The sequence below is a fragment of the Cydia amplana genome, chromosome Z (genome assembly GCF_948474715.1).
Source record: "Cydia amplana chromosome Z, ilCydAmpl1.1, whole genome shotgun sequence".
Lineage (NCBI taxonomy): Eukaryota > Metazoa > Arthropoda > Insecta > Lepidoptera > Tortricidae > Cydia > Cydia amplana.
The window spans coordinates 39,418,815-39,562,993 of NC_086096.1; the positions used below are offsets into that span (position 1 = coordinate 39,418,815).

A 144,179-nucleotide genomic window follows, 5' to 3' on the forward strand; every position below is an offset into this window, starting at 1 on the left:
GGGAACGAAAGGTCCGATCGCTGTCTCGCTACAACCTATGGTTGTCGCCTTAGCCGAAGCCAGTCGAGCAATGTCATGGCCAAGCCGTAAGGCTAAAGGCTTCGTCACACAGGCGCGTTTTCCGGGCGGGGCGTTAGCGGGGCGCGCCGCTTTTACATATAAAACGCTCACGCCCCGCCCGGGAAACGCGCCTGTGTGACGGAAACTTAAGCGTATGCTGAGACGCAGGCGACGTAGGTCACGCAGCGCAGCACAGAGCGATTTTTGTAAAGTATAGAACGTCCTTTAGGTACGCACACTCCAGAGTAAGGACGTTCCATACTTTACAAAATCTGCTCTGTGCTGCGCTGCATGAACTGCGTCGCCTGCGTCTCATAATACGCTTAGCCTAGTGGCATTATTCATAAAAGTGTTACTGCCCTGAATTAGCTATGAATCGTTTGTCTTTATCTGTCATTTTGACTTAGATAAAGATAAGATAAAAGATAGTTTATTCAAGTAGGCATAATTACAATGCGCTTATGAACGTCAAATAAAGCTAGGTAGACCGGCTCCCTTATGTATTTGAAAGAAAGGGATAAAAAATTATTTAACTAAATCAGGTCCGTAAAGTTTTATGAATAAGGTGGTAAGTACATATCTTGTCAAATAAAAATGATATTTTTGATAAAAGTTTTTATTGCCGACTATAAAGGCCCCTGTACACAATGGGCCATCGCCGGCCAAACCAAGGGACGCAGCCATGCGGTAGAATGAGATAGCAATATCACTTGCTCCCTCTAACGCATAAATGCGTCCCCCAGAATGGCGCATTGTGTACTGGGGCCTTAACAGGCAATTAATACCTACTCATAAAAACAATTTCTAATAAACCCAAACACAAATTAGGTTGCTTTATATATATCAAAGAGTTTCTTTGACCACATCCTGCGTCCATCATCAGATATTCGGTGGTACCATAATATTGCGTTATCAGTTATCACCCAACTTAAATAATGTATATTAAGTTTTAGCTCAATCGAATAAAGAGACGTGGGGTCTAATTTATCTTGTAATATGTACTTGATACATTGCAACTTAAAGGTTTGTTAGAAAAAACCTTTTAAATACCACTGTAATAGTTTCACCTACATATGCTTAACAAATAAACACTTTTACTATTGACTTCGAAATGCATGGACGTGCCTGCTGAGAAGTGTGTTCCAGGCAGAAAGTCAGAACTTTTTTTTGCCGCACTCTCTCGTTCTATAGCTAAATATTATGACTATCCCTTTTCTAAATAAGTCATTAAATAATTGAGGCTGTAGATTTTAGTTAATTTCTATCGTGTCCTCGATAACTTGAGTGTCCTCCAATATGTTATGACTGAAACAGAAACAAATAGATTAGATGAGGTCATGATTCTATAGTGGCGCAGGCTAGTACAGAGGTTCATTTGCAAATTATAAGAAATTAAAGTCATTTTTAGAAAGCTGTCGTTTTTAAGTCAGGGGGATTTTATAGTTTCATTGGTCCGATTTCGTTTCGACTGAAAATAAACTAAATTTTGTTCCAGTAACTATTAATCCGTTATTTAAAGCATTTTTGTTATTATTATTTTATTAAAGAGTACCTATTATGTATTAAAGTGTAGTCTATGCCACCTGCGGCATAAAAACATACCAATGAACATCTTATTCAACAATATTTGTCTCAGTAGTTAAGCTTTTATGCTAGGGTAATACACGACACAAACATACCCACACACATACATACATACCTACATACATAGGCTGCTAAAATCATAATTCTTCCCATTGTCACGTATACAATCAAACCACTTAGGGTATTGCAAATGAAAACATTTAAAATAAGAGTACCTACTTAAATCTTTCAATTAAACTGCTGGCAATACACACTAGGCTATGCCTGCGCAGTTTAGCATGTACACTGTACAGTTCAACTGCACAGGTAAAGCCGGTTTGGAAACTGCAGTCGAATGCCTTTTTACCTGTGCAGTTAGACTGTACATAAAAATTAAATATTAATAATATTTTATCCGTATGTCTTAGATTCATGGCACAAAGTGTGGTGGTGTTTTTCTTTTGTCAATACACTTGAATTCTTACATACAAAACCAGCTTCTACAATATTCAGACAGGGTAAAAAAAAACAATTTTGAAAGTGAGGTCTACGGGTTCCAAAGTTTTTAATTGTTGTTACAATCATTATGACCTTTTTCTGCAGTGTGAAAAAAATGTCAATTGGTAGTTTAGTAGTGTATCTTTCAATGTTGTTAACTCTAGTTTACCAAAAACAAGTATAACAAACTAGAACTTTCTAGTTAGGTAATTAATCTACAGTTGGATCAACTTTTACAACATCCATTGTTGCCATGACAACTTCATGCAATTATAGTAGTCATAGAACAGTTTTTAACAAACTTTTGTTACTTAGTAGAACATAGTCATAGTAGAAGATCAGTGTCAATATTTTTAAATGGCACAATAAACTCTTCATGATTTTAGTTTAAGAAAGGTGTACTTACATCTCCAATCCTTGATTCTTCTGGATCCATTTTAGACAAGCCAGTTCTCCCGGTAATTGGTTGAGTTACCGCTCACTGCTAGCGGAGCCTGGGTTGCTGCCACATTGATTTTTCTAACTTTGCAGCTCAATTAACGACAAGTCTGACAATAAAAATAGAATTTATAGATAATTGACACATTTAACAGCTAAATTGTATTCAGTGATGACTTGATGACCCTACCTGCAACGGTAGTTAGAAACTGGATTTGGGCTAATATCAACAAGATAAACAACAAACATTAACACATTAACTGCCAGCGACTCACTAGGGGAGTTCACTGTTCGTAGGCGCTTTTTGCTACATACGGTTTTTCCCGTGTTATCGGCTACACTCGTAGCGCGTAGCTCGCGCTGGCACTGAATGTTTTAAGTAATGCTAAGTTATGGATGTTTCTTGTGTCCATACTACAAACTTTGCTTAGTTTGAGATGAGGTTGATCTGTATTAATTATTAGCATAGTACTTACCGACCGCTTGTAAGTTAAATTTCCGACATGATTGTAAAATTGTTATGGAATAAACTATCTTATCTTATCTTATCTTATCTTATCTTACTTCCATGCCTGCTGCCACTGATCTGTACGGATCGTGCTCTCATAGAACTTGTATGCAGCACTGCACTTATCTCTGGCTTCCGAGAGGCTCATGGTCCTCCCTGTACTCCCTGTAGGCGAACAGGGGATGCTGAGTTATATATTTTGCTAGCATTTTCTTCTGCGTTAATGCATCGACTGAAAAACATATTCATGACAAAATCAGTTATGATCAAACGAATTATAACTTTTTCTGTAAATAAATTATTGATTTTTAGAGAAACTTACATTATGCGTGGCATTTTCTTTAGATTTCACAGCAAATCAGTATTTTTCTTCAACTTGGTTTGTATTCTGATATTTTCACTGATCACGCGCGTACGCGATGCTTGTCAATGTCAAATTATTGTCAATTGACTCAATTGTCAAACACGATTATCCGTGCATGTTATAATGTAGGTCAATTTGTATAAAGCTGTCACTCATTTAAACACTTTTCAATTTGGAAGTGTAGTAATAAAATTGACTATTCATGTTCAAACTATGTCCGACACACGTCCGACATATGAATAAGGGCAGCCATTGAATAGATTTTTCATAAGCTCTACGCATAGACAGTCGTGGTCACTATCGTATGATAGTCGATAACTTTATTCAATATCGACGTGGTAGGCTTATCGTAGCTCGGGGCCATGCTCAGCGATATGACAAATTTACCAATAACGTTAGAAGACAACGTATCATACCACGTGCAATATGATACGCCCGTGCTAAGCCCGCTGGTGACAGACAGATAGACAGACAGCGGAGTCTTAGTAGGTAGTATCCCTATACTAAGGATAATAACGGGACCCTTCCCGTTATTACCTTTTGGGTACGAAACCCTAAAAACTAAAGAAATCGATAGAAATAAATATGTAATCACAAATAACAGAAAACTAGGTACCATGTACCTACGACGATACGAGTATGTATGTATAATATTGTCTATAAAATTGATGACAAGAAATGAAGAAGACTGATCGTGATCAATTACGTCAAAATGAAAATGAAGGTAATTAATTGCAATACAATTCATGGTAATAGATTTAGATTTAGATTTATTTATTTCACAATATGAAATTACAATATAAATTATTTTACACTAATCTATACGAATTTATATTATGATCGTCAAGTAGGAAAATAGCAATTGATTATAATTATATGTACTTACAAATGTCAAGCAATACACAATTTAAAAACCATTATAAGCAATCGATTAATTAACTAAATTGTTAACAATGTCAAATAATATAAAATAAAAAAACAATGTCAATATGGCTAAGCTAAGCACGGATATCTCATAATGATCGTCAAATTAAAATAAAATAAAATGAAAAACAGGTCAACAGAGAAATGAATTTAAGGATTACATTCAATTTGGATTATTACTTCCACATAGGGTAAAGGCACCAGTAGTCAGCCTTATAACGACTTTTTTAAGTTTGAATGTTCGGCATTTCTACAGGATTAGTCGGATAATTAAACAAATGACATGGTTAGATCAATTGTTTATCATAGTTTTAAGACAAAATATTAAAAAAAATAACAATCCTCTTTATAATATCTGTAATTAAGTTTAAACAAAAAGTAGCACTTTTCTCCAGTAGTCAGCCTCCAAAATCCAATAAGCAGCCTCTGTGTACCCAGTACTCAGCCTATATAAACTATTAATAATAATTAGATCAAAATCACTAATATTCATATCAAAATCAACGATATCATAATATTTATTTTTTCTTTATAATTTTTGTTATCGTTATTGTAGTTTCTAATTTTAGTTTTTAATTTTTTGCCTATATCAAAATCAACAATGTTATACAAATATCTATTTTTTATTACTATTTTAGTTATTGTTATTGTAGTTACTTCTAGTTTTTAATTTTAGTTTATAATTTTTTTGCATATACATATGTATTACTTACCTACTTGTTTACTTATTTAATAAAAAAAATCTTATAGGTACAATTCTTATGACACGAAATTTGTTGGCCATAGGTACTTAATTAACTAACACTATTCTTACAAACTAAGAATCGCAATATTTATTTTCTAATAATTAATGCGTCAAAAATTCATGAGGTAAATCAGGTAATATATAATATGTTCCTAGTAGGTATTCGGTAAAAAATAATTAATCGAGTCTATGCAGATCTAATTATCATTAATAAACAAAGTCATATACCGACCAGGGAAAAGCAAAATGATAGTTATGTACCTATAGTTAACGTCAAAAATTTGTATACACTTTTGAACCTTATTTCAATGAGATAGGGTTTAAAAATGTGGACATATTTTTGGCGGCGACGTACCAAGCAAGGTCAATGGCTGAGTACTGGATCCGCGAAACCCAGTGCTCAGCCGCATTAAAACGTTATTTCAAATGCGGCTGACTACTGGGTTTTACTTTAAATTGACTAGGGCATGCCTAACTAAATTTGAAAATGTAAATTTAACGGTCCTAACGGTCGCATTGGCTCGAAAATAATAAAATAAACGAATAACCCAAAGGTCAGCCGTGGGGGCCTGGGCACTGGATTCTTTGGAAAAAAGTGTTATCCAGTGTGCCCCCTCAATTTATAAGTGAAATATTGATATTTTCATTCAAATATAATGCAATTTAATAGATAAACTAATAAATAAACCAATCATTAACAAAAACAACAACTTTTAACATTAAAACATAGTTTTTCTTGCCTGTTATGAGAACACCACGTGCAGTAAAAATATGGCGGACATGACACTATTGCACTCGTCGACAAACAGCACCTGTATGAACGAGTATATTTCTTCCCCCCGTTCCCTCACCGCACCTGTCGTGTGACGTATTAACCAACAAGGAATCAAAGCTCCTATTTGAGTACTCGCTATTTGTTTAAACGAATATACCAGATATTTATGACCAATAAACGACTCAAAAGGCTGACCACTGGTACCTGGCTGGCCACTGGTGCATTCATTTACAGAATATAATGGATTATCCAATAAAAAGAGTCTCAATTGGCGTTCAAATGTTTCGTCAGATCGTTCCATATATAATATTGAAGGTTGCTGAAAGGTTGTTGAAACCAAGAACAGTAACCGGTTGGAATTTTACAAGCTTTTATTTAACTTGCATTGTATGTATACCTATATAATATGTTTGTACGGATCAAATCTTGCAAGTTAAATTTGACCATTTCCCGGTTTTCGATGGTTTTTAGAATTGTATCGATTGAGAATTTAGTTGTCTGTCGTAAGTAAAGTACAGTCAGCGATGAACTTTGAACTATATGATATGATATGAATATTTACAGGTATTGTCGTGGTTGGGATGGTCAGGCGGTTGGCGGCCGCCCTGCGCCTGCCGCCGCGGCTGCGAGTCCGGCCGGGGGCCGCGCGGCTCGCCGCTGCCGCTGGCGATACCGGCGGCGGCGGGCAGGAACCGGCTCTGTCGTCTCTCCTGTAACCAAGTCCGTAACCTAGGATTCATGTAGCCTTGACATAGGTATATTAAAGAGAGAAACAATACTCCTTTCAGCATTTTGTTTTTAAGATTATTGTCTTGTAAATAAACAATAAGTATGCGACAACTGAAGAAGTATGAATGCCGTTTGAAATGTTGAAATTTTTACCATTATTAAAATTCATATTTCACAATTCGATTACTTGTTGCGAAAGTTAAATTAGGAAATGTGATTGCTGTTTTGTTGTAAAAATATATTATAGTTTTAAATTATATTAGCAGTAAAATGAAAATTGCTCAACTAGATTGCTCCACATCGTGATCGTGCACTTTTTGATGTTTATTACGAAGCTTTTAAATTTTAAATGATCAATTTCTTCAATCGGTAGTAAGTTAATTCGTTTTGAATTACACATTATATTGTAAATCGGATATGTTTCACAATCTTAGCAACCCGTACGCTGAATTTGATCGTGGGTCGATCAGCCTCCCATACGGCGGTCGGCTCGCGAGCCAAGTGTAGGCGCTCGGGGACTTGTCTCACGAGCCTCGGCGTGGGGATTGCGACATCACCGACAGTGAGCTGCTCAGCTTTAGCCGCTGCATGACCCGTCCCGGACGCGAAGACTGATGCTCGCCAGCGACGAGCATCGAGCAGGTTCAAGAGCTTGACACAGAAATCACCCCCCACTCCTCCCCCCTGCAGCCAGGTCGCAGCACGCACACGCATCATCGGTCGACTCCATCGCAAACTTATTGTCTTGGGACCGGATTTCGGCTCAATCGAACAATGTCATATTTTGCCTACTTTTTTACCCCTATGGGGTATAACTACCATGTCAAATGTGTTCATGTTTTGATGCTAGCCAGCAGAGATTCTGCGAGTAGTCAACCAGAGGTCAGAATGAGATCAATATATGCACAGAGTAATAATTCGAATAATCTTCAGTGCACGAATCTCGGACCCACAGGCCGAGAAACACTTTTTATCAGTATCACTTTGTGAGGTAATAATGATGAGAAATTTTGAAGTGTATTACAAAATCTAGTGATAATGATACATTAATACATTATTTACTTAACACAATAAAATGGGCGCAAAAGTTAAAGAAATGATAACAAATACAAGACAACACCTCAGCGTTTCAAAATATTTTATTTATTTAGCTTCAGACTTCAGAGACGGTCTTATTCGACTAGATCTGTTGATTGCCAGCTTTAGTTATTAGAGACCTACGCCAATGGTCTTTGTTTCGTATCCAGACTAACACAGACAGCTTCTCTGCATAGGCCAGAATACAGCATCGGGCTCCGCCGTCACCCCACGCGCAGCGACTGTACACGTGTCTCTCCAAGCGCTGTACCGAGCACTGTTCCCACACGTCCACGTGACGATGCCGACTAGCTCGTCCCCGTTGTCGGACGCGACATGCCCCAGCGCGAACAGGTAGCGGTGGCATGTCGCGCTGTTGCTGGAGTGTTGCAGCGCGTCGCAGGAGCGGACGCAGGGGGCCCAGTAATCGTCAGATTTGTCGACCATTGGGAGTATTTTGTAACACAGCGACTTGCTCGCGTGTATGTTGTCTAGCCTCTACAGAGTTTTGGTCTACGGTAAGTCTTCCTGAAACAAAATAATTGCATGAAAAGTACCATAAAGAAAAACAACTATGGAAAATCGTCTCCAAAGTAGGTTTTCTTGAGTTATTTTGGGACATCTAAATCAATGTCGAGGTTTTGTGCATTGACTCGGAATAAAATAAATATTTATTTAACGCGTTCACTGCCAGCAACCCGCCGGGCGGGTGCTCAGTTCGTAGTCGCATTCCGCTGCATACGGGTTTTCCCATGTTATCGGCTACGCTCGTAGCGCGTAGCGCACGCGCTGGCATTGAATGTGTTTCCGTAAATGGATACAACATGCGAAATTTTAAATTGGTTAACAAACAGCAAAGTTAACGCAATTAAAAATGTATGGCATAAAACAACCGCGCGCTTGCTCACGTGAGTGAAGTTCACCGGCGCGGCGCAACAATCAATCCTACGATTAGCTTTCACGATAAAGCTTATTACTAACTTAAGGATATTACTTATTCGACATTTGTGACTATACATCTGGCAGCTGTTATAATCTCTCGGCTGGATCCCGGCCGCCGCTCAATTACTGGTATCCGGCAGAAATCTCGAAAATATTAACAAATAACAACTCTATGCCTCGTAAGACCTTTTTTTTCTAAACACTCTTTCTGAACACACGACCTTCTTATATAGATTATTCTGACTGGTATTACGAGTGCGAGTATTATTTATAAGTACTGATCATAACCATAACACTTTCAATAGAGATCTCAAGGCAATGAGTATAAATAGAGATGCCTCCTGGCTAGACTGTGACAAGGAGAAGATAGGTAACCTAGGTTACACGTACTCAGCCTAGGTTACACTCTCTATGGCATAACGACAGGGACAACGACGATCATCAACTGATTAAGTTAGCAGCCGTTTATGAATAACGTCAATAATGGACACTAAAAGAAACTACGAAACTAAAACTGCATACCAGAAATAATTAATTATAAATGTAAAATATTTTTAGATGACAATATTGTGAGGAGTTATATTTTCCGCTCCACAATATCATATATATTTTCCCTACACCAAATCGTAAAGTCTCTTTTTATTCTTCAAAAACGAATGAGAACCTTACATTCTATCGACAAGAGTGGCAAAGTAATTACTTAGATGCAAATGTTGTCTTGTTTCCTCATGTTGGCTGACCGGTTGAATTGATTTTTATGTGATGATTTTTAATGATAAACATTTAATAGAATTAATTTTGACTTGATTTGTAATATTTTACAGTTAGGGTCGGTTACACCAAACTGTTTGTCATCGTTAAAGAGTTCGCTATATTTAATTTATTGTATGAAAAGATTCATAGTACTTACACGCCGCGGCGCGCCGGGTGGCGTTGATCAGCCTGTCAAGTGCGGATGGTGCAACTGGCACTAAGGCTCTTTATGAACTGCAGTACGCTTGCTCGCCCCCAACAAGATATATTTATGGAAGTAATGAAAAAAAAACATAATTAGGTTTGCAAGAATTTTAAAATGAGCAGAGAGATAATTTATCCTTTTTTAGGGTTCCGTACCCAAAGGGTAAAAACGGGACCCTATTACTAAGACTCCGCTGTCCGTCCGTCCGTCCGTCCGTCCGTCTGTCACCAGGCGACGTGTATCTCACGAACCGTGATAGCTAGTGACAGTTGAAATTTTTACAGATGATGTATTTCTGTTGCCGCTATAACAACAAATACTAAAAACAGGATAAAATATAGATTTAAGTGGGGCTCCCATACAACTAGATATGAGCGCCGATTGGCATTTAGTCGGCGGCGGCGCGCCGGTCAAAATTGGTCGGCGGCGGCGGCGAATCGGCGGCGTGGCCTTGAAACACCTTCGATTAAATGAAAAAAGAATTCAAATCAAACTTTTACCAAAAAAACATGTTTTTGCTGTAAGAAAGTTATGAAATAAATGCATTTTTTATTTTCAAGGATAATTTATTGAATAATGGTACGAAAAAAAATGATATCGTATAAACTGTGGATAAGCAGTATCGCGCGGCATCAGAGGCGGTCTTAATCTTGGCAAGGCTCTGGCTGGAAGATCTTAACGATGCCCTTATCTTTTGTGCTAAGTTAAAAATTGCGGATTGACTGTATCAGGGAAACGTCTTGTCGACAGTCCAAAGAAAATCGAGCTTCGTCATTAACCAATATCGATTCAACAAAACCGATTTGTGTCAAAAAGTGAGGCCCAACGCCGAGCTCCATGTAACACCGAAGACTTGATTTCGACGCCTCCCAATGCGAGGCCAGAGGAAGAGTTGCAGGTAAGCATACAGCTAAGAATCGAACGCCAAGTGTAAGCTTGGCTGACGGCCGAACGCCTGGAGCGCCGATTGCGGCGCGCTTCTGTGCAAGGCCGAGCTGCAAAAGAGCAGAGCGAGGGCGCAGGCTAATAAAGACTGAAGCCATAGTGTTAAAGATCTGGAGCTTTCCTGCGGGCGCATTCGTGCGACGCCAAAGGCCGAGCTACAATGGAGCTAAGATCGGATAAGGAGCAATGCTCAAGCGTTTTAAAACAGGTCGAAAGTTGAGCTCCAAACAGGGCCAAAAACTTGCAGGTTCAGATAGCGGCTTAATTCCATGCGAGCGATGCAAGGCCAAAGATTGAGCTGCGAGAGAGCAAAGCTTGAAATTTGAACAGTGGCCAAGTTTAATTGAGACCCGATTCCGACACCCTTCCGTGCGAAGCCAACGGCCGGACATTTGGACGTGGAAACGCTTAATATCTCAAAATTAACCCCATTTTATACCCTTTAAAGACGTTTAACCATGCTTGCAATGGTTAAATTCGCGGTAAATGATGGACGGTTAGCTGGCAAAATTAGTTATGCATTGGATCGGTAATCCAAAGATGTGGGTTCGAGTCTCACGTTAGCCAGAGTTGATCACAGTTAATTTTTTCATTGTGATTGACATATGTCTAGTGTATACATATATACAAATTGTAATGTGGAACGTTCCACAATAAAAATGGAAGGAAATCAGTATGTTTATTACAAGCATATTAATTTCGTTTCCCCAAGACTAGTAGCGTGGTTACTAGACAGATAAGTTTGCATTTGCCTTCGATATTTTTGAATTATATTTTGAATTATATGGGCCTAAAATACCTTTTGAATGTCTATAAACTATTCGAAGTGGCGCCGTTAATGATCTAAACTCGATTAAAAATATATTATCTGATTCCGAAAGTAGTAGTAACTACCAAGGTCACGCCGATGCCACGCCGATAGCGCAGCATCGGCGGCGGCGGCGCGAAAATTTTGTCGGCGGCGGCGGCGCGCCGGCGCGGCGCTCATATCTACATACAACAAACGATTTTTGACCGAAGTTAAGCAACGTAGGGTCAGTACTTGGATGGGTGACCGTTTTTTTGCTTGTTTTGCTCTATTTTTTGTTGATGGTGCGGAACCCTCCGTGCGCGAGTCCGACTCGCACTTTGCCGGTTTTTTTTATTGTAATACTTACCTGAAAGAATATGCGGTCGTGTAAAAGGCCCCAGCGACTACGTGCCGCCGCCGGAGCCTTTTTTAAACTCACGGTAAAGAAAAAACAAGTGACTGCTGTATGTAAAAGGTAACAATGAAATGAAAACCGATAAATAATACTGTTCCGATTTAAACCAATAAAATTTCCAACAATAACAATAAAGATAAATATTATATTTGAGAAATTACGAAAGAATAGAATTACAAAATGTAAAAACGCGCTCTTATTCACGCGGCGATAAATTTGTATTAAGATCATTTCACAACTTAGCAATCTCTGTTGCTGCTGTAATTAATTATACATATTATAAACGAGAAAATAATTCCGCCCGTCTGTGATTTATTTCTTCAGGATTAAAGCGATAATAGTTATTTGTACAACAAGAGAGCAAAGTTTGATATTTTTTCGAGTGCCTGTTTTGAGTCCCTTGCAAGCGAAAGATTCTATAATAATTTAGAATCTTGAGCGTAGTAAGGGACTCAAAAGCGCACGAGATGTAAATAACTTTGATCTCGTGTAGTACACACAACTTTTCACCTCAGCAGTGAGAACATATTAGACAACGTGAAAAATCTATTATATATACTATGGTCAATATACCATTGAATGTCGTTTTAACTATTTTTTTTGTCTCTTTCTTTTTGCTAACGACGTGAAAGGGGCAGAGATAATAGAATCCAAGTATTTCGAACTTGTATTAGACCCCGCATGTTTGAATGACATTTTAATATAAAGGTCACTTGAATATATGTCATTTCGTCTCACTTAGTGAGCAAAATGCGATTTTGCTCGCTATTTTAAGTAGCAATGTACCCTTGTCCAAGCTGCTGAGGTGAAAAACAAATTGAGATGAAAGGTATAGAGATAGTTTTGAATCCCGAGCATGGTTATAGGAGAGTTTTCAACAGGAAAAATATCATTACGCAGAGGCGCCAGAAGATGCTAGTGGTCCGCGGACGGACGATAGGGTAAACTTGCGCAACAACATCTGCCCATTGTCCGCGGGGCACCTAAGTAGGGTAAATCGTTTATTACTGGCCAGCATAACAACTGGTCACGTCTTGCTAAGTACATACATGGCTAGTTTAAACGCTATTTTGGCTTAGTCAGCAGTGCTTGTTTAAGATGGTCCTGGGTTTGATTTCCGGCAAGGGCATTTATTGGTTTTTACAGTATGAAACTCAATGTATGAATAAATAAAAAAATAAGAGCTCCTAACACTAAGGTTTCATTAAGGTCAAATTTCGGTACGAGTATCTCACATAGGCTTAGAATTTTCCTGACCCTCATTTTTGTTGGTTAGGTAGGTACTCAATATATACATATTATTTGTGTGGCCTCTTCCTGCGTTGCGACACATAATGCAAGTAGTCCAACAAATATAAAAGTTAACATGCCACTTAATATAATCGTTTAAAAAGTACTACTAGGGTTGTGCCGGTACCATCGCCCACACTGTTAACTGACTGATTCAGTATGTTTTGACCCATTGGCCATTACAATATATCAATAGAAAAGTCAGAAATGTCAGTCGGTATGACGGTCGTACTATTCCCACACTGTTAACGGACAGTTCGTAAACCTTATTACAAAAGGCATAAGGTCCACCGATGTACAGTTAAGAATATTGCTGTTTGTACATTGCGCTTTTCAGGTATTTTAAATAAAATGTGAACTCCCATGACTCCGCAAAATATAATCAACATAGACTTGTCAACTCTTATCAACTAATTTGCCAAATATAAAGGATAGACAGTGTTTCTTATTTCAGTCGACTCCGATCGCGGATTACTTAACACGTCACATTCAAATGTTATATTTTCATTGATTCACATAGACTCGATTTGGCTCGAACGACTTTGCAGTCTGTGTGAAAGCGCAGATTCTTATAAAACAAAGTGAAGTTATCTGATTTAAAAATAACAAGTTTAAAATCCCTATACATTATAATAATATATTAATAAATACACCATATATTAAATATACACCGTTCAGAAAATAAGATATTCGATCCCTAGTGGCGTATCTGTCTGTGAATGCTAGGCGTGTAATCTTTGTTCCTGGCTTTCTCGAGTGTTTTTTAGGGTTCCGTACCCAAAGGGTAAAAAACGGGACCCTATTACTAAGACTTCGCTGTCCGTCCGTCCGTCCGTCCGTCCGTCTGTCACCAGGCTGTATCTCATTAACCGCGATAGACAGTTGAAATTTTCAAAAATGATGTATATCTGTTGCCGCTATAACAACAAATACTAAAAATAAATTAAAATAAATATTTAAGGGGGGCTCCCATACAACAAACACGATTTTTTGCTCTATTTTTTGTTGATGGTGCGGAACCCTCCGTGCGCGAGTCCGACTCGCACTTGGCCGGTTTTTATTTCTTGTCTCATAAAGAAAGATTTGCGGCGATTTGGGCCCTTCGGAAAGATTTTATCGACGCGCCCTTTCCCCGCCTACTCCCATAAAGATCTATACCATTTTGATCCTTATTTTTGTCTACACAAGAACTATAAGTGTTTAGGTACTCATTTTGAAGTTGACTGTACAATGGAAATGTTTCTTCAAATGATTGCATGACGATTATGTTTTTTTACGTATTTTGCAGCCTTTATACTTTAAAATATTTCGTTCTGAAGTACGGATTGATTCATATAACGTCGGGTGAGAATAAGTTTGTGCCATACGCCACTTACATTGGTTTACAGGAGAGCGAAAAGAAGCAAAAATATTTCTCGAAAAGTTTTACATTTAGGAAATATTGAACTTATTTAACATTTAGGCACATATGTTTACTATTTATAGTATCATACAAATATTGTGAATCATGAAATAAAAGCATTTATATTATTGCCATAGGGTCACTTGTCGAACATTGAAACAATTGTACACAGTGAAACTTTGCGATATCTCGGAAACTAGGTGTTATCAGCTAGTGCCGTCTGTCAAGCAAGGGCAGGCTCAGGGACCCCCAGCACCTCCCCAATACGCGAGCGCGCCTCGGAGAAGGAGCACGTTGCTACGAGCGTTATTGTGAATTCGTGCGACAAAAGTAATATTTATCATTTATGTTTCGCAATTTTTTACCAAGATATAGAGTCTAGTTTGGCGTTATTTAATTTTTTGTTGTGTTCTATGTGTATTAAAGTTACTTTGGAGCTAAATATTTTTAAATTTCTTTCACTCTTTGATGCAGTTTTTTTTAATTGTTTCAAAAAACACCCCCTAGTCTCACAACGAAACATTTTTATGTAGTAAACAATGAAAAATGATGTTCACTGAATACCAGTATTAGTACACAATGAAACAAACTCATAATTTTTTTAATTAATTAAAGACTTTGTGCGAAATTTGTGAAACTAAAATACCATGAAAATTGATAATAATTTGTCTATCATATGACAAAATATAAGATACTTAACTTTAGAAATGGCTTACATAGGATAGTTTATATGTTGAATGTTTCATTGATGGCAAGGTTAAGGTCACATGTCTAACATTGAAACAGTCGTTTATAATCACTATGTTGCAAGAAAGTGTATGATAACAAGCATGGAGATGCTTAAAACCCTCCCGCGTCCACCTAGTTGGCAATCATGCTCCGTGGACATAAAAGGCGCCTTTCTCGCAGCATGCCGTAAGTGCCGACCAGATTTTCGATTCACAATGAAACTTAGGTGTGTGTACAATGAAACAAGTCTTTCGCTTTTCGATATTTCAGCAACCTTATAACGATTCCATATTTCGGAAACCTTTTAAATAACAAATTTCAGCCTACCACTATGTTCTCCTTTCCTTTCTCATTAATTGATTGAAAGGATGTATGTATTAACGTAACTTATTTATTACAACGTTTCAATGTTTATTAAGGATGTTTCATGGTAGACTATATATATTACATCTATTTCACTGTAAAAATTAGAGTGTTTCATTGAAAACATGCACATGTACACAATGAAACAAAACTCATTTTTCAAAAAAAGCTTTATAATACAGAAAACTGTTAAAAATAAGTAGAAACCAAGAACGCCATATGATAGCCAAATAAATTGTTTATCTTCATACGAAATATCACACTCATAACTTTAAAAACACCAGAGATAGGAAGGCTTGAACTTTTAGTGTTTCATTGATCAACAACTAACCCTATCCGTTTTTGATGAGTAAATGTTAAACGTACAATGTATGATATGACACAAAAGTGTTGGATATGTCACACTTTGGTGATCATTTTCTGTTAACCGAGTGTAAATATCCTATACTAAAACGCGGATATGGCACAACATTTTTCAAAAACCAATTAGTGTAAATTATAGCATATTTTTTGTTATTTTAGAAATCATTAAAAATTGGTTTTGCTCAAAAATGGATATGGCACAAACGTATTCTCAGCCGGCGATTAAGATAAGCCGGTACTAATCAAATTGTGCCTTCGTCACCAGCATCATTATAATACATTCCACCCGCACTACTGAACATATAAAACGCTAAACTTGTTCTTACTCGTTTGAATGCCGAATTTGGCCTACGATTCGATAAGCATGCTATACAGTCTGGACCAGTCTAAGGTGCTCTGTCGGTGGTTAGAATGTGATCCACTAATTACTGGGCACCCTGAATATACGGTAAATTTAATAATATTTCTTACAATCTCATACATATATTAGATTCCAACGGACACTTCTTAGTAAAGAAAATAAGTTAAAGAGTAATTAAATCAAATCAACACATCACATGGTGTGGTGAAAATATATTGTTTACGGTTACCGCGATAGTTACTCATGAAATAAAACTATTAAAACTGATTATGTCGAATATATTGAATTTATACATACACACACGGACGTAGGGTTTCAACTCCAAGTGGTACAAAATGAAACTCTCTACCGAGGCTTTTATATTTAGTTATTATACGTTTAAAAATTTCGGCGCTTACCGCCGCTCTGCCCGCTTTTACATTTAGACCGTTGGAGATGGGACGGGTACAGGGTGTCTACGCAGGTAGCATTTATATTTGACTAGACATAGATCTAATATGATTACGTGATATACACACTTATTGATTTCTTCTTTTCTTGCTGTTGTGGTCTGTACATGTCCGTACATGTTTTGTGATCACCACGAATAAAAATCTTTTATCTTTAACGAAGCAGTAGTGTAGAAGAGGATAGGAAAACCGTTGGTAGATCGGCAGGATCATCTTCTACCGTTGAAATAATGCACACTTGAGGATAGATTCACAAGTGGACGATGAAATAATAACACGTCGAGATAGCCGATAGTTGGTTAACAGTATCGATTACACATCAAAATAACTTAAGATCACTTCGATTGTCATGAATTACAAAAATCAGTTATCAAGAAACGTGGCGATCCCAGAGATGACGTCACGTCACAACCGCTTTGCTCGATCGCCTCAATCATAATGACTCCGGGCCGGCCGTCTGCTTCTTTCCTTTCCTTCCTTCCTTCCTTCCTTCGGGAGGTATGAGATGCCTTCCCATCCCTTTTGGGGATTTTTGGCGGTTTCAAATCGCCGTCCGTAACTACGGGCGGGTCTTTTCAGTGCCCTTTTCTAGGGCGGTGGCTTCTTCGTCATGACTAGCCGTGGGTGGCCTGTCATGGCTTTGACTTCTGCTATTAGCCTTTCAGCGGCTTTGTGGCTGTGGGCCTCGTTGCGACTCCGGGCCGGTCTTTCCCGCCCTTCTTATATAGCCGCCAACTGTCCAAGTGACAGCTCCGCAACGCCATCTCTGATTTCACCCAGGCAACTACCTGACGTTTCTTAAGTTACAAATCGACTAGAGTCAGACCAAGAAAAGTCTGCAGCGGATTTGATAGCTCACGCAGTGCAAGTGTTATTTTAAACGTCAAACTTCTATGAAATTATGACTTATAAACAACACTTGCACTGCGTGGGCTATCAAATCCGCTGCAGACTTTTTTTGGTCCGACTCTAACCATGGTTCATGGTTTACGCATTGTTATCATTCTGATAGATCTCACTCCGACATCTTTATCTTTTTATTAGGGCGAGCGAAGCGAGCCCTATCACTATTCGACAAACTATGCATTCTTGTACTTTACGGAAAAACTATCGCACTTATAGGTTTGAAATTTAACATAGTAATTTAAATTCATGTCTAGATGTGTTATCAAACATAAAAATATCATTTTATAAACCTAAAAAAATAAAATAAAGAAATAACACTTTGTATTACTACTAGCGCCATCTGTTAGAATAATTATTTAAAATTCGTGCTAATGTACTATGTGCTAACAACGATGAATACAAAAAACCGGCCAAGTGCGAGGCAGACTCGCGCACGGAGGGTTCCGCACCATCAACAAAAAATAGAGCAAAAAAATCGTGTTTGTTGTATGGGAGCCCCCCTTAAATTTTTATTTTATTTTATTTTTAGTATCTGTTGTTATAGCGGCAACAGAGATACATCATTTGTGAAAAGTTCAACTGTCTAGCTATCGCGGTTCATGAGATACAGCCTGGTGACAGACGGACGGACGGACAGCGAAGTCTTAGTAATAGGGTCCCGTTTTACCCTTTGGGTACGGAACCCTAAAAAGGGTTAAAATTTTGGATTCTGACCCATCTTGCTTCGCTCGGTTTGATTCCCAGTTTCTGTGAATACTGGAACATTCAATCTTGCTGTATATTCACTGCGTAGGTCAATTTACTCGTATGTTCTGGGGGCCGATTTTTGAATTTCGATCGCTCGATTTCGTCACTCGAAAATCGGTGGAAAACGGCGAAATGCTAATTTTTGAAATACGAGCGATCGAAATTTGGAATCTATTGGTATTGACCACTCGATTTTAATTCTATTAGTAGAATTTAAATGCCTAGTAGTGGAGATATTATTTAAAGAAATACACGAAATCGAGTGGTCTAAATTCAAAAATCGGCCCCCTGTTCTGTGACGCCGATGAACTGATCAGTCATGTTGTGTTAGCAAACTTAAATCGGGTAGGTATTTTCAGTTTGAGAAATAGTTTTACTATTGCTTGGAACTGCTAAAATTATAAATAAAGATAAGCATATTAATACAAACTTCAGTGACTTAGGGTCGATACAGACGGACTACAATCCGACTGCAACTTGTATGGGAACTGCACGCCGACTGCACGCCAATTGCAACGTCGGCGTGCAGTTCAACAAAATGACCCAGACCCCTGGCAGTACCTAGGGGAACTCAGGTTTGGTGTAACATAGGCACACGCTGTTTTAGTAATTCGACACGTCTTGATGAGCACTTGGGAAAGCAGTACGATAGAGCTGATGTTGAACCCTGGCTGTACCTAGCGCAACTCAGGTTTGGTGCAACATAAACACACATTGCTCTGGGTTGGACATCCGACTCGTCATGATTATCACGGGTGTCATTTTGAATCCCTAACAACGTTTGTCCTAAAGTCACTTGCCCTAACTGGTTTGTCCTAATGGGCACATGCCCTAACGATAAATTGTCATAACGATTATTTTCCATAATGTAAGGTTCTGAAAAATGTTTAGGTTTTAGAACTTGCTGCCACAAAAGTGGGTTAGGTTAGGGTTAGAACTGCGACCCTCGCAAAAAAGAAAATAATTATGCTTAATAACATTAGGATAAGCAATCAATAATTAGGAAAACCAAAAATTAGGGTTTTAGTTTTAGGACAACTGATCATTATGACAAACAATATTAGGGAATGCAAAGATAGGAGAAAAGACTTTAGGGATTCAGATATAGATCCGATTATCCCTTGGTAGAGCAGTACTCAAGATAGCTGATGCTGAACCCTGGCAGTACCTAGTGGAGCTCGGGTTTTATACAACATATGCACACGCTGTTTTGGTTATCCGACTTGTTTTGATGAGCACTTAGGAGAGTAGTACCCAAGATAGAGCTGATGCTGAACCCTGGCTGTACGTAGTGGAACTCAGGTTTAGTGCAACATAGGCACACGCTGTTTTAGTAATTCGACACGTCTTGATAGGCATTTGGGAGAGCAGTACCCAAGATAGAGCTGATGAGCTGATGCTAAACCCTGATGGCTGTACTTAGTAGAACTCAGGTTTGGTGCAAAATAGATACACGCTGTTTTGGACATCCGACTTGTCAGAATGAGCACTTCGGAGAGCAGTACCCAAGATAGAGCTGATGCTGAACCCTGGCAGTTTGGAACTCAGGTTTGGTGCAACATAGGCAAACGCTGTTTTAGTCATCCGACTCGTTTTTTGAGCACTTGGGAGATACCCAAGATTGAGCTGATGCTGAACCCTGGCAGTACCTAGTGGAGCTCGGGTTTGGTGCAACATAGACACACGCCGTTTTGGACATCCGACTCGTCATGATGATCACTTGGTAGAGTAGTACCCAAGATAGCTGATGCTGAACTCTGGCAGTACCTAGTGAAGCTCGGGTTTTATACAATATAGGCACACGCTGTTTTGGTCATCCGACTCGTCTTTTTGAGCACTTAGGAGATACCCAAGATAGAGCTGTAGCTGAACTCTGGCAGTATTTAGTGGAACTCACGTTTGTTGCAACATAGGCACACGCTGTTTTGGTCATCTCACTCGTCTTGATGAGCACTTATTTAATAGAGCAAATTATACGTAAGTTTATGTGCGGAGCAACATGATTACCGCCAGGTAGGTGTCCAGACGGGATAGTTTTACGCTCAATTGTGTGGTGTGGACGCATAAATAAATTCAAGGACATTGGCTCGCTGACCCAACATTATGTAGGAAAGTCAGTTAGCTTCCTTACAAAAAGTACTGGGCGACCGTGTAGGATGTAATAAGCGCTTATGAAATTGTATATTACATGTGGATGATATTGGCAATTTGATTTTGTCGTCTGGACACGTTTTTAATGGACAAAGTAAAAGCTGTAACAGACGTACCGGACAACGACCGGGGTCCAATTAGTAGGTATATTTCTTTCTTGCTCTCACTTATAGCTGCGTCCTTAACGGACTTATTACGTACCCACTCGATCGAACATGGAACAAGCCTCGGACTGGATCAAAGTCGCGGTCCGGTACGTTTAGGTAGAAAAACTCCGCGAGCCCTTACAAAGCTCTGCTTTTTGCTAGTTTAATATTTAACCAGCAGCCCGAAGCTAGATTATAGGACCCACCTCCCCGACAAACCTTCCTATTTAGGAGTCGGATGTATATACGTGGACAAGAATTTGTATACAACTTGAAACGGAGACCTTTTCTATAACTAACGCGCTCGCTCGGTCAATAACAGATAAACAAAAATGAACCCGGTTTCGTTTGTTTTTTCTTTAGATTTTATTTGTAATCTTAACCTCTTCTTTCTTGATTAGGTACTGAGAACCCGAGAGGCCAAAATTCAACAAACCGATCGCCATCTTGAATTTCTTTATTATTCGACTGATCTTGTTAGGAATCGATATATGGATTAATGGCGTTTTTTTTTGTGTGATCGCATTGAAAAATCGATATCTTGGGATCGTATCGATATCTGGGGTCCTTTAATTTCATTACTTCGTTTTTATTGTTAGACAACTGCAAACTTCGGTCATACCTTTATGAACCGCCATACATACCGCTATCCTCACACAGTTTCCTAAGAAAACCGGGCTTAAACCGGTCGTCCCATTTTCGTATGTAATATTTATTAATAATATCCGCACACTCTAGATCTATATCTATTAACGTCCTCTTGTTAGGCACAGCTAACCCAAGAGGCATCGGCAGCCCGTTTGTTCTATTCCGCCTGTCTCGAGCACTGTTGGCGCACGTCCACGTGACTATAGCGATCAGTTGGTTGGCTTGTTCGTCGAGCACCACGTGCCCCAGCCCGAGCAGGTGGCGGCGGCAGGCCTCGCTGTTCACGTTGTGTTCCTCGGGGCTGCAGGAGTGGACGCAGGGCACCCGGTAATCGGCAGAGTTCTTCGTCACTGGGTATAACTCGTTGCAGACTCTGTTGCTCGCGTGCATATGTTCCAGCTTGTATAGCTCATGAGTCCCCGGCGGCCCTCCCTAAGATATAAAAATAACGATTATACCGGGTGTGGCCTGTAACACGAGTAAATCATTAAAACGGAGATTGTAGTTACTGATCAAACGATGACCCTTTTTTCAATAACTTTTAACTCTCTATTTTTCATACAAATTAAATATTATGTTCAATGTACGCCATTTATCATTGTAATTGACGTTGCCTGTCACGCCTTAAACATAACAAAATTCGCAATACATTGCGTCTTAGAATACATTTTAAAGTGTACTACTAAAAATCAAAACACAAGTTATCTTTAAAAGTCGTTTGAGGAGTTAGGCTGTACTCCTAATTTTTTTGCTCTTGTTATAGGCCATATTCTATGATGGATTGTAAGGAAATAGCTCGGGTAGGGTATGAGACGGATGTATTAATAACGTTAAAAAATATTATTTTTGGCCCAATATGGAGGAAGATATACGGAAATTTGTAAGGAGTTGTGACAAATGCCAAAAACATAAGTACTCAATTCCAATAAAAGAACCCATGGTTATTACAACCACCGCCACGTACGCGTTCGAAGAAGTTTTCTTAGATTTGGTGGGCCCAGTCGATCTCGATAATAATAGTTTTACTTATATACTGACCGTACAGTGCGAATTAACTAAATATGTTGAAGCATATCCATTGGTTTCAAAGAAGACTGAGGAAGCTAGTCGCTCGAGTATTTGTTCTTACTTCAGAGTTCCTGTCAGCTACTTTCAAAGAGGTAATTATTTAAACTTCTAAATTGAACTCTACAGCCTACCACCATCAAAGCATAAGTGCGTTGGAAAATACACATGCACAAGCACTTGGCTGCTTGTTTACGTATACAATCAGTAAAGCATCCACAAACATGGAGTACATGGCTGCCTTTTTGGAGTTTTTCTTATGAGACTCCAGTTCACACTGTAACTAAATACAGGCCATTTGAACTTGTTTGGTAGTAAATGCTCACTTCCTAGTAATTTAATGGGTAATATTGTAGAACCTTTGTACAATCACGAAGACTACCCTAAATAGTTAAAATATAGACTCCAGGTATCTCAAAAAGAGGCTAGAGATAACTTGATAAAATCAAAACAGAAAAGAAAAGAAAAATATGACTGTAATAAGAAACCTATTATGTATAAGCCTAATGATTTAATGTTAATAAAAAATGCAGTAGGCAGTAAGTTAGATAGTATATACTTGGGCCCATATAAAGTATTGAAAGATCTTTCACCTAATGTAAACATAGAAATCAACGGTAAGCCAAATTGTTAGTTCATAAAAATAGAACTAAGTTTTATTTTACACCCATGAAAAAAAAACCTTATGTAATTTCGTTTTTTTTTTCTCTTTTCCGTGGGAGATGTAAGGAGTTAGTTCATAAGTAAGTAATAATGCAACCTTGCTGTTTTTGTAGCTATAAATTACATGTTTATTGAATAAAACTTAACGGCGTTGTTCATAAACGTCTGCTAAGTTAATCAGCTGATGATCGTCGTTTGTCCTTCTCTATGGCATAACGACAGATAGGGACAAACGACGATCATCAACTGATCAAATTAGCAGCCGTTTATGAATAACGCCATTAGTCTTTAATCAGCATTCACTTGTTTAATTGCTCCTCCACCTTCCCGCACCATAGGCTATTTGTGTCGGAGTTGTTCACTAATAATAAAAGGCCAACCAAACATTGCGATTCTTACCAGTTTATCAATGAATCCTATGACAGTTAAGTTTTTTGAGGTAATGTCTTCGAAAAAATCGTATGAATCATCGTCAGGTCGTGGATTTTTCGGGAGTGTGATGGTATTATAAGAAACTTTTTTATCTCCCCACGGGCCCCATGTAATGATCAGCCCAACGTCATCAAACATTTGTTTTGACATTATCGTCGGATAAATAAACGCTTTCACACCAAATTTTGAGCTTTTGTAAAGTATAGTTGTGAACTCTGCCTTGGCTCTGAAACAACAACAAAGTGAGTAGGTAAGTAGGTACTCTACTCCGGTATATAAACACGGGTGAACTTTGGAAAATGTTGGCTCCTTTCACTTTTTACCGTATTTTGATCTTAATTTGGGATATCACTTGGGAAACTAACGAGGAAAAGTAATCCGTAATCAGTTATTGTACGATGGCGTTTCCACTGCAGAGTTAGTTTGGCAATCCAAGGAAAAATGTATCTTCCAATTTCCAAGGCTCCCAAAATGTATGCACACCTCCTGGGATTGCGCAAACTGATATTACACGCATTTAGGACCAAAGTGACGTATTACAACTATTTATTTATAGATTCTTCTGCTTCTTGTCCAGGCTTATTGCCATGGCTCATGGGAGCCTGGGGTCCGCTTTGGCAACTTAAGAGCCCACCATAGTGACACTAGCGCCACTGCTAAATAATCGTGATTATTAAAATTTAACGAAAGATATTTAAAAAAAGGGGGCCGATACGTACCGTATCTTGTATTAAAGTACCTTTTGAATACATCAAACTAGTTTCCATGTTGCTGGATTCGTCAATCTATGAACTCAAAACAAAAACGGCCTTTTTAACTTTGGACGCATAGGTTGACGAATCCAGCAACATAGAAACTAGTTTGATGTGTTTAAAAGGTACTATAAGTCTATAATACAAGAGACAGTACGTAGCGGCCCCTTTTTAGGGTTCCGTAGCCAAATGGCAAAAAACGGAACCCTTATAGATTCGTCATGTCTGTCTGTCTGTCCGTCTGTCTGTCCGTCTGTCTGTCCGTCTGTCTGTCCGTCCGTATGTCACAGCCACTTTTCTCCGAAACTATAAGAACTATACTGTTGAAACTTGGTAAGTAGATGTATTCTGTGAAACGCATTAAGATTTTCACACAAAAATAGAAAAAAAAAAATTAATTTTTGGGGTTCCCCATACTTCGAACTGAAACTCAAAATTTTTTTTTTCATCAAACCCATACGTGTGGGGTATCTATGGATAGGTCTTCAAAAATGATATTGAGGTTCCTAATATCATTTTTTTCTAAACTGAATAGTTTGCGCGAGAGATACTTCCAAAGTGGTAAAATGTGTGTCCCCCCCCCCCTAACTTCTAAAATAAGAGAATGATAAAACTAAAAAAAATATATGATGTACATTACCATGTAAACTTCCACCGAAAATTGGTTTGAACGAGATCTAGCAAGTAGTTTTTTTTTAATACGTCATAAATCGCCTAAATACGGACCCCTTCATGGGCGAGTCCGACTCGCACTTGGCCGCTTTTTTAAATATACTCACGATTATTTAGCAGTGGCGCTAGTGTGCACGTTGAGCTGGTGCGTTGGTTGGTTGCGTTGGGCTCTTAACACGTGAATTGGCGAAGCGACTGCCATTTGAAGCTAGAAACAGGCGAGTAGGAAATAGGTTTCCTCACGGTGTTTTCCTTCACCGAAAAGCGAACTACTATTTCCAGCTTGCAAGTGATTTATTCCTCAAAATGCTTTTTTTTGATTGGCCTATTAGTTAAGCACATTAACCACAACTGGTTTTATTTATCTACAGTTGAACGTGCATGTACAACTTACGTGGCGATACATCTGGCGGCCGTGATGAATATCTTTGGCCTGATCAAAGCCGCCGTACAGATGAGAGGCTCCATGATCGTGTTGTTGTGGTTGCAGTGTACCACCCTCGCGACCCACGGATACTCATCAACGTTAACCAGGCGAGCTCCTGCTTGCTCGGTTTCCGGAATCGGGCAGAAATCTGGAAGCGATCAACAAAACTAATGAAACCTAATTTTTTCACAGACTTTCCTTCGGGTCACACAAATCTCTGTTTTGAGATTTTGCTGAGTCGTCAGCTAGCCGCGACCACGACCATTGAAAACTGCGTCGAAAGAAAAGTAACATATCCGAAGAAATGGTAGATTGTCAATCAAGGGTTCAAAGGCACCCATTTATGTCGAGGTAGTTTGGCGCTCGAACGCAGTGAGATCGACAATAGTCCGAGACAGAATTGGTGCATTTCACCCGAGTTAAACACTCTACTTTTCATATCGAATGCGAGGAAACCAAACAACACACGGCAATTTCGCAAAATCAGTAATTAAAATACCTAATTGACCTACGGCCATGATCTTTTTTTACATAGGACGTACTTGCAACCGGATACGTTACATATGTGAAGATAAATAACCCTTAGCGAAAAACATTTAGATAGCAATATTTACAAAAACATAGTATTTTAACAGTTTTTTTACTAAACTGAAAATAAATGTCATAATATACTAAGAAAAAGTGACCCAATTAAGCCTCCAGCCTGGGGCACTGGTGTGTCTACTTGAAATAACAACTAATTAAAATATTTTCTAAAAATAATTTAATTTGTTCTAATATGTAATTTTATTACTTTTTCGTTCTAAAGCTCCGAATAGTCAATGGCATCACTAATTTTAGCCAACATAGTATTAAGTGTTCTTCAAGCGCGGGTACTGCGGCGGGCTGTCCGCTTGCCGTCGCGGGTACAGGGAGTGCTCCATGTTGGCAGCACACGGGGCGGGACGATGGTACTCTGGTTGTCGACAGACGTACTCACAAGTGTTCTTCAAGCGCGGGTACTGCGGCGGGCTGTCCGCTTGCCGTCGCGGATACAGGGAGTGCTCCATGTTGGCAGCACACGGGGCGGGACGATGGTACTCTGGTTGTCGACAGACGTACTCACAAGTGTTCTTCAAGCGCGGGTACTGCGGCGGGCTGTCCGCTTGGCGTCGCGGGTACAGGGAGTGCTGCAGCTCCAGCACCCGACGGCGGAGGAAGTTTGTCTGTTCTCTTCCCTTTGCTTGGAGCTTACTATGGGTTCGCAACTGGTGTCCGGTAGCTCCAGTACATGACATCGCAAGTGGAACCCATAAACATGTAAACAGTATTTTAAAATTCTGAGGGATTTGCGATTTCTGAAAATAAAACTATTATTACTTTGGTGTAGGTATTCGAATTTGAACTGCTGTGAGAACATTGAATAATTTTACGGTTTAGACATGTTTCGGAGAGCCTAGGTCTCCTTTTTCAAGCACTAACTGTTAGTGCTTGAGAAAGGAGACCATTACATACAATTACAACCGACTATGTGTCCAAAGAAGACATGACAGTAGTTAAAAACGTACTAGATTAGATCGAATTAGATTCGATCCTCTATCGTTGGTAGCTTCTAATACTTATGTTAAAAACAACCGAAAAGCACACTTAAGGAACAGTTTTACTTACAATAGCGGTTCCATGGGACTTCATCCCGTATTGTTCGAAACCTTGAAGCCGCAAATTATTAAATAAGGCCTTTGAGCTCCACAAAGGTCGTCGAACTTTGAGATATTTCACAAAACATCGAAAATCAATCCAGAATGTCGTCAGAGAAACATCTAGATGCGCATGAGTTGACTGAATTCCCAAACAGTGAGTGCAGATGTATGTTGAACGGTTACTGATAACGAGCGCACAGCTGCTCACAATGCAGCCCTACCGCGGGTGCGCGTGCGCGAGTCACCCGGCGGCGAGCGCGCGGCGGACCGCGCGAGTCTCACGACCGTCACTGTACTTACCTCTAGAGTCGAATAATCAACCAATAAATCATAGTACAAGTTTATGTAACTGCTACATTATGATTCTATTATGAACCCACACTCGAGTTTTAATGCCTAATTATGTACAGTTACATATACTGCTTTATCTACATAATTATGTGTAAACATTCTATGATATATTCACTAACCTCATAGAAACTCATATTACAGCCGACATTGGGGCACTTTGCTCTCAGGCGGAACTCGCGGATATTAGGTGGCGTCTCCGAAATATCTTTATGGCACATTTTTCACGAAACTTTTGCTATAGTTACCTACTTTAAAAGCAACAAAACATATTATTTATTTACTATCAAATGAAATAAAAGATAAATTGTACGTCAAATGGCGGCAAATTAAAACTTTTTTCAGGCAACTAAGGCCCATAGACACATAACTACCACCAACTAACATATAGGTATATACAATAATAAAAGTAATAATAATAATATAAGACATTTGTCGGGCATGCCGCCGTCCCGGAGAGTCACTCAGGCATATCATTTCCGGTTGTTCTCATCTTGCGAACGGCGAGTACTTGCACAGACATAATCTCGTAGCCAGGATTATACACCAGCAGCTTGCTCTTCTATACGGCCTTGTGAACCGCGAAGTACCGTACTACAAGTATTCACCTGCGCCAGTTCTCGAGAATGGTCGTGCCACGCTCTATTGGGATCGATCTGTCATCACTGACAGGACTATTGTAGCCAATAAGCCTGACATTGTGATAATAGATCGATCGCAACGCCGGGCCGTGCTCGTTGACATCACCATCCCCCATGATGAGAATCTCGTGAGAGCCGAGAAGGACAAGTCCAGCAAGTACCTAGACTTGGCTCACGAGATAACCGCCATGTGGGATGTTGATTCGACGATCATTGTCCCGATAGTCGTTTCAGTGAACGGTCTAATAGCGAAGAGTCTCGACCAACATCTTGAGAGACTCTCGCTAGGTGGTTGGATCAAGGGCCAGATGCAGAAGGCGGTGATCTTGGACACGGCGCGGATAGTCCGCCGGTTCCTCTCTCTGCAGCCCTGACCACCGGCAGCTTGGGCCTTGCCCCGCTGCTGGCGGCACCCTAGGTTAGGTTTTTTATAATATGTTTATAAGTATTTTGTATTGTTTTTGTAAGTGTTTTTGTATTTTATTTTTATATCCATATTATAAAATAACCTAACTTAAGACCAAAAATAAATAAAAAGTATTAAATACTAGAGTCTGTGCGGAAAGAGAAGAGTCGTGGAATGTATTGGGCCCCATACATTTTACGACTCTTCTCTTTCCGCACAGACTCTAAAGAATCATTTTCGTGACTCGCGTTGATAATACTCAGTCGAGCGCTAATCGAGAATTACTAGTACCTACTAGCCAAAAAGAACGAAAGGAAACGCGTGGGCAAAGGAAACTGAGATCCGAACTCGAACCAATACTTCATGTCTGTGAGGATAAGAGGAGGATAAGGAAACAAAAGAAGATATTATAGATTACTTAATTCATTTGACATCTTATATTTATTAAAATTTATTTTGTGTAATTTTATTGACGTCACTATCCCCACGCCGAGGCTCGTGAGACAACATCCCCACGCCGAGGCTCGTGAGAGAAGTCCCCGAGCGTCTAATACACTTGACTCGCGAGACAACCGCCGTGTGGGAGGCTGACCCACGGTCAAATGCCCCCAAAGGTGTTTCAGCGAACGGCTTGCTGAAATCGTGAAACATAAGTACCTATCCAATTTACAATATTATGTGTAATTCAAAACGAATTAACTTACTACCGGTTGAAGAAATTCATCATTTAAAAGCTATTATAAACATCAAAATGTGCCTGGATGTGGAGCAATCTAGTTGAGCAACATTCATTTTACTGCTAATAAAATTTAAAACTAGGTAATATATAATATGTTTATTACAAAACAGCAATCACATCACAGCAACCTATAAGCAATCGAATTGTGAAAACATAAAATTTTCTTTTTTAAAACGGCAATACCTAATTCATATTTGTTTAGTTTTCGCATATTATTTATTTATAACATAAAAATCTTAAAAATAAAATGCTGAAAGGATTATTGTTTATCTCTTTAATATACCTATGTCAAGGATACATGAATCCTAGGTTACAAAATTGGTTACAGGAGAGACGACAGAGCCGGTTCCTGCCCGCCGCCGCCGGTATCGCCAGCGGCAGCGGCGAGCCGCGCGGCCCCCGGCCGGACTCGCAGCCGCGGCGGCAGGCGCAGGACTCGCCTGCTTATTCTTGGTTTTAGAAATCTAAAATATACCTACCACCGCGAATGGCAATTTAACTCAGTACTTACCTTCATTTCACGGATAAAGAATCTATCAGAAAAAAGATGGGTGACATTTACTTATTAAAAAGTTCATAGACGGTTTTAGTTTTCAATTATTTGTGTTTATTTCTTTCTATCGATAATACAATTTATCGGAAAATAATTTGTTTGATGTTTTGCCAAATATTGTCATCTTCAAACACAAATGAAGCATACCTTGTCGAAGATATCGGTCGGCAACCCAGTGACGCTGTAATTACTCATTGAAATGTTGTTTTAATTAAAATAGATATGCCTCGTTAGGAAAAAGGATCGGTGAAATTCTTACGGCGATCTTTTTGAATAAGCAGGTATTCTGCTAATTGGTTCAACCTTTCCAGATTTCTGCCCCATGCCGGAGACGGCGCAAAGAGGGGCCACCATAGTTCAAGACGAGAGCGCTTACCCGTGCCGTGGATCGCGCGGGTGAAGAGTGTATCTTAGAGAGTTACTGTCAGTAGGCAGAGATGTACAAAATGGTTTTAAAAAAGCATTTAAATACAAAATGCAAAATACTTTTCAGATTTACTATTTCAAATGCAAAATACCAAATAGTTTTGCGTTTTGTATTTCAAATGCTAAATGCAAAATAGGTATTTTCAAAATGCTTTTTCAAAATAAAATACCTTTTGACCAAATCTCAGATATTTTTGTTTATTTTAGGTATTTATCATGAGAATAGCCATAGAATAGATAATGTTTGTCATTTTCGTTTCACATTGACACTAGTCAGACATAATAGCCGGTTTAGACTCTCGTGGCTCGCAAGCTCGTCGAGCTAATATAATTTAAACACTAACGGCACGGCATAAGGTTTATAACCGAATGACAAGCCGAATGCGAGTGTGTCGAGGCGAGCCACGAGACGCGCCGGGAGCCGAGCCGCGAGTCTAAACGGCTACATAGAGAAATAAGTAAGACAAGAGTGCTCACTCCATACATCAGTTCAGACTATTAATTTCAGTGTCTACATCTAGCATCGAGTAGCGGAACTATCAGTACTGCTACTTGACAATAGATGTCGCACCGACTGGAAAGTCTTATCTCAACAGCATAAGACTTTCCGGTCGGTGCTACATCTATTGTCAAGTAGCAGTACTGATAGTTCCGCTATTCGATACTAGATGCTAATAGTCTTTTTGGTACTAAAACTGATGTATGGAGTGAGCACTCTATGTATTTTTTTTCTCTATGACGGCTATAAGGCGCGCACTCTGACCAAAGAAAAAAACCGGCCAAGTGCGAGTCGGACTCGCGCACGGAGGGTTCCGCACCATCAACAAATAATAGAGCAAAACAAGCAAAAAAACGGTCACCCATCCAAGTACTGACCCCGCCCGACGTTGCTTAACTTCGGTCAAAAATCACGTTTGTTGTATGGGAGCCCCACTTAAATCTTTATTTTATTCTGTTTTTTGTATTTGTTGTTATAGCGGCAACAGAAATACATCATCTGTGAAAATTTCAACTGTTTAGCTATCATGGTTCGTGAGATACAGCCTGGTGACAGATGGACGGACGGACGGACGGACGGACGGACGGACGGACGGACGGACGGACAGCGGAGTCTTAGTAATAGGGTCCCGTTTTTACCATTTGGGTACGGAACCCTAAAAAAAGGCGCGCATGGCTAGCAGACGCCTCTATCGGTCAAATTCGGCAATACAAGCGTTATTCGTTCATTTCATTTTGTTTGACTGGTAATGTTGGCTAAACTTAATCACAAAGTATTTTGCATTTTGAAATGAATATTAAAAATGCAAAATACATCTCGAAAAGTATTTCAAATAAAATACAAAATGGTTTTTACTAAAAGGCATTTAAATGCAAAATACAAAATAGGTATTTTGCATTTTGTATTTGCATTTTAAATAGAAGTATTTCAAATAAATCGCATCTCTGTCAGTAGGCCAAAGGTTATGGCGCCATCTCTCGAAAAGATTTCACCATACCTTTGGCCTACTGTCGGGTAGATGGTGTTAATTTCAATATTCAACAAATTAACACATATCAGTGAAAGAATAAAGGTCAAAGTTAAATGGCATTCTAACCTGCTGTCGAAAGCTGGCAGTAAATTTACTGTGGCTACATAATTTAATTTGACAATCCGCATCTTGTTCAAATTCTCTTTGGCGCGGATGACACACTCGCGATGGGTAACTAAATCAACGGTGCCCAAGATCTGCACAAACCCACAATACAAAAAACAAACCCACAATATTTATAACTGTTGCAAGATGTATTGCCACGTAATTCAGATATGTACGTATTAATCATCCTATCACACAAACGTATCACGAGAGAAACTGCAAATCTGTCATCAAAAAACTTACGTGACCATAATACAGACTGATTTTTAATTTTAATTTAATAAAAACAATTCATCTTATTTTTCGTAAAAGTTTTTTCGTGAAGCGTAGTCCTTGTTAGTAGTCAGATGTAAACAAACTGAAATAGTTGCACAAATTTCATAAAGGAGGGTAGTTTACAGTTTACACCATAACAAACCGCTTCGTTTACCATTAAGGCCTGTGCACACCGGCTGCGCGTGCGCGACGTGCATTGTTGGATGTTGGAGCCGCACACTCACACGTCACGCAAGCGGTGTGCCGTCTCTCATAAGGATCTGTATACTACAACGCTGCACGCGCACGTGCACGTCACGCACACGCAGCCGGTGTGCACAGGCCTTTATAGTCACTCGCGCTTGTACTGTTCTTTTCTAGCCGCGAATATTGTGAAATGGTGCGATGTTACTTTTTAGGCGGTGAACATTTACGCGGGCCCCAGAGACTGTTGTACCTATGTCAATTAGCCACTTTCCGTGTTTAGCAGTAACTCATTGGTTTACTGCAACATACATGCATATTGCTTGTGTCATCGCAACCTAACGTGTATATTAGGCTGCTTCTTATTTCATCGAAGTTATATTTTTCATAATGTAGGTAATAATATCTACCACTTAAAAACCAAGTTCTAAGTATTGATTTACAGGTGCGATAGCGCCCATACTTTCCTTTCCCAACACAAATAAAAATTGTTATAAATTGGACATTAATACGTACACCTTGAATCGATCGTCATTCCACAATGAAAATTCGAAAGAAAAAATTGAAAAAAAAAACATCTTGTATGGAGGATCCAAATTTTCAAAGTGCGGTAGCGACCCCTAAAATGTATTTGAAAATCTGAAAAAAAAATGCATTGTATTATTGAGCTTAATGTTATATCTAGTCACATTACGCGATTGTGATGGTGTTTCGGCGGTTCTGTGGGAATCTGCGGTGGCCAACACCAGAACAGGTAACGTAGCAACGTCGTATAAAATGTTTTTACGCAATTTTATGTTAATCACGTAAGCTATATACCTCCTCGTGTCATTTTATTATAATTCTTCGTCCGCTACCCTTACCCGCTGCCCCTTTGACTCTTTACACATTCACTGCACAACCTACTTATTTCTTTATGCTGCCAGCGACCCGCTAGGCTGTGTGTAAGCGCTTTTCGCTAAATACGGTTGCTCCCAATTTATCGGCGACGCTTTAGTAGCGAGCTCGCGCTGGCTTTGCATGTGTGTGTTAGGTATTCATACATACTTGCACACATTCATTACATGCTACGCCCGTAGCGCTCAACGTCGTAGCGCTACGAGCAAAATTTTCTCAGAGCCCGGTTCAAATTTAACAACTTGTTACAGTTTTGATCTTATCTTGATACGACCTAGAATTTAATACGCATTTAGTTGCACAACTTGCACTGTTCCAAAATCATAATATGTGTAACGCAGAATGTAGAATTGCAGTTAGTATGTATAATTTGTTGTAGCGTCAACATAATTGAATGAGACATCACTATTCGACTTTGAAAGAAATACTATCTTTGTCCAATATCCGTGAAATCCTTTATTTATTTTATAAAGCACGCTATCTATGAAGAGTAGTGAAAAATAAGTGGATTAACTTAATCGTCGATATAGGACGAAGTAATTGGTTTAAGCACCCTCTTTTGAACGTATTTGAACGTACACTGACATTGTGCATTTCGCTCATACTTATCCGCATATGTAGAAGCCAGAGGGAGACGCAACAAACTACAACTAAATAACATCACCCAAATATCATTCTAATGTATGTGTACGATCGAACTGGCCTGTCAGTGATGATGGGGAGGGTGTGTAAGATGGGGCTGGGTTTCCGATATGATACTCATCTGTCAGTGTCAAAAGTAACGGTTTTGGTTGAAGGAATGCGAGTTTTGACACAGAGAGCAGTATCACATCGGAAACAGACCGAATAACTAAAACTCGAATTGGCATGTGATACTCGTAAAGTTATATCAATGAAAAGGTTCTTGTTTCGATAATTCAGTGAATTATTGGTATCGGAAACCCACGCAACTATTTGTGCAGTAACTCGTGGTAAATGGCTAAAGTCCCGCGAACTTAGGACAAAGTGCGAGCGTCCCTTCCCGCCGGGCAGGCAGGCGAGGCAGGCAGGCGAGGCGAGGCAGGCAGCCCCACAATTCGTAATTGATCAAGCAAAATATTTGGTCATTTTGAACCCGACTACGGATATTATATTTAACACTAATTAATATCTGGAAGACCGAGCTTTGCTCGGAACATATATAAAAACTCAAAAATGCGCGTTTTACCAGTGATAACTTGATAAGACCTAGCTAGATCGATTTTTCACCCCCGAAAACCCTCCTATGACAACCTATAATTTCATCTAACTCGTTAGAGCCGTTCCCAAGATCCCCGAAATATATATAATATATATATATAATATATATATATATAATATATAAAATATACATACAAGAATTGATCGTTTAAAAGTATAAGATATTTACAGGATACCCAAAATATTAAACTCTTTATTGGATAGGTATTGATTTCAGCTGGTTTAACCAGCACTTACACACGGGCGAGGGTTCTGGCTGATAGCCCTATTCAGATTTTACAATTTGATAGCGCATGCACCAGTCAGCGTGAGCGATCTTCTAGGTCGTACCAAAATAAGATCAGAACGGGTATAAGTTTCTAAATTTGAATCGGGCTCCTGTATGCTGTAAGGACGAATTCGATTTAACTACAATTAAATAAATAAATAAATATTATAGGACATTTTTACACAAATTGACTAAGCCCCACGGTAAACTCAAGAAAGCTTGTGTTGTGGGTACTCAAATAACGATATATATAATATACAAATACTTAAATACATAGAAAACAACCATGACTCAGGAACAAATATCTGTGCTCATCACACAAATAAATGCCCTTACCGGGATTCGAACCCAGAACCGCAGCTACACAGGCAGGATCACTACCCACTAGGCCAGACCGGTCGTCGAACATTTATTAACAAATATCTGGGTGACCGAGCGTCGCTCGGAAAACATGTAAAAACTCGAAAATGCGCGTTTTCCCAGAGATAAGACCTAGCTAGATCGATTTTTCGCCCCCGAAAACCCCCATATAGCAAATTTCATCAAAATCGTTAGAGCCGTTTCCGAGATCCCCGAAATATATATATATAAATAAATAAATAAATAAACAAGAATTGCTCGTTTAAAGGTATTAGATAGATAGATTAGATTATGTTAATAAAGGTACAACATTAATAATGAAAACTTTTTGTTGAATAAATGGTATAATTTGTATTTGTACCGGCCCGTATGTTCGCAAACAAATATAATATCCATATATTCCTTATACCCGGCAGAGAGCAATAAAACAGACCCTTAAGTTAGCGGGCTATCGGTTCTGATGGCCTTCGCTTGCAAACTTCACTTACTTCCGATTGATTCGTAATTACGTATTATTACTTATATTATAATTATAAATATCTGGGAGACCGAACTTTGCTCGGAAAATATACAAAAAATCAAAAATCCGCGTTTTTCAGAGGTAAGACCTACTAAAATTTAGTAACTAAATCGACTTTTCGCCCCCAAAGCAAATTTCATCGCAATCGTTAGAGCCGTTTCCGAGATCCTCAAAATATATATACATATAAATAAATATACAATAATTGCTCGTTTCTTATAATTAATATATATACATATAAATAAATATACTAGTATTGCTCGTTTAAAGGTATTATATTATGATTGTCCTCAATGAGCAAAATAAGTAAATGTTAAGTAGGGCTTTTCTAAAGGCATTGTATACTCTACCATTTGATTTAGACAAAAAATCTAGTTTTATCGGAAGGCAATGAGCAATTGTCACAATAAATAGGGCACCAAAATTTTCACGGAAATGATAAAAAAAGCGGCCAAGTGCGAGTCGGACTCGCCCATAAAGGGTTCCGCACCATCAACAAAAAATAGAGCAAAACAAGCAAAAAAAAAAACAAGCAAAAAAACGGTCACCCATCCAAGTACTGACCCCGCCCGACGTTGCTTAACTTCGGTCAAAAATCACGTTTGTTGTATGGGAGCCCCACTTAAATCTTTATTTTAATCTGTTTTTAGTATTTGTTGTTATAGCGGCAACAGAAATACATCATCTGTGAAAATTTCAACTGTCTAGCTATCACGATTCGTGAGATACAGCCTGGTGACAGACGGACGGACGGACGGACAGCGGAGTCTTAGTAATAGGGTCCCGTTTTTACCCTTTGGGTACGGAACCCTAAAAACTACTTAATAGATCTCGTTCAAACCAATTTTCGGTGGAAATTTGCATGGTAATGTAGATCATATTTTTTTTTGGTTTTATCATTCTCTTATTTTATAAGTTACAGGGGGGGGGCACACATTTTACCACTTTGGAAGTGTCTCTCGCGAAGACTATTCAGTTTAGAAAAAAATTATATTAGAAACCTCAATATCATTTTTGAAGACCTATCCATAGATACCCCACACGTATGGGTTTGATGATTTTTTTTTTTGAGTTTCAGTTCTAAGTATAGGGAACCCCAACATTTATTGTTTTTTTTTTTTCTATTTTTGTGTGAAAATCTTAATGCGGTTCACAGAATACATCTACTTAACAAGTTTCAACCGTATAGTTCTTATAGTTTCGGAAAAAAGTGGACCGACAGACAGACAGACAGACAGACAGACAGACAGACAGACAGACAGTTATTTTTAAAAGTAGCTGAACAAACATTGTCTAGTTTGAGGAGTAGAATCTACGTTTTAATTTTTCGCCCGCGTTATAGGCCACACACTGTATATTTAAGATGTCCATATAGTAGAACTCAAAAACTCCTTAAAAATTCCAACTCTAATAACGTCAATTTGAAGGTATCTGGTCGCTGTCTCCGACTGAGCGTGAGCAAAACCCTGTAACATCGGCAGAGGATCCACCGGAGTTCAGCGTCGTCCGTAAACACGCACAATTGGTTGTGTTCTCAAATGTTTTATTCATAAATAGCCGTTATTTAATTAGTCTGAAGCTCCGCAGAGCGCCACGGAGTGTGACCACGCATAATAAGTGGAAAGTATATAATAAATACCAACAACTAGATTATTTTGTTATTGTTTACTATAGGGGTGTCCCTGTTATCGCGAAATGAATCAGCTGTTTCGTAGATTTCGGCAATAATAAAATATCGTTTTTCTACTCCAGCACTTAAATGTGTCAATTAAATGACTGACAGTGATATCTAAAGCAATGTCATTTGAATGCTTTGTCTATAGGCTCATAAGATGACTGCTAGCAGTCATCTTATGAGTATAATACAACTGCTTTATTTTTTTTAAAGATACAAGTTCCGATCATCTTGATTGAAAGAGGTATGTTTTCATTTACAATAATAACTCTTTTTTTTTTTAAATAATAACTCAATTTTTTTTAAATAATAAGTCTTTTTTTTTAATAATAAGTCTTTTTTTTTTTTTTTTTTTTTTTTCTTAAAATTCTCGGGTCCGACTTCGACCCTTGAATTTTAAGAACCCTTATTATATCACTGTTGCATAAACTACTATTTTAAGATCTAGGCCCAAGATGACAATCGTACATCGACAAAACAAAAAATGTATCGGAATAACGAAGCTACCACGACCAAAACCACGTGATATTTCCATACATTATTTAAGTTTCAATTGGCGTTTCTATGAATGATTGTCAACTTGGCTTGTGCGTGCGTCTCGCTTGCGCCAATAGGTACCTATATGTACAAAAAGCATGTAGGTACCTATATGTATGAGCAAAACACACGCTCGAATAATAAAATAACAAAATTACATCATTTTCATTTCTATTGTAATTTCCGCTACAGAAATGAAAAAACCGCCAAGTGCGAGTCGGACTCGCCCATGAAGGGTTCCGTATTTAGGCGATTTATGACGTATTAAAAAAAACTACTTACTAGATCTCGTTAAAACCAATTTTCGGTGGAAGTTTACATGGTAATATACATCATATATTTTTTTTAGTTTTACCATTCTCTTATTTTAGAAGTTACAGGGGGGGGGGACACACACTTTTTATCACTTTGGAAGTGTCTCTCAGACAGACAGACAGTTCTAAGTATGGGGACCCCCAAAATTTATTGTTTTTTTTTTCTATTTTTGTGTGAATGTTTCGGAGAAAACCCTTATTTCCTCTTCCTGCCAGTTAAAAACAAATGGCCCCCGGCAACCAAGATGAAATAATATAAATCCCCGCCCGACATTTTGCTTATGTTTGGGACTTAAGGGAAGAAATAAATGTTGCCGTGAAACCTGTTTGCTCCAGGAAATCATACAGCAGGTGTGTGTGTCGACACAGATTACATTACAAATGTAAGATACGCTACTCTGAAATAAGGGGCGTATTTTCATTGTTCTGTAAATATTATCGACATCCGATAGTCTCTAGATGTATGAAACAGTCACAATATGTTTTGTTTTCTTCGGTATTGGCCTCACAGTATTAGTTATATAGTATATTCGGACTAAATAATACTAATGTCAAGAAAGAGATTTTTTTATCATATTATTATGTAGCCATCGTAATGAACTCATTACTTATGTAAAATAAAGTTGTGAGTATTAAGGTAAACACGCAACTGCGTGTTTACTTTTTAATACTCACATCACCACATTGTAATAACACTCACTTGGCTGATTACTCGTACAAGTAATTACAATTAATTCAAACAGTGGTTGTTATTCAGAGTAGGAATAAGAAGCAGCCGATTGAAACCGCGACGCTTATTTTAATAAATTTAAAAATATGTAAGTTGAGACAATGGGTCCTTGGTCGACAGACATGAAAACTTTCATGGGAGACCTGTCGACACGTCTAGTCGACGCCTCGGGAGACCATAGGGCTGGCGCTTACCTCTGCCAGCGCTATCCCTGGCAATACAGAGAGGTAACGCAGCCAGCGTTATGGGCTCAATGCCGTAGGCGGAGATTTTAGAAGGGGTATTATTTTTATAACATCTTTTAAATATAGTTTATTTAATATTAGTTTACTTTTAATGTTTAGTTTATAGTTAGTTTTAATGTTTTATTCAAATATTGTAATTTCGTTAATAGGCGATTTTTCAGAATAAATAATTACATATAATATAATATTCTCTTTAAATGTGATTAACGGGTGTTATGCGTATAGGGTCGATTGAACACCGCGAGTGGCGAATCGGTCATGGCCACGTTTAATCTATGGCGTGTCCTGGGGCCCGGGAAACGCGTCAGCCGCCGAAAACACTAGTAACACTACTTAATTGTGCCACTTTATTAATAAGACACATGCGGCAACATCTTTCATTTGTGATTTCATATCTTTTTATACCTTTTCCTGTCTTTTGTTCGTTTCTTACACGATATTTTTTCAACACTTATAATACCTTTAAACGAGCAATTCTTGTTTATTTATTTATATTATATTTATATTTATTTATATATATATTTCGGGGATCTCGGAAACGGCTCTAACGATTTCGATGAAATTTGCTATATGGGGGGTTTCGGGGGCGATAAATCGATCTAGCTTGGTCTTATCTCTGGGAAAACACGCATTTTTGAGTTTTTTATGTTTTCCGAGCAAAGCTCGGTCTCCCAGTACGGCTACCATCAGTTTGGCACTGACATAAACGCTATCGAGAACGTAATTTACTTTCTATACATCTCGCTCGTACTCGCATATTAGTGCGAACGAAAATATGCGTGTGCGAAAGTAAATTACGTTCTCGATAGCGTATATGTCAGTTTTGACACTATCAGTGACTCATGGCACCGGTTCAGATATTAAATTATTCTGTTAAGTGAAATAATGTAGGTTAGACTAACTTTTTGATACGGTCATGTTTTTATTTGCCAGCCAACGTTCCAAAAACATGTTTACACGACTTCAGCTCAGCTCAGCGGGGACATCAGTTAGCCGCGACCACGACCAGTGAAACGTCGAATTACATGTAAATTTAGTAAATTTCATTCGACGTTTGAGTGAGCGTATGCCTAGGTTGGTTTTTACTTCTCTACCCTTCTCAGCAAAAGGAAAACTGACTAGAAATATCAAAAGTTTGGCAACGCGCCAATATCACCGATGTGGTAATAAAAAAGTATAGAAATGCAAGTTAAAACAGTTAAAGTTGGCTGTGCAAATACAATCCATGCGGTGCCTATTATTTTCGACCTCCACAGGAACTTCACAACATTAGCCGCGGCTCCATTTATGTGTCGCGCTGTGAAAAAGGGAGCTTACAGCATAAGGCGCTTACGTGTTTTTAAAGATATAACGGTATAACTATGACTGTGAGAGTCTTAAGCGGCAACTACATTTAATTCTCTTTTTTATTGAGTATTTGTAGAAATAATGAGAAAACAACAAAGGTTTTTTTAAGCGATGCAGTGGTTGGCTGAAGTGATTAGGTATTAGGTACTTAATGAAGCTTTTAGTTTCCATAGACAGAGATGCGAGAAATAAAATAAAAAACACCCTATACAATCTCTAACCATAATGGCTCCTCTACACGTTGGCCAAACGCTCCGCCAACGCTTGGCCCATGAGTTGGTCGGAACGCTACTACCCTATGGCGAATTTCAGTTGTGATCTGACCGGTTTCCAAGATGGACGTGGAAGCATTAGCCGCGGTAGCAATTTATTTATACGCCACGTACCATTATTTTCATCAAGTACCTAATTAATCTGTCAGCTCCCACGGCTCATATATGAGCCAGAAAAAAAAAAATGTCGTAGAAGCTGCAAGAGTTTTTTGATGATACCTACTTCCCGAAAATAAATGAATGTTAGATTTTTTTAAAGAATTAAATTAATTAAATATCTTTTTTAATTTCATGTTACCTTATAATTTGCTTAAATTATTTTAGAGCATATTAAAAATTTTATTTAATGTTGTTACTAGCTTACCAACATAGCTGTGCAAATTGTGCATTGTGGGTACTTACTATTATATAGTTAGATATGTATCTAATATTCATTTATTTAACTATAAGTATATAGGTATTGTTATATTTATTTATTTAAATTGTAGATGTACTGTCTGCGTAAATTTCCTATTCCTTCATTCTTCCATAACGAGGCCACGTACTCGTCATTTTAATTAAAAAAACGAAAATTTATACTGAGCACAAACGTCCGCACTCGACCGCGTTCGAGCACGCACTGCCGATTGGACCAAGTGTAGATGCGTACCGCAAACTCTTGTCCAATCCCTTTGATGTGCGGCCGAAAAACCCACACCGCGGCCAACTCATCGCCAACCCGCGCGCCAAAAGCCAACCGACACCAATACCCCCTCTACACGTTGGCCCAACCTATTGGACCAATAGGTTGGGCCAATGTGTAGAGGAGCCATTATATTCATTTATATCACGCTTAGCTGAAGAGTTTGTGGCCAATCGGAGGTCACGGGTTCGAACCCCGGGGGCACCATTCAGATTTAACAACTCGTTATGGTTTTGAACTGGTGAATTGATATTGATACGACCTTGACGTTCGTCTTGGTAATTACTCGCACTTCATTTCACAAGCATCAATCAGCGTGAGCGATCTTCAAGGTCATATCAAAATGAGATCAAAACCGTTACAAGTTGGTAAATCTTAGAACATATGTACGAAATATAAATTATTATGTAGGTAGATATGTACCAATTGCTTTTTAGGTAAGAAGAAAAAGATCGTGAGGAAACCATACTGATCTCGACAAGGCCTAGTTTCACGGTTGGAAAGTCAGATAAAAGTCGCTTTTGCAATGCCTGTATCAATTTTCGGGATTAGGTTGCCGAAGCGGACCCCGGGATTAAGGAAACTCTATAATTTACCTGCATCAACACAATGGTCCATTTCACACAATCACACACGAGTTAGCTGGAACATTACTTTCCCCGCGTCTACTCGCCAACCACCCAAGGCCTCCGGAGTCAAATGTGTAATGTTAACGATGGTAAGCGTTTATGCTAATGGTAATGGCCCCGGGCCGGGATCGCGTCCCTGGGGCGCTGTTCTGTAGAACTACCCGCAGATACCGGGTCAGTAATGGGACGCTCCTGTTTTGTCACCGTTTGGTAAGTGGGCCAAGCTTATTTTGTTGTGGATTTAGTTTTATCGTCAGTTTTGGAAAAATTTTGCTGGTTTTGAAGAGCTCCTGATTCTGGATGGAATAAATACGAAATCACAACCTGTTCCGATCACCACTGTAGGTACGAGTATGTCTAATTGTGTACACTGTACAATAATACCTAAAATTTACTTAAATTTCTATACATCTTGGCAAATTAATCGTTTCCTGTCATCTTCAGACGCACAGCTCGTGTTATTTATCGTATTTTTATTACCCAAGGGACTGCAAAAAAATAAAGTACCCAAGGAACATTATAATTTAATCTGAAATATAAACTTACAGTGCCAAAAGGGCATCTTATGTAAATAAAAAATTACATGAATGCTGAGCCGTTCAGGGAGATTTATAACGATCTCCCTACGTACATCTCACCATTATTGTCATTCATTTTTAGTGTACCGCACAAACTTTGTTCGCGGTACACTTATGGGATCACATCGGTCTTGCAAATCAGTTAAATGTGTTTTTCTCAGAAACCGTTTAACGTAGATAGCTAAAATTTGGAACAGTTATAGCAATTACCATCACTAATATTATTAATACGTCAAAACTGCTTACTTATTATTTTAGGGGGAAATTTGGGGGTTTAATGGGGTCAGCTGAAATTATTTTTTATTTGTAAGAATCGTGTCGGGTACCATTAGAAAGCTTGTAAAAAATTGAGCCGATGGACTGATTTTGACTTCATTTTAGAGTGCAGTGGTTTCGCTAAAAAATGCATTTAAAGTTGCAAGTTATCATACAAAAAATTTCACCTCTGTCCTGGCGATTTTCGCGAAAACTATAGCTAACAGGCAGCTGACCAGTCAATACCCATCAACTAAAAAAATGATGTAGACGGCGGGAAAATTATCTGCTTAACCTTATCTTTATTAGTTTTTCAACTGAAACCTGATCTTTCGTTGCTTAGGGTTAAGGTTACTAGCTAACACTGGTCATTTCATATAAGTAGTTTTATCGAGAAAGATCCTTACTTCCAACTTTGACATTTACAGTTTATGACTTATGTGCTTGACACAAAGTTTAATTCTCCTTGCTTATTTTTGTGGGATATTCATTTTTTCTGAATAGTCTACTATAAGTATGAGTGAGAAAAAGATCTACAAAATACAACCTTGTTAAAATGCAAAATAAGGTTAAATATAGAACGGGCTTTCCAACCAAAAGACTATCTCAATCTGCTCAATATAATTTTTTTCACAATAAAGCACATAAAGTTAGTAAGGCGTCAAGTCAATAACAAAGTCATCTGATACCTTTGAACGAGCAATTCTTGTATATTTATATATTTTGGGTATCTCGGAAACTGCTCTAATGATTTCGATGGTATTTGTTATATGGGGGTTTTCGGGGGCGAAAAATCGATCTAGCTAGGTCTTATCTCTGGGAAAACGCGATATGTTTTCCGAGCAAAGCTCGGTCTCTCAGATATTAACCTATTAATGCGGTTAGAAGTACATTATAAAAACGGAATTACTGATCCATAAAATGTCATTTAAATTAATTTTGCTTACACTCTCTCACTTTGTTGGCTTAGTCGAACTCTACATTTTTAACAGTTAACATAATATTTAAGTCTATGTATATATGGTATGGAACTACATACAAAAGCAAATCAAATTAATAAATAATAAATAAGTTCTAAATTTAATTCAAATTGAAGCAGTATAGAATACGGAGCTATAATGGTCAACCGTAGAATGTAGAATACTAAGGACCTATCGAGTCTGAGCGCTTCGATGTAACGTTGCACTGTAGTTTTGCCATTTTGACTCCTATAATTACTACTAGCGACCCGCCCCGGCTTTGCACGGGTTAACAAATTATAATCTACTTTAAAAAACCGCATCAAAATCCGTGCATAGTTTAAAAGATCTAAGCATACATACAGACAGACAGACGGCGGGAAGCGATTTTGTTTTATAAAAAATACTATTAGCGATAAATTATCTCCTAGTTGTTGTCGGATTACAATGTCTCGCTTTTCGTATAATTATACTTGCGATTGATTACATCGAGGATGAATGTGTCACTGAGTTTCATAGGATACTTTCACAAAATACAAATTACCGTCGTAACCCGCGATGTACTTTTAATGCAGGCTATGCAAATAATAATCTCTTAACGACACGGTAAATTAAACGTAGAAATAAAACTATTAAAACGGATTATATAGCGTATATTGAATTTATTTACTTTTGTTTATCTTGATGTACCTAGTATAAATTCAAAATATGCGATAAAAACCGTTTTAATTGTTTTATTTCATGAGAATCATGAGTAACTATCGCGGTAACCGAAGACAATACTAAACGTAAAAGCTAAAAAACCGGCAAAGAGCATGATCATGCTCAGTGTATCAAAAAATGTATATCTAAAAACAGGCAAACAATCTCTTTAAAAATATAAGGATGCGTGCGGTACACTAAATGCCACGAGCTACGACTCGGGCTTGGCCAAATTATTGTTATTTTACATTAGAAGCCGTCAAAGTGGCATCGTATAAAAATAGGATAATAAATAATAATATAAATATTGTTTTCACCCGATTACAGGACAGCTAAGTAGTTTCTGTCAAGAGTAATCCTTTCAGTCTTTTTCTTTTTAAGCCTCGACACAAGTTTTCACTCTGTAATCACATCATCATCATCATTTTAGCCTTCGGTCGCCCACTGCCACTCACTGCACTGCACTGGTCACTCTGTAATAATAAAGTCGAACTAGAATTCTATTTAACTTATTTTAAGACCCGAGTCTTTTGTAGATACTTGAGTGACCTTCAGAGAATTCTATTTTTTTTTAATCAAAATGCATCACGTCATCTTGATTCAATTCATGGCTTAGATATAAACGTCTCCTCGTTTAAACACACACCACACACTACCCCTGTTAGTAGGTACTATGAAGTATAGGTAGTATCATATATTTCTTTAATGGAAACTTATATTTACTGAATATGTCATGACCTCAGTCATGACTTTGATGATTATAATTATAAAATGTGTGTTCTTAAAGTTTATAAACATTATATTTATGTCAGTGTAAGATGTCTAGACCTGAACATCTTAAGTTTTTTACCTGGATGAGTACGCAAGGTAATAATTTGTATAGTTTCTTCCATACCATACCTTAATCCTAAAAGGGCCGGCCGATCCGACTTTCGAATAATATTTATATCCTTCTGCTGCCTTTAATTTTGCTTACTTTTGGCAGATTTATGCCGATCATGGCATTATGTATGTGGCATTGTGTATTACCTAAAGGTTGTCTGGAAGAGATCGCTTTTTAGCCATAAGACCGCCTGTTGTTTAACCTCTTCTTCCTGTATTATCTGTATTGTTTTCTGTAATGAGGTGTGCAATAAAGAGTATTTGTATTGTATTGTATTGTATTGTATTGTATGTACTTCTACGTACAACTGGAAGCACACTTGGGAACAAGTACCACAACGGATTAAGTGAGGGCCAACGATAAATAGAAGGCCGTAATGGCTTCCGATTTGAGTCTCATGGGTGTTTGGCGAAAATAAATGGTTTTAGAGTACTCATCGATCATCATCATCATCCATCATTATGGTGGCCTTTCGGTGATCCAATCTTGGTTGTAGGCCTCTTCCCTCTTCTTCCACTCCTCATCACACAAAGTCATACTCATTAGAAATCGTACTCATCGATATAAAATTTAAAAATTGATGTTTTTCAAGTCTTAACTGCGGTACCCGTCCCAAATTTTTGAGTATTTATGCAATCTTTGAAAGGCAGACGAATTTGACCAACTTTAAAGGGAGAGCAGCGCGTGATTGCCCTTGCATTCTATACCAAAGGTCTCTAAACATTTTTACCTGGGGGCCATATTGCGCCTCCACAAACTTTCACGCGGGGAACCATCGGTTTTTTTCGCACCGGAAAATCGGCTAATGTAAGGCGAAGGCCCACAGCTGACCACAGTGGGCTTCCGCGTTAGCTGTCCGCGGGCCGGATTTGGCCCGCGGACCGGGGTTTGGAGACTCCTGTTCTATACGAATCCCTTACGGGATTACGGTAGCCTGCAGGAGAGATGGTGCTCAGGCATACAACTACGTTCATATTACTAAGTACATTTTTTTTTGTTCTATTGGCCTATTTTTAATTGCTAAGAAAAGGGTCAAAGTGGTATGTATTCCAGTGTAAATAATTCCTCGTGGCAGAACGTAAAGACAAAAGGAAATATACCTACGTGGGGTTCTGAATGGAGTCCATTGTTGTTCTTCGGTTTCGGATGAAAGTTTTCCGCGCTCAACTTGTAATCCCGGTGAGAGTTACGGTTCAAAACAAATGCTTTATAATGCTTTAACTCAATTTATTTTCAATTTTATATTATTCATATTCAAATTGAACCTAAATAGCACCAATAACAGATTTTAACATTTCGGAGGCAGCTATAATGGTACCAAACCATTAATTAGTAATATTGCAAACCCGATTCAATAATATAGGTAGGTACCTACACATGTAATAAAGTATACGTTTAAATTAAAAACCTGAATGGAGGTAAATAAAATAATGTACGGCGTTGGCGTGCGCTTGGAAATAAGGAGTAAACGAATTCCATGATAGAAACGTAGCTTTAATTTTTCGCCTTCGTGAGCCGATATATTGAAAATTCTCAGATCCGAGCTTTTTTCAAGACTTTGATTGACCGAAGCGTAGCGAAGGTCTACGTTTTGACTCGGGCATTTTGCTTTTGTATGTCCGGATGTTCTCCTCTACAGGTCGCAATTCTTAACCGATTCTCGTGAAATTTTGTGACCGAATTCTATGACTAAATAATTTTTTTTTTGTCAATCCGGTTTTTGGAATTTTTTCAAAATGGCGGAGTCGTGATAGCTCCCGTCTAAACAAATAGTCGTATCGGTATCATAAGAGTTTTTTCTTTTTGAGATATGTTTATAGATTAAATGGCCTAAAATTCAGAAAATTTGTATCGCTGGTTTTGGCGGTATTTAGATATTTAATTTTTACTTGAGAATGAGTAGCTAAATTTCGTCGGCTTTAGTAAGAACTTTAACGGCGTATTTTGCAAACGTTCGCTTTATTTGTTTGCATCGGGAGGTCTCTGGTTCCATCCCCAGTAATTGTATACTGCTACATAACTTTTTGTATTTTTTTTTCTTAAATTTCGTATAGTTGTTTTTTATTTAATTTTTTTATTTTGAAAAAATGAAAAAAATAGTATTTTTTATTTATCAAGCGCGGGTAAAGCATATTCGTTTAATTTTTGTTTGTAGCTTTATGTAGTTTTTAATTTTAGTTTATAATTATTTGTTCATATTACATGTACTATATCTATATTTTAATAAATATTTTTGCAAGAGATGATGGCTTTTTGCGCCTTAAAGAAAATTTTATTCTTGAACATACGCCGCCATACCTATGGCCTATGCTCGTCTAGATGGCGACACCATTTTATATTTAAAATTTTTTACTCATATCAGTGAAAGAACATGGGTCAAAATCATATGGCGTTCTAAAAATAAAAATAAATGATTTATCCATACATAAACTTTATTCTCACTGAGTGCATAAACAAAAATACATATATACATTTATTGAAATCTGACTGCTCCTATGCTGCCCCCTGTAGTTCACGCCCGCTCCCTATAGGGACCGTGCACGCGGGCGTGTGCGGTCAAAATCTCTGCAGACTTTTCTTGGTCTAACTCTATACATTTCTATACAATTAGTATGGCGACGTGGATACTTAAGTTGGGGCACCGACCGTACACTGACATCGAAATGATATTTTTATCATATTATTTAGTAGTCATCGTGCGTTTCGCTTGCACCAATGCATGTACGGACAAGAACGAGCGAAATGCACGATAACTAAATGACATCAGTCAGATGTCTTTCTGATATCAGTGTACCTACGTTTGAATTGGCCTGTTAGCCAAAAATTGTTTCGTATGTCCATCTGTTCTACTCTATAGGTCGCATTTCTAAACCAATTCCTGAATTTTGTAAGCAGGTTCGATAGTTAAGTTTTTATTGTCAAATTAGATTCTCTAAATTCTTCTAAACAACGGAGCCATACATTTATTCAGTTTTAAGCTTTGCTCGCGAGGTCTACAGCTCACAGAGCCACTAGTTATTTATTTTAGTAATCTTGCTTCAAACCAAATTGTATCCGTCAATTCCGGGTACTTATCTACTTATTTATCAACTTGAACGTCTTGCATTCTGAACTGAACCCTCACAATGAGTTTTACGCGGCCATAAACGCCAGCGACTGCGTTACCTCAAGAAGTGAACAAAATAGTGTGAAAGAATCGTACAAGATAAAACCTATAAACAAAATATATAAATAAACAAGAATTGCTCGTTTAAAGGTATTAGATAAAAACAAATATGGTACCAAAATGGGCGCGTTACGTCGCGTCCCATTTAACCGACTTAACACAGCTAATTGGTCATATTATGCTTTAATTGGGGATTATCAGTGTTCAACGAGCGCCGCAGGCCTCCAGGGGAACGATGAGAATTAGTGGCAAAGGCCAGAGTGAAAGAAAAAAAAGGGCGACTGCAAATAATATAGAGACGACTTCGCAAAGCAGCGTAGTATTATTTTTATGGTCGTTATCGGCAATTCCACTACGAATAGGAAATGCATGAAGTATTTATAAAATTACTCAATACACTAGTTTAACTACGATTTGTTCCCATTAGTATTAACGGTATCCTAGCCTAGTATTAACTCTCCTACGAAGCTGAAGGTCCGGTTCGAATCTCAATAAGAGCGTTCATTTTTATGTTTATCATGAATCAAATTGTTCCTGTTTTGTATGTTTATATTAAGTAAATGTATATACATACCTTCAACTTTAGCCTTATTGAGCTTACTGTAGGGCTAAATAAGTTGATTTGTGTGAGATTGTTAAATAATATTGATTAAATATTTAATAAATATTTATCATTTGATCCTGAGCTGACAGCAATGGGGCTCACAGAGAAGATTAATTACTTTGTAAATCGGCTCAGATGTCAAGGATTTCAGAATCTCCTGTCGACGGTTTTATTGGCCAATTTACTATAGGTACAACGAGAGAAATTGCATTAATTAGCAACGTGCCTTGGCTGATATGATGACAATATCTAGAGAAAGGTGGACTACCTACTAAATTCCATACACTTTGGCAATTATTACGTACCCACTAATAATGTAGGTAGTTATTTACTAGCTGACGTATTGTGACTAGTCGAGTATGAACGAATGCGTGGGTTGGCATCAGAATTACTTAAGTGGGTATTTCTTATTATATTTCTAGTATTTGATTAAACAGATATTGAATACTTAGGTACATTAAAAAAGTGTGATTTTTTAATGGAAACATTATATTAGTTTAGTATTTTGATGTATACATATATTGGCATTAAAAATATGAGTCATTATTAAAAATGTTTATTTAGTTTCATCCGCCGCGTTCTGTCTGTGACCAAATCTTGCAAGTTAAATTAGACGCTCGGTCTATTTTGCCTAAATACTTACCTACTGTGTAAATTATATTTGCTCGTAAAATATGCTTATAAATGAGGTGTACCTTTGATGAATTTCATAATTAAATTTCGCCCTTAAATTTGTGCTTCACATTACACCTGCAACTAAGCATCGTGTAAACGATTTCTTAACACTTGACATTTATTATCGAAAAAGCATGTTAACTTATCACTTCTCACCTGCACTTGCTACTTTGCAAAGGTTCCGTCACACATGAGCGTTTTCCGGGCGGGGCGTGAGCGGGGCGTGAGCGTTTTATATGTAAAAGCGGCGCGCCCCGCTCACGCGCCTGTGTGACTATACGCCGGACGAAATGGCCCCCAAACAACCTACTCCGATTGAAACATTTAAAACAAATGGAGTTTAAACGCTTCCAAAATGGCTGAATAATCGAAATGTAAGCACTTAGCTTGATTCATAGGCAATTTGTTTCCGTTTGAGTGGTCCGGAGCTTTTCGAGATGATATGGCTGGCGGCTGCGGGGCGGGGCGGGGCGTTCGGAAACGGCCGATATAATTGCAGTTTCATTATGGTAGGCGGGTGCATTTGGTTTGATGTTTAAATAGTGCGAGAACAAGTGAAGACTAGTTATTACTAAGTCGATGTCGATTAAATTATGACGTAAGACAGTAATTTTTAAATATTATTATCGTTTTAACAATAGAATGAACTGAATCCATAATGACGAACTGGAAACAAAAAATCCCATAGAAAATGACACTTATTGCAAACGCGTTGCTCACGTCAGGCTATCGAATTAAATTTACACTGGTACCGTACAGGGGTACCGTGCCAAAAGTACATACGGGCATTTTCATTTTAACTTGCACTTTAAAGCACGACTTAAGTCGTGTTTCAGTAGGTAACGTCTAACCGTTCCATTCCTGACAAAATGTATGGGATTTGACATTGACCGTCAGTTTTGTAACGATTGCTAACCGGCCGTTAAAGGTGTACAGTTAAGTGAAAATGTCCATACAAGCCAATAAGAGCGCTAGGGGCGTTAGTGTAGATGTGTACACGTCTTTCAAAATGTCAAATGCATGAAGAGAGAAGTTTTGGGGGTCTCGTCTCAAGCTACTTTATCGCTTTTTAGGGTTCCGTAGCCAAATGGCAAAAAACGGAACCCTTATAGATTCGTCATGTCTGTCTGTCTGTCCGTCTGTCCGTCTGTCCGTCTGTCTGTCCGTCCGTATGTCACGGCCACTTTTCTCTAAGAACTATACTGTTGAAACTTGGTAAGTAGATGTATTCTGTGAACCGCATTAAGATTTTCACACAAAAATAGAAAAAAAACAATAAATTTTTGGGGTTCCCCATACTTCGAACTGAAACTCAAAAAATTTTTTTTTCATCAAACCCATACGAGTGGGGTATCTATGGATAGGTCTTCAAAAATGATATTGAGGTTTCTAATATCATTTTTTTCTAAACTGAATAGTTTGCGCGAGAGACACTTCCAAAGTGGTAAAATGTGTGTCCCCCCCCCTGTAACTTCTAAAATAAGAGAATGATAAAACTAAAAAAAATATATGATGTACATTACCATGTAAACTTCCACCGAAAATTGGTTTGAACGAGATCTAGCAAGTAGTTTTTTTTTAATACGTCATAAATCGCCTAAATACGGAACCCTTCATGGGCGAGTCCGACTCGCACTTGGCCGCTTTTTCACTCTTCATTATTAAATTGTGGTACTTAAATCTTTGTCCATCTTTGATTATAAGCATAGTAAACAATAGATATAGCTCAATAAATGTTAGTGGTTTAAAAAAAGTGCCAATTTAAATATAATAATATGCAAAATTAAACAGGTTAGAAAAATAATAGACGTTAAATTACCTGTTTTTCTGGACCTCCATCTACAGTGGCGCCAACTGGTGAGCACAAAAATGATAGCCCTCATTCGAACGTACACTGATATCAGTATGATAAATGCGGGTTGGCCTGAGAGTGTAGCCTGATTTGTAATCATATCAACACGTTACGCGATTCGGCGGACACATATGGGCAAATTGCATTCGCGTTGGCGAACTATTGGCTCCATTCACGGCATAATGGGCAGTTAGGCTGCCATTATTGGTTCAGCTGCGTCAGAGACAAAGTTAGAAAAGTTTCTGTTTGTTTTAATAATATCATTATGAATGACGGTCTGAGGTTTTTACGCAACGCCGTATTTCACGAGCCTTAGGTAAGTTGGACTAACTATTAAGCTGAAGATGGCATTTTCGACATACATTAAAACATACTTTTTATCGGGTTTAAAATATTCATTACTTTGGCGTGACCAGAAATAGGGCGTGCCAAGGGATCTTTGGAAGTGTGCAGTGCACGGATGTCTTGAGTATTGGATGTCGTTCTATTAACAATAAATAATAGTAGTGTAGTGTGTGGTTATTAATTGTGATTTCTACCCCCAACATATTCATAAACATTTTGGGGGGTGGTTAATTGCAACTCAGTTTTGTAGAGATATCAGTTATCCGCAAACAAACTCAGCATAAACAAGGGTACCTACAAACGTACAAACATAATTTATATAAAAAAATGTTATCTTCAGGAATGCATTTCAGTACGAGAACGGAGGCCCAACATAAACATTTTACTTACACGTATTTTACAAAATTATCTACTTATTTATGTATTATCGAATGCTAATAAACGATAATTCGGCTACTGAAGATAATTAAAATCGATAGTCATCATCATCTTCCTCGCGTTGTCCCGGCATTTTACCACGACTCATGAGAGCCTGGGGTCCGCTTGGTAACTAATCCCAGTAATTGGCGTGGGCACTAGTTTTTACGAAAGCGACTGCCATCTGTCCTTCCAACTCAGAGGGTAAACTAGGCCCGTTTTGGGATTAGTCCGGTTTCGTCACGATGTTTTCCTTCACCGAAAAGCGACTGGTAAATATCAAATGATATTTCGTACATAAGTTCCGAAAAACTCATTGGTACAAGCCGGGGTTCGAACCCGCGACCTCCGGATTGTAAGTCGCACGCTCTTACCGCTAGGCCACCAGCGCTTAATTAAAATCGATAGTCTTAATTATATATTGGTCTCTGGACCTATCAAACATCGTCATTGCGGTGTCCTGCGGGAGCCGCGTGTCCAGTGTAACAGTGTACCTAACAATTATACCACAATTGTAACAGTGTGACAATTACACCACAATTGTCACTGTCTGTTTAGTATTCCGGGAATTTCTGAATTCCATCACCACCAGCCTATTACAATAGTTATTTACGATACAAGTGCGATAAAGAGGAAATTCAAAACGAGTGGCGATATAATAAAACACGACCAAAGGGAGTGTTTTAAATCGACACGTGTATCGTACAACGTTTTACAGTACATATGGCCCTTTAAACTTTCGACATATACACGCGGAAAGTGCTCTTTTCCGCACTAGTTCGGGAAAGTAGCACCATAAATAATTATGTACTGTAATACTCGTATATAATTATAGGCTACCTTAGAAATCTTAAATTTCAACTAAAAGGTAGGTGAACTTTAACACTAATACTAGTGCATACATGAGATTTTTACTTAGTAACTGAGGCTTCATGTGGCCAAGCCGTAAAGGCAATTACATTTTTTTTACTGTACGCTAAGAATATAGAGTTAACCCCTTACTTCATGTCATAAATAAAAAGTATTTGTTTAAAATGAACTTTAATAGTTAAAAATTATAGGGCTGCGCATGCGGTAAAGGGTTAAGTAGATACCTAAGTTTAAGTTATTATTACATATTAACTACCTAGCTTGCATAAACATAAAGGAACCTCGTCTGCCAACAAACCACTCTGTGGTTTGGCAGAAGAATATATGTAAGCAAGAATTGTGAATAAACGTTTTATTTATTTATTATTATTTTTTATATTAATATATCTGATGGATCAGATATACTGGAGCGGCCGTGGTGCTAAAAACCTTTGGGCACGCTGCACTCTAACGCCTTGGCAATAAAGGCGTGTTCACATATTTGTGAGCATCTTGGCCGCTCCGGTGTATCTGAGGGCGACGGTCCGTAGCTCACCATAAAAACTTCTCACCAACCTTCTTAGTTAAACGATGAACATAATACTGATCCCATAACTCCACAAGCGTCAATCGATTAGGTACAGTCGCCGTCAGATATATCGGAGCGGTCAAGGTGCTCACAAATATCTGAACATGCCTCTATTGTCAAGGCGTTAGAGTGCGTGTGCAGATATTTTGAACGCCTCGGCCGCTCCGATATATCTGATGGGGACTGTACTCAGAAAAACCGATAAAAACTCTTTTGCATTTAGATACACTATTATACGTACGGCATGTTTTCGCTTTGGCCCGAAAATTCTCCATTTTTACAATCGAACGTTTTAAAATGTAGATGGATTGAACGAAACATAGACTAAACACAAAGAACAACAAAATTTCATACGAATAAAAGCTGTTTTTGAATTTCCTTTTTGATAAATGATCAGTTCATTTTATCGTGAAATGAATTTTAAACTTACACAAGGGGTCACTTGCTTAAAACAAATTTGATTTTAATTAAAAAGATTCGATTTCATTGAACAGTTCAAAATACCATTATTCTAAAATAACATTCTTCACTCCAGGAGCCCAATTCAAATTTAACAATTTGTTGTTTTTTATTTTCGTAGTTCGTTGGGATTTTCCCTTTCGTTTAATGTATGAACATACTTTATTGCTCGAATACGGCTGGATATTATTGGGGAAATTTTCTAACCTAGCCATCATATTTATAAAATATTCTTTGTGTAACCTTTAACTTCGACCTCGAAATAATTCTTACAGATAATACAGTTAACAAATAAAGCAGGGGCGATCACTAGTATTAGGGAAAAGTATCGATACTTTTAATTCATCGATTTAGGAACTCGATCCCTACCGAAATAATAATCCCTTCAAAAACATTACATGTAAAAAGGTGCCAGTCTCGCAACGCTTCTACTACAAAAAAGTTTTGAGATGTAATGTGAAACCAAGTCGGTTATTTTAATCAGCGCCAGTAGGGGGTGTTAAAACCGTATCAATAAGATATCTTTAATTTGCAATACGTATAATGACTTGGCCATCGCACGGCTGCATAATGACATAAAGGATCATCGACATCACCTATTAAAAATAATTCTAATTGAACATAACGCTAGCGCTAATTGCAATTTGAGCATTACACATATTTACGAGTACGGTACGAGTAAAGCATTATGTGCGATGCTAAGTCATTATATGTATTACAAATTAAAGATATCTTATTGATACGGTTTAAATACAGCTAAAAAGCAATGTAACCAGCCTCTATAAGAGCAAAACATTTTGAACCCTTATTGTAGCCATATTAATTGGGTTTATTAACGTACGTGTACATGGCCAAATTATAAGAATAAAGGTAATAGTAGGCAAATCTTCTTATAATGTGCATCTATAAGAACAAAACCTTATGAACCCTTATTGTAGCCATATTAATTGGATTTATTAATGTGTACATGGCCAAATTATAAGAATAAAGGTAAAATTAGCCAAATCTTCTTATACCTTGACATAATGAATGCTATTTTAAAACAACTATGAGTATTTAGCCCTTATAGATTTAATTTTATAAGGATATTTTGTTTGTTGGGTTATGCACTACATCTGTATCTTTAGCAAATTTTTGACGTACGAGACTTACCTTTATAGGGCAAATGGCTAAAAAAGACCATCTTATAACAGCATCTTTTTGTATTTTTTTTCTTGTGCAGAATTTTTAGGACTATAGATTGGCGATGAGACTTAAATTGTTTTTTTTTTCAGTGTTGACTGTTAAAAGGTTAAAGTTCGAATCAGAGGGGCTACCCGAAGTCACAAATGGCGGGCATTTTTCTCTTTCACTCTAATTACGCCTTCATTGGAGTAAAAGAAAAAGATCCCCGCAATTTGCGAATATTATAGCCCGTCGCTTATTTTATTCGAAATAGATGTTGCCAATAGCCGAGGATCTGGAAAAGGACATAACTTAAATCCATTAGTGGAGCAAGGAAAGTGTTTGTCAATATTTATTCCTCCTTTTATACAGCCAGCAGCAGAAATTGCTAAGCGGGCGCGATGTTCAAAATAACCTTATAATAAAGTCGCGTCAAGATCATTTTGAACACCTGGCCCGCTTACAACTTGTGCTGCTGACTGTACCTATATACTAATAACATTACCTAACGGAACGGAGAGGGACTGTTGTCGATCCACAACGGGTGGATAAAAGTCTGCAAATATATTCACGACCGTAAAGGGGTCGGACTGTGGAAATTTGCCTAATTGTGGAAGGGATGGGCCGATTAGTGTTGGAGAATATTAGTGGATATTTTTTTAAATACTCTTTTGTTAGGACTCAACTAAGTTTTTAGCAAAGATTTATTGTATTAGACACAGTCTAGAATAACGCTTAGGGCCTATATATGCTACTTACTAGTAGTCCCTGTTTAGCCTATCATACTGATAGAATGGTAACTACGGAACCCTACACTGAGCAAGTGAGCATGGCCCATGGCCATATTTCGGTTTATACCAAAAATCGGTTCAGCGGTTGAAACTCGAAGAGGGAACAGACACAGACAGAATTACGTTCGCATTTATAATATTGAATAGGGATCAATTGTAGTATGATTTGGATTCCATTCTAGTATAAATATGACTTTAACTCATTTGAAGAGGATTATTTTAAGAGGATTAAACAGAAAGGGACGCCATTTTAAAAGCGCTCTTATTCCCTTGTCTGATGATAGTCCTGTATATATTGCTCATAGATAATTTTATTCCTGTAGACCCCGAAATTAACATGTAAAAATTGGGGCATTTTGCTCTCACCGAATCAACAGTTGATTCATCTGGAATGATAGGAAATTAGCTCACATTTGCTCTGTCTCAGCGATCTTAAGGGACCTTCGGTACTTTAATAATTAGGTATACCTCTCGCGTCGAATGATGCCTATAGTAGCTCGTCCAAAACTCTTTTGGATGGCCTTAATTGCAATAATAATTGAAAAACTATGTTTTTACCGTATTTATACTTATTCAAAGTCAGCTTAGTTAGACGGACATCATCATCTTCTTCTTAGCGTTTATCTTGTCTTTTCGCCACGTCTCATCGGAGTCTGGGGTCCGCTTGGCAATTAGTCCCAAGAATTGGCGTAGGCACTAGTTTTTACGAAAGCGACCGCAATCTGACCTTCCAACCCAGAGGGGAATCTAGGCCTTATTGAGACTATTCATTTACTTTAATGCTAATAAACCAATCGAAAAGTAAACTCAAAATACGCAGCTTTGACGGTTCACTGGAATAAATTTAATTCGAAACACTTTTATTGTGCGATTATACATTCAACCCCCATAACCAGGCGCGGGCGAAATAAATGCCAAATTCACTTACTTCGTGTATTATCTCGGGTATTATACATAAACAAACCGTCGCCCAAAACGTCTTAACCAACACTCCTTTCTAAACAATTTCGAACTTTCTCCCAAACGTGACAAGGTTGATTTTTCCTTTGAAACATGGATGGATATATGTTATATTATGTATTGTATTCAACTTATTAGCTGAAATGGACGAGTAATGCTCGTTAGGGGATGAAAGAGACGGATGTATGAGCGAACGAGTAAAGTGTTGTTTGGAATTTAAAACGTTTTGGAAATACGTTTTTCCCATGAATCTAGTATAACTGGATTGGGCATGAGTGGTGGGGATAACTGACAGAACGGGAGTAGCAGCGAAAGCGCTATTATTGTTTGTCCTTGTCACAGTCTCACATCTTGTTTTATTCCCCACCGTAAATTGACCACCGTGATTGGTCGAATTCATTTGTTGCCCACCATAACAAATAAATTCGACCAATCATAGCGGCGCAATGCGACGCTATGATTGGTCGAATTTATATGTTTTGTCCCTCACGGAGGCACGCGTAGACCACTTCTATAGGATGATTCACCTTCTATGGTTTTTCCTGAGATCGAATATAGTTGCCGTGCCGTGCCACATTAAGTCCTCCTTTTGTCACTGTATATTTTTTTACTATGCAATAAAATTTTAATAAATAAAAATAGCTGCAGAACAACAGATTCAACAATATTTTAAATTGTTCAATTGTCCAAGACTATTAATTAGTGACAATTAGTGCCTGAGTTTACGCCGCAGGTCTAGAATGTATTGTACTTACTTATACAAAGGTTGCCTGATCAGAATCGGAAAATCATTGAAATCAGATCATTTGGAACTCATTGAAATCAGAAATAATGTCTGTCTGTCTGTGGCATAATCCTAGCTCTCCAATAGATGAGCCAATTTCGATGCGTTCTTAAAGAGTTTTAGAAGAATTCGGTCCACTTTTATAACGTACATTTCACTATATCCGTTTTGTACGCAATAAACCTATTTTATCTTATCTTATTTTATATTTTATTAAATATTGTTTGCTTAATATGCCTCGTGAAAATCTCCGATCTCAAATATTCGAGCTGAAACCTTGAAAGGCAATTATTCGTATTGTTTATGTCCTGAAATCCATAAACGTATATGTTTCAGTAGGCGAGCAACTTCAGGGCGCGCCCGACTCCCGGCCCGATTCGAACTTTAATATACGTCAAAAATTCGTTCTGGATACGATATGGATAGGTCAGTAGATTTATATCGACCGGGATATGAACCATAATTACCTTTTCTCGTGTACCTGCGTCGAAATATAGGTAGCTCGAAAACAATACAAAAGGTAATCACGGTTCATATCCCAGTCGATATAAGTCTAGTGAAACTAACCGTGAACCATTCAAAGCGGATAAAAGTAACATTTTTGTTTTAATAAACGCAACTTTTCTCACTGACATATCCATATCGTATCTATAGAGCAAATTTTGACATATATTAAAGTTCGAATCAGGCCGTCCGTTATTGTTGAACTTGGTAACAAGACTAACAATACGTCGACGATTAGCTCAGGGGTGCCACACAAGTTCTACAACGCGGCCAACGAAATTAGAGAAATAGCTGAACGTGGGATAATAAGCTGAAAATTTGTATCCCACCAAAAACATTTCATGTAAAATGTTGCCAAGACGAAACCATAAGGCTCGCACTGACAAAAAGTTATCAGATCTCTTGTACAGCCAAGCTTCTAACTCTACAAGCCCTAACTTCACAAACTCTACACCTTAGTCAAAATATGTGGCTTGGCCGTTTCGCTACTGTCACATGGACGTAAGGTGAAAAATGTATTCATTATTCATTATTTTTTATAATACAATAGTTCTTGGAGTAACCAAACGGCCAAGCCACATATATTTTGACTAATGTGTAGAGTTTGTGAAGTTAGGGCTTGTAGAGTTAGAAGCTTGGCTGTACAAGAGATCTGATAACTTTTTGTCAGTGCGAGCCTTATGGTTTCGTCTTGGCAACATTTTACATGAAATGTTTTTGGTGGGATTTCACTTCTTTTTGTAAGTTGCTTCCATCCCCTAATTTAAAGGGTTGCGCATGTGATTTAAATACTTACTATTAAAAATCCTGAAATACGTACCTGGTGGCATCTTTTATACAATCTGCTTTTTACTGATTCCCCATACAAACTTCAACCCTCTTTTTCCCCTAACGCCCTTTTCCACCCCCTTTTCACCCTTACGGGATGATTTTGGGGTTGAAAACTATTCTATGCCATTTCCCATTACAAAAACTATCTACATACCAAATTTCAACTAAATCGGTTCAGCGGTTATTGATTTCCCATACAAAAGTCCACCCCCCTTTTACCCCCCTTAGGGGCAAAAAATTTCAAGTTTTTGAATTTTTTTGTTGTTTGTGTACTAATACTATCTTACATACCAAATTTCAGCGTTCTAGGACTTCAGGAAGTACCCTAGAGGTTTTGATGATCAACAGTGAGTGAGTGAGTCAGTGACGAAATCGGGGTTTTTTAGATATGAATAAAATCTAAAGTATAAGAGCTATGCAATTGAAATTTTTTATGTTTAATAAGTCCACTATTGACATCATATCCCGAGAATTTTGTTTATCTGGTATAATCCAAACCCAAGTTATGAGGGTTAAAAAAAACGACGAAGCGCTTCGAGAAAAGGTAGGTAGTGCCCTTGCGCTTCGCTTTGCTCGTCTTGGCGGGGGCACTACCGTGCCCCCAGATACCTACACCTTCATTATGGTGTTCCAATTGTCTCCGATCTCGTGTGCGCGTCGGAAGTTATTCAAGGTTTTTTTTTATGTGACAATCGGCAAACGCACAGACGAGCCGCCTGATGGGAAGCGGTTATCGTCGCCCATGGACATAAGCAACATCACAGAAGCCACTTTCCTTACCTCTACGGGTCAGCTGTACGAGGCAGGAACTTTCTAGAAAAAAATTCCTACCTACAGTTGCTGCCAACATAATATACCTAAGTAGTGAATCTGGAAATGTATAGTCACGTAGAGAGTGATGGCGGAAAAAAGCGGCAGTGATTAATCCGAACAATTCCTCGGAGCACTACCCGTCATACATGCGTTAGAAAATACAGAGTATAGATATCTATAAGTACGCAGCACACAGCAAGCTTAGACACAATCGTTGCTCTAGTTTTCACTAAAACACTCCTTTTGAAGAATATTTATACAAAAGCTTGAAACACGTGGCCCGTGCGGGTAATCCCACTCGAGTCCTGCGTACTACTCATAAGGCCGGAGCACAAAGCCTTTAACAGGACAGACCGTTTTCATGATATGCGGGGCCGAAGTTACGAGTTTTCAACGATTTTTATATGTACGTTTTTTTCTCTGTGAATTTCAACTGCAGCGCATATAATGTCATTTTGCCTACTGTTGCTACAATAGAAAGTGCGTTTACTTAGTTAATATTAGCAATTTAAAACAATACCCGGTTTTCGAAGTTATCCCAATGCGCCTAATTGTGAAAGCTATTTATTCTGCTCCTATTTATTTGTATCTATGTATTTGTGTATATAATTATAAAACCCCAAGGTCTATAAACTATTGTGGGGACTATATACCTACCTACCTAAATATGAAACAAGAACTCGCACGTTAACATTATTTCGTGTCTCGCAAGTTAACATTAAATGTAGTAATGAAAAGCTCGTCGCAGCCCTAATTCGGATTTGAGCGAATTATAATCAAATAATGGAGTTACGGGTCAACCTGCTGCGTCGGGTTTACTCAAGGGCGCGCCCTGCGACTTGGATGATTGGCGAATACAGGCGAAATTGTTCCCGATTTAGTAAAGGGTGACTCTGCTTGGGTGTTACGCGACTACATGCGAATGTGAAACACATCTTAACTAAATGTAGGTACATACAGGGCTGCCACAATTAAGCTTTCATACTGGCAATGAAAAAATGTCGACACGCTACTTAATACAACATATTTCACTCAAACCCAAAAAAATCATAACTACAAAACTTCCACCACTGTAATATAAACCTTAGGAAGCTAATTATAACGTCTAGAATTGATTACCTCCGATATTAAATACACTCATTGTTGGAACTATGAAATGATTGCGTTTACGATCTCCGCTAAAATGAATTGCTCGTATTTCATGACCTAACTATTGTTGAGAACCAAACATAAAACCAGAGTAAAATGACCCTACAATCTGTAATGACTATACGTTGTAATAATCACAGTTATGTTTGTTTATTATGTGGTTCGTACGAGTATTATAGCGATAGCGGCTTATAGCGTGAGAATCGGGGTAAAACAATTGGCTTCAAGATGGCCGACACTTAAATACTAGGATTAAAAGTGCAGCCACTTATCCCGCTGGGCTTTTATTAAGCCAGTTAAATAGTACAAACGGGTCATTTACAGCGTAGGCAGTAGGCACCCACAAATAAGTGGACGAATCAACTTATACAGGCCCATTCGAACGTACACTGACATCCGAATGATATCTGAATGATGTCATTGAATTTTCCTGATTATCGCTATATACATATAAAGCTCTACTGTTATCCTAGGATAGCGGTGCCGGTGCCGAATCTGGCCGCGTAGCCAACGTGCCAATCGCTTACGCTCCGTAGGTAGCGATCGAAACGCAACTGTCACTGTCGCACTATATGGAAGAGTGATAGAGATACTACAAAGCGGTTCGTTGTCGAAGCGATAGCGATTGTCAGCTTGGCTAGGCCGGCAGGCCCCGTAGACAACATGTCAATCTCTAACGCTACGTAGCGAACGAATTCAACTGTCACTGTCACACTAATATGGAAGATTGATAGAGAAAGAGAGAGACACAAAGCGATTCGATAACGAAGCGCAAGCGATCGTCACCTTGGCTAGGCTCCAGCCGCCAGGCCGCGTAGCCAACATGCCAATCGCTTATTACGCTCCGTGGCGATCGAAAGGCAAGTGTCACTGTCGCTCTTATGGAAGAGTGATAAAGAAACACAGACTAGGTAAACTTAACTAGGCTAGGCCGGCAGGCTGTAAGGCAAACGTTTATTAATACCTATAATTACGGCTTGTAACGCGTATTGAATGAATAAGGGGGTAAGTCGTTTATTCAGTTTTTGAACTAGGTACATATTATATGATGTGTGTAAATTCTAATCGAAATTGTAAAGTGAAAACTGTAGGTTTGTCTAAATGTAACATTGTTCTTTCATCTGAATTCTCTTCATCTCGACCTTGAGTATTTGTTCAGTGTGTTTCAACACCAATCACGACGTAACACAATTGACTGACCGAACATGCACTTTATGCCATCGCAATAAGGTTCACATTGGAACTGTGTCTACGGTGATACGTGTAGTGATCAAACATTACGCATATGGGTAATTGAAACTAAATATTTAGTGAAGTAGTAGTATATATAGTGAACTAACTTCTGCCCGCGACTTCTAATTGACGTTCGACGTGGATTGAAGCTACGTACTTGTACTGATATTTTACTTTATTTATTTATTTAAACTTTATTGCACAACATGATATTTTACTTTATTTATTTATTTAAACTTTATTGCACAACAAAGAAAAATGTAGGTACAAATGGCGGACTTAATGCCAAAAGTCTTTCACTACAATTTGGGTCAAACAGAGACATACATGTGCAGGAGAGATTCATACATAATACAGAGAAATTTAACCGAAAGGTCAAATATTATACATATATATATATATAAACATGATAAAATATACTAATACTTATATGACACACAAAAGATAAACTAATATCTAGTATATTCGTGATTCAAATCTAGTAACTTAAATTGGAAGCACTCGGTGTCTGTAACTTTATTTCTTTGAGTCAGTAACTTGTTTATTTCTTCCTGGGGAAAAGTTACCTCGTAGTTGTAAACTACGTATTCAAATATAATTATATAAACTTAGTATCTATCTAATATTACTTGGTCCAGTCTGTTTAACAAATATTATTCCGTGTCTAAGAAAGTATTTATTCTTCAATACAATGCATAAACTATAGATACCGGTTTTAGCGCTACACCACAGCCCCGAGAAATTACCCAACTAGCAAACTAAGTCGTATAAGCTTCACTCTTTCGACTGTTAAGTCGAAAAACAGTCGTATGAAAGATCCATCGTATCAAAAAGCCGTATAAAAGTAACTCTCTCGGCTGTTTAGCATTGAAAGCCTTTTTGCCGCATAAACTTTTCGAGTAAACGTGCTCTCGACCAACTCATTTATTTATTTATTTAATACCACAAGAACGGTTACAACGAACGGTTAAACCAATGTCGCATTTACTCGATAATAGAATAAAGGCATCTCTCGATCGCCTTCTTACGACTGATATGTCGTATGAAGGTCGTGTAAAGGTAACCAAATGGCTAATTTGTCTTCAAAACTATACCGGCGCTAGAAACTCGACGGAGCGCATTCAAATAAAAACATCAAATCTTAAACATAAACACGTAGATTCGTGTTTAAATTAGAAAGGGTTTAATGTGTTTATTTTTGATACGCGGAAGATGTGTTCATGAGTGGAGGAAAAAAGTCTAACAATCGACCACTTACACATGAATAAATGTGGGTTTCGGCTTCGGCAGGTGAGCGCTGACAGCGAACATTTGGCAGACGGCCAGCCAGCGCGAACATCGTCATTGGCCTGTAACGTCTATGTCAGATTCGAGGGAACGATACTATAGAGGTGACAAGGGGGAGGGGGGCGGTGGGGGGGGACTTTAATTTAAGAGGCTGGTGGGGGTAACGGCACCACTTTTCACTCTGGCAACATCGGGTTTCTTGGAGTCTACACAACTACAAGGGTTAAGTAGACGTCAAACTGTAGTCTATGTATTGCATACGACACTGTTCTAGAGATCCTCAAATGTTCTTATACAACTTGAAGTAATAGTAACAGAGAAAGCGCTATTCTTTCTCTTTATCGTAGTCTCAATTTTAATTTCTGCCTACTGCTAAAAAGTTTGAAATGCAAATTGCAACGTCAAAACGGTAGACGTATTGTTGTTCCCCACTAAAGCTTGACAACAAAGAATCCTACTAAATTATGTACTTAGATTGTTTTTTGAATGCCGTCAGGGTTATTAAATCGTATTTTTAATTTCGTCGCCTATTAATTATGTAGTAACAATAAGATTCTTCATGTAGATATTATTGAAAGGAAAGACACTAGTACGTGTGGCCTTCGGCAGGTGAACGATGACAGCCAACGTTTGGCAGACAGCCATACCAGCCCATCTACTCGCGGTTGGTTAACGCTTCACTGTTTTCTTAAACGATTTAGCCAAATACGTTTCATTTTCTGTTCAATGTGATATGGACAATCAGGATCAAGCAGATAGCGACAGCTAACGTGGCCAATTATATCGGGACACATCTTTATTTTGATGGTAACAACAGTGTGTTACGATACAGTTTGGCCACTTTGGGTGACACTATATATCTATTTGATGTGTGAACTGTAGGTACAAGTGTAGTTCTGTTGAGATGACAAATGTTCAGCCCGCAGTAGAGAGAGTTGAGCTCCCCTGCAAACAAAATTTCTATGCAGGGGGATCTGTTATCTCTGCAGCTGACTGTGCACCGATTTTTACTTTGTTATCGTTGGTGGTTTTCGTTAGATTTTGATTTTTTAGAGTTCCGTACCCAAAAGGTAAAAACGGGACCCTATTACTAAGACTCCGCTGTCCGTCCGTCCGTCCGTCCGTCCGTCCGTCTGTCACCAGGCTGTATCTCACGAACCGTGATAGCTAGACAGTTGAAATTTTCACAGATGATGTATTTCTGTTGCCGCTATAACAACAAATACTAAAAACAGAATAAAATAAAGATTTAAGTGGGGCTCCCATACAACAAACGTGATTTTTGACCGAAGTTAAGCAACGTCGGGCGGGGTCAGTACTTGGATGGGTGACCGTTTTTTTGCTTGTTTTGCTCAATTTTTTGTTTATGGTGCGGAACCCTCCGTGCGCGAGTCCGACTCGCACTTGGCCGGTTTTTTATATATATATGAAGTGCTTTCACAAAATATCGAAGTTATTGTATATCAACAAGATGGTTGTTTCCGTGTTACCGTGACAGTTATTGACACGTAAACATTACTATTTCCCAGCATTTCCGTTCCCAGAAAAACTGGCAAAGTGCGTGGACTCGCGGCCAGTGGGTTCCGTACCATAATAAACATATTTTTTTAAACAATGTTTTCCTTGTTTCAATTCTTCAAGAAAAGAGCCATCTCCCATCTTAAATGCCGGCAACGCACTTGTGTCCATGGGCGATGGTAACTTCTTACAATCAAACGATTCATCTGCTCGTTTTCCTTTAATGTAATAAAAAAACACTGGGTATTTCTACTTTCTAGCCATAACGGTAACAGCAAGCTAACAGCCAGACAAGCGTATGGATACAGGGTTACTTATGTCACCGTACGGAACCCTAAAAACGGTTAATCCACAAAGTTAACGTAGGACCGACGAGTGGACCTTGAGTGACCTCCGAGGCCCCGCTCTCGTAAATAATGTACAATTATTCCAATCCTTATTTATCGGCTCAGGAAATATTTTGTGCAAGACTGTGTCTGAAAAATCTTGCTATAATTTGATAGTGGTTCTAAACTGTGGCCCTTATTGGTGTGCACGGAAAATATCAAATCAAGTTAAATTTTCACACATAAGATAGCATTAAGCTATTGCTGACTGGAAAATATGAAAAGCTGTATTTAGGAGATGCGAGGGGTGAATCTAAATTCTATCTTAATAGAATATACCGTTAAAAAAGCAAAAAGCAGTAATTATTCCGATTTTTATAACAAACGAACGAAATTATACAACAAATCCATGTCACACCAAATTTTAATTGCTAGTCGTAAAAAAAGTACTTGGAAAGTAAAATGCTGTACCTATTGTAAAACGTGTCACTTTCTGCACACTTCATAAAACAACAACTACCCACTTTCAGAGCATGAGAAATGAAATTCACACTTTTGATACGTCTTTAGAATAAGGCGCTGGTCGCCAGGGGCGTCTTTATATCCTCCAATTTTGCATACACCCAATTCCTATTGTACGGACCCAATCAAAAACCTATTCTTGGGCGATATCTTTATCGCAATTCATCCGCGTGCCGAATGCGACTGTATAGTTACTACAGTAAGGGGTATATTCTGATAGATATGAAGGGACTTTTCATGAATCAGGGATATCATGTTATTATTTTTTGCACAGTTGAGAACATCGGAAGGTGAGATTTATCGGCTTAGCCAGCAGTTTAAAGTGAGATTCAATTGTTTCACGATGATTTGTCTAGTGAGTCATTCGATCGACTTGTTAGATCATTTTCCCAAAATCATAATTTAGGTACCTGTAGCATAATTTACACCAGACGCATTAATTCCTAAAGTGTCATTCAATAAAACTTGCTAACTATGTAAACAAACCGGCATACTAAAATTGACACTGAATGTCAATTTATTACTAGCTTTTGTTTACACAGTTAGCAAGTTCTATTGAATGACACTATAACATGATTTTTCCATTCACATATTTTCCCATTAGACAATTTAGCCACTCACAAATATTTCTTACGGCGTTTATTCTATATATAATCAAAAAATCGATTACCCCACCCCACTTTCTTTTCATAAAACATTTAGTTCACAACTTAGCTAGACCCTAGAGAAAAAAATACATAGAGTGCTCACTCCATACATCAGTTTTAGTACCAAAAAGACTATTAGCATCTAGCATCGAGTAGCGGAACTATCAGTACTGCTACTTGACAATAGATATAGCATCGACCGGAAAGTCTTATGCTGTTGAGATAAGACTTTCCGGTCGGTGCTACATCTATTGTCAAGTAGCAGTACTGATAGTTCCGCTACTCGATGCTAGATGTAGACACTGAAATTAATAGTCTGAACTGATGTATGGAGTGAGCACTCTTATCTTACTTATTTCTCTATGGCTAGACGGAGCCCCGCTTCGCGGGGCTCCTATTTCTGGGCGGTTTGCCCTTCGGGCATCTGAAACTACCTAATGAACCTAACCTACCTAACCTATTAATTTAGTGTGACGTCCATGAAAACATTACACTTTGGGGAAAAAGCGTAGGTAGGAAACCGCCCAGAAATAGAAGCCCCGCGAAGCGGGGCTCCGTCTATCTAAGTTGTAAACTAAATGTTTTTTTGAAAAGAAACAGTGCGGTGGGACCATGGTAATATTATCGCCTAAAAAATAAAAAAGAATGCGAATAAAACGAATTGGAAAGTATTAATTATGAGAAAAATTTAACCTAGGAATTAATGCGTCTGGTGTAAATTAAGAATAGGAAAAAATGCGAATAGAAATTATGCTACAGGTAAATTATAATTATGATTTTGGGAAAATTATCTAACCAGTCATTCGATTTTCGTTTTCGTGATAAATATATGACTGAATAAGTAAAGCGGTCCCGAGGATTAACGCTGCTGCCAGCGCGCGAATTCTCTGTTTGTACGAGCTTTGTAGGCGCTTTTTGATACAAACTATAGAAAACCGTGTTACCGGCTACGCTCATAGCGCGCGTAGCTCGCGCTGCCAGTGAATGTGTTAAGAGGCATTGAAAAATCTGTTTGAAATATAATTGTTTAGTACAATACGACAATCATTTGAATGTCCAATGGTTGTTGTGTGGTGGGGCTAGGGTGGGGGCCATACGTTATAATTTTTGGTCATTTGTAAGGATTGCGGGACTTGGCGAGTGTCAGGGTTTTTAGAAACCTCTACTAACCACTAGAATAAAGGTTATGCTGTAGCTATATGGCTGCAAGTTAGGGGCTTGGCCTATTTGGAGAATTGACCATCAGGAAATGTCAGAAGTTTTAGCATGTCCGGGCTTTTATCATCCAATGGGTTGCCATATGAAAATATGGAGCATAAAGATGTGTGGTGTGGCAACACCGCGCTGTTATCGTACGTACGTGTCGTTTTTCATCGACATTATAAAAACGTTATTTGAGTGCGGGTTAACCGTAAACATGTCAATTGTACCGGATGCATGCTCGTTATTATTTCTGTACGACACCGACTACTTATAAATAACTCCGAATGAGATATTTATTTCGAGCGGATTGAAATGGACTTGCTTTTGGATCTCGGTCAGTCGGATCATTGTAAAAATAACGGATCTCTTTCATGGTTAGAGTCTGCACTTCTAAATATAAACTACTTTCCAAATTTTTTCATGGAATTACATATATCCTATTAAGACTTAATAATGAAACATAAAACTAATTTTTTGTGTTACAAGTTTTTTATTTTAGAGTTTGTAAACGATTGTCATGTTTGCAAGCGATTGTAGGCCACGGGGACCGTGTGCTCATTTGGTCCATACACTCGTTTACAACCATAGTAAAAAGGCGTCATCTCATAAGATATAACCACTCCCCAGATTTCATTTTTATATGAGCAGTTTATGGCAGCGTAACGTTTAGGGGCCCGATTCTGATTTTGAAATAGACATCTATTAGATATCCTTAAGGCATCACCAAGATACGACAACGATATGTTTAAGATCTAACCTGTCAAATTTGACATTTGCGCGATTCTGGAGATACTCATGAACATTTCCACAAGATATGACTTAGAGATCCAATTCACATCTAATAGATATCTAACTCTATCTAACGTATAATCTTTAATAGAAAAAACCGACTTCTCTAAAGGCCCCAGTACACAATGGGCCATCGCCGGCCAGTCCAAGGGACGCAGCCATGCGGTAGAAAGAGATAGCAATATCACTTGCTCACTTGCGTCCCCCAGAATGGCCCACCCTGGCCCATTGTGTACTGGGGCCTTATCTACTAGCCTATCCCACTTAACGGCGCTTATACTTTATTTGGTAATATGTAAGTATACATTTTATGGTAATCATAGTGGTTTATTTAGTTTAGGTATCATAGCGGTTTTCCGGGTCAAGGTCCGGGTCCGGGTCTGGATCCGAGTCCGGGTCCGAGTCCGAGTACGGGTCCGAGTCCGGAGTCCGGGGCCCAGTCAAAGTCAAAATCGAAATTCAAAATCACAAAACGTGTACTATGCGTCGTTGAAGAGTTCTGTTCTGATCATCATCAGCAGTTCCACTTCATCAAATGCCACAGTTTTTAATGTAAATGCTTGATTTTCTGATGAAAATATATAAAATTCTATACGTATGCTTTTAAGATATGAGGAGTTCCCTCGATTCCTCATGGATCCCATGTTCAGGACTTGAGATTGACATAAATGTGCCTAAAAACCTAACTTGCTTAACAAACATAACGAAAAGGACAAATCGCCAAATGCGAGCTATGCGTCGTTGAAGAGTTCCGTTATGATCATCATCAGCAGTTCCACTTCATCAAATGCGACAGTTTTTAATGAAAATGCTCGATTTTCTGATGAAAATACAAAAATAACTATACGCATGCCTTTAAGACTGGAGGAGTTCCCTCGATTCCTCGTGGATCCCATCATCAGAACCCGAGCTTGACAAAAATGTGTCTTAAAAACTTAACTTGCTTAACCAACATACCGAAGAGGACAAATCGTCAAACGTGTACTATGCGTCGTTGAAGAGTTCCGTTCTGGTCATCATCAGCAGTTCCACTTCATCAAATGTCACTTTTTTGAATGTATATGCTTGATTTGTTGATAAAAACACAAAAATCACTATATGTATGCCTTTAAGATTTGAGGAGTTCCCTCGATTCCTCATGGATCCCATCATCAGAACTGGGTTTTGACAAAAACGGGACCAATCTGTATGCATATACATACAATAAAAAAAAAATTCAAAATCGGTCCAGTAATGACGGAGATATGGAGTAACAAACATAAAAAAAAAATAAAAAAAAAAAACATACAACCGAATTGATAACCTCCTCCTTTTAGATTTGGAAGTCGGTTAAAAAGTGACATTGGTTGCCCGAATTGAGCTGCAAAAGAGAACTAGTTGAAATCTAAACTATAACGTATCTAGAATATTCTAGAATGGATCTAGTACATGTCGTCTCTTGTGAATATCTTGAAGTTAGAATACGGCAGTATAACGTTTATGACCCTATATAAATACAAATAAACGGGGGTGGAGTACGTAAGTTGTGGTTACGAACGAGCACATGTCACCTCTAACTACAAAATAAAGCGCTTAGAAAACCACCTTGTCAATCTTGCAATTCATTGAAAATTAGGGTTGGCAAAAAGTATCAAACGTTGGGAAACTTCTTCGTTGGTGCATATCTTCGCCCAAGTAAAATATCAAAATAATAGTTTTACCAAAAATTCAATTTCCATTGAATTCACAAGAAATAGAACTGCGTAAAAAAAATGGATATAACAGGGTTTTCATATAAAAAAACTCACAAAGGCGCTCCCTTACTCATTAATAGGCCAACTGACATCAAAATGATATCATTTAGTTATCATGCTATTTACTCCCTCCCATACATATACGGACAAGTACTACCGAATGCACAATAACTGATTGACATCAATTAGATGCTGTCTTTCTGATACCAGTGTAGGCGCTTATATATAGATCCCTACTTAGATACGTAGGTACAATAACTTTAAAATTAAAATTAATTTCGAATTTTGGAGAGAAGTAGGAACATTTTACAGTATCTTTTAATTAGAAAATGACGGAGACTCTTGAAATAAGAACGGTTCTACTGACACAAATGTACGGTCAGGGGCAAAAGTAGCGTATCAGACTTCGCGTCAAAAGTATGTACCATTCTCTAATAACTTAACAAAAATATATATTAATATGTTTCTATATAAAGAACCGTGACAGATACTGTTGAACGGGAATTTTAGAGATAATAGAAAATAATAATTTTGTATTTGGAAAAGTATTCCTTTGGCGCGTTTTTCATTCGCTGCGTTGATGCAGACTGTACCTCAAACTTATTTGAATAAACGTCGCTAAAGTCGAACCGACAGCTTTGAAAAGTTAGTTAATCTACAATCCATAAAACAGCATCAAAGGGACATACAATTTCTACTTTAAATGAGCAAATATGTATGTGTTTACGGGTCACATTTAGGTTTCGGAAATACGATATCAATCTTAACAATAACATCGCGTCAAGATCAATTTGAACACCTGGCCCGCTTAGCAACTTCTGCTGCTGACTGTACAATTTTAAATAAACATGTTTTACCTACAATTCAGACATCGTAAGTAATGCCATGAGACCCATTAGAATGCACACAAAATCATAATAATTCCCAACTACTTACGTTATTATCATATAAAAACACCGAGGAAGTAACCCAGTGACATAACAGACACACAGACACACAATAGATAATTAAACCCCGCAGCTGGCACAAGATGTCGTCTAAATCTAAATATAAATCGGCGCGTACGCAAGTACGACTCAGACTCGAAACGGCACAAGTCACAGCAGTTTCCTACGTGTAGCTGATGTTTTGGGGATGTGAAGGCTATTTTTGGCGCTCCAATATGGGCGGGAACGGATGTAATATAATGTATTATTGTTGAGTACCTATTTACTTGCGCTTTTATCAGGAGAATCTTACTTGCTATGCTTCTTTCCAGATAACATTAGATTCTACTACTTAGTAGACGATCAAATCTATTATGTGAGGTTGTACAGCAAAGCAAAGAACTTTGATTTGCATACAACGTACGAATACAACAGCGAATTGTAGACATCGAGCGTTATTTACTTTATTTACTAATCACGATGTGAAAGTCGCTAAAATTATTGTTGGAGAAATTGGATGGAAGTATTTTCTTCTTCGATATTTTATTTGGAGCTAGGTTTGTAGCGTATAGTTAATTGAGACTTATTGAATGACATTCTAAAAATTGCACCAATAAGAACGATTTCACTAATACACTTTATATGAGTCATAAGTATATAATTACGAATTACATCACTGTAGATATACTAAAGTAAGTATACATATACCTACGTTGAATACTCATAAATTCTTGTTGTTAGGGGCTATATGAGGCTCCATAGCCTATGTATCACTGCGACCATTGCTGATCTATTGTGATCGCCACCTACTACAACTCTCGATCCAAGCCTGCAACTTCAAATACTCATAAATACTGTGTTACCAAACTTTGGCGTAAAACACGTTTCACGGCTCTGAAATTTCAGTCACCCCTGAATTAAAACTGGGTTCAAAGCGACTCGTTATTTATTGATTCCGCAACCCTTTGTATTGTAAATACGTATTTTCCTTGCGAGCTGCGTTATAGCTTTTTACAGTACGAATAAATTTAATCTGTACGTTTTAATCAATTGAAACGGATACAATTCTTTATAATGACACATTTTAAACTAACTATACTAACATCTAAGATTTTTAACTACGGAGTGAATCTTAAGTCGGGAACAGACCACATTTCCCTTCAACTATTAAAAAAACATATAAATGGTAGTATCTTTCAATGCCCCGGAGATAATGTGTAATTTGACATGAAAAATACCTTATGTCCCATTAACATGTAAATATCCGGGCACCGAAGCGACGCTCGGAGCGGGACCGACGTTAGACCGATGTAACGCCTCGCTCGACACCAACTTACACATTTACTAAAGGCTTGTACGATTCCAAGTGACCAGAGGAATAAAGGATACCTTCTATTTTACGAAATTAAGAGATTGACATGACAAATCAGGAATGCGATTCAGTTGGTAACAACTTGTTACGGTTTGATCTTATTTTGATATCATTTTGAAGATCGCTCACGCTGATTGGTTGAATGAAGAAAGAACGATCGTCAAGGTCGTATCAAAACTATAACAAATTGTTGAACTAGAATCAACCTTCAGTAACTTTATGATTTGAATAATAGAGAATGTTTTTAAAATCAACCTAGTTTCTTTTAGAGAAGAGAACTTTATACTTTCAGGCCAACTGTCCCGTAACTGACATCAGAATGATATCTACTTAAATGATGTCATTTAGTGTTATAGTGCGTCTCGGTCGCGCCAATACATGTACTGACAAGTACCAATTGGCATGTTTCTGTAAAACATTACTAGTGGGGCCAATAAGAAAATCTCGGAAAATTGCACTCCCTGGTCTGGTCGTTCGATCACTCTGAGCTCTCAAGGTTGTCCATTCAGCAACACTTTTCTTTCATGGACAAACCATAGGAAAGTTAAAATATGATCTTCTTCATATTTTTTTTCATATCCCAAAATCACTCAATTAAATAAATTAATAAATAGACTCCGCTGAAATATATATCCCGTTTCAGTAAGTTCGCACAGCTCGTATCTGGAGAGTAGCGTCAGACCCGCCGCGACCGCCGCGCCGAGCGCGCGTAGTGTGTGTGTGTGCGTGCTTTACGGATTGCGAGTTGCGACCCGACCAAAGGATCATCTCTCGAAAGGTAAAGTGCATTGCGAACTTTGCGAAGCGATTTGGCGAAAGCGAAAGCGATTTTTTTGAAGTTGACTGAAAAAGTTTCAGATTAGTTTTATTTTAAAGTTAGTTTTGAACACTGTACAATTTATATACTTTATTATCGTGTTGAAATAGAATCTTCGGTTTCGCGATCAGTATTTTGCAAACTTATTTTAACTTACTATAAAACTTAAAATTTGCAATAAATTAACAATGACATCTCATTTTATATATTAAGCATTATTAGAGTGTAAGTTAGAGGTATGATATGGAGGTATAATAGAGGAGGTATGTAGTTAAGCAAAAATCATATGACGCGATATTTTTATTTATAATCGTTGCTTATATTACGTCTATAAAAGAGTTTTATTTTAGTAATTTTCCTATATCTACATTTATACTTTTAATAGAAACATTTACAGCTTAAGTGAAAACTTTTTTTAAATGTAAAATAATCATTTAAATTACGCAACAGTACCTAACAATAATAATCATTATCTATATCTCCACGCAAGCCTATCAAAAGACCGGTATTTATAGGGCCGTGAAATCCAAAATGGAGTAAAAAATAATAATCATTATAATCAAAAAACCGGCCAATTGCGAGTCGGACTCGCGCACGCTTCGCACGCACGTTCCGCACCATCAACAAAAAATAGAGCAAAACAAGAAAAAAAACGGTCACCCATCCAAGTACTGACCCCGCCCGACGTTGCTTAACTTCGGTCAAAAATCACGTTTGTTGTATGGGAGCCCCACTTAAATCTTTATTTTATTCTGTTTTAGTATTTGTTGTTATAGCGGCAACAGAAATACATCATCTGTGAAAATTTCAACTGTCTAGCTATCACGGTTCGTGAGATACAGCCTGGTGACAGACGGACGGACGGACGGACAGCGGAGTGTTAGTAATAGGGTCCCGTTTTTACCCTTTGGGTACGGAACCCTAATAATGATTTATTCATGAAGTGACCTTGTGACTGAAAACGAAACTGATTCTGACAACATGAAACAATTTTAAAATCTGTTATTACAAAACGTATGACAATTTCAGTTCAGTTTCAAAATGAATTGATTTTTGTCTCTATGAAATTATGCAAGAGCTTTATAAATTACCTGTTAGCAAAATAATATACCTACCTAGAAGCAATTTTGCTCATTATCATACAAACGAATGTAACAGTTAACGCTTAGTAAGCAAGTCGCATTTTTGTGTAAATAGAAACGTAATAATTATTCTATTTGTGTTACGCATTTGTTTCAGTGTTGGTACTTAATTAGACATCTAATTCGATTAATATTATAGCTATAACTACTAACTAATGATATTCTTCATTCTATTTTTATGCAATGCAGTACACATATATGCTACGTCACAAAAAAATGCAAATATCAGCGCTCAAGCTGATGACAACCCAATGCATTCAACTAAGTATAATATAAAAATATTGTTGTGACAATTTTACGAAATGCTCTTAAGTGATCATTTTAACTATTTCGGTAATGACTGGATAATTTTTCAGCATTTGTTCCATTTCAAAAGTAGAACCGCAGTAGTAGTAAACCTGAAGACAATTCCACTAAAATGTAAGCACGAAAATAAGACTGTCGGAAACAGCCGGGTTTATTCCCGACGACATTAGTATGATAAGCACGAATATTAAGTAAGTTCAATTATGTAGCTTAAAATTCAGTAAATATTAATTTATAAATCTTCTCTCTTCGAGCAGCGTATTGCGGACGTAAAACATACATTTTTATAGTTATTTCAACTTTTGTAAATTGATTCAATGCGGTACCTACGTGAAAACCCATTATAGCGAAAAATAATTATGTGGCACGTCTTTTGGACCATGCTGTAGTCTAGTAAGTAGATTTAATCCCTCTTTGGCACTCATGAAATGTTCATATACGTAATGGCATCCCTTTTGCACATTTCAATTATCATTAAGCGTAAGCGTCATTGTAGATCTGTGCTCGCAATGGTAGGTACAGTCACCACGGATTGTTATGCCATTTAGAGTTCTTGCTAAATTGGAAATGCTATAGGGTAAGTATTAAACAACCAATTTAGCTAGGATCCTAAATGGCGCAACAATCGCGGAGCGTGACGGTACATAGGACATAATCTCATTCAATCCTTTGGTACATTAATGAGTATCGATACAAATTGAAATTACCGGTGCATTTTACTTATATTCGCGTGTCGAGCTGCACATTGAAATTGCAGAATACATTTAATTTATATCCAAATTTTAGTTACATTCCTATTTAGAAGCAGATATAATATACTTATTATTATTCTCTTTACCAAATTGTCGTCGACTGCACCGCATTAAACGTCGAATACTTAATTAAAGTAGTTAATGTATTTCGGTACTTAACAGATAGGATGCCGCAGCACTAAACCCACACTTACTGCTAGTGATACATTACTTACAAGTGAAGTGACACATTTCCCGTATGTTTAAAAGAATGCCTTATTGGCGTTCATTTTTCCGTGACATGTCCAGACTTTAAAGGTCCCTAAACTCCTAGAATATTATCTTATTGAAATAAAAATCATTCTAATCAATAGACTTACTATATCTCTGTGTAGGTACTTATGTATGTCTGTGTAACAAAGGTTATAGACGTTTCACAAAAGCCTTAATTTTACGTATTCAACAAGCCGTGTCCACTATTGGAATTACGTTGTCAAAAATTACGACGTTAACCATAGGTAGGTACCTGCTTCTTGTTATATAATTATCTTGACCTGTAACAATGAAAAACCCATTTAAGTCCGTATTCCTAATGGATGTCTATTTTTAAGGTGCTCTAAGCCTTAAGAGGAAACAAAATTACATTTTGTCCACGTATAGGCATCAGAGTTGAAGTCACGTTAATACGCAGCGTTATAATTAACAGGAGCGCGGTTCATATTCAACATCTTTTGGTTTTGTTACGACCTTGACGCTTTCACGTGCAATCCACGCAAGACTTTCACTTCATTTCGCATGCACTAATCAGCCCGAGCGATCTTCATGGTCGTATCAACTGGTTTTGATACGACCATGGACACAACAAGTGTTCAAAACCATTACACATTGTTAAATCTGAATCGAGCTCCTAAAAAAGTTAAGAAAAACTAGTTACATACACGCGCGGAGTTAGATGGAAATAGTTACATTATCAACTTCTCATTCAACTACGGCAAAAATATGAAAATCAACAAATTGGTTACTTTTTAGGGTTCCGTAGCCAAATGGCAAAAAACGGAACCCTTATGGATTCGTCATGTCTGTCTGTCTGTCTGTCTGTCCGTCCGTATGTCACAGCCACTTTTTTCCGAAACTATAAGAACTATACTGTTGAAACTTGGTAAGTAGATGTATTCTGTGAACCGCATTAAGATTTTCACAATAAATTTTGGGGGTTCCCCATACTTAGAACTGAAACTCAAGATTTTTTTTTCATCAAACCCATACGTGTGGGGTATCTATGGATAGGTCTTCAAAAATGATATTGAGGTTTCTAATATCATTTTTTTTCTAAACTGAATAGTTTACGCGAGAGACACTTCCAAAGTGCTAAAATGTATGTGTCCCCCCCTGTAACTTCTAAAATAAGAGAATGATAAAACTAAAAAAAATATATGATGTACATTACCATGCAAACTTCCACCGAAAATTGGTTTGAACGAGATCTAGTAAGTAGTTTTTTTTAATACGTCATAAATCCCCTAAATACGGAACCCTTCATGGGCGAGTCCGACTCGCACTTGGCCGCTTTTTTTCATTGATAAAGTTTAGAAAACTTTATCAATGAAAAAAAGTTTTATTATTAAATCAAGCCCTGGCAGAGAAGCGTTTCTTCTTTTATCGATGGTTCCTAATTGGCACCGCATTTCTTGAAGTCTATTTAAGACCTCGTTAGTTACTTTTTCCGTCCAGCTTATTTCTTCCAGCCAGCACCACATTTCAAATGCTTCAAGGCGTTTTCTATCTCCTTGAAGCATCGTGCACGTTTAGCTACGGTATATAATGAAATGCTCCAGCAGTTCCAGCACGGATGATGGTCGTTCATGTCTACGTGACAGCGTGATAACACGGTATCCCGCAGTGTTAAAAAGTGACAGTTATTTTATCACGTGGATAAAGCCATCCATAATACGCCTGCAGATAGATGTACACTTTTATCAACTTGTACTAATTAGCAGATCAGTACACACTATTTTTGCCATGACTATTCTTACAGTGATGTCTTGTGGAGTTATTGGTGATTATATAGGTATACGCTACCTAGGTACTTGAATTGTGGAACTTGTTGACATGGGTACTTAAGTTAAATTTAAGATTGCACTGTTTAGTCCAAAATCAACCTCGCTTTTGTTTTATAAATATGGAATGGACATGTGTGCTATTATCCGCCCAGTGAACTGTCACGACATAAGCACAGTTAACGCAACATTAGCGCGTGACGACGGTCCGATTCGTAACGGCCGAGTCCAGGCCGATCTTAATCACATTTGGCAGGCGCCTATGTCTGAGACACTACAAGTGTATTTAACTACTTATACGTGACTTTTTGATTCCACGGTGGATAATAAGCACACAGAAATGAATTCAAGGATAATTATAATAATCGGGACTATGTAACTGTTATAAAACAAGCTTCCGACAGTTCCGATAACGATTTCATCTGTCTAGTGCAGTGGTTCCTAACCTTTTCAGTCCGGTCACCCCTATGACTAATTAGCAGGGGTCGGACAAAAAGTGCGGATGACGTCAAACCACTTATAGGATGATTTCAAATAGTATTTTTTATTTTCATAAACAATTATCACTTATCATTTATCAAACTCTTTATTAAACGATATCGCCACTTGAAATGAGTAAGTACGTTTTTGACTGACACATTGTCAATCAGATGAACAATAAATTGACTTCGTTATTGTTTAGCTATTGTATCTCTATACTATAAGAAAACGCTCTAAAATGTCATCTTTACTAGAATATTGTGGCAAGTTTCGTGAAATTTATTTTATTCACTACATCACCCTACCACCTGTATTATTAATTCCATGGATTTATTTACGATTATTTTGTTACTTCATTAATACTACTTTGTTACTACATGTCACACGAAAGTTTAAATACAAACTCAAACATCATCCTGTGTGCAAGATTACGTCATTTTTACGTCATCCGCACTTTTTGTCCGACCCCTGCTAATTAGAGAACCTGATTTTACCCCTCCTCCCAATGGTAATAAAAAATAAAACGTGTACGTTTGTTGTATTGTTAAACTAGGTAAGCTTATTACCCCCGTAAAATACCAGTTTTACCCCCAGGTTAGGAAGCACTGGTCTAGTGGTTAGTACTCGGGGCAGAGGTGTAGGGTTGGAGCCGGTGTAGCTTTATTTGACGTTCATAAGCGCATTGTAATTATGCCTACTTGAATAAACTATCTTTTATCTTATCTTATCTTTATCTTTTAAATAGAACTTTAAACTTCGGTTTACCCTCCAGCTCTGTAGGTTTTGAGGAATATGTTAAGGTACTGAATTTAATAGTTGCCTACAGCGTTTTTCAAAATGTATATAAAGTGTCTGTTTCACACGTGATAAAGCGATCGTTTGTGGTAAATGTAGCGTTATAATCATATTCAACTTTCTCCCTAAAACGTACCTAACCCTTCAAGTGACGGTCAAACCGTTAATGGTCGGATCGAAAAGCAGTAAACTGGCGGCCCACCACACACGGGTCGATGCGAAAACCTGTAAACTGTTGGCCACCAGTGAATGGTTAATGAGGTATTGCCGTATTTAGAGGTGTAATAAGAACGCATTTAAGTATAAGTAGTTACTCTCTTCTAGCGCCCAAAATTAGGTAGCGAGTTAGACAAGGATAGCATACCGGAAGAAACACAAAAACACTTGGTTTAAAATTTGTTGCTAAGGACATTTTTCATTCGGGAGCGACCGCCGAGTCCGAACTAAGTCTTGATTTATAAGAAATTGTTTTGTTAAATAAATTGTATGTTAGGTCTCTTTTTAAGATTTAATCTTAAAAATAAGTCTTAATTTGATAATTAACTAGCAATGACCTCCAATCATCAGTTTGTTTTATGGTGGTAGTCAGCTTTAATAAGGAACCTGGAAAACTGTCAATCTCCCGGAGTTTGATTAGGTCTGGCCAAATGTATAAACATTATAATAATTTTATTGCTATATTCAAATAGCGTATTTAACGCTGATTATAATGATATGTGATTTAATATATTTCCAAACATAGAAAAGATTAAAACGACGATTTTGTAAAATTAGGTGCGCTGACCACCCATAACATTGGGGCCCCGCCACGTGACTGCTTTTGCGCAAATTCGCGGCGCCACTTTGACTACTTTTCGCGTTTTCGCTGGCGCCACTTGAAGGGCTAAGCCAACATAACATTTTAAAACTTTCGTCGGGTAAAACCAAACCCGTATCTCTGTTGACATCAATCATTCGTGGGCCGTGACCTTGAGCAGAAAGCTGTGTTGGAAATAATGGTAAATAAATTCGCGAAAAACCCGAAAAATATGTTTTAGTATGCGTTTCAGACAAACTAAAATATACTTGTATGAAAATGTATAAGAATATTAGCTAATATATACTGCCCAGAAAGCTGCTTACAGTATTTTAGGGAATACAAACTTCTCACGCTGACCTCTAGATATACAGAGTGCTTCCTGTAACAGGAGCAATAAATTAAACTGTAGGCTGTATTCCTCAAACTGACCAACATTTGTTCAGCAACTTTTGAAAATAACTCAGGTTTTGATTTTTATTACACTTTAAAGTTTATTCTAAGACGCAATGTATTGCAAATTTTGTTATGTTTAAAGCGTGACAAGCAACGTCAAACACACTGATGTCAGCGTACATTGAAGGCAATATTTATTTTGTATGAAAAAGAGGAAGTCTAAAGGATTCATAATTTTTAAAAGTTGCTGAACAAATGTTGGTCAGTTTGAGGAGTACAGCCTACAGTTTAATTTATTGCTCCTGTTACAGGAAGCACCCTGTATATCTTGGAAATGGGTAAATTTGTTAGAGAAAACTCAAACCTATTTACCTATATTGAAGATCAGCCGCGACGATATGAATCCTGATTTAAAAATAACCTGGTAGCAATAACAGGCTCTAAATTAAAATTATACAGCTCAAGTCCGTACGCTATGGCCATAAAAGTGTACAACAGAATAGATAACGGCATAAAAGCAGAAAAATGTAACAAAACCTTTTTGACTAGACTTGAAACTTATTTGATTGACAAATGCTACTACAATTTAGAAGATTTTTTTACTGACCCGTCTGTTTAGCAACACCACTAATTTTGTTCACTAATATTAAACTCGGACATTATTTGTAAGTAAGGTTAAAATGAATCAATTTGTTGACATACTGCATCTAAATATTAACGCACTTTTACTACATAGGTTTAGGTTAGGTTTAAAGATATTTATTCTCATAAAAGACATAAAAGTCACTTACACGAGAACAGAGTTATAAAGTAAAAGTAATTATATCTACGGTAGCATACAAAGTCGCTCGAGAGGTACACGCTCACGCAACTATTTTTTTAATGTGGGTAGTGGTTTAGATCTCCCCCTCAGACCCCTCTCAGATCAGACGGTAATTTATTATAAAGCTGTACACCTTCATACGTAAACATTTTTTTACCTAATTGTGTTCTTATCTTTGGTAACACAATGAAACTCGCACGACGAGTAGTTCGTTTGGATATTTGCTTCTTCGTCATAAAGGCTAAGTTAGTATGGAGTGCACTGTTTAATATTTTCCTGACTAGAATGTTGGTACTATACATATACAATTGTTTAATATTCATTAGGCCAGTTTCTGCATATATACATGTGGTAGGTGTTAGACGGTGATAGTTAAAAAGAATTTTGATTATCTTATTTTGGAGTATTTGTAGGGAAGTTAATTTGGTTTTGGCTGCGCTGCCCCACAGCTCAATCAAGTAAATGCGGTTTGATTAGAGAATTATATATATATGGTATAGCGTAGCTTATGTGGAATACAGCGTGAAATCTACATTCTGATTACTATATACCATATACTCATTAACTAGACATTACTTAATAATTAAATCGTTGCCTATTTGTATTGAATACACATATTGACAATTAACTGATTCAATTCGACTTTATTCTAGAAAAAAAAATACTTATATACTTACTTTTATATTATAGGTACACATAGATTTAAGATTAGATCCTAAGCATGCATGTAATATTGCTATGCCCTCCCAGGGTCCATGTGGAACTACCCAAACATTGTAATATCTATAAAAATACCATGGTTGCAATAAATAAATATGAAATACTTACAAAAAACCACCCAACTATATTCCAGCACTACAACTATATGCAACAAGTTGAATATGTACCTACTTAAGTATCAATACCACTTTTCTTTTTTGTTGCCGGAGTTTCTTTCCCATGTGAAAATGTTTTGCCTTAGAAATGTGATATTCGAATAACATTCCCGCGCGAATGACGATATTGTAGTTAGTTCTGGACCGCAGTTGGGAATTTTTAGGTTATATTTACTTATGGTTATACCCACAAATAAATTCGAACCCAGGACCGCCAGCTTTAGAGGCAAAGTCGCTGCTAAACTTAGACTATAAGGTGTGTAGGAACAAACATCAATCTTATTTTTGTATATATAGTTAAAAGTCTATATACGAGTAAGTACTACATATGTAATTTCTTGAGAAAGAGGCATTTACAGTACCTACTTGAATACTTGATATTACATTACTACACAGCAAATAACTATTGTAATAAATATGTACTAATGAGGTTTTTACCCTCACTGTTATAAATAATGGTTCCAACTATCTTTTGTTCTGAAACTATACAAAAGTCTAGTAATATATCTTCCGCTCTGTTAGTTTTATTATATTAGATAAATCGCGAACATGATACACATTTGAGTGAGCTACAAGTTTGAAAGTACATAAAGTCCTTTCTTAAAAGTACATAAAGATACTGTCAAGAGACATAGTAACATTTCATAAGTACAATAGCATAAGCTTATAGCAAAAATCCACAATTTTATTCTACAATTTGTAGGTAATAAGGTAAGGTATATGTGCTACGCAGCAAAATAAAAGGATTAAGGCGCTCCCTGTCAGTTGTCAATTATTATTACCGTTACCCTAGCTAGCGGTGGGCAATGGGCAATTTACGAAACACTTCATTTTCCTTCACTTTTAACAGTTACACTTGAAATAGAATTTTCTATTAGGTTACTTGCATTATTTCCGCTGTTTCTAACGTAACGTCATCGTCAGTCTTGATCGGAAAATTCGTATTATGTAGTATAGTTTCGTAGTATTTGTTTGCTTTTTTATTATGTACTTACGTAAATTTTTGCCGGATCTGGGGGCCTAGTCAAGATGAAAATCGTTGATAGAAAACGCCAATCTAAATTTAGATAATGTTTAGATGTAGTCACGTCACCTTTCGCAGCATCTTTCATCCCAATAAATATTTTCTATGAAAATCTGTAGCAGACTTAATAAATAAAATTTAATTAATCGATTAGGTACCATATTGTATTAAACTAGCTATTTCCCGTAACTTATTTTAGTTACGACCTGATTCTAATTTTAATATTCGTTAAAAATTAGATCTAGATCCGATCCATATATTATCTAGATCGAATTTTTAGCGTAATTTAAAATTAGAATCAGGCCGTAAATCAGATCATGATGATTTTAGTGATGAAAACTATCCGAAGGCCTTCAGTCCACCTAAGTCCTAAGTATCTTATCTCGATATACTTAGTCTCGATTTAAGCTGAACTGAATTAATGAAATTTGACGATTTACATGAAGAGCTAACAGAAAGTTAGAGTTCATTTCACATTTATTCATCTCTACTATAGATAAAAGTTTCATTAGAAACTTACAAGAAATTTGAGTGTTTTAACTTTGGAAAGATACAAATTGCACATCACCAGCACTGCAGTGAAGCGACCTAAGGCCCTGTTTACAAAAGGTTACAGAAGGGAGAAGGGAATTGATTTATTTTACTCCCAAAACTAGTACATTTAAATAGGTGATTGGAGCGTTCACAAAATATTCAATATTTACTTACTTGTACCATCGCCCACACTGTTAACGTTCAGTTCGTAAACCTTATTACAAAATGCATAAGGTTCACCGATGGACAGTTAAGAGAGTTGCTGTTTGTACAGTCAGAAAGAGTGATTAAATTTGCTCGAGTTTCAATTAACTTGCAATGTTCGTAGGTCTGTATGTAAGATAGTCATAATATAATAAGAATTCTTGTTTATAATGTAGTAGGTTTAATAAAATATATTCAGTTAAAATAAGAGCCGCAACCTGTCGATATTTCTCCAAGATTCCCACATTACAGGCTAGAGTGGGGTGGGGATCATTGTACTGTTTCTCTTGGAATGCTAATTTCTTGAAATAAATATATTTAGAATTTTTGAAAGGTTTTTTTTTTTATAATTTGCAAAGCATTTTTCGACCCCTGGATCAAGACAATCAAAAACCTTCTCCAAATGTTTTTATAATTTATCGGAAGTATTTTCTCAATACCAAAAGGCAACATTAAATAATGTCTATTCATTCTAATAGGAGTTCCAATATCAAATGATTTCATCGAACACGTTAATTAATTGTTCGACAACAAATGTTGGATTGATTGATGAAAAAAATAATATTACGAATTGCGATTGAAGGTAACCTGTACGGATATGATGGTCGTTCTTGTCTACGTGACAGCGTGATAAAACGGTATCCGTCACTTTCTTTCCCACGGTGTTAAACAGTGACAGTTATTTTATCGCGTGGATAAAGATGGATAAAGCTATCCATAATAGGCTGGCTGTTCTTGGAGGGAGAAAAGGTTGCTTGCAAATACGAAAATAATATTTTATTGTTGACCGAGCGTCAGCAAAGGTCTCCGTTTCAGATTGAGCATAAATGCTTTCGTATTATCGGTTTAAAGATTCTTTATTCTCATAAGATATTGTACAATTCACTTAAAATGAGAACTTAAATATATACCTACATTTTATTTACATATTTTGTCACAAAAGGAGCGACAGACATTGATTAAAATTACATTTTACATTTTTACATAAGCATTTTATTATATTGCCGATAAGTATGATTACTTATTTGTATTAGGGGGTAGGCTGGTGGACAACAGTGCGTGCAATACACGTAGGTACATACGTACGTACGCTGTTGAGAAACATAAGAATGGTCGCGACTAGATGTGGCCTCGATGTGTGTTATGATACTTGGGATATTTTTTTTATATTTTTTTATTATTATGTCCGGATGTTCTCCTCTACGGCCGCTTGTATGCATCCGGTGTTTTCGTCGGACAACGGACTGTGTTAAGTGACTACGTCCAATTTTGTATGTGGCTACCGATGTACAGTCGCCATCAGATATATCGGAGCGACCCAGGTGCTCACAAATATCTGAACATGCCTCAATTGTCAAGGCATCAGAGTAAGTGTTCAGATTTTTTGAACACCTTAGCCGCTCCGATATATCTGATGGCGACTGATGTAACTACCCAAGAAAACAAGACACGATTTCTACGACACGACGTCTAATACAGGCAATTGTCCGACGAAAACACCGGACGTATACAAGCGGCCTGCAGGTCGCATTTCTTAATCGATTCTCGTGGAATTTTCTGAGCAGTAGCAGTTATGTATTAGATATAATTTTTCTGTAGTTTCGTTTTTTGGAAAGTTTTTAAAATGGCGGAAGTTGGCCTAAAGGACTTTATCGCTACGTATTTTAATTTTTGCCTTGTGCTCATAATTAAATGCTTTGTAAGATTGTAAGATCAAAATAATAGTAATAGTTACCAAAACTAAAGCTGCCTGGTAATCTATTTTACCTTTGCACGGGTAAACTTCTAACCAGATTTCAATAAGAAATTGGCATGCAGGAAGCTTACGGATAAGGCAGGAGGTTTATTTATTCTTGTAGAAACGTCCTCAGCCGGGGAGGGGAGGACAAAGAAAACATATTCCTGGCGGGGGAGTCAACACGGCTAGATATCAAGATATCCGTTATCAATAAAGCCTTGTATCATTTAGGGAATATTATTACCCTCGCCTTTCTCCCATTATTAGGAAAAATAAGAAAATTTGTTATTTGCCAAACTGCCCAACTGTCGCTGGTGATGCAGTAGGTATCGGCAACGGTATATGCTTACCATCAGGAAATTCATTTGGTTAAGTACTTATGTATATCAATATCTGCACTCCTAGCACATGATTGGCGCGACAGTATCTCGCGGCGAGATAGACTGCCCGTCTTTTTCTAAGTATGTTAATAAAAGAGGGACGGGTAGTCTATCTCGCCGCGAGATACTGTCGCGCCGATCATGTGCTAGCCCGGCTACCGGGCTACCGGGGGACCGAGCTTTGTTTGGAAAACATACAAAAACAAAAAGGCGCGTTTTCCCAGAGATAAGACCTAAGCTAGATTGGTTTATGGCCCCCGAAAACCCCCATATAGCAAATTTCATTGAAATCGTTAATTAGAGCTATTTCCGAGATCCCCGAAATTTATAAATATACAAGAATTGCTCGTTTAAAGGTATAGGTAATCATAATAAAGTAGGTAACATAACATACATATTCTTGAATTGACCGTGACTTTGACAGCGTCAGCGTGACTGCAGCTGCATTTCTGTTGCGGTATTACTGCTACTGCATTTAACGCGGTCGCTGTCACTGTCCATTTTATTGATATAAAATAAGTGACTATCGTAGCCTCCTTCAGAACGATCAATCCGTCATATCATAAAGGAAGTTTTATTGACAGTGACAGAGTCTGTATCCACCCAGCAGTAACACCGCATGCCAAATAAATAATGTGATCGCACCAGTGATGCAGCTGCAACTGCCATCTGAATGTTACGTAAACGCCAGACGGCATCCAAATGAATTCTTTATTATAAGGATGTAGATAAATGATTGAAGGCACTAAATCAATACTTCGCATTATCGCTCATATTGCTGGGTTGGGATCATCAATAACCCATAAAGGTCCCGTGACGTCGTGTGACTCCGGCCCCGGCGGTGACGTCATTTGTCACTGCTAACCCACTTATGTGGGAGGAGGGGATTGGGGAAAATCGGAGACTTAAAATAACACGGCTTAAGTGTTTGCAGAGGTAGTGGGTGCGCGTTTAGAGACTTGATGATGAAGTATTCTGCGTAGACAGACGTAACAACCGTTGTTAAAGGTTTAAATTTGGACTGTATTGCTCGAAAATACGATATACAATTTAGTGACTTTTACAGGGATGTACACAATTTAGTGACTTTTATAGGGATGTTGACTGTAGTTAAAATATATTTGGCATATTTTTTATTTTGTTGTCGTTTATTTTTATCCACAACTTGTCCCGAAAACAATGTATGTCATTTTGCGTTCCGGAAGTTTTAAAGATAAAATAGCGCTTAGGTATATTGCACAAAATCTAGGTATATCCGCCGAATTTTATCTGAATCTGACGAAAAAAATCCAACAAGAAAAACAAATCGGCTCAACTACAGAGCGCCGGATGCATTTGATTGCCGGGACTAAAATCAATAACTGCATGATGAAGTTGACAATAGTGTGTTGTTGATTTAAAACCCTAAAAACGCGATCGCTTTTTAGGTACGAGTACCAACTGAGTTTCCCGCAGCCGTTAAACCGTAATTTTTTAAACTTTAAACTGAAACAGATGTCATATAATACTAAAGAGAAAGTGACAAAGCCCTTTAGGGATAAAAGATCCAAATATTGCATAGGTATAACCGAAAATTTTGGAATGTTACCGCCGGCGCCGGGTGGCCTATAGGTCTAGGGCATAAGCCGTGTAAGCTGACTAAGCTGAGGATACTATATAGCTACATGAGGGCTTGACACTTTTTTCTTTAGTACCTATGATATATTTATTTCAGTTCATAATTTAACTATATCGTATAGCAGTGTAACTACTTAAAAACACATCAAAATATTTACTACCTATAAATCCAAATTTATTTCGTCGCTATTTATTACTTATTAAAATAAATACATACTTACGCTTGAAAACCTTAAGTTTCTTTCAGTATTCGGGTAAAAACAGCGGTGGTTTTTTTTTATTCAAACATATGACACAGTATTACAGTGAGACACTAAGGCACTGTGGAATGCATACAATATGATTATTACTTATCCTAAAACGTTAACATAAAGTTGTGTTATACAATAACAATAATCTTAAATACTAACTGAAGACGGACGATCATCCATACAAGTGGACATGTTTTTAATACATAATGACACTAGAAGTACGAACACAGTCCCTACTCATCGACCCAAAAATGTACAGATAATTGACAACGCCAAGTGTTACATATTATGCCCACGTAGTGAAATAGGCGCCGATCTATAGATATCTAGCAGTATACTCCGACTAATATGATGGTTTCGGTTGAAGTACATTTGAGGATCAAAAAAACACCGCGTTCGTCTTTAGCAAGCTCGTCACGTGCCTTCGTCTAAATGGATTTTTATGATTTCTGCCACGTAGCTTATAAATTTCAGCCCGATATTGTAATGTATGGATGCTCTGTGCCATCTAGCATGTAGCACGAGATTAATTTTCAATCAAATTGCTGAAATACAGAATAAAATTGCTAATTTAGATTTCCAATTTAAAATGGCGGAGTCGTCTTGAGAATATATTGTTATTATTTTTGCTCATTAATGTTGTAATATTGATAGCAGAGAACTAAACGTGGAAGTATGCAGCTAATTATTATTTTGCGTTTAACCATTTTTTTACTAAATATCCGTCAATCCGTCGTGACTATTTGTAAAGACCAGGGGCCTATTGCATAACATTTTACAACTCATAATACAAGCGGACGCCTCTTTTCATTCTCTTTTATTAGAAAGAGACTTCCGCTTGTATTATGAGTTGTAAAATGTTATGCAATAGAGGCCCCCTATCACTTTACCTACAAGAAATTAACAACGTCATGGTCTACGGGCACACTTTTGATATTGGCGAAATAATCATACATTTGGTGGAACAGAGAGGTTTACTTTCCCTTCTTAATATTTATATTTATTTATTACTCAAATAAATGACACAGCATTACGGTAAAACCAAGGCACTGTGAAACCACAAAACAAAGAATACAAGAAAAACAAACAAAAATACAAATAAAAACAAATGACAAATTAAATGTTAGATTTGGATGTTAATATTAAAAAGTAGGGAGTAAGGATTTGATACAAATGTCACAATCACATACAAAATAATGTCATGTCTCGTAAAATTACTACGACAGAAAGGTTGTCTAGGCCTACTTGAATAAATAATGTTTCGTGCTTTCCCGGATTTTTGCCACGGCTCATGAGAGACCCCAGTCTCTACTCTCAAGAAATTGGCTTAGGTGTTTTTACGAAAGCGACTGCCATCTGGCCTTCCATCCAGCCTAGTAGGGGAAACTAATAGGCCTTCGGATTAATCCTGTTTCCTCACGATGTTTTCCCTCACCGAACAACAACTGGTAAAATGTCAAATGATAAATCGTACATAACTTCCGAAACTCGTTGTTCCGAGCAGCGGGCTCAGCACGGTTCCATTTTTATCTACTATCACTAAGCCCGTCACTTTCGCACTTACATACTTGTTAGAACGTGACAGGTATGGTGATAAATGATAAAAATGCGACCGTGCTACTAGGGCTGGAGTTTGAACCCGTAATATCCGATAAGTCGCACGCTCATACCGCTAGGCTACCAGTGTTCATGAGGTGGCTGAAACATTGAAGAATTTTAATAGTCTTCCTGGTTATGAAGCTTTTTTGCCCGAAAGCTGCATTTTGAGAGGAAAGCAAGCCGCTTTGCACAATGATAGTGGAGGCTCAATAAAACGATTTTTTTCGAAGAACTGGTAATTTCGTCCCTTAGGAGCCGAGGTGAAGCGAGGTCTGTTATAAACAGAAAAAAAATCTACAAAATTTACGAATCCTCCGATTTCGTTAAATTTGGTGTCAATTGTAAGAAAATGACTTTCTTTATCGTAAAAAAAATTAAAACAAAATATGTCAATACAAAAATAATGTAAAAAAATTAAAACCATTTTTTTCCTTTTACATTTTATTTTTGCAAATAGTGTGTTCCATATAGAAAAAAGTCTACAAAAGGCACTAAATGATAAAATCAAACATATTTCTTATCGTATATTGAAAACCGCATCAAAATCGATTAAGCCGTTTATGAGATTCAAGTTTTCGAATTTGGCTAAGTTTTATTTACATGCCGATTTTTAGTTACTGTCATATTCTTGAGTAGGGACTATTGGGCTTCTGTTAATGACCAAGTTTATGCGCTGTAGGTTGTTAGGATAAGCAAGGATACACATGTTGAAGTGTTTGTGTTTTGATGCCAGTGGAAGGCCCTTCGTGGACCAAAAGCTCTTTCAGGCGTTTTCGATGCGTCGATCGATTTCCTTAGACTGCATATTATCGAAGGATTCTATCTGGCCCATGCAGGTATATTCATCAACGAAATCGTATATCCTGCCCATCTACCGTGACCCTACGTTTCACGCCATTGACCATTAACTGGGTTTTTGTCCTGTTCATTTCGAATCCGACTTCAAGACTTGCTGGTGTAAGGTCTAACATTTTCTCTAAATGAGGTGCAGTGTGGGAAAACAAGACTATGTCGTCGGAAAAACGCAGGTTTTTCAACCTTATTTCGCCAACGTCAATGTCCATTGTTTCCCATTTAGCCACCAGCTTCTGAACGATTTCCTGTAGGCAAGAGGTAAACAGCTTTGGAGATAGTGGGTCGATCATCCCGTTTGACTCCTTTTTGGATGCAGAATGAGCTTGTGCCTATAACTCTGCTCGCGTTGCTTCGCTGTGTGGCTAACGACGTGTCTTACACTAAATATGCGCCGGACCTGGGGTGGCCCCTTTTTTCACGTAGGCGCCATTGTCCTAACTTATTGATAGTTTTTTTTTGCCTCAGCACACTAAGAGCCGCTTGTCTCTACGGCTACTGATACCTATGTACAAATTCGTAGGCAGGCTCCAAATTGGAATATTTCGCTCGTTTAAGTTTTGCTGCATTTTCGGCGGCTGCCCCGACGCGCCCTGGAGCTGAGGTGTGAAGGGGCAAGTGTGCTTACACACGTCGCATCCCAATTGGGGCTGCGTTTTCAGCAGTGTCAAACTATCTGGCCTTTTTCCGTCAGCCCTATTTAGGCCCTGAGACTCCAACACATCCAGCGTCCAGTAGCATCCTGAAGTACCTCCTGCCTTTATAAGCTTATTTGGTTCCCTAGAAACCATTTTATTAAATTGTATGATGCACATGCAGAGCACAGAACGGTTTTTTACAGTAAAGAATAAACTCGTAACTAACCTTCCCTCAACTCAAGCTGCACTTCACAAACATATGTTGCGTGCAGCGTACCATGTGTGCCAAGTACGAATGAAGGCGAATAGACCTTTTCAGGGTTCCGTACCCAAAGGGTAAAAACGGTACCCTATTACTAAGACTCCGCTATCCGTCTGTCTGTCCAAACGGAACAGAACTGGTAAACATCAGACTGTATCTCCTGAACCGTGATAGCTAGGCAGTTGAAATTTTCTCAGATGATGTATTTCTATTGCCCCTTTAACAACAAATACTAAAAATAGAATAAAATAAATATTTAAGTGGGGCTCCCATACAACAAACGTAACTTTTTTTGCCGTTTTTTGCGTAATGGTAAGGAACATATCGTGCGCGAGTCCGACTCGCACTTGTCCAGTTTTTTGGGAATATATACACATATTTTTAAAATAGATAAAGTAAATACCCACAAAATACTTAAAATTTACTATGATTTACATGCTTCTTGGTCTATAAAATAAATAAATAAAACTAAGCCAACTTCTGAAAGATGGATCTCATAAACTGCTTAACCGATTTTGATGCGGTTTTCAGTATATGATGAAAAATGTGTTTAATTTTATGGTACATTACTTTTTTCTAAACATTATTCAACGTGGAAGACACTATTTGCACAAATAAACCGTAAAAGGAAAAAATAGGTTTTCAATCTTTTCACACTATTTTTCTTTAAAAATATTTTGTTTTTATTTTTTTTTTATAATTAAAAATGTAATTTTCTTTCAACTGACACCAAAAACGAAATTGGAAGATCCGTAAAACTTGTAGGATTTTTTTTCTGTTTTTAACAGACCTCGCTTCACCTCGGCCCCTAAGGGACGAAATTACGGGTTCTTCGAAAAAAAATGTTTTAATGGGCCTCCACTATCATCGTGCAGAGCGGCTTGCTTTCCTCCAAAAGTGCAGCTTTTTTTTTTCATAACAAGCATGACTATAATCAAAATCATGCATAGCAAAGTGAAGCTATGTCACGTTGCCACCACAGCGAAATAGCGTCTCAGATGTAATTTCCGGGCAGACAGCAAGATCATTGGAAGAATCCAGGACTATTAGAATCAATATTTTAGTTTTATGGCTTTTGTTACCGTGGTTGATAAATAGTTATTTTAACATACAATATTTACCTACCTACTTAGATTCGAATTTATTAGGTACCTACAGACGTTTCAAGGTTCTAAATCGGGCACAAATTGCGGTAAAAATGTTGAAGTAAGTTTACTAATTAAGAGACTTGAAATTACACAGTTCATTATTATGAAATATAAACTTTTACCCTGTTCTGTGGACTTTTTCGAATGCTAAATATAGATCTCTGTTTCTGGTACAAACAACAGAGTATCAAGGAGCTTATTTCGGGGTTAATGTTATATGACGCAAACAAGCAGATGCATCACCTGATAGGAAGCACATCACTGTCGCCCATGGACTCCTGCAACACAAGAACGGTTGTAAGTGAAAAATAGAAATTTCACCGCTTCAGGCTAGACTCGAACTTGAGACCTTTCGGCTACCGAAGCTTACCAGAGCATGCGAATCTTTCCATTACCTAACTTATGTTTTGTTTACACGCCTTAAGAAGTCGCTAAACATAATAAATGTGGTATTGCAACATATACCGCTTTTGCTCTGATTTATTGGCAGATTTCAATTACTGATATTTTACTAAATTCCTCCGAAATAAGTGTTTCATTCGCTCGTGCATCTTTGGCAGTTATCACACTGGATGCGATTCGCAGGTTTCATATAATTCATTTATGCTTAAAAGGAAAGGGGACGAAATTAACATTATAGATAATACGAGTATATTTTTAATTTTTTATGTTAATATGAAATCTCTAGTCCAGAGAGGAAAATGTGGGGACTACGTGACTACGTTGACTTAAAGTAGCAGTTGGCATGAAAGCTCAGCAGGTTTCATCGATGTACAGCCCAAGTAAAAATAACTCTGTTTAGAGCGTACTGTTACATCGCTGTATACCTGCAGCCTATGGACCAGATATACCCAGCGATCGCTAAATGCTCTGCGGGTCCAGTACAACGATGCGTTCAGGGTGCTGTTGCGGCTGCCGCGATACTGCAGCGCGTCCGGGTCCGGGATGTTTGCGGATGCGAGCGTGGACGGTTTCCACGCCACACGCTCCACAAGCGTTGCGCCGCGATGCTTGGTAGGGTACGCGGCAGCCGCCACAGCCTCCTGGACGTCGTGGCTAACAGGTGGGACAGCGGCCTTCTGAAGCACTGGTCCTCCATGCACATTAGCCTCAATAATAAATTTAATCAGTTGTAATATATTTAGTTTTATTGTGATATTTTATTTGTATAATTTTTTTTAAACTTTTTGTGTTTGTAATTTAAGTTTTAATTTTAATTTTTAATTTTAATTTTATTATTTTAAATTTAATGTAATTTAGTTATACCTATGGATTCTGTGGTCCGAAATAAATGATTTTCTTTTTTTAGCGTGGCCCCCGTCTCTAATTCTTTCTATTTAGAAGAAGGGTAAAGTAATAAATAACGCAATCAAAAGGCGTTGCGCCAGAGACGCTCAGTCGACTATCGGACCGCGGTTATTCACAGCGATACGCGAGTGTGGGCCGGTTGTTTGTTCCATAGGGAGCGTGCATGAACTAGAGGGGCAGCATAGCCGTCATATTTATGGCGCGAGGCGTAAATGTCAAGTTTATGCTTCAGATGTTGTAGCCCATAAGATGGCAGAACCGAGAACGGTAGATGGTAGCACTTGCTTTGGGAATGTACATGTTTCTGATTCAGGCCACAAGATGGCAGACCCTCCAACGCGCACGGTCCCTATAGGTAAAAGGGTAAAAGGTGTTTTCAAGCATGTCACGCAACCATAGTTTCTTTAATTCAAAGACTAACTGGAATCGGCTTCAATTGCCGTGTCGTTCGATATCAAGTGACATGTCATTTTTAATTTTTTATTCCTTTTCGATTTAGTTTTTTCAAATTTTATTTGTTTATTTAATAAAAAAATTAAATACTACCTAGAGACCTAATACCTATGATGAGAACAAAATTGCCAAATGGGAAATGGGACGTCACACCAGAGGGGGATGGGTTTGTCGGGTTTTTCAAATGTGACCAAATGTGACAAGGAGGGATCAAAAACAATCTTCAAGCTCGTGTGATGTAATTTATGCATGACCTACACCGTGCAGATCGTGCTCGATGACTCGCCATGCCTATAAGGGCTGATTTAATGGCGCGCCAACTCGCATGCGATTTTAGTTACATTGCGGCCCATTGAGGTTACAACAATTCAGTCGACCGATCAAATACCGCAATGGAATGAAACTCGCATGCGAGTTCTCGCGACGTCTAAATGAGCCCTTAGGAATGGCGCCCCGGTGGAAGCGTTGCCCCCGGGTATAAAAAACCAGCGGAGCGAGAGAAAGGAATTATCTCGCTGATATCTTTGTACACAGGGTCCTTTGCTTGCTCCTAATGCCGCGCTGGATTTTCAAAACAAAGGACAGATTCTGTTTTAAATGCCCAAAGAAAACACCACAATACAAGACAACAACACAATACAAATATTATTTACTGCACACTTAACAATAAACAGGCAAATCAAGCATATATTTACGTTAAACTGTACCTAGATGATCTGATTTTATTTTGTCGAAATTATTTTTCGTAAAATTTTGATAAAGTTTGTTCGATAGATAGAGTTCCTTATTCTGCACTATTTAGGCGCAATTTCACCGTATGTACTAAAAAACTTTTTACTGCGTTACGGAAATGTATGGCATTTATCTTAACTCAACGACAATTACATACAACGGACAGTTGACTTAGACGCACTAAAAATAATTAAAGAACTTTTTTAAACTAGACTCTTTTATAGAGTTTTTAGGTTATTTCAGTCACGTGAAATGTAAAAAGCATGCAAAAATATATTTTCACGTCATCACTCAAACAACCATTATGTCACTCCTAGAAAAATAAATGTAAAGGTGATTAATTTTTCTTTCATGACTTTTTGCCTCTTTTGATAAATGTTTTCCCTGCTGATGGACACTTGTTTATTTCGACTCGTAGGTACCTCTTATAATCCCTCGCTATCCTTAAAATCTTACACTTGCAACTCAAATCAGTACTAGCAGCTAAAAATTACTCCGGCGACGTTCGGAGTGGTGGTTCGGATGTCAAATGTCGTCGTCGTTGTTGCCGCCGCTTTATCTGTCAACATTCCTGGTGAAATGAGTGACGAAATATAGGTTATAATCGTGACAGTAATGCGGCGGCGAATGTCACACATTTTATCAAAAATTATCAAGAGAGGACAACAAGGACGCGACGCCGCAACAGTCACGCAGTTGCAGTGGACATCCAAACGTCACTTTACTCATGTGCTGACTGCACTAACCTTCGATCAACACGGAAGGGATGCGGCATTCGCAATATTTCCCCTCTGCCTAGGTACAAGATCAACTGATCTAGCGCGGGTAATAAAACTAGTTGCGCTCGGATTTTAAACTAGACCGAATCCAGACGCGCGAGTGAACACAGCAGCAGAAAAAATGCCTAATTGCTCGGTTTTTTGTTGTAAAAAGAGGTCGGGGACATCAAATTTACAAAAAGAAGGTGTTACATTTCACATGTAATATTTTTTTTACATGTCTAACGTTTAATTACATTTAAACACAATTATTATATTTTAGTCTCGTGTAATTGCTGGATTTATCGATTTTGCTCGCCCAGTACAAATTGCGGATCGGTCGAGCGACAAATCCGACTTCTCATCTCTCAGAAAACAATAAAATTCTTTGACGAAAATGTGTTAGTGTGCGTGTTGTGACACTTGTCACTCGTCCGTACACAAAAAGAGATCGAGGTTTGCAAGATTTGTCTTTGACGTGTGTCATTTTCTATGTATTTGTGTCGTCATTACAGATTGGATTTTGTACGTAAGTGTGTGAAAAGTGCGACTGTGTGCACGGTCCCCCCCCCGCGAAAAATGGCAGAATGATTTGAATGTCAAGATATCGCTTGGGCCTATCCCTTCCGACGTGTCGGAAGCCCGTGTTGATCGAAGGCACTAACTGACATTATGACAGAGCCCGTACCATGAGTCATATGTCAAAACTGAAATATACGCTATCGAGAACGTAATTTACTTTCTATACATCTTGTTTGCACTAATATGCGAGTACGAGCGAGATGTATGTATTTGTCAGTGCCAAACTGATGGTAGCCGTACAGGTCGTATTTCTAGATTGAGTAGTATTCTAGGTCAGCTCTAAATTGGTTTCTAGCTACTAGGTACTAACTATAACCCATTCCTATTTTACTACTAGTTGTAACATGTCTAGTTTTAATTGGCTAAGACAGTGGAACCTCGATACCACGAATCTCAATAGAAACGCCAAAAACTCCATGATAGCTAGTTTTCGTCATAAAGAGGGTAGTGACTTAGACATGCTCTTATAGGCTTTTGTTTGCCTTAAAGAGGTTTCCAGTTTCGATGAAAAATTCGTATTAGAGGTGGTAACAAACACTTAAAGTACAGTCATGCACATTATTTTCTTCGAGTTAGAGATTTTTATTAGTAGATAACTTCAAGATATAGAGGTGATAAAAGAATACGCCATATTTTCGAGTTATAGAGGTCAATTTTCATATTTTGTGTTATGGATAATAGTACTGGATAACCGTGAACGGAACTATTGCCAAACATAAGCTGCTGGGTAAACCTGACAGAAATCTGTCATCTGCGCCTCAGTGAAAGGTAGCCTTAAAATTGGTTTGAGTTTTCAAGTCGAATGAGTTAACTTAAACTTGTTAGAAACGTGTAATATAAAAGTTTATTAAGATTCCTTCGCTGACAGCTTAAAAGAGGGTCGCGTAAAACTGTAAAAATAAATCGCAGATATTCAATTTTGTTGAAAGGTCAAACATTTATCATGATTCCTAGGGATTTTTCAGATTTTTAACCCCTGACGCAAAAAGAGGGGTGTCCTACATATGTTTGACGCCAATGTCTGTCTGTGGCATCGTAGCTCTCCAACGGATGGCCCGATTACGATGCGGTTTTTATGCGGTGGTTTTTAGGGTTCCGTAGCCAAATGGCAAAAAACGGAACCCTTATAGATTCGTCATGTCTGTCTGTCTGTCTGTCCGTCTGTCCGTCTGTCTGTCCGTCCGTATGTCACAGCCACTTTTCTCCGAAACTATAAGAACTATACTGTTGAAACTTGGTAAGTAGATGTATTCTGTGAACCGCATTAAGATTTTCACACAAAAATAGAAAAAAAACAATAAATTTTTGGGGTTCCCCATACTTCGAACTGAAACTCAAAAATTTTTTTTTCATCAAACCTATACGTGTGGGGTATCTATGGATAGGTCTTCAAAAATGATATTGAGGTTTCTAACATCATTTTTTTCTAAACTGAATAGTTTGCGCGAGAGACACTTCCAAAGTGGTAAAATGTGTGTCCCCCCCCCTGTAACTTCTAAAATAAGAGAATGATAAAACTAAAAAAAATATATGATGTACATTACCATGTAAACTTCCACCGAAAATTGGTTTGAACGAGATCTAGTAAGTAGTTTTTTTTTTATACGTCTTAAATCGCCTAAATACGGAACCCTTCATGGGCGAGTCCGACTCGCACTTGGCCGCTTTTAGCTATTGTCATAGAAATCGAAGTAGGAAGTTGAAGAATATAAGCTCTTTCCAAAACGATATAAAAAATTTTGGCCAAAAAATAATTTTGTTGGCATATAGCGTAGGAGGTTTCAAATTGACATCTTAATGCGGGTTTTGGTTTAAAACCTGTCGAATGCGAATTTCTTTATATATATCTATATATATATATATATATATATATATGTAGTAGTTTTTATACAAGGGTCTTAAACCTAATCTGACTTAATAGCTTCTACAATATAATATCTTTGGTATTTTAAAGTTTATAGGAAGCGCGAAGAATTCGTACAAGAGGTGCAAGCACGTACTGTTCGCCCTTAGAGTTGGTCAAAAACGCTTATAGTCTTACTAAGATTGTATACAGGGTGCCATTTGAGTCGTGATCAGTAATATGTTTTTCTAACTCCATAAACAACGAGCAATTTAATGCCCCTACTCTTACTAAAATCAGACAAGATTTTTTTTATTTTTTGTTTAATTTTTGTCATTTATTGTACTTTTATAAGTGGATTTAGGATATTACAACGGCTTATTAAGATATTTAAATTAGTAAATTGAATCGGAACTGTCATTGACATCAATTTTGTCATTTGTTATAGTTAGAAATAAAATTTACTTAATTTTTCATTTGAAATATCTTACAAAGCTGTTTAAATACCACATTGCCACTTGTAAAATGTAAAATAAATGACAAAAAATAAACAATAAAATAAAAAAAATCTTGTCTGATTTTAGTAAGAGTAGGGGCATTAAATTGCTCGTTGTTTATGGAGTTAGAAAAACATATTACTGATCACGACTCAAATGGCACCCTGTATACTCCAGAGATTGGGACGGGGACCGCCGTGACGGGGTAGCCTGGTCCAAGCCGTTAGCTGAAGACGCCACCAGTTCGAGTCCGGCCTCCGCCACTGGAGGCCTTTGGTCACTTTATCTTCATTAATATGTTCACCAGTTTACAAATAAAAAATCTTCAAAATATATTTGACAGAAATATGTCAGAACATTAACATGTTATTTTCTAAGAAGTATCAGTATACTTCGTATGTACGTGCAAATTCTAGTTCGTATCAGTGTACGAACTAGAATTTGAACTCTACCTTGAAAGTCTCGCGCCTAAACCACTCGCCTACCACAATCTGCGCCACAATCACTGTAAACTATTAAATCACGAGTCCTACGCCACCAGGTGGCCCACTATTTCCATCGCAAATTTTAAATAGAATACCATTAAATTATATTCCCACAATATTTTACTATCCAACGGATGCCACAAATTTACAAACATACACATGCAGCTAACAAAGCCCAATCACAACAGATATTGTTCGGGGTTCAACCGCAAATGGAGTTTGTGAACTATATCCGTGCATAGAGTGCGTAGAAAAGTTTCGATAACATTAGGCTGGGTTCGACAAGGTTCTATCTGATTGAGTTTGGCTCGTGTGTTGGAACTTTGCGCTATTGATAGATTTAGTTTGTATATAGCGTCATGGATAATGTGTTATAGTGGTTGTCATTCATGATTAGATAATCGTACACAAGTCGACCTAGGCCTATAGTAATCAATATTGATTGTATTACTACTACTTACTTACACAAACAATACCATTACTGAAAAAAGTCGCTTTTGACACTGACATAACATATCTAATCCATATTGTATCTAGCCGTAATATTTGACGTATCTTAAAGTACCTACGAATCGGGCCGTGTATCCCTATTGTCTTAAAGAGCGTGGGCGGAATGGTAGGTACAGTCAGCCTCAATAGTAGCGGATGAAACAACGTGACTAAAGTATCTGATATTTCGCATAACTCATCCAATATAAATAAATCTCCAAAATTCACGTTTAAAAGTAGGTATATTTTTTACAGTCTGAATTATTCTACATATACATCACTTTTTGTTGACCTATCTGTTACAGAATGTTATCTACATACTTTATGAGCCATTGTTTGATCCGCTAGACGCTTTTGTTGCGGACTGTACATGGACTGCGTCACTTTGTCACCCAGAATGTCTAGGTCACTGTATCTCATTAGGCAGCTTCAGCTTTCTTGATGTGCCTATTTTTTACACGGACAAGCCTCGGGCCGCGTTCGGATTTCAACATTCTTTTATACTACTTATAGTTCGTTTTTTTAGCATTAGAAAGATAAGCGATATTGAAGTATCTTTTAATTGAAAAACGCTTTTTTTTAATCAGTAACTATTACTTATTAAAGCAAAAGAATGTAAATAATCGTATATGATGCATAAAATTGTTACATATTTGCCGTGACTTATTTTTCAATTGTGTTTTTCAATAAAAAGTCACGTCTAGATTGTTTACCCTTTTTCTAATGACTTAATAAAAAATGTTGATAGGTACATGTACCTACATTAAAGTTAATAGTATTATATTATTAGAATTATTTTATTAAGTAGTCACTCTAATTATATAAATTGTTAACTGAAATAGACCACTTTTTTTTTAGTAGGTATATGACATCTATTTTCAGTTTATAACATTAATTTAATTATATTGTTCTTGCAATATGGTTATTAGAGACGTTATTTCTGACGACATGTAAAAACACAGTAAATCCGTATTATTCACAGGTTATAAATAAAATTAATCCCTGCAGAGAAGTGCCTATCGCTTTTATTAAATAAACACACAATAAAATCTGTTCGTCCGTTTCCGGAAGTTACGAGTAAACAAACACAGATACACGTGTAAAATGTATTAACGTCGTTGTTTTTAACATCGATTGGTAATTTGGTACCTATCTATAAAGGGTTGACAACGCACTGCAAGTACAGTTAAGTCGAAAGTTTTAATTTATGACCCATTATGTACCTTGTCACGTGACAATAGTATTAGGTCTCTAGCGACTTTCATATTGATTGTTACTCTGACAAGGTACGAAATCAGTCATGAATGAATACTTCCAACCTTATCCATACGCTGTGCAGATCGCTCACCATCAGGCCATCCGTGCGCTTGTTTCCTAACTGTGATTGTACTTAAAATTGCTCATGACTCGTTTACTTAATTAAAATAATGGATAAACGCGGTCTGCATTAAGATCCCTTTTTACATGGAGGTCGATTCTGATTTAGCATTTTGTTTTGGTTTTGATAAGACCTTGATGACCGTTATGGTAATTGGCGCGCGTCTAATGCACGACTTTCACTTCATGTCGCATTCACCAATCAGCGGTGGCAGCATGATTTCATTTTTATCGCCTGTCACTTTCACACTTACATACTTGTTAGAACGTGACAGGCATGGTGACATGCAATGAAGATGCAACCATGCTGTGACCGCAGGGTGAGCTGTTCAGGGTCGTATCAATATTAGATCATGAAGCTATTACCTAAACCTGTTACTATACTCTGTTACTTGTTAATTAATTAGTATTTTAGTTACTTCCAAATTATCCTTATTAGATATATTTTGTATTGGCTTTGTTCACATATGTGGTTGCGATAGTGCGTAACCTTAGTAATAAGTAGTACCTGTTAGTTTAATATTATGTTACTACCTGTGAGTTCCTATAATTGGCTTCCTGTATCTACTAAAATTTATATTTTAATGTCATAGCTGTTGGATCTCCAAATAAATAAATAAAATAAAAAAAAATCTGGTCGGCTCCTTGTTTTTATTGTTCCAGATATTAAAGTGACATTTAGTTAGGCCAATCTTGTGCTAATATGACAGATCTGTTGGACAAAATTGGGATATAAAAAGAGCCCTAGAAATCGACCTACGTCATTCTGTACCTAGTGGTGACCTCGTGTCTCCGTGTCGACACGGGAGCGGTCCCTGAGGATCTAACCCGTACCCGGCCTCAGGAGGATCGCCTATATTCGCCGTTACTTGATCTGCTACGCGGGTAAAATAATGGGAAGCCACAGGAAACATAATATGGAAGGCCAATGTGGCTAATTCCGTCATAGGGCAAATTCCGTCTACTAGCGTTTTACTACAACGAAAAAAAAAATTTTTTCAACGACAAAGCAGCGATTGCTTTTAGTTTCAGCAATCAAAAGCAGATGTTTTTTTATAAGAAATATACGCTCGTGGACGGAATAGTCCTATGACGGAATTAGCCACATTGACATTACCTACATATACGTAATATAATATTTAAAACGTTCACGTTTTCAACGCATGAAATCACATACAACCGGGTCTACCGCGAATTTATTTTGTTACCTTTATTTACCGACGTTTCGACGCACGTAATATTTTTACTATTTTTTCATCAAAATAAGATCAAAGCCGTAGCCACTTGTTACATCAGAATCGGGCCGACGGAGCAACACAATTAATATAGCGTTGGCACAATCTCTGGCGCGGCGTTATCTACAGTGTAAACCGCATTGTGCCATAATTGTTACATTTAAGGGATGTGGTTAAACTCGGTACATGCGTTAATGTTATTACATCCTCTGTTTTATGTTTGTTTATTTTTATAAGCTTTTATTATTAATTTATTAGTAAGTATGTTTGAGTTAAATCTTGGAAGGTAAATTACTTCCTGACGTTTGATTGGCCTCATATTTTATGCGACATCAACACTTTATTTTAATACATACAAAACTTCTACTAGCTCAATTATCTAATGTAATTAAAAAAACATGTTTTTTTTAGAACTTTTAAATATATTTTAGTGGCCACTACCGCACTTTGAAAATTTGGACTCTCCATACAAGCAGTTTTTTTTTAAAGTATTTGATTTGAAACCTTCGCTTCGTTCAGGAGTTTGCTCCCTTGTGACTCTATCTTCTGTGTAATTTTTATATGCTCAATCTAATAGATAGTCTATAGTTTTAAAGGGATACAATACGTACAATTAGAATAAAGTACTGTACCTATTGTGTTTGTGATAACGCCGCTGATATCAACAGGAAAGAGCTATGCGGGTACCGCTAATCGAGCTTCTGTTTCAACTTGAAACACTTGTTATACTTGACTTTCAAGTATAACAATTTGTTTGTAATACTACATACCTATACGAGTAGGTAGTGCTACCTGTATTGTAGTGCTCAGAGTTATTGTTCGGATTTTAGGTTTGGTGTAACCAATAGATGCGTCGCGAGGAATGTGTTTGTCATAAACCAATAGAAACACTTCATTTACCTATCCTCGCTCAGCGCAGCTCTAGAAACATGAGCGGAGCGAGGTATTCGTACATATATAAGACAAGTGAAAATTGTGAGCGAAGAATGTGTAGCGAGAAATGTTGTGCGAGGGATGTGTTGCGAGGCACGGACGCGAGCTAAAAAGAATAAAAAGCGGCCAAGTGCGAGTCGGACTCGCCCATGAAGGGTTCCGTATTTAGGCGATTTAAGACGTATAAAAAAAAACTACTTACTAGATCTCGTTCAAACCAATTTTCGGTGGAAGTTTACATGGTAATGTACATCATATATTTTTTTTAGTTTTATCATTCTCTTATTTTAGAAGTTACAGGGGGGGGGGGGGACACATTTTACCACTTTGGAAGTGTCTCTCGCGCAAACTATTCAGTTTAGAAAAAAATGATATTAGAAACCTCAATATCATTTTTGAAGACCTATCCATATATACCCCACACGTATGGGTTTGATGAAAAAAAAAAATTTTGAGTTTCAGTTCGAAGTATAGGGAACCCCAAAAATGTATTGTTTTTTTTCTATTTTTGTGTGAAAATCTTAATGCGGTTCACAGAATACATCTACTTACCAAGTTTCAACAGTATAGTTCTTATAGTTTCGGAGAAAAGTGGCTGTGACATACGGACGGACAGACAGACGGACAGACAGACAGACATGACGAATCTATAAGGGTTCCGTTTTTTGCCATTTGGCTACGGAACCCTAATAAAAAGCTATGTCTCCCGCCTCACCGCACCCCGCCCGCTACACACCGTCGCTACACATCCTCGCACGCTCAGATACCTCTCACATCTCTGGTTGGCACATTCACAATTAGACCTCGCTTTAAGCTTCATAAGCTTTAAAACATGTATAATAAAAAAATACTTATTTCGTCGGGTCATTATCACAGCTAACTCACAATGCGTCGGTGCGAATAAAAAAATCGCTATGTGTTTTTTTACGATTTTTTGATTTTGGCATATTTGAATTCCTTTTTCAATTTCCCGTCGACCCACATAAATATTTTTGTTATATCTTTATTCGTTTTGAAAATAACAATTCCGCTATGTGAACACAGAACAACATTTGTACAAAAAAAATAGAACAGAAAAAAAAAATGCTATTTGATTTTTTAGCACATAAAGAAATTAAATGTCTTGTTTTCCGTCGAGGGTGATGGCGATAATGTTGCACATGGGGATTTATTGTACAATGGATTACCCGACATAGACCCTAAAATCGCTATGTATCATCTCTCGTACTATGTTACTTTGGCAACAAATCGCTATGTGTACAAACTTCACACATGACGATTTTAAGTGAACCAAATTTAAGTCGCTATGTAGCAAAATTTTGGTTAAAATAATAATATTGTAAAAAATTACGAAAAAAACTGTTTATTTTCTTCTTGAGTATCATGTAAAAATTATTGATCTATTAGAAAAAAAATACAGGTGCAACAAATATATTACAAACAGGAAAATAAACAGTTATTTTTGTCTCCTGAAAAGTAGCTTAAAAATACATGGCGATTTTTTTATTCGCACCGACGAATGGTCTTACGTGCCATAGACTCTACTGGCACATAATGTTAATTTCCACATTGGACAATTTCCAACAAACAAAACGAGAGAAAAATTCTATCTATCGAACCAGCTAACTAAATTTCACGAGAATCAATTGAGAAATATGACCTGCAAAGGAGAACATCCGGACATATTACGGAAGCATTTTTGCCCGAGCTGAAACGAAGACCTTCGCTGTCGCTCGGTCATGTTGCAGATGTCCATGGGCGATGGTAATTATCATCAGGCCAATCGTCTGATCGTTAGACCCCTGTTTTATAAAAAAAACTTATTCTGAAATATAAGTAAGACAACAATGTAACATTTTTAAAAATCTCATCTCACATACAATACAGAGTTTTGTTTTTCAATCCCAAAAAAACAAATCCGAATCCAGAATATAATTTGAATCACGCCGAAGGTACTTAATTAAGTAAAATAACAGCCGAATATGGCCACCAAATTATCAAGTATGGTGACCGCAGGCACAGATATATTTGAGTGAAAAATTAGAAGCTGCATGTCGGTCTTAGTCATTATACACAGCTTTTCTGCGCGTCTTCGTGATCTTCTTATTTTTGTTGTATAAGCGTCCTGAATAAATCTTATTCTATTCTATTCTATTTATATTTTCGATGTTTACAGTAAGGCTCTCAGAATGCCCGTCTCTGCCCACTGCGATTTGGTGGAACCACATGTATACAGTGTGTGGCCTATAACGCGGGCGAAAAATTAAAACGTAGATTCTACTCCTCAAACAATAAAACTTTTGTCCAACAACTTTTGAAATTATGTATTCTTAAAATTGTCCCTTTCTCAAACAAACTAATTTTACTAATTCAATGTACTTTAAATTCCGTCTAATTGACATTGCCCGTCAGTCTTGTCACCGTACAGGCATAATCAATTTCGTAATACATTGCGTGTTCGATTAAATTTTAAAGTGTTTTAAAATACAAACCACAAGTTATTTTTAAAAGTCGCTGAACAAACATTGTCTAGTTTGAGGAGTAGAATCTACGTTTTAATTTTTCGCCCGCGTTATAGGCCACACACTATATGTCTACGACCGCAATCCAATAACAAACGGACCTTTATTTGACTTTGTAAGTAGTTTCCATTAAATTAACCTGTTTTAATTACATTCGTAGTTAAAATAATATCGTATTTCGGACCTGCCTAATTGCCAATGTTACGAACGCGCACAAAGCGCACAGTACAGTCAGCGGTATAAATAAAATTATATGCGTTCTTATAGGTCCTTCAATAACGTTCTGTTAATCAAAAATATCAAAATAATATAAAAAGTTACAGTTAAAATTATTCATACTTAGAACTAGCTACTTTTTACTAACTACTTTTTTTAAATTAACAAAATCTTCGGGCACAAAACCACATCCCAGCCAATCCAGCCATTGAAATTTCATTCACCTTTTGTTAAGCTTATAACCTGGAGGTATTTGAAAAAACTCAACTTAATTTGTCATTGATATGAAATTTATACCAAACTAACCTAACCTACCCAACTGGACAAATGGTAACTATGTTTGTTAACGTTGCCCGAGCGACACCGCACACGGCCGCTTCCATGCGTGTGTTCACGCTAACACGCTCCAACGGTTTACACTTTTCACTACTCATTACGACTAGTTAGACTTAAAACGGAGTCGTAATGTGGTAGTCTACGTATACACCGAACTAACCTATCCAACTTGACAAATGTTAATTGTGTTAACGTTGGCCGAGCGACACCACACACGGCCGCTTTCATGCGTGCTTCACGCTAACACGCTCCAACGGTTTACACTACTCATTAAGACTAGTTTGACATAAAACGGAGTCTTAATGTGGTAGTCTACGTATACACTGAACTAACCTACCCAACTGGACAAATGGTAATTGTGTTGTGTTACCGTCGTTGGCCGAGCGACACCGCACACGGCCGCTTCCATGCGTGTGTTCACGCTAACACGCTCCAACGGTTTACACTACCTACTCATTAAGACTAGTTTGTCCTGTGACTTCATTAATTTAATATACATATATATCTACCTATTATATACATATTATACATACCTCGTTTAATAAGAGAATTGTGTTTGTGGGCAAATAAGGCAAATTAAAGCCCTTCGGCCGCGTATGTAACCGGAGTTTTGTAACCAGTTACATAAAAATAAAAAATGATCCTCATAGGATACTGGTATCCAAGTAATAGGATTTTTACCTTTACTGATACCTGTATGATTGTACGTAACTAGTATCCAGTAAGGAATAAATAATAGATACTCTTATGAAACCATGAGTGATCCGGATTCATACTTTACCTGTTTTATTATTTTTTTGTAATTGAAGACATGGTGTGGAATAAGTGACGAATTTCGTGGTGAGAAAAGAGTGAAAAGTGCCAGGGCAACAGAAAGTATTAGGAGTTAGTCTACGCTTAGTTCATTATATTTGAGTTGCAAAGTTATGCCCGGTTGTAGCTTGTAGCAGTACCGTGCTGCCTACTGTTCTCCCCACTGCTCTGCCCTCGTGTGAAACTGGCATTATTACTTGCAATAAAATATATTCTTCGATATTGCGTCTTCAAGAACCTCAATTTAATGCCGCAGACACGATATCACGTCCTCAAGAACTCGATCGTAATGCCGCGGACGCGATATCGCGACCTCAAGAGTTTGAACGTAATGCCACGGACGCGAATTCGCGTCTTACCTATGATTTATGAGCGGTTCTACAACTGTGTACTATTCCTAAGTATTTTTGTAAATAAATAGCTCTTTTTCACTTGATATATATTTTCAAAAATAAATCAAAAGACTTTATAACGAATAATAATTTATTCTAAAGCTGACGAAGTTGTCACCTGCACCAACAGTAAAACACTTTTATAAATATTTACAATATCAGCAGTATGGGATTGATTAAAATCCATTACGGCAGTATCGGAATCAACCACATTGTTATGAAAACGTCAGTTATATAAAGAATGTTGAGTGCCATGATATCAAAAGAGGTTGATAATACCATACCTATCTATCTTTTAAGCAGTTACCTACGAGGAATATAAAGTAGTTTCTCGTAATCATTAGGAAGTTTTCCTAGGTTGTAACTCGGTTACGTGAAAGGAAAAAAAATATATCACCTGGATACCAGTATCCTATGAGGATCATTTTTTCTTCTTAGGTAACTGGTTACAAAACTCGGGTTACATACGCGGCCGAAGGGAATTAAAGTTGTTCTGGAAATCGCTATCAATAACTTTGAAATCACCAACGTTAATCGTTATGTTATTTTAAAATCGTAATGACAATAATATGAACAGTAAGAGTGGAATTTGTTTATCGCTCGTAACTATTATAATAATCAAAAATCGAAAAGTCCAACGAAAGGGCATAGCTAAATTAGCTATGCTAAATATACATCAAATTGTGTAAAAACAATATCCTTGTAAACCAAATCTTTGAATCACAAAAAAATCTGTATTTAGCCAAGAATGTGTATTTTCAGACATATTTAATACGAGACGCAGTATAAATCTTCAGATTTATAATATGTTTCAGGACTTCTCCTAAGTCCCCGTCTACTTAATACATTATGGGTCCTCACGCATATGCCACGGGGCACTAACTTTACTTTGCCGTCGCGTAAAATCAAAACTACAAATTTCTCGAACAAATCTCTTCGATACGGCTCGAATGAGGAGTTTCGTAGCTGAAAATATAAGTTGGTATTTGGTTGAAGACCTTTCTTTAGAAGTATTATGTTAAATATAACATTAATGTAACAGGGAAACTTGTTTAATATGTACTGGTTTAATTATAACATTAATGTGTAAATGCTTTCACGCTTCGTGCTTGCAAAGTTCGTCGTTCTATCATATATATTTATTTAAATGTTTGACGATCTTATTGTGAAATTCTTATTATTGAATTTGACAAAAACAATACAATATTTTAAAATAAAATAATAATAACACCAATAAATGTCTCTGACCAGAATCATGCTTAAGATTTTATAGGTTTATAAGATTATTCAACAGTACTATTAAATAAAAAAAAATGAAACTGAATCTAATACCTATGGATAGTTTAGATTACACATATGTGTTTAAAGAGAAAAAAAATCTGCTTTGATTTCTAACTATGACAGATAAGTGCATTTATAATTAGAGTAAGGCTAAGGTAACTCTGCAGCGTGTTTGATAATTGATAGCACACAGTGTGAAAGTGTTAAATAAGAACAAAGGTTTGTGATAAACATACTTACTCTTATTCGAACCCAGGACCCTGTTTCGTAAGCAGGTCCACTACCAACTAGGCTAGGAGGCTGTCAAATACAAACTTTAGTAAGCTTCTTTAAAATCTAATTTAAAAAACTTAAAGGTTCTTATTTAACGCTTTATAAAATAGCATACATCCAGCAATTGCAAAACGCGGAAGACCGAAAGCAATTTAGTCCGAAGAGTGAAATTGATTTCCGATTAAAGCGACCGGTATTAAATTGTTTACCCCAAATTAAAACCTGTAAAAACACTCTAAAGGTGTGAGGGGCGAACAACATTGAAGCCATTACGCTCTTGTCGCCGCGAGGTCGGCTAACAAGGTGGCGAAGTTGGGGCGTTCAAAGTAATCCGGACGCTCGAGCGATTTTAATAATTCTTTCTGCCATGAAACGTTAACGTAGAGGTGGGAAAGATTCGTGTTGTTGGACTCATTTATAAGGATACTTTTTGTAACCTTAGGTTTTATTAATAGTTGTTGAGAGGGGGGTTACACGGCGGGCCGGGTAATTAGAAGTAAACAAAAAGTTATGGTGTGCCGCGCGTACGAGCAAGTTGCGACGGAATACGAGTCAATATGTGGCCGCCGCGCGGGATTTTAAGGGTTCCGTAGGCAAATGGCAAAAAACGGAACCCTTATAGATTCGTCATGTCTGTCTGTCTGTCTGTCCGTCCGTCCGTATGTCACAGCCACTTTTTTCCGAAACTATAAGAACTATACTGTTGAAACTTGGTAAGTTGATGTATTCTGTGAACCGCATTAAGATTTTCACACAAAAATAGAAAAAAAAATTTTTTTTGGGTGGTTCCCCATACTTAGAACTGAAACTCAAAAATTTTTTTTTTCATCAAAACCATACGTGTGGGGTATCTATGGATAGGTCTTCAAAAATGACATTGAGGTTTCTAATACCATTTTTTTCTAAACTGAATAGTTTGCGCGAGAGATACTTCCAAAGTGGTAAAATGTGTCCCCCCCCCCCCTGTAACTTCTAAAATAAGAGAATGATAACTAAAAAAAAATATATGATGTACATTACCATGCAAACTTCTACCGAAAATTGGTTTGAACAAGATCTAGTAAGTAGTTTTTTTTTAATACGTCATAAATCCCCTAAATACGAAACCCTTCATGGGCGAGTCCGACTCGCACTTGGCCGCTTTTTAACATTTATATCTTATCAATTATGGACTTACTCTGAAAATATACTTGTCATTAAAATTTTGCTCGGATCCTTCGCTATTTTACATTTAAAATTATACTTCTATGGTATGCAGGGTAACGATATAGATACGATTGAAAATAAATGAAATTTATAGCTGGTCAAGCAAATCTTGTCACTATAAAAAAGCGAGAAAATCTATTTTTCTATGGGACGATATCCCTTCGCGCCTGCATTTTTCAAATTTGGCGCCTTTTTCTACTGACAATATCTGCTTGACTAAGTATATAGACGTTTTTTTCGTGATTTTTATCTATCGAGCCAAGGAAGGTTAAGATCCTTTAAGGCATTATTACATGAATATAAATCGAGAGTTTATGATAATAAGGCCCACTTGCACCATTCCACTAACCCGTGGTTAACCGGTTAAATCTGGAGTTACCATGGTTACCAGAACAATTTGACACTGAGTTATCGGTTTAACTACTTGACCCTGGGTTAGTGGGATGGTGCAAGTGGGCCTAAAAAGGTTATCTTAGCGCCACTTGCACCATTCCACTAACCCGGGTTTAACCGGTTAAACCTGGGGTTACCATGCATGGTTACCAGAACAAATTGACACTGGGTTAACGGTTTAACCGCTTAACCCCGTGTTATAACCGGGGATGGTGCAAGTGGCTCTAAGAAGTTAAAAGGAGTCGAGCTTAGATTTAATTACAAGTAGGGTGGCTGCTATAGTTATTGGCCACTACATAGTAATTGTTCTAACCTAACAAAATCAAAACGAAACAAGCCAATTGAACCCTTATTGTTAAGAGCGGTTAATTACTATGTAGTAGCCTATAGTAGTCACCCTATAACAGTCTGAAAAGCTGGGTCGAGTCTTAAAGCAGAGACAAACAATAATTGGGTACCTTCCTCTACTTAAAATAAATTATTTCACACCATACATGAAACAAAGTACCAGGAGGCCGATTTTTGAAATTCCACCGCTCGATTTCGTGTATTTCGTTCAGTAATATCTCCACTACTAGGCATGTAAATTCTACTAATAGAATTGAAAACGAGTGGCCAGTACCACTAGATTCCAAATATCTATCGCTCGTATTTCAAAAATCAGCATTTCGCCGTTTTCCACCGATTTTCGAGTGACGAAATCGAGCGATCGAAATTCAAAAATCGGCCCCCAGATAAATGTTAGAAAAACATAGGTATATAGATCTTACTAGATCTCGTTCAAACCAATTTTCGGTGGAAGTTTACATGGTAATGTACATCATATATTTTTTTTAGTTTTATCATTCTCTTATTTTAGAAGTTACAGGGGGGGGACACACATTTTACCACTTTGGAAGTGTCTCTCGCGCAAACTATTCAGTTTAGAAAAAAATGATATTAGAAACCTCAATATCATTTTTGAAGACCTATCCTATACACTTTGGTTTATAGGGCTATTGGCTATTGGCTATACACGTATGGGTTTGATGAAAAAAAAATTTTTGAGTTTCAGTTCGAAGTATGGGGAACCCCAAAAATTTATTGTTTTTTTTTCTATTTTTGTGTGAAAATCTTAATGCGGTTTACAGAATACATCTACTTACCAAGTTTCAACAATATAGTTCTTATAGTTTCGGAGAAAAGTGGCTGTGACATACGGACGGACAGACAGACGGACAGACAGACAGACAGACATGACGAATCTATAAGGGTTCCGTTTTTTGCCATTTGGCTACGGAACCCTAAAAAGAAGCTGATTTGCTTAGTAGTAGTAGGAAAGTACCCAATTCTCTCGAGACTCGAAACAATGAGTTATAAGTTGTTCAAACTTAGACTCTTTAAAGTTCGATCCCCAGCAGCATGGCCGGCACTATAGCGAAAGGGACAATGAGCCGGAAACGTTTCCACGGATGAGAAAGTGTTCCCTTCGAACTAACAATGAAACATCAGGTCGCTTTAAACGACCAATCAGCGGGGATCTTACCCCGTGTAGGGTTAGTTATGTTATGTAATGCGACTATACATAGGTATGGTTATAGTGTCGGAGAAATGTATACCAAATTTATATAAATTTTACGTAATTATTGTTTATTTTTATTTTCCGGAAGTCGAAAAAACTTAAGCTCTCTGTCAAAATCTCCTCTAACTCGGAGCCCGATTCAGATTGAACTACTTTTACAATGGTTTTGATCTTATTTTGATACGACCTTGAAGACCGCTCACGCTGATTGGTGCATGCAAAATGAAGTGAAAGTCACCAAAACGATCCGCAAGGTCAAAAGCAAAAGCATTGCTAATTCTTAGCCTCTACGAAGTATTTCCACTACATACCGGGAAACTCACATGTTATCGGCTACAACGTAGCGCTACGACCGTAGCTCAGCGGTGAATGTGTTAAATTAGAATCGGCCTCTACCGATGGCCTCCCAGTCCCTACCATGCAGCGAAAGTACCGCCATATTCACAAATAACATTTTGATTGCCTTAACTCATGTCGTAGGTATAGCTTTCGTTTACCGCGCTAAGACTCTTCATGTCTTCAAATATGATTGAATACCGCCACCGATATATATCTGAATAGATCGTGCATCGCAAATGGCGTCTTGTCTCACTCCAGCTCGTACCATCGTAAATATTATGGCAGACATAAACGGCCTGATGATACTTTCAAGATACGACAAAAATTAGATCTAGATCCGATCGATATAGTATTTAGAAATAGTTTTTGACGTATACTAAAATTAGAGTCAGGCCGACTTCGTGCATCTTTAGAAACTAATATAGCTACCTAGTAGTCGATTAGATTTTGCCCAGCTAGGTACCTACCTAGCTGTTTTATTGTAGTCACCGTTTTTTTGCTCATTGGTCAATTTTTAATTTACATAATATGTAGTGTGCAGTGTATGAAGCAGAAGGTCCCGGGTTCGTTCGTTAAAGGACATTTTATTTGTATGTTTATCACAAATATTTGTTCCTGAGCTATGGATGTTTTCTATATACTTAAGTATTTATTATATCTATTATACATACATATCGTCGTCTAGTACATACCATGAACACAAGCTTTATTGAGCTTCCTGTGGGACTTGATAGATCTGTGTAAAATTATCCTTAAAAAAATAAAACAGCCCTTTAAAAACAACTTAAATGTGATTATCTATATAAAGGTACATATATTATATTATATCGTCCGTTGCGCTGTCTAGTCGGATACACGTCTGTGAAAACCGCTTTTACTTACGATTTACCCTAATGTACAAGAGCAAATATACCTATAAAATAATCCCCGTACGTCCCGTACAAGGAAAACGAAATTGTAATACAGACGGGTGTTATAGAGCCCGTTCTGCGTGTTTAATAAAAGGTACCTTTAAAGGGTCTATGTTTTATTTGTTGTTGATTTATTTTCGTCTCATTTTGAGGTGGATAGATGATTAGTTATATACAATCTGAACAAATTTTACCGTATGCTTAAAATCTTAGATTACATATAGTAGGTATTTAGGTACGGAACAAAAAAATATTTCTTATGCCGGAACCAAAACTTCGGTCGGGCACTATTTTAAAGTCGTAACTATATGGAGTAATAAATGTAAGTAACGTAAAAAAAGTCTAGGAAAATACGTAAGTTAATACTCCCAAGTCTGGAAAGACCCGCCCAAAAAGGGTAAATAATAATGCTAAGTAGTAAATCCCATATTGAGGAAAACCGAAATAAATTTCACACACGGCGATTCTCAATATTGGCGTGTTGGACCGTTTTAAGTACAGTCAGCAGCAGAAGTTGCTAAGCGGGCGGCGTGTTCAAAATTACCTTGATGCGCTCTTATTCTCTTAACAATAAAGTCGGGTCAAGATCATTTTGAACACCTCGCTCGCTTAGCAATTTCTGCTGCTGACTGTACTACTGTCAAGCCCAAAAATATGTGTCCACATTTTCACATAATTTCAACGAAAAAATGTATAGGTAGGTACGTACGTATTGTGTACGTACATATAAGTGAACAATTTCAATTTCAATTTCAATTTATTTTGTCATGTAGGTATACAAGATACACTTATGTCCGTCAATTATTGCACATTTTTGCCTTAAAACTATTACATACTTTATTACCTACTTAACTAATACAATTTAGCAAATACAATAAATTTATCCCATACATCTTTTTCATCCAAATAATCTGACACTTTATAGTACGATTTTTCTATTAATTTATACTTGACAATTTTCTTAAATTTATAATCTGGCAAATTTATTATATGATTAGGAATCTTGTTGTAGAAATGTACTGCCTGACCAATAAATGATTTTCGAGCCTTAGCAAGACGTAAGCGGCGCACAGCAAGTTTATCTTTGTTTCTTGTGTTGAAGGTATGGTTGTCGCTATTTTTCGGAAGATGTTCGTAGTTTTTTCTTGTGTACATTATAACTTCATAGATGTATTGTGACGGCAGAGTGATGATGTTGACTTTTCTAAATAGATCTCTCACGGATGTTCGCGGCTTCAGATTGTAAATGGCACGTACGGCTCGCTTTTGTAAAACAAATATGCTATGTACATTAGCAGATTTTCCCCACATCAGAAGGCCATAAGACATGAGACTATGGAAGTAGCTGTAATAAACTAATTTAGCCGTGCTTGTGTCTGTTAACTGCCTAATCTGTCTCACAGCATAAATAGCAGAACACAATTTATTACTCAAAGAAGTTATGTGCGAAACCCACTGTAATTTTGTATCTACTGTCAAACCAAGAAACCTAGAGTATGGTTTCCCAAGACCAGTTTTGGTGTGTGTTGTTTTTGAGTCTGGCGAGAAGTTGAGAATCTAATGCATTTTGTTTTTTTGGGATTAAGTAGTAAATTATTTATTGTGAACCGATGTAATATTTTTTTCAAAACGGGATTAATAATTTCTTCCACTGTATCGATATTTCTTGGTACTTTAAATAAAAGCGAAGTATCATCTGCGAATAGTATTATATTTGTTAAGCCCTCTATCGAGTAAGGTAAATCATTAATGTAGGTTAGAAATAAGAAAGGACCCAATATTGACCCTTGGGGGACACCCATTTCAACGGCCATGTCTATTGATTTAGATCCATCAACATCAACACACTGGGTTCTATTAGTTAAATATGATTGCAGAACACCCAAGGACTTTCCCCTGACACCATAATGGTTCAATTTAGCCAACAACGTCGAATGATGAACACAATCGAATGCCTTGGATAAATCGCAAAATGTAACAAGTAGGATACCTATCGAGTCCAATATATTAACGGACAACTGCTATGCGCAGGTTACTTCACATCTTTACATTTTACGTTGAACCGCTACGCTCCGCTCACGCACCGTGATTTTGAGCCATTTAGGGTTCTAGCTAAATAGGACATTCCATAGCGTTAGTATTGTACAACCAATGTAGCTAGGACCCTAAGTAGCTAAACAATAATAGAACGTGACTTTACATGCACTGAATATTTAGGTTTAAATGTCAGGGCTGGCGTAACGTGAATTGCGGTGAGGCATGTGTACCTACATTATTAAAACAAATAGGTAGTTTAGAAAAAAATAACTATTATTTCGTGATTTTTTCCATATAGCCAACTTTGACCTTTTAAAATTTTGGTTGTAGTTTGCCCTTGCAAATATAGTTTCCGTATGATGTTTCATAGTATTAAACCATGTAAAAATTCAATTTTAAAACTACGATTTTGCGTTAGCACCTACGCCATTCGGTGAATAACTTAATAAAATGGCACTCCGGGTCTTTTGACAAACGCGAATGTAAAGAAATGTGCTCGGTCGGACGCCAAATTTACACGCAACGTTAAACCGTGTAGGTGTAAAGCTGTATAGGTGAAAAACTTAACTACATACTGTATACACCTACTTTTGACTTAATTGTATAGTCTCACTCGCTACCTCTCTACTTTTGATACGCACATGTAATAGACGTATCTGTTCAGACAGACGGCATCCACGAAATGTCAGCTGTTCACCTACTTTCTATATATAAATCGTTTGAACCAAAACCGTCTTGTTTACAGCGATGTTTGAAAAAATGTCAACGCACACTCGCATAACACTTCAAAGCATTTAAATATCGACTTTATTATCAAAGTTGGATGATTCAAATTAGTACTAATAATTTTCTTTTAATGTAGCAGCCGCACTTGAAATTGTATATAACTGAATTTCAGTAAATAATTCAAACTTCTACTTTATTCTTATAGGAACCAGGTTGAAATTTGCACGGCATGCGCAGACGCACGATGAGTCTAAAATTAATTGTCACCTTCACTCTCGGCGCGGATTTATATTGGTCAAGAAAGCGTAATGAAATAAATGTTTAGATCACGGGGAAAAGGGTGTCATTGTCACTTGATACAGGTATCTCGCCGCTCGGGGCACCCAGGCGGGTGAAGGTCGCTGTAGTTTTTTTAAACTAACAATTTAAGCCAATTTGTGTATTAGTTATTCGATTTATTTCCGATAAGATACTGATCTTTCAGTGTCAACCGTGAAATTACTTCAACCGAAAACGTCACTTTTCACTGGAACTGGCTTATATTCGCTCCGTGCAAAGCGGGTGGTAATGGTAAGGGAAGCCGAAACGATCGCAGCGCTTGATGTGGCCAATAATGGCAAGATTGGTAACAGTGTTTTTAATTGTCAATTCCCATACTTCTCAGTTATTTTAGATTTATAATCATACTTGCGATAAAAATGGGTCACGATAGCTATTGTGTGGTAAACTGCAATAATACTGGACGAAACAAGAATAGGAAATTGTATATATTTTCAACGCCAAGCTAGATATAGGTATATTAATAGCCTTTTATACAACAGGCTTAACAACGTAATGGCTAAACATTTTATCTAATAGTCTATGTCAACACAGAGTTTTTCTTTGTATGTTAATAAAACAGTATGGCTAATACAGTGTACCAACATTAGGTGATTGTAATATTAGTTATTGAAAGCCCGTAAAAAGCACACTTTCGGCACGTAAGGTTATCTGTCGTCTGTCACAAGTGTCACAACAACAGACATTGTGCCTATTAAGCGAGAGAACATACATTTTTAACTTAAAATGTATTCATTAAAACCTGTGAAAAAGGTCAAAGTTTTTATAATTGCAAGCATCGTACATATCCCCAGGAAGAGGATCACTAAGTGAGTCATTAAAACATAGTGAAACATACATTTTTTCATTGAATTTGTAACGAAACAACAACGAAGGAAATTGACCGAATAATATAAATTAGATGGTAAACAATCTTGACGTGTCTTTTTATTGACAAACACGTTTTAAAAATAAATAATGGCAAATATATAACAATTATGAATTTAATACGATCATTTATATTCTTCTGCTTTCATAAGTAATAGGTAGTTACTCATCATCATCCTGGACCTTTATCCCTATTTGGGGTCGGCCTTCCTTGTCCTAAGCCTCCAGGTGGCACGGTTCCTGGTTAGGTTCTTGTCGATATTTTGTTCTTTAAGGTATTTTTGGACCGTCGTCCACCAAGTGGCGCGGGGCCATCCGCTTCCGCGCTTCGTCGTCGGCAAGTATAAGGCTGTTTTGACCAGTAATAACATATACTAATCTATGGTTTTGACGATATGGTCTTCGGGTCGTCTTTGTATATGGCCGTACCATCTAAGGCGTTTTTCAACAACTTTCTCGTGAATAGGAGCTACTTTAAAGCTGCCTCTGACATATTCGTTCCTGACTTTATCCATTAGAGGGACGCCGGCCGACCATCTTAACATGCGCATTTCTGCAGCGGGCTCAGCACGGTTCCATTTTTTATCCACTATCACTAAGCCCGTCACTTTCGCACTTACATACTTGTTAGAACGTGACAGGCATGGTGATAAATGATAAAAATGCGACCGTGCTACTAGGGCAGGATGGAGTTTATTATTTAGGTGTTGTTTAGTAGTGGCCCAGCATTCGGAACCATGGATTATAGCGGGTCTGATTGCAGTCTTATATAGTAATAGGTAGTTACTGATTTTTAAAAAGCGTTTTTCAATTAAAAGACATGTCAAGATAGCTTACCTTCTTTCTAATGCTAAAAAAACAAACTATATGCGGCGCTGCCATCGTGCACGGTCCCATGGGTTCGGTGATAAATCTCCATACAATACAATACATTGAGTGTATGTGATCAGGAATATTATACTGCTTTCGGGTTCCTCGTGGGCGCGTTGTATATGGCGTGATCGTGGATATACAGGGTGTCGCGCAACAAGAACACATTATTGATGATTTATCCGGATCCATTAATTATCGCTGAACACACAAGGGGTCAAATAGGGAGCTCTGAAGGCGGGCTATTACAGGCTTTCCGTTTGATCCGCATTGACATTGATAAATAATCCATTTAGTAACATTTTGTGGTAACTGGATAGTGAAATTTTAGCGGATAGGTGTAAGTACGGGAACATACAGCGTCATCTACGTAAATTGTCGGTTATAATGTCTAGAATTATTCACTAGGTTCACGATTTTTACACATTATTACTTAGGTAGGTACCGAATACTGACTTATCGCCTATAATTACAATTTAAAATTCCTATGTACCTCCCTCTGACGTTTCGACGAGGACGACGATCTACATTTTTTTATCCCAAATTTGGATTTCGTGTGTATGAGGGGCTCAATAAAAATCAGAGGGGTCAATTTCACCAAACGAGCATTTTTGTCTAATTCCCATGGAATTTTGAAATACCAACATTACACAAAAAAAAATATGCTGATAATTTGATAAAAAATATAATAAACATTAATTTTCTTATGGGGTAAAAATATTCATAAAACTATAAAAGTTATTTCAATTTAAAATTTTGGTCAGGGCACGGAAATTAGTGTGTCCATGGGAATTAGATTTTACTAGCACGGAAATTAGAACATTGCACAGGAATTGTTTTCTTAGCTTATTTTGGTAGTTAAAACTATTATTTATGTATATTTTAATCTACAATAATATACTTCAACCATACTGAAGCGGCATCGAACATATTTATCTACTTTAATTTTAGTTTCGGACGACAAATCTACGAAAATATGATACACTAAAAACTACGTATTTGACTAATAGTTTCCTTGATTTTAATGGCAACTAATCTCTCTTTCTTAGTAAAATATATATATTTCAAAACAATACTTTAAGTAGTTGCGTAAACATGTCCGCCTTACATACAAAACTATTCATTAAAAAGTGTCATTATGTATCTGCATGTAGATAGGTACAAGGTGTATGATCTGCTTTATGGCCGTATAGGAAATGATACTAAGAAATAAATAGGGGCACAGAGAGAAGAAGTTATTGTGTAAGTTAATCTGAAGAAATCGAATATGCTGCCTTCATAAATTCATAACACAAACAATTGTTTAACCACATATGAGGTAAGGTGGGGTAAGACTATCACCGGGGTAAGACTACCACAGACAGACAGACATGACGAATCCATAAGGGTTCCGTTTTTTGCCATTTGGCTACGGAACCCTAATAAGGTATCTAATAGTATTACGGTTTTAATACCCCCCTGGCATTGTCTAAAATAACCGACTTGGTTTCACATTACATCTCAAAACTTTTTTTGTAGTAGAAGAACTGCGTTGCGAGACTTGCATCTTTTTACATGTAATGTTTTTGATAGGATCCCATCTCTTTTTGTAGGCTGTCCTTCTTTTCAGGTAATCATACCCATACCATACTGATACTATGTATACACATATCATAACTATATACATCTTTATTCATACTCACATCGTACATCGTAGTGTACCTTTACTTTCCCTACTAATTGTAAGAACTAAAAGGTAAATTTGTTATCGCATACATTTCTATAGGATTACAAACTTATTTATGCAGTTATTAGATCTTTAGAACGTGACTAATATTGCAGTATTATTAGATTTTTATTGGCTTAAAAAGCTTAAACCTAATTACGTTTCAAATTTGGAACTTGTGAGTATGCTAGAAGTACCTTAGAATAATGATGATCGTGAGTGATTGTGTCAGTGACAAAACTAAGGGATTTTAAAGTGCATTAATTCTTAGATTACATGTTCAAATTAAATGTTATTTTGACCGTGCCACTTGCCAACAAAACATTGCAAATGTGATTCATTTTGTTTCATGTAACCTTAGGTACAGGTATTATAATATGTAATAATTCCAGAAATAGTTTTATGTTTATATAATATTTTAATGTTATAATATGATCAATGAATAAGGTAAGGTGGGGCAAGACTAACAGTACAAGGATTCCATACAAGTGATAGTCTTACCCCGGTGTCGTCTTACCCCACCTTACCTTACGTATTAAAATTTCCCGGGTTATTCGGGTCGATCCTGTATGTAAGTACTATAGTACTTATACTAAAAAACTATTCACAGATTTTTGTGCATTCTTTAAGATTTCCTTAAATGTAAAATAGAAAGATATACGTCGTATTATTATTACATATAATATATATTCAATGCCAATATATATAAGTAATAATAATATGACGTAAACATTGCCAATTAACTTACAGTGCCCCCAATAAAAGATTTGTTGACAATATATGTAATACTTTCTAATTCCCGTGCCACTTAATCAGCTGTTTTAGGTAAATTTGTTATGGGAATTAGGGCACGGAAATTAGAATTCGTAATAAAAAAAATCGCCAAAAATTTAAATCGTGTTTGACCAAACTGTTATGTTATCGCTTACATAAAGATACATAAAGGGCTCCTAAATATGACAATTGCTATTGAAAAGCTATGTGGAAAATAAAATTTATAAGGGGCATCGAAATTAGAAAAAAATTGTCGCCCACCCGGATTCCGAAATACTTACGCGATTTGCTCGAACACGCCGCGGCTTGACTTACATCCGCTTGCTTTGAGAGACAGCCGAATACTGCCAGTACAGGTGAGGCGGGATACGAGGCGGTTCAAATACAAACGTCGGCTGTCAGAGCCCTTTGAGTTTTGCCGACGAAATTTTACTCGCGCGCTCGGACAAAATTTAAACATCGATCACGAGTTATTTACCACAATGAAGTTAATAGTATATGTGCTCAGTGATAGTAAATATAATCTAGTTTAAGTATTTGACACTAAATTAGTGATACTAATGTAGAATTTTTCGTAGGATTTTTCATTATGCTCAAAAGTAGATTCCGGACAGGGCACGGGAGTAGTAATTTGAGCCTTTAGGTATTTTTATGTGTACTCTAAAAACCAACTAATCAGTGAATTCATATGGAACTCGGTGTGAAAGTGTGACTTCTTTATGTAAAAAAAAATTGGTAAGTATTGTCTGATGCTAACCCGCGATTTTCATCACGGACAGAAAAAAAATCGTGTTCAGAAATTGACCCAGAGGTAAAAAACTACAATAATATAAAAATCGGCTCATAGACTAATAGTACCCGTTTTCATTGACATTTAGTCTATAACGGCATGTCAAATGTTGGCCGAGTTATTAGGCCCTCAGAATGGCGACAGGCGACACCTCATTTATCAAGGCTCGGGCCAATTTAAGTTTGTCCCGGTCACTGTTGGGTAAGGAAGGACATTTGACACTGCTGTTATATTGCGTATAACTATACAACCAAGAAAGTTAAGAGTACTTATATATTTTGGATGTAAAACTTCTACTTGCTCTATTTACTAAGTATTGTAATTTGTAGCAACGAAATGATCTTCGTGATCCACGATATGTACTGGTATAACTTGAATGTTCATGTCAAAATTCGTGTTAATTCCGACTGTCGTTTGTAAATGTGAGCGTAACTGCAATTGTATGGCGGCGGCTAGGTTCGTGGGACTCTTATTATATACTAACACAGACAAGATAGGTAGTTAAGTAATAATTTGTATTTGGACTAATCACACGGGAAATCACTGCCATTAGACAGAACCGGAAAAAATGTGACCAATGTTTTGTGTTTGTGACACACAGTTTTATTCCTGACTATACTTCTAATAATCATATGTCTATCATGTACTTATCGAGACCTTTCTAATGAGCCTAAATTCAACAAACATACAAAGAACATACCCAGTATACAAACAAACAAACAGTATACATACAAAGAATATACTCGGTGAAGCTAAATAAAAGTGTGTAAAATAATTTCAATTTAAATTTCAGTAGGGCTGCTCTCTATGTAGCATTTCCAAGTAATAGTAATAGTGTACCTGTGTGGTGTTTAGCGCTCTCCGGAAACGCTTCAAAACGCGGTCTCGGTGTAAATGTACAAACACAAATAAAAACACCACAGAGAGACGGTTTTATGACTCGCCTTCAAAATTTTAATATCATTCCGGTTACACATAATGAGCCCGATTCTGATTTTAAACCTTGTTACGGTTTCGATATTATTTTGATACGACCTTGATGGTTGCTAAGCTGATTGGTGCACGTAAAATGTATTTATACGTGAGATCCGTGTCAATCACCAAGACGATCCTCAAGGTCATGTAAAACCGCAAATTAGAACCAATTTCGATGTTTTGCTTCGTAATTTTAATATCGCTCATGTTACACACATTTATTATATAGGTAAGTAATATGCTTTCCATCGTATTTCCGTCATACTTGCTAATATAAATATGCCACGGAACGAATATTAATTTACCTTAAACTGTAAATATTTAGAACAAATTGTAAACGAGGGTCTTTTTCAATTCGAGTTTGTAATATCCTGACCCTCCGAGTTACAATTTAGCATTATTTATTATACATTTCTTCATTACTCGCGATGAACATTTTTAAGCCAAAATAAAAGGAAGACAAGGAAATATCAATTTAAAACTTGTTATGCGAAATATGCGACAGAAATCATGGCTAATTTAATGAAATACTGTATTATTGTATAGTTGGAATTTTCTGAGGTGTATTTTTATTGCGTTTTAATCGGGCTTGTTCCCGTTAGTCAGTAGCAGTAGGTAGTAACCGCTGCATAAAAGAAACAATAGGTACCTTCTGTTTAACAGATTAGGGCTTTAAGCCCAAAAAGCACCTCAGACCATTGATGAACTCTTTACCGTTCATCCACTCCGTTTGAGGGAATTAAACAGGAACATTAGACTTTCTAATGGTTCTTGAATTACTTTTATAAGTGTTCTGTTCCCGCACAACATGACAAGGACTTATTGCGATAACGCGAGCCAGAGCGAGCGAGGGGCGTTTAGGTGGGTCGACGCAAAATGGACTAACATTTTAATTTACTTACCAATCCAATTTTAATAAAAACGTGTAAAAATTGTGTATTGTACCTTGACATGTTTAACCACGAGGAATTCCATAAAATATCACAAAGAAACAAGAAAGCTAAAAATAAATAGCATCATGGGATGGGAGACGCTTGAAAAAATAGACGCGTTGTAACTTCGTATAAATTGAGGTTTTGTAACTTCACTCACGAAGTTACAAAACCTTTAAAATAAAGAAGAAGAAAATAAAGTTGATTGATTCTGATTATATTTTAAAAGCAAAACTTAAATCTATCACTAATTCGGACACTGCTAGCAGTCGCAATAATACCCCTGAAAAAAACTCCGCCAAACTGAAACTTGCGAACTCTGAAGTTTGGAAGGCAAGTGAAAAATTAATACCTAACTTAAAGGTCGCGCCGAAAGTTTTCAGAATTTTTACTTTACGACAGCGCTAATGTCCAAGTTCGATCGGTACGGAGAGATACTTATAGCATGTCGTGTCATTGACAAGGATTGAGCGTTTATATTAATTACTAGCTTGAGCCCGCGACTCTGTCTGCGTTGGATTAGTATTTATCAATTTTAAGGAATGATTAACGCGATTAAAATTATGATACACCAGCTACTGCCCGCAACGTCGACTGAGTGAAATGATGATGATGATGATTCATAAGAACTATTAGTCTTTCCAAGTTTCATATAATTCGGTTTTGCGGTTTAAGCGTGAACAGGTACTTAACAGATAGACAGACAGACAGCATTCGTTTTCATTTATAATATTAAGCAGAGATTATGTTCCTCGGAGCCCAATCTAAGTCCATACCAAATTTTATCTGAATAGTTTAAGAGAGAAGGTCGCGCCGAAAGTTTTCAGAATTTTTACTTTACGACAGCGCTAATGTCCAAGTTCGATCGGTACGGAGAGATACTTATAGCATGTCGTGTCATTGACAAGGATTGAGCGTTTATATTAATTACTAGCTTGAGCCCGCGACTCTGTCTGCGTTGGATTAGTATTTATCAATTTTAAGGAATGATTAACGCGATTAAAATTATGATACACCAGCTACTGCCCGCAACGTCGACTGAGTGAAATGATGATGATGATGATTCATAAGAACTATTAGTCTTTCCAAGTTTCATATAATTCGGTTTTGCGGTTTAAGCGTGAACAGGTACTTAACAGATAGACAGACAGACAGCATTCGTTTTCATTTATAATATTAAGCAGAGATTATGTTCCTCGGAGCCCAATCTAAGTCCATACCAAATTTTATCTGAATAGTTTAAGAGAGAAGAGGTAACAAACATATAGGTATACAGTTTTAGTTTTTTATATATTTATTAATGTAGGGATAAATAGGTTTTATTTACTTATATTTTTAGACCTTTCTTATTCTGACGTGAAATAACACGTTTGTAACACATTGATTGACCTACTCTATCACAAAATCAGTATAGTACACGGTTTTCCATTTAAATGGGACAATAATGGACAGAAACTATAAGGCAGGGTTTCCTAAAATGGGTTCGCGAAGCCCCAGGGCCCTCAGGGGTATACCATTAGCGTATCACGATGCAAACCCTTTACAATCATTGCGTCAAGATACATGCATATAGTAGGAACGAGGGACTGACAGACCAATTTGAATAAAAATATTTTTGTTTAATTAGTCTTTAAATTATTGTATCTATGACGTGTACCTAGTGAGTGACGAACACATACGCATCACGAGACGACGGCGACTGCGTGTCGTGTGTCAGCCGATATCGGAAATAACTCGACATTGAGCACAATTCACGATTCATTATAAATACACAATTATGAGAGCAGCCGTAGTCACTAGTCCGAGCCGAGCTCGCACTGACTAAGGATCGGGAACTAGCACAAAATTGCCTATCACAAATGAACATTGCATATTTTTTAAACAGTAAATGATATAATTATAGGGACCGTGTGCGTTGGAGGGTCTGCCATCTTGTGGCCTGAATCGGAAACATAAACATGTATATTGCAAAAGCGAGTGCTACCATCTGCCGTTGCCGTACATTTTCTTGTGCCATCTTGTGGGCGACATCGGAAGCATAAACTTCACATTTACGCCTCGCGACAAAAATCGGACGGCTCCTATGCTGCCCCCTATAGTTCAGATACGTTCCCTGTAGCTGTCCATTTGTAATATAGACGGATTACCAAACAAGCTGAAAAAAGAAAGCATTTCAAATGAACGTTACGAAATATTTATCATTCAAAAATCATCACTTAAATGTCAATTCCACTGGCCAACGTGAAGAAGCAACTTAAAATTTGGCATCAAACTACTTTGCAACTCTGTGGATACAATGCAAGTTTCTCATCACATCAGTCTTTGAAGAATAAAAGAGATCCTATACGAGTTGGTGGGATGAAACTAATTATTTTTATTTACCTACACAATACTTTTTGTGTGGTTTTCTATCCGCAACTAAGGCTGCCTTTCCACTGAGGCAATAATGAGTGGAGATGTAGGTGTGCTGAGTTGCTGACTTATTTTGAAAATACATAATTTTTGAGTTCCCAGTAAATTATTTAAAATAACAACGATTTAATCAACTTTAACCCACTTAGGGCCACTTGCACCATTAAATAACCCGGGGTTAACCGGTTAAACCTAGTGTTACCATGATTACCAGTACACTTTGACGCTGGGTTAACGGTTTAACCGGTTAACCCCGGGATGGTGCAAGTGGCGCTTAGTAGATTAAAATAAACTACACAAAGTTGTTAACATAATAAACACAGATCTTCTTGAAAACTGGAAACTCGGCGCGCGCGGTCCGGATCCGGAACTTTTAAGTTAATCTCTTAGTCTCAATGTTAACTTACTTTGATCTGTGCTGTATAAATGTAATCTTAGGGTAAATAATTTACTGGAAGTTGATTCGGACTTTAACCCTATTCTTGGCAATTATTTTGATACATTTCCACAAATTCATACTTCCATTCATTCTGCGTATCAATTTAGGGTGCTCTTATCATTTTGATATCTGATGATATCTTAAACATTCTTTATATTACCTATCTAATATTTATGAAATTAGACAGGAAGGTTTATCTGGTAACTAAAATTAAAGCGTGAATTTGACATGGATCGTATGAGTTACAGATTTGTAAATAATATGTATAATATGTATTTAAATATAGAATAGTAATTATTTATGACGTATAAAATTGTATTTTATTAATAAATATTTGAATTGAATTGAATTGTCCCCCATAAGCGCTTTCCAACTAACTCGGCGAGTTTGTACAGGGTTAATCTGTACTGTATATATATCTCCGGTTCCGGTATATACCTACGGTTAATTCCGAGTTAGTTGGCTAACCCTGGACTACTAGTACTGTATTTTAGAAATATAATTCGAAATTAATTGTTTCTACGCCCGTTAGAAAAAGTGGTTCTATAACCAAAAATTTCAAGAACTAAACCAAAAAAATTAACCTGCTCACAAAATTTCACGAGAATCGATTGAGAGCTCGATCTTATAGAGAAGGATAGCCAAACATACGAAACGCTCACGCTTCGCTCGCTCGGTCAGTAAAGAATGTGTTGCCTTATTAATCAAATGGCAGCGACACCTAGCGGTGCGGTGCCCGGACGCCGGCTGGACGCCATTTCTTCAATTGATGAAGTTGCGTAGACATCCGCCGCGGCCGCGGGCCACGTCATCGTTCAATTGTTGGCCTTCGCACCAACTTGTTGGGAGGATATTTTCATTAACCAATGTCGGCTAAGATGGCAATGAATTATTTCGGCTAAGATGATGATGATATAGCATTCCGATCAATGATTGGGCTCAATACGGCTGAAACATTCCCAATATGTCGAGATTGGAGAGACTAACAATTATAGTCGTTTATTAGGGTCGAAAAGCATGCATAAAGTTTAATGGACTATAGTTAAATCTGTATAGGGGTCAGAGACACGGTCATCTTCGGGCATTGCGTGTAAATGCCCGAAGATTTTAAAGGCCTGGAGCGTGGCGGGCCATGCTTAAACAATGTACCAAAGAAGACTTTCAAAAATTGCTGAAAGTTTCCATGAATTGTTTTCGGTATTTTTTTCGCACGTTTATTGCCAAAGTTTCTTATATTTATGAAATAAAACTATTGAAACGGATTATATCGCGTGTATTGAATTCATGCTACATCCCGACGTTTCGATCCCTTTACAGCGTTCGTGGTCAACGGGTGACTGTGGATAAAACTACACTACCCACTTACAAAATAATGAACCATCATAAACTATAAATTTTAAGGCCAGTTATACATGCAAAATTGGTTCATAAGGCTAGTTCTATATTACAACTATTTCTTATTTAGATTATCAGTGCCAATACGCACAATAATAATCTTTGTCAACATATTTTTTGGCTACCCTGTATATCGATAATTAATCGTAGGTACTTATATCAAATAAAGAAAGTCTAACTATTGTATATTTTGAATCATGTTTACGTTAAGTCAATAATTCTATAACCGCACAAGGGCAAGCGGACCCTAGATGGCTTATCCGACCTCCGGGGAGACCCTTCACAATATGTCACAACTTACAAACATACGGCGAACAGTTATTAATGGTAAAAGAGGAAGTGTATTAGGGCCACTTGCACCAGCCTACTAACCCGAGGTTAACCGGTTAAACTGTTAACCCAGTGTCAAATTGTACTGGTAACCATGGTAACTCCCGGTTAACCCCGGGTTAGTGAATGGAGTAAGTAGCTCATAGAGCGCAATAGCGTTATATACGCGTATAAGTTCATTTGTATATTTTGTATTTACATTTGTTTACTTATAATAAAATGTTGACTATCATCATATAAATTGATATAGATTAGTTTAAAATAATGTATAATGTAATTTAGTACAAATAAATTTAAATCTAAGCTCATTATTGGAAGCGCGTATACATATAGGCGCCACAGAACATATTAAAGAGGTTAGAACGGCTATCGCGCGCAGTTAATATCGGAACCGGTGTCGCCGCTCGTTCCTCTCCACATAATCCACATTTCTCGCGCAACGGTAGTAAAAACTTGTGTGCCTGGTGAATGGATACGCCTCCTTTAGACAGATTTGATGTCTGGCTTCTTAATCTAAAAGTTATTGTAGCGCAATAGGCATGTTTACGTTTTTCGGTCAGCGCGGGCGAGTACTAGCAAGCGAGCGTTTGCTCATAACCGGCGGCGACACGTACCCTGCTCGCATCGCCATTCTACTTGTTCTGTGATAGGCGCCTATAGGCGTGCCTTTTGCCAAATGTAGTGCGCGTGATGTAAGCGCGTATGCCTAAACGACCGTATACGCGCAGAAACAAACACGCTTATGTGAAACCTTTAGTATAAAAAGTTGTCGTTTAACAATTCTGATCGGTTCCAAAAACTCCGTAGGTATATAACGCCAACTTCAGCAGTTAAACTCGAGGGCTCGATTTTTTCATCAATACTTGGTACTTAAAATAACTCTTTGGTACTAACAAATAAACAGACCTCATTTTCGGCAAATACTCTCAATGCGCCACAAATGGCATATTTACCGTTCTAGTTTGCAAACCGTACTGTTTCCCGGCCTGCTATATTTTTGCGGCGTTGGCAAGTACAAAGGTAATACTGAAAGATTCTGGAATATCAAAAATAGTATTTCTAAGGCCATTAACGTATTATTATTGCTTCGTTGATATTCTTCAAATCTGATTTAGGCGCATTTATATGGCAAATTTGGCTAATTGGTGGTTTTGTATTAAAATTTACGCTTGGATCGTATAAAAGACTTGTAAAAACTAGCACCAAATGTAAGATAAATAACAATACCGCCGCTTGTGTTATTTATTTTCTAGGTACATAACTCATTTTGGGGTCAAATATTAACTTGTTACGAACGTTTTTTTTAGAAATACTTACTGACTAAAGTACCAATAAAAACTACATAAAAATATTTAATAAAAAGTTATAGGTCCATACAGACATGCTTTCTTATTGCTATCTCTAAACGCCCCATACCAAAAACTTTCAGCTTAACCCATGTACTACTTAAGGGGGAAATGGATTACCCTATCCTCCATTGACCCAGTGCGTTATCTCGGGACACAAATAAACCTCCCCCACTCGGGGGTAAAGGGGGGTAAAGGGCACCATAGATAATGAGAACAAGAGATGTGCTTTCGCTGAGGTTTTTTCATGATCGAGGATGTCACTTTCTGTGTACCGTCACCATCAGATATATAGGAGCGGCTAAGGTGTTCACAAATATCTCAACAGAACTGCTACTGTGAAGACTTAAAAAAATGCATTTACAGATATGTTTAAGCAATTTGACCGCTCCAATATATCTGATGGCAATTACATGTACGTAATTGAGGCCTCGAGGGTGATTCGAAATGAACTATTAGTTATAGTTTTGAACTGTTTTTATACGACCTTATGATCGTTTAAAGAGTAGGTACGTATCTACCTATCTATCTATTGAATTCACAATAAAAAGGGCTACGTAATAACAAAACTATAATAGCCTATACGTCCCCAACTTCGCCTTATATTTATTTATTATGAAAATATTACTAAAACTTATTCCAAATCCTAAATAATGTTTGATACGCCCATGAATTCCTTGATTCAATGCCCTTACTCTCAATGCGACATTGATATGACAACATTACAGGGTTCGGTTAAGCCGCAACACATTGGGGCGACCCGGATGTTTCCGGCTTGATGCCTGGGACCGAGCTATCGTGGCGTTCACAGATGGCTTGCGTCTTCCGTGTGCGCCGTGTAACGTTCAGTTGTTTCACGTCAGTTACGTGTGTTATACAGGGTGGTCCAAACCTTGACGTCCAAAAATTTTTTTTAGATTCCTCACGTCGTGGGCTATCAGAATATACCCCATGTATGTTAGCCGATTTTTCGTAGTTTTCGAGTTATGATTTTTTAAACTTTTAACTTTTGTTATGAAATTCCGGGGTTCCCATACAGGGTGGCTAAAAAATAACTGCATTCCCGTTGCCAGGGAGGTTTTGGGATTATACTGAGTAAATTTTACCATGGGACCAACCCCGAATCGCGAAAAAAAAATTTGGCTTTCATACATTTTGGCTGTGGTCCATTTTCTATGGAAGGGTAAATTTTATTTCGCGATTTCGGGGTTGGTGTAGCTGGCTTACGGGGCTCCGTCTATTTAAGTTGTGAAGAAAATGTTTTGGAAAACAAACACATGTAGTGCGGTGGGACCATGGTAAAAATAAATTAAATTGCAAACATTGTCAAACTCCGGTTACGTAGGCGACCGAAAGAACTGGTCACTCTACAATCTAAATAGTAGATACGAAACGATGCGGCTAAACGTAGGCCGCCTTATTGAAGAACGTATCACAATGACAATCCGGCTAATCGTCGAACCGCTGCATTTCAAAACGCCCCTGTTTTGTAAAACGGCTAGCCGTAATGTAATACGGCGGATTATACGATCTGACTACGACATATACACAGGCCCGTAAACATGCCAAGGTATTCGTTTTGTACTGATGGTGTGTGCAAATAATTTAATATGTGACAGACACTAGTTATATTTTTTCATTAATTGTGCCAAAGTGTTTACACTTAAAACCTAAAACTTTGCATTTTTGTCCCTTTCAAAATGTCAAATTGATGGATTGTGACAAACGATTCTCAAAGTCTTGACAAGCGTTTATAAATAACGTCGTTAGGAGCCCGGTTCTGATTTAACAACTTGTTACGGTTTTGGTCTTATTTTGATACGACCTTGAAGATCGCTCACGCTGATTGGTGCATGCGCAATGAAGTTAAAATCGTGCGTCACCAGTCACCCAGACGATCCTCGGGGTCGTATCAAAACCGTAACACATTGTATATTAATCGTAGTTCTGTAGTAATTCAGCATTCTGGTGGTTCGGCCACTAAAGTACCTATAATAAACAGACCAGCTTATTGCATTGCGTGGTTTTACATTATTTGGAATTACATTTATTAAGGGATCCCTTAAAAAGTTCTTGAAACTTTTTGCTTTTTTTAACAAAAGTTCTAACCAATTAAATATAATTTCTAACTGGCTTAAGGATTTAAGTTTTTGGTCGTATCACAAACCCACCATGACTGTGTCCCATAATCCCACGAATGTTGACCACGAATGCGTCAGACAGCCGAGATAACGCTTTTAGCCGACACGTATACGCCGGGAAGACACTTTGCTGACTTGATTACCCTTGTGATTGGGGTACTGAGGGCTGCTATATTTTTACGCCCTTTAGTCCAATCAAAGAATCGCCTCATCATTTTGATCTCCCATAAGTGTGTGGTGGTCAAAAGTCGTGGCCGTCGTGGGTTTTATTACATACTTCTGGCTGTACTGTGGGTATAGAGCAGAAATAATGATCTGAAGAAATAATTCTAAATATGACTACAACTTCAGATCCTTATCATAGACAGATAAAAAGTTAGACTGTTATGAGATAGCAAATGGTAGAGAATAGAGACGTTATCGTTATTTATATATGTGTTTGCAAACAATTTAATGTTCTTGGTTTATTTCAAGCATTGCTAAATTGATTGCGGCTTTGGTGGACATGCCAGAATTTAATGGTTCTTAGATGCGTTTTAAGTTAACAGATGACGCTGCTGTAAATTCCTCGAGCGTTTTAAATTATAAATATAGTTTAGTTTACCGAGAATCGTCCCAAGCAGTTATCTAAGTAACTAATTGACTAAAATTATAGACTGACAATATTTAAAAATATTATAAACTGAAATAGGTAGATGCCATTTATTAACAAGAAATCACCGAGCCCTCCAATGATATAGAATTGAATAGAAATTATTTATTCGTAAGCACAAACACAATTGAGAAAGAATATTAAGCGCCACTAAATGGTCTCATCTCAGAATGTTGCTGGCGAGTGGCTAGGCCGGAATCGAACCGGCTTCTTCAGTTTCCGCGGCTAACGCCCGTAGCCTCTTAGCTTAGCCACCCAGCTACGGCGGTACCCTTCCCAAATTCCCGAGTATTCACTTTCAAATTTTTTTATAAAAATAAGGAACCAATTTGATTTGATTCCTAGTTGTTACCAATATCAGTTATAGAAAACCTGTGAATCCTCGTTGAGCAGCATATTCCGTTTTAGTGCCCTGTTTTCGTGTTTTTACGATCGCGCCTAACAGATTTAACAGACAAACTACACGCTCTCAAATGGCAGTTATTTTATCTTTATATTCACTACTTGTTAGTATCATAGATAAAACGCCGCAGATTTCATAGCTGACTGTTTGACACGAAAGCTGTAACGAGCGCCGCGATCGTTTCGGCTTGCACTCCACGCAGCGAAATTCTGGCAGACATGTTGACTCGCCATCTAATCGCCATACCCTGGTATGACGGGTGTAGTTCGGAACAATTAAAAAGTGCGAGGAGAAGTGAAACTTACTCGATGTAGTTTTCATTATTGTCAGAATTGAGATGTCAGATGTTTGCAAAAAGAATAAATATATCAAAGAGGGTTTGCGAATATATACCTAGTAAAGGAAATAACATTTCTAATAAATATTTTACAAATATTTCCTAAAATTCATAGCACTGGCACGTTACAGCCACCGCAAAACCGGTCGAAACAGGGCGGCGGTGGACGGTGCGGGCGCCATTGTAGGTACAATCCGTCGCACGCGCCCGCGCCAGTTACCGTCTTTATTCTGGTCACTTTGCAAAAATAGGTCGAGAACCGGATAAAATAAAAGATGCGTCGAATCCCAAATCCGCACTCAAAACCCGCAACTAATCCTCAGTCACGGACTTCTGGCCACTCCCACTGGTTGTGTAGAGAAGTTGGAGTAATTTCATGACTATGGGCGTTGGAGAGGGGGCAAATCGGGTAAATCGTTATTATACAATAAGGAGTAAGGAGACTTGAAGTTAATCCGCGAGGCGATGTAAATACTGGCAATCCGGCGAGGGTAGTGCGAGAGCCGGAAAGCGAATTGCAATAGTCGTTTATTGTAAGATTGCCGTTTAGGGAGCTGTGTGTATGTTTATGAGGGATACTTGTCGGTATCAGAAATAAGACAAGTATTTACTATCCATAAGAACAATACAACATACCTTATTATTAGGTTATTGCTAAGGATAAGTAAGAATATGTGCTCCATAATACTGTCCCGCCGCATAAATCATCCAAAACAGTATCAGTATTCTATTAGGAACCTTTAGGTTGCCTTTTCGATGAGATTGAGATGAGTGAAGACGTGCGGGAATCAACCAAATAGCATTTATTGTAATCCAGAGCGGAGAAGAGATGTAGGTACAAGTGGTACAACCATTGCATGCTATTCTCTTCTCGTCTCCGCTCATTGTTGCCTCGGTACAAATGCAGTCTTATGCTCCTTTGATATCCCTGATATCTGTTATAAGTACTACAAACTGTAGAGCCTACGGCGATCAACATTATTAAGTTCGATTACTAACGTAATATAAAAACCTTCTCTATATATAACGTAATTTAAAAGTCTTCGTGCTCATTGTCGATGCTTTGAAAAGTTTAATATAAAAGTAAGATAGCTTCTAATTTGTTAACTATAGTTCTGCATTTAATAAAACAAAATAAAGAACGACCTAACACAAACAGCACTCGTCCCCCGCACTACCGGAATAAGCCCCGTATAAACGGATTCGCCAATCCATAAGGATTTTATGGAATCCCGAAGCAGCTAAACGATTACCATAACCCTATATACTTGTATATACCTAGACCTACTACAATGGGGATTCAACCGGGGCCGCTTAGCAAAAAGTAGGTATTGTTTCAGCTGATCGAGGGTTGCTTTTGATCCAAATCAGAGATCATTGTCCAATTACAATAACATATATAGGTCTAACATATATAGGTAGGTACACAACTTAGAGACGTATTCTAATTTTAATAACAGGTTATGAATGTGATCAGGACACTGATAGATCATATCCACAACATATAGAGATCATATTAATAACTTGTTTCCAGAATACGACCCCTAAACCGTTGCTGGACCTTAAATTTGTAAAAAATGTATTCTGAGTAAAGTTTTTTTAATGCGACCCGAAGGAGCCTGAAGTTTCGTTAAAAGTTTTTAACAACGTCTACTTAGATTGACGGGACAATGTTACAACAAGTAAGTAAATGTTTTTTATTGCTCCAATAACAATACATTCTTCATGTAAAATTACAAAGATACTAGGAAGAAAATTATATATAACTAGGCAACAATAGGCAGTCTTATCCCTAAAAGCGAACAAAATAAATAGTTGACCCACCCACATAACCGTATTTTTCGCATTCCGAAAACTTTTAGCTTTGTAGTAAAAATTTTCAAATCTAATACTAGTTAGGTAACATTGTTACGTTTAAAAGCTATGTCCACCCTCGCTCGCAACCAATCAGAACACAGCATTATTCCATTAGTCCACAGTTTGCACACCAACTTAGTACTCCAGTATTTAGCCTAGGCATTAGGACCACTAAAACTTTGGCTTTGCCGACCCGCGTCATATCAGAAGCATTAAATTTGCGGCCCGCGGGCTATTGTGGACACGGGCCGGTAGAGACAACCGGAAGTTTTCGGAACGGTCAAAACGATCTTCAGAAATTATATTCACATCAAATATCATGGACAATGGAATTAATATGGGGTACCACATCGTTACGTACCTTTTTGGAACTTTTGTAGCCGTTTAAGAAGTATATTTTTACAGTAGGTGTCGCTAATAGGCAAAACAATGAACTGCAACACTGATAATGGGATTGGATATACATATACTTATTTCAAAAACTATTAGATGTCGTCCTATCTAGGATGAAAACTGTCCAAACAAAACGTTTTCCCCGTATGTGTGTCCCAAAAAGTCTAAACCCAAAACGTGCATCTATAAAAAGCGCATCGATTGAATCAATGCACTCAAATCTCTGCAATCCTATTTCTGTGCGGTCGCAATACATAGCCGATTTAAAAACAATTCCTCACTTCGCTGAACCTGTATTCAGATCGATATGATACATTTTTCTGCGAACGTTCTCTTAGGACCGGTGCAGACGGACTGCAACCCGACTGAAAGTTAACTGCACGCCGACTGCACGCCAAATGCAACTTCGGCGTGCTTTACATTTTATTCACTGAGTCATGAAATAAATGGGTTTTCAATTTGTTTATAACTTAGTTATAGTATAATATTATTATGCCTGCGGGATTCCTTGAACCGTTTAACCGAAAAACTGTCATAAATGTCAACTTTACTGTCATAAATGTCATAATATTAAATGATGTTTTGTATATAAGTAATTTTATTTAGATTCATAATTTCACGGTCCTAAATTAAACATATTGTCAGTCAAGCCATTTAGAACGTGCACCTGTCATCAAACCTATAGCGTCCGTGCGGAAAGAAAAGAGTCGGGAAGTGTAGGATCCAATACATTTTACGACTCTTGCCTTTCCGCACAGACTCTATTTGAATCATATTGGAATCATATCAGTTGCACTAATACATTTACGGATAAGTCAGAGCGAAATGACAGCTTACTATTTATTTATGTTACTTATTTTGGCCACAGGTACCTACAGATAACTTTACAAGAGGCAGCGTCGAAAATCATCAACTGTTATCGTAAGTTTCTCAGTATTTTTATGCTTTTAACATACAGTCGACATCAGATATACCGGAGCGGCTGAGGTGCTCAAAAATATCTGAACACGTAGGTACTCTAAAGCCTTGACAATAGATGCGTGTTCAGATATTTAGAAGCACCACGGCCACTCCGATCTGATGGCGACGGTACCATATACAATCCTTTAAAATGGCAACCTCGGAGAATCATGCTAACATTTTGTGTCCAGTAATATAAATGCCGGCTTTGAGCTCAACTCGACACCCACTGTGGGTTTAATTCAGCACAAGTAAGCTGTTTCTAGCTTTTCTATTAGTAATCCAGGTCCTATCAAAACCGTAACGCTACGTCTTACGTAGGCGAACAACGCGCGAACGCCGCGCGGCCGCCGCGCCGCTTCGCGTCTAAATCGCTCACGTACGAGTAGGACATACCTATACGTATCAACGGTTTGTTTCATCCTCGCCGCGCCGCGCCGCGCCGCGCCGCCACCGCGCCGCGCCGCGCCGCGTTCGCGCGTTGTCCGCCTACGTAAGCCGTAGCGTCACACGTTGTTGAATCTGAATAGGGCAATATAGGGTTCAGTAGCCGCTGTTAACAACTAAGAATAATGTAGATGACCACGAATGTAGTGCTACCTAGTCGCAATTGGCCTGATGACAAATTTTGAAATCCCTTTTAATATTGTCGGTACACTTGTACTGGTTCCGAAAAACACAATATTTCAGCTATACTCATAACGATTTAACATAAATAATTGCATTTTTTATAGCTAGTTTGAACCTCGCGCGAAAACGCGTCGCACGCCATTTGTGACGTAATTAATTAGTTGGTGGTAGGGTGGTAGACATTGTTTACATTTTTAAAGTTACGAATTTCCCTTGAATCCGAATGATATTGTTAATTCAGCACCATATATTACGATTAGGGATGATAAATACGTTACAAAAATTTATCACAATAACTCAATTTATACAAAAACTCTCACACGGTTGCAATTTAAGATGAATTATTTAGATACATGTACCTACATTTTGATTGAAAATCACCGAGCGCCGGTTTTACTTTTTAATTTTTCATTTTTTCTGGTTACGACAGCCAACATGGCAGTGATAATTCCATTCAGCCAAATAACTAAAAAAATTGTTGGTGAAAGTCGTATTATTTAGCATTTTACTTATATAATAACAAATAAATATTTACTTTATATCCTGTAATAATATTTTTTGGACGTAATAAATGTTTAGTGGCGGAATAATAATGTTTATGAACCTCCAAACTCTTTGGTGAGGTCGTATGGATTACGATCAATGAGGTTGTCTATGCTGCTCTAAGAATTATGCCATGGATTGATGACGTCAATTCTTAGCTCGCTTCTGATTGGCGTTTCAGTAAAAATGGCCAATTGGAGAATTGTGCACTTTTATTTTATAGAATATATTAATAATCCTAATGTTTATACTGAGATTGGGCCATGTTTTAGAATCATATTAACATGTTTATTTGAAACCATTATTTCCATGATTCTTTGTTACTGCTGTCATCAGGCCAATTGTCTACGTCTGTTTGTGGAGACTGGTCTATTTAAGCTAACACGAGCTATTATATTTAGTAACTTTATTTTTGAGTATAATTACATGGACACACCTCATTCGGTTCTCGTATGCTATTTTATTTTTACTATCATTTTCTTTAATTTAATGAATGTTTTAATTAGGTATACAGGATTTTGACTCTTGGAGACCCTATACATCTCTAAGGATAATTTGACTAACTACTGTATATTGTAATCTTTTAGTTAGGATGACACTTAGAGACATTTACATCTCTAAATAATTTTAGATTATAGTTTTTGTATCTTTGTGTTTTTTTTTCAATACTATTGTTATTGCGTTTTTTGTAATTCGACATTTAGAGGCTTTATACATCTCTATGTTAGTTTGATTTGATATTTACGGCTTAGTTGTATTTTATAATTATTGATGTGTTTTTTTTTTTGCTGTATGTAAATTCCATATTGACGTGTAAAAGTGCCCTTGTGGCCTATTTGCTGAATAAATGTTGATATTTAATATTTGATATTTGACAGCGTGCTTAATGACTCAGTCCGTCCGTCTCTTTCAATCACACAGTGTTAAAAAGTGTCAGGTACTTTATCACGCGGACAACCCCATCCATCATACGTCAGCAGATATCGGGTTATGATTTTGACACGTACGTGAGCGTTTTTTAGGGTTCCGTAGCCAAATGGCAAAAAATGGAACCCTTATGGATTCGTCATGTCTGTCTGTCTGTCTGTCCGTCTGTCCGTCTGTCCGTCCGTATGTCACAGCCACTTTTTTCCGAAACTATAAGAACTATATGTTGAAACTTGGTAGAGTCAGACCGAGAAAAGTCTGCAGCGATTTTGATAGCCCACGCAGTGAAAGTGTCATTTTAAACGTCAAACTTCTATGAATTTATGACGTGTAAATAACACTTGCACTGCGTGGGCTATCAAAATCCCTGCAGACTTCTCTTGGTCTAACTCTAAGTAGATGTATTCTGTGAACCGCATTAAGATTTTCACACATAAATAGAAAAAAAAAACAATAAGTAAATTTTGGGGGGTTTGCTTTTTATTAGGCCATAAATATCGGAGTTTATATGAACGCTGTCTATGGCTGATGTGATTATTTTATTGGAATAATACGAGAACATTTGTCTTGTCCAACTGCCATATGGAGAAAACTATACCTATTTAAATATATAATTATAGTCCGTCAACCAAATCTTGTCAGTAGCAATGTAAAGCAAACTAAAGTAGGGCAAGACTCAAAGAGCAGTATTGCGCTAAGAAAAGCAGCAATGTACATCGAACCAAAAGATTTTTTTTTCCGCTGAGCGCGCCCTGCGTACGTCAATTCAAATTGTCACTCGCGGTTTATTGAAAAAATTTGAAACGGACGGACAATTTAAAAGCGATGTTAAAACAATGTTAATCAAAATGATGAACAAATTTGAAGATATCAAAAACAACTCCCTATCGTAGTGCTTATATTCTCTTTGTTCCCTATCTATGTCTTCTAAGTTTACTAAAATAAAATCATATCAAAATGCAGATAATTAGATAGTGCATATATTTGTTATTTACAATATAATATGCCACTTGTTAATGTAAATTAGTGTACTCTTCTGGATGAATATGACATACCTGTGTAATTTTTTTGATTGGTATATATTGTACAAGGATTACATATTAAAAATAAAACAACTGATATTTGGGTGTTTATTTAATTTAAAGGTAAATAAGATAAGGGTCACTTTAGCTTACACTATAATTCAGGTCATTAATTGAAAAAATATAATGAAGTTACCAATGTTACCGGGTCACTTCAACCAAGCATAATACTCTGTAGTATTCTATTGCATCTTTGTAAATAGTCACAACTGATTGCTGAAAATATTAGACATGTGGGCCTATGGACGGTTTCCAGGACACAATTTATGGTCTTGTTGGATAGATTTAGGCATACGTTTTAATTTTATTTATGCCTTTTAACCCTAAAACAAAAAAACTGAACATAATCTTAAAAGTTCGAAAGAGTTCTTCCAGTATGTACTTGTCATAACCTCAATTTTTAGTAATGTTTACCATCAACGAGCATGATTGTACATTGTAGGCCCCTTAGCTTTGTTTATTCTTATTTAATGTATTGGTATTTAAGATAAGATAAGATAAGATAATATTTATTCATTTAAAACTTATGCTAATTTGATTGATACAATGGTAATTATCCAATTTATGCTTAAATACTAGTACATTCATAGATTCAACTTAAAATAAGTAAAGGTCATGTTAAGAACTATAAATACCGGACAAATGTGTATTTTCTGTCGCTAATGGAAATTTGATAACAATACCTAAACTAAGTAAACATTTACTTGTGTCTTAGGTATGCACTTTTTGTAGGTCAATGTGTAAGTGGGGAAGTGCTTACCAATTTAATGGTGACAGCAGAAATATCTCTTGAAACAGAAACGATTCAGAATGAAAACAAATAAGGTGACGACTGTCGTTCACGATCCACATTCCACAGATAAAACACAGATGACACGAATTTTGGAATTATTCGAACACAGTGTTGCTAACCCGCGATTTTTCAAATTTGCCGCCTTTTACTACTGACAAGATTTGGTTGACGGACTTTAGGTAAAATTTTGTATGTGACACATTTTTGTAATCGTACCCAAAAATTATCAGGACTTCCTCCCACCCTCTTGTAAGAAACTGGACACGTGCGAGTCGGACTCGCCCACCGAGGGTTTCGTACTTTTTAGTACTTGTTGATATAGTGGCAACTGTCTAGCTATTACGGTTTATGAGATACAGTCTGGTGACAGACCGACGGACAGACGGACAGACGGACAGTGGAGTCTTAGTAATAGGGTCCCGTTTTACCCTTTAGGTATGGAACCCTTAAAAAATAAGACATGGTCGACTCCCATTCCCCCCTTAGCTTAGTCGTCTTACGTAATAAATGAATGGCACATTCTTTATCTGGTTCTGTTGGCCTAACTTTAGAAATGATCAGGGCACCGTGGCTCTGAGTGCAGTCAGGTCTCCTGCCTCATTAGCCCACGGCCTTTTACAGCTGAAAAGACGCGCACTCGCAAGTCCGCCATTGTTGTTTGCAACATGGCGTCGCCGTCGCACTCTCGCGAACAAAGCGATATTAACGCGTGCTGTGGAATCATTCGCGCGTCCGTTTCGCTCTGACTGGTGCGTACATGTAATGTATTAGTGCGATCGAGATGCCCGCGCGAGTGATAGCCGACAGATTAACCTTTGAACCCCCGTAGCTCATTCCGGCGCAGTCTGATAAATAAGACAACACTTCGTCTAACTCCGTACTTACCGCCGGCGACACGAGCACGCCCGATGAAAAATTCTATAAGCGTGGATGGATTGTGCGTGCTCGGGACCGCGGATATCATGTTTTAGAATTTTAATTTGTTGTAAGGTTGATAAAAAAAAGTAATTAATGAGTTCCCTCTAAAATAAAATTGCGTATATTTTTTACTTTTATGCCATATTAAAAAACCTATAATCACGTGATTTAATTTCTACTCATTCAGCGAAAGTCAAGACATGGTGACGAATCGATGAAGTTACTATGCTAGAGAATAAAGACCTCAAGATTGCTATTAATATTTTTAGCAACCGTATTGCGATATAAGTAGGTACATAAATATGGTACCCTAAAAAAGCGTTACGATTTTCAAAAACTGCTGACTGAACCTACTGCACCTTAAAGAGTTTTGTGCTCTGTGCTTCTCAATACCTATATATATACCTAATACGAGAATAGAAACAAATTACTTTCTACCGGTGGGCGTTTCATATTGAAATGTTCAACTTCAGACGATTGCAAATAGTTCAGCATGAAATAAAAGGTGAGACTCGTGCGATGTACTGCCATGTAAGTCGTGCAATAAATATACGTACTTACTTAGATCTTAGATAGATGGATATAATACTCTTTATTGGCACACCTCAGTAAAAATATACGTATGTGGCGGGTGGTTTGAACTTGTGATCACTTAAACTTTTTCATATATTTTAGTCAGGTTTTTAGATAAATCTCTGTTTTGACATTTTGCTGCATACGACATCAACATATATATGTACTTAACTACACAGGTACCCCGGCGTTTTGACTGCGTGGAAGATTTCTTTACTTTGTTTATTATAAAATAGTTACCAAACTATAAATTAAAAGTAGGTCGTAAGCTCTAAAGTGAGCTTATAAATGTTAAAATAGTTTGTTTTTACAATTTTAACCAATTTTTTGACTAGTGTTAAACATTCCCGCACCCATACCCCTGGGTATATACGACCAGTGTGACCTGCGACGAAATGTCGGAAGTAAACAAAATTAATTCGCGTCGTAATTGACCGATAGATAAAGTTATGATTTCATAAGTTTTGCATACAAAAATTTTACTTGCCCTATTTTCTTTGTATAAACATTTTAGCAACGAAAACTAGTAGGTATCAGACATACAGGTTGAATCAAAAATAGTGGCGATCAGTTTAAGGGCACATTCGCGTCAAAAAAATCTTGTCTAGGTACTTTTTCCTAATCAGAAATTCAGAACACGATATCGAATACACCCTTAACGGATCCCCACTAATTTAGTTACAGATACCTAAATAATTAAGCAACACACAAATTTAGTTATAATTTAATTTAAAAACATAAACTCTTCTGGCTGGGCCTACGCCACCTTAAATATGTTCAATTCAATTCAATTCGTTTAATACGGTGATTCATGAATATTGTACGACTACTTGGCTGCATAAAAACCGAATTCAGTAACCCACCGCAAGTGTATAAGTAATAGTCCGGGCTCAGGTGCGGATAAATCAATTCGCAAATAGCTTGTCTTAGCAACCATGCGGTCTAAGGTAGGCCGAGAGCCCGCTGTACTACAACTCGTGTCATCAACTTTCTGTAAATTACGCTTAATATAGCTTCGAACGGTTTTGTGTCTAATAATCACAAATACAACTGAAACTTTTAATATCACGTGGACTATAATATTAGGTACTTCAGAGATTAATGTCTGTACGTTAAAGGCAAAAATAAAACCAATTAATTAATATTTTCTCCGAATATTACTTAGCCTCAGTACCTACTAAATAATTTCCTAAATGAAATATTAAGTGAATAAAATTATATTCTGCACAAAAGCTTACTGTAATAATCAGAGTAAAGAACTTGCGAGTACACTTAAGTACCTCGAGTTAAATTTAAAATAGGTTTACTTCAGATGTTAAGGAGCGACTACTTAGTAGAACGCTTCTATGGAACTGTTTGATGTAAGAGTCACTAACTCTAAAAGAGGGACACATAGGATTAAGTTAAACTTACCGAAAACTAATCTAGCGTTATCACGACAAAATTCATACGGTATGGCTATTAAGATATTCAATATTCTCTCAGACACATTTAAAGAAATGGCTTTTAATATTTTTAAGAAGAAATTATTTAATTATTTAATTGAACATTGTTATTATTCTGTCGATGAATTTATAAACAAATGTAAATTGTAATGTTAGATTTTTGTCAATTGTACTATAGTTTATTCATTAATTTTATAAAATCGAATTGGATAATCATTATTGTATATAATTGCATGAAATTAAAATTAGAATCGTAGTCTATAAGTTTCGGTTTATTCTTGTACATAGTCAATTTAGTTAGTATAAAAACAATATTTGTACGCCAGTCATGGCAAAACAAGGATCGTACAAACACAAAAATGTAACACCTATATATACGCTTGTTTGACACAAATAAACATTCATTCATTCATTCATTCATTCATTCATTCTGCGCTAATTTTCGTTGGCGCTCTGTTTTCCAATAAATGAAACTAACTAATTTAACGCGGAGTATTAGTTAAAGATTTTGATCTAGGAAAGATCCTAGATATTATATCCAGATTTCTTTTAATTAAAAATATTATTACATTTATTTATTTAATCCGCAATGAAGGCTTCGTTCAGATATTTTACAAGATCAACAAACCGATACCGACTTTCAAGCTACAATAGTTCTGACTGGGTGTAATTAAACGCTCTCGACCCCACCATTTGTTACCAGTTACCACTAGTCCCACTACTGCCATGTCACGCGCATCTCATGTAACTTTAAAAGTTGAGTTTCTAGATAATCGCGTTTAAAGTTTTAAAGATTCAAATGCTGTTATCGTTGACGGTTCATCGTATTTTTTTTATATTTTCTAATTTAGGAAATATATAGGATCTTTAAAAAAAAATCGCATAATTGGATAGTTTTCATTTTATTCGTATTAAATGGTTCCGCATGACCAACTCTTCCATACTATAGTGGTCACACGAAGTGATGTAAGTCAGGTTATGGTTACGTTACATACGCGTGATTGACTGACTAATTTTCTCTGCATTTGAAACACTATTGTCCCTGATTCAAGTCTTCGTCGAACTCAAATTTGTCAACAATTTAATTGATCCTTTTGTGTTACGCATAAAATGTCATGAATTGTGCTTGAGTTTAGTAAAAGGTACCACTTTGTTGGTTGTTGATAAGGTTCCAAATTAACTTTTATGGCATTAGCGCCTTATCGACGACCGACCTTTCGACCTGACGAGTCGTACCTTTAGCCGAAAACCGTCACAATTTATGGGTTTTGTTAAAAAACGGAATCAATTAAATAGCCAACAAATAGGTATGTAAATTTATAGAAATCTATCCCTTAATAAGTATGATTTAAATAATATAACCAATACCTACCTGCGTTAAGCAGAAAGGATAATTCCGCGTGCGC

General features: G+C 37.4%; 1 long non-coding RNA gene across 2 annotated transcripts; it reads right to left on the reverse strand.

Moving 5' to 3' along the window:
• Positions 1–36,408: 36,408 nt before the first annotated feature.
• Positions 36,409–103,218, reverse strand: LOC134661549 (uncharacterized). 2 transcript variants are annotated; one of them, XR_010097970.1, is made up of 2 exons: positions 103,121–103,218; positions 36,409–36,546 (listed from the first exon to the last, which is right to left on the reverse strand). It is a non-coding gene; the product is annotated as an uncharacterized LOC134661549 (long non-coding RNA). The 2 variants fall into 2 exon arrangements; XR_010097969.1 differs by lacking the exon at positions 103,121–103,218 and adding an exon at positions 37,940–38,023.
• Positions 103,219–144,179: the final 40,961 nt, after the last annotated feature.